The sequence below is a fragment of the Dipodomys spectabilis genome, unplaced genomic scaffold (assembly GCF_019054845.1).
Source record: "Dipodomys spectabilis isolate Male_0828 unplaced genomic scaffold, ASM1905484v1 ptg000095l, whole genome shotgun sequence".
Classification (NCBI taxonomy): domain Eukaryota; kingdom Metazoa; phylum Chordata; class Mammalia; order Rodentia; family Heteromyidae; genus Dipodomys; species Dipodomys spectabilis.
In genome coordinates this window covers 46960168-47104346 of record NW_024870772.1, presented here as the reverse complement: position 1 = coordinate 47104346, position 144179 = coordinate 46960168, and the positions used below count along the sequence as shown (strand labels likewise).

The following is a 144179-nucleotide window of genomic DNA, read 5'->3' as shown; positions in this document are numbered from 1 at the left end:
TTTCCCTGACTCTGGCCCAGAAAGCTAGCTTGGGCTTTGCTTTTCCTGTAAGGGAATAGAATGAGTAAGTAACAGGGTAGCTGCATAAGTCTTAAGAGATCTTAAGAGCAGGGCTGATGTTCGGCACAACTGCGAAGTAATTTTGCAGGGAGAGGGGGTGGGAAGAGTGGGAGATGATCTCCCCAGTTCTTCCCTTGACCTTCTGCTACTTTCCCAACTCTCATGACATAGACACGCATGTTACTGTGTCTACATACATGCTTCATTCTGTTTTTTTTTTTTTTCTCTCTCTTTCCCTCCCTTTCTCTGGATGTTCACAACATCTCCTGAATTTCCCACTTTATTCCCTGATGTCTATTAGTTCATCCTAAGATTTTAGTTTTCCACTGGGACATATACTGCTGCTCATACAGGGCAAAATTTCGCAGCATTTTTTGTACTTTATCTAGGACTCCAGACCAAAGGAATCCAAAGAATGAGAGAAAAAAGTTCATACTAGAAGAATTATTAATGCCACAGTCATCACCTTATGATGATAGGCATAGATTTAAAAAGACCAAGAAACCATTCAAAATACATCACTGAATATCAACATGACAATCTGACAGATCTATGGCAACAAGTTTTATCTAGAAGTTTCTACCAATACTATGTTTTGTATCTGTAAATAACAACTGGATCATTTGATTAGATAGCCACCTCAATTAAATGAGATAATATCTGGCTTGCCTTCTGTATTACGCACATGCTAATGTTTTTTTGGCCCTTGTTGCCATCCGGTTGCTTTTGGAATGGGCATGCTATTTTGAGGGCACTGAGATGAGGACTCTTTGATGTGTTTCTGGTTAGTGACACTGGTAGAACTGTTCTGACTCTGCTAACCCTTAACTGTCTTCTGGAACTTGTTCATGGCTAAGTCTGATGGTAAGCGTTGACCTCATGTGTGCGGGAGGACGGAGCTGGGGTCCGTATGCACGGATGAGCACGGTTCCCACAGCCGGGGGGGGCGGGGGTGGAGTGGGAGCAGGCCCCGAGCCCTTCCTCCCGGCTGCGTGCTGTGTGCTGTGTTCAGGGACCAGTCAGTGCCCGTGCCTCCCACCTGTGCAGCCCTTCCTGGGTGGGGTGCCAAGCATGCTGGGTCTCTCTCTCCAGAGAGGGTCAGAAGGGAGTCCATGGAGCCACAGGACCAGAGGCGGGGAGACTCCAGAACATGGGGTTCATAGTGAGATCTAGAGAGACCAGGGCTACAGGTGATGGAAGCAGTCTGGAAGTGTGTGCATGAACAGAAACAGAGCTAGAAGTCCGCTTGAGCCGAGTTCTGGAGACAAACGACCTCTCTTCCCACTCCTGTTTAGACCAGTCTCTCCCCAGGTGGAAGTGTGTGGAAGCAGATTGTGGCAATGCCCTTAGCAATCTTAGTGTGCCTTAACTTGGAAGTAGAGGCTCCTGGACAATGAACACCGTGTGGCTGCAAGTGGCGCTGTGGCTGTACCGGGTAGAGCGCTAGCCTGTGTGAAACATCAAAGACAGCACCTGGGTACTGCATGCACTCAAACCCCATGACCAACAAATAAGGAAAAAAAATACTTTAAGGAGGGCTGGGAAGGTGGCTCAGTGGTACAGTGCTTGCCTGGCATGCATGAAGCCCTGGGTTCGATTCCTCAGTACCACATACACACTGGCACTGTGGCTCAAGTGGTAGATTGGTCAGCCTTGAGCACAGAGAGGCTCAGGGACAGTGCCCAGGCCCTGAGTTCAAGCCCCAGAACTGGCAAAAACAAACAAACAAACACAAAACATAAAAAACATCCGGGCGCCCGTGGCTCACGCTTGTAATCCTAGCTACTCAGGAGGCTAAGATCTGAGGATCACGGTTCAAAGCCAGCCTGGGCAGGAAGGTCCATGAGACTCTTTTTTTCTTTTCTTTTTTTTTTGGTCCTGGGGCTTGAACTCTGGGCCTGGGCACTGTCCCTCAGCTCTTCAGCTCAAGGCTGGTGCTCTACCACTTGAGCTACAGCGCCACTTCCTGTTTTCTGGTGGTTTATTGGAGATAAGAGCTTCATGGACTTTCCTGCCCGGGCTGGCTTTGAACCTCTATCCTCAGATCTCAGCCTCCTGAGTAGCTAGGATTACAGGCATGAGCCACCAGTGCTCGTCTCCAGGAGACTCTTATCTCCAATAAACCACTAGAAAACTGAACGTGGCACTGTGGCTCAAGTGGCATAGCACTTGCCTTGAGCTGAAGAGCGCAGGGACAGCGCCCAAGCCCAGAGTTCAAGCCCTATGATGGGCCAAAAAAAAAAAAAAAGAAACAAATCAAAACCTAACAACACAAAACTACAACAGAAAAGTTTAGGGTGCACAGAAATGGTAGGACAAAGGGAGAACAAATGCAGCAGTGATACCCATTAGACACCATGCTGAAAATGAACTGTACAACTTTGGGTGGGGTGGGAGAGAAAAACTGGGAGAGAGCCAGGGAAGGGGTGACATTGTCCAAAGAGAAATGTACTCATTACCTGATTTATGTAACTCTGATCCCTCTGTACACTGCCTTTATAACAATAAAAAAAAGTAAAAAAAAAAAAGACAATGTGGCCTAAGATAAGAATGTGGACCCTGGCATTTAATGTGCTCAGGACCCACATTAGTTCCGCATTGGAATGTTATTTTTCTAGCTGAGAACCAGCCTTTTGGCAGGCGAAGCCTGTGCTCACACGCTGATAAAAATCACCCGTGCCAGCCCAGAGGCCTTCCCAGGTGACTGAGCAGCTGTAAAACCCCAGCCTCAATTTACACCAGACCGCAGGAGACTGAGCCCAGAAACAGAACCGTGACTCATTGTGAGTAATCCCTGTCCCCAGTGGACACAATGACACATGCACACACACACAGGCACATGCACGCACACAGGCACACATGCACGCACACTGTACACACAGGCACATGCATACACGCACATACACACAGGCACATGCATACACGCACATACACACAGGCACATGCATCCATACACTAATACTCACAGGCACACACACTTAAGCTCGTTGGATGGGATTTCAGGCTCCATTACCCAGATGTCCCTGAGATGTCGGGGTCCCTCACGTGAGGGAGGGATGCTCCTGCGTGTGGGACCAGCTGCTTTTACTTTGCCTGCTGTAGCTTCTTCAGCAGGTTTCCACAGGACTCAATACTTGGGATGATGTGTGTTCGATTCCCGTGTGGGCTCAGGCAGGCAGACGTGGGGCTCACTCTAACTCCTCTGGTTGGATGGCTTCCTCCGGAGTCCATTGAGCTGGTCAGGAAAGGGCTTGTCCCACTCTGGAGTTCCCGGCTGCGGGATTAGGAAGGCCAGGTTGAGTTTCTGTATCTGAACGTTGAGAGAAACATCTTGACCAATGTTAGGGAAACTGAGGTTGGGAAAGGAAGTCTTCAATACTAGAAGGTAACCCAAATAGCCCAGTGTCACTCTGGAAGAGGGGTGTGGATGCCCCGGCTTCTTGGGAGACCCTGAGTAGGGAGAGGTGAGGACAGGAGGGGAGGACGGGAGAGGAAGGAGGGGAAGACAGAAGGGGAGGTAAAGAGAGGAGGGTGGGAAAAGAGGATGGGAGAGGAGGAGAGAAGGTGAAGACAGGAGGAGAGGAGGTGAGGGCAGGAGGGAATAATGGGAGAGGAGGACAGTAGGGGCAGGGCAGGAAGGGAGGACGGGAGGGGAACACAGTGGGGCTTCAGTCGCCACGTGTGCCAGTCCATAGGGGAGGTGGCAGTGGCCTCAGCCAGCCTCTCCCATAGGAGGAAATGCTGCCCAGCTGAAGTGAGAACTCTCACTCAGTAGATGAAACCTCAAAGTTTTAACTACTGGCCAGCAACTCACATTGTGAATGCATGGGGCCAGGAAGAGGCAAGGAGAGCAGAATGGCGGGAGAAAGTGATGGAAATACGTCATCTATGGATGGAAATGGCATAATGAAACCTACTAACATTGGTTGCAGAGGAGACGGAGACGAGCACAGGAGTCGTGAAGAGGATGTGAAGTTGGTCGAACCACATATATGTACGTATGCAGACCACAGCGGAGCCCTCTGTTCAGTTATTTTATGCGAGTATATATATTTAAAGCTAAATCATGTGGTTCAGGCGTAGATTGCGTAGATTGGGCCACGATGGCCTGCTTTAGCTCTAAGATGTGAGGCCTAACATACTTAGGGCACACTGTCATAGCAGCATGTCTGTTCATACTTTGTGTGGCCGTTGCTTATACCCTGCACAACTAACAAGTGAGAAGACTGGGATCTTTCCGTGAGGCTCTGGGGACAGTGCTATGCCACTCCCAGGGTGACTACTTTTTGTGGACTCTCTCTTTATCCCATAACAGTTCACACTAACTTTTGAAGACAGCTGTGCGTAAGATGTATTTTGCTTTGTTCTGTGCCTTGCCAAGAGCAGAGCTTTGATAGATACCTGTACACAGATCAGCAGGGGCTTCGTTAGATCAGCCTAGCTGGGTATGTTGCTCCTTGTTTTGTTCCTAATATTTTACTAAAATTATTCACTCAAATATAAAAGTTTGGATATTTCCACCAGTTTGTTTTAGCTTTGTATTTGCCAAGTTCGGAGATCTAACATGTTTCTCAGGTGTTCTACTGCTTGAACCATACTCCCAGCTACTTTTTGTACTGGTTATTTTCTAGGCAGGGTCTCATTTTAGGTCTGGGCCAGCCTGAGCTTCAGCCTTCCTCCTCGGGCTTTCCTGCATTGCTGGGGATAAAAGCAGACATCGCTGAGCCCAGACTTTGGTTGAGATGGATTCTCACAATGTTGCACACTCTAGCTGGGCTTGAACCATGATCCCCTGCCTTCTGCCTCCCCCAAGAATCGAGGATTACAAGAATCAAGGATTCACCAAACCTGACCAACCCGTTTCTTAAGATATAAACAATTGTTCCTTCAGTGAGTTGAGATGTTACCATGTTTCTGTCTTGTTGCTTTTCTTAATAAACAATGATGAACTAATATCCGCACAGCATGCGCCAAACACATCATTTGTACTGGTTTTCCCAAAAGACTTCTGAAGGAGATGAATTGCTTTGCCTACCTCACAGATACAGACTTAAGAAGGGAGTCTATAATTCTTATGCCCCCTACCCCAGTTCCTGTGTGACAGTGTCTGGAGAGCATCTCCGCCTTGGGCCATCCACAGCTCCACTGGTCCATTAACCGCCATGTCCAGTTTGAGAGAACAAGGAGGCCCAGTTCTTAAAATTCACCTGGTGCCTCCAGGGTTCTCTAGCCTCGTAAAGTCCCGTGAATCCAAACACACGCTGTTTACTGTGCGAATGAATGAGTCCATATTTGGTAACTCCCAGGGCTGCCTAAGTAATTAAAAACCCACATGGTTCCAAGCTTTCTTGGGAGGGAAAGATGAATAGGAACAAAGAGTTAGCTAGTCTTGTTTAACTAGTCCAGTGTGGGAGGCAGGATAAGGAGGGATGTGACCCGTGCTCCTGGGGTCCAGGGTCAGAACCTCAGCGTCTCAGGACCTGGCAGGATGCTGTGTGGTGCACGCAGAGGGCCGCAGAGTCCCCGGGCACCGGAAGCGGCTCAGAGTTTCCATCATAAACAATGATTTACCGTCCACAGATGCCTTGCTGGCTATGCTAAGAACCATGCTACATATGGTTTGAGTCCCAAAAGAGTACCTGATGCTTTCACTTGGACAGGTCATGAGTTCTGTCTCCCTTTCATTTTCATTCTGGCTCGGGAAATAGTCCACCATGTGAAACAGATTACGCTCTGTGTCCTCATCCGAAAGTCTGTCTGAAAACCACACCACGTCTTGGCCGGGCTTGCAGCTTGTTCTGTGGAGGAAGGGTCAGAGTTCACAATCTTAACCAAAAATTCAATAGTGGAGCTTGGGAAAAAGATCAAATCATGCTCCCTGCTCCTCCTTCCCTTCCTGCAGCCCAGGCTCAGGGAGCCTGGGAGTTTCAAGGAATCTTCTCCCCAGGCTTTGGGAAAAGCCTGCCATAGACATCCTGTCCCCAGGCCACTCAGCCTCTCGGAGAAAGCCACGTAGCCATCCACATCTTCCATGACAAGGAAGGGTGGAGATGTGAAACTCCAGACCCACACGAAGCAGAGCAGGCTGCAGGTGAGAACGTGTAGAAAGCGGTATCCCAGCTCCTACCAGGATACAAAAGATTTGGGCTGTTAGGAAAAATAAAAGTCATGTAGGCATTCCAGACTTAAAAGTAGCTTAAATAAAAAAGCAGTGGTGGTTTGTGGGTCCTGAGATGGTACAGCCCCAGCGAAAGGCAAGGCAAAGCTAATTGGAAACAAAACAAATGCCAGACATTTGTTTCAGACTCAGCCTGTGGGTTGGCAGCTCTCACCCCCTGGGTTAAAGATCAAAGGACCTGGGCTCAGTCAACACACCCTGCCCCAGCCCCACTGAGAACTGGAATCTGCCTTTTCATTTGTCTTACTCTTAAATATGAGCAGAGAGTCAGATACTGGAGGAAAACCTCCAATGTGAAAGATAATTAACACACACACACACACACAATCACTAACTTGGAGGAACCGAAAACTGAAACATGGAAAGGAACACCAGCATTAATATCCTCAAGAAAAGAAGAAAAGCTCTGCTGTCCCACAGGCCTGAGAGAGGTGCTATTATTACCAAGGGACATTCAGAGAACAGAGTCTTCAAAAAAAAAAAGTGTGCTATCAAACATGAGGAATTTTTGAGACAATTGTTGGAAAGTGATGTGCAGAAAAGCTTCAGTAAAGAAAACCGTGAGCTTGCGAAGGCTGCTAGAGCAAGGCAGTGCGGTCTGGGGCCTGAGCTACAGAGGTTTATTCCCTTACAGGCTGCCAGGCATCAGTAATGCTGGTGTCATCTGAAGCTGGTGGGGCCCAACTTCTTGGTCACGTGATGTTTGCTCTGTGGGTGTCATGTACAGATGTGCTATTTTTACACCAAACCCTAGACTTGTGGGGCTGGTCGCCAACGCTTCCAGTTCATTACTATACTCAGTCTCCAAACAGTCACAGCTTGAGGAATTTGGGCTTAGGACCCCAGCACAGGAGCTAGGTGGTGGCAGAAGCACAATTCTGCACATCTGAGGCCCAAGAAGACTTAGACGTGGGACATAGAAAAGAAGGAATGGTGTAGGATGGTCACAGATAACCCATACACAAAATACATTGGCTTCCAAGAGAATAAAAGAGAAGTCAATGGTGAAGAGACATAAGAAAATGTGTTGACAGGATTGGAAAAGGCTGCAGGCATGTAAGAAAATGGGTGAAAAGAGGCCCACATCAGGCAATCCCTGAAAATTGTTTTTCCAGTACTGGGGCAAAGGAGAAAGAAATCATGATTATGTACAAAAGTCAGGAATGCCTCTAGATTTCTCAAAGACAGCATTAAAAGCTAGAAGAGAACAGAGCAACATCCTCAGTCATTTGGAGAAAAAAAGTTTCCAAGCATGATTTCTATATTAGGCATACTCTAAGGCATAATAGAAAGCACAACAAAAATATGCTCAGAAAGGTTTAGGCTCTGAGCCAGGTGTCAGGGCCTCATACCTATAATCCTAGCTACTCAGGAGGCTGAGATCTGAGAATTACACTTGAAGCCAGCATAGGCATGAAAGTCCGTGGGACTCTTATCTCCAACTAACCAGCAAAAAGCCGGAAGTGGAGCTGTGGCTCAAAGTGGTAGAGAGTTAGCCTTGAGCAGAAAGCTCAGGAACAGAGTCTAGCCCCTGAGTTCCTCAGTACCAACATAAGAAAACAAAGAAAAATTCGTGTTTGGTGATTAGAGAGAGTCTACCTGCACCCCCTTCCCCCCAAAAAAAAGAAAACAGGAAGCAAATGAAGGACACTGATGGCACCTCCCATTTCTTCCTCAGTAGCTTCTTTCTCCTGTTGGTTCAGTCAGAAGTTGAACACAGGTCTTGGTGTCTCACCTTGGAAAGTTCTATGTTAATGGTCTAGGATGGGCAGCAGGATGGTTTAAGCTCTCGGGCGAGATTCAGATGTAGTCAAGGTGGACACGAAGAAGAGAGTCAGGAAAGAGCTCCCCATGGTGGTAGAAGGCACAACTCTGGGACACAAGGTCTTCACCAAGAGTAGGGAGAGATGTCACTGGGGGAGATGGCTTGGTCCCTCCCGTTCTCTTCAGACAGAAGAGGAGAAGGTGCACTATGGTCAAGTACATAGGAGAGCAATCAAGTGTTCAAACAAGGATGTTATTAACTCCAGTGGCAAGTTGGAGCCTCTCTGTGGGTCTTGACTGTGAAACACCTTCCCCTGGGGCCAGGTGCTTTCCCAGACTCAGTGGCCCCCACCTCACGATGGGGGGGGGTGCTCCTGTAGACCAGCCTCGTGTCCTCTCCCCCATCCTCACCACCCACAGGAGCTCCATCATCACCTCCATCGATTCTGCCTCCTGGATCGTTGTCAAGTTCATGTGCATTTTTCCACCGCCACAGCGGTGCCCATCCAGGTCACCTGGACTGGCACGGCACAGTTGTGTCATCGTCATTCTCCCTGGGGGGGAGGGGGCTTTCCAACCAGCCCACATCTGATCATCATGGTGCCCACATCTCCAATTACAGCTCAACAGACAACCTGGGGCCAAGAGGCCGCCTGCTGCTTCCACAGCTGTCAATGCATGGACGCTGTGTCCCCTGGCATCTAGCCGCACCCCCCAGCAGCCAGCTGTGCCCCCCAGCACCCAGCCGCGTCTCCTGGCACCTCTGTCTCTCTGTCCACATAGCGATCTTATATCACTGACTCCTGCAGTGTGCTGATCACATTCACAGAGCCTAACCAAATGCACTCTTGAGTGGGCATACATTGCTAGAATTGTTATCTTAACACAGATACATACATCATAAGCAGAAGGACTTTGGGATCTAAAATAAAGCCGTACATTCACTCATCTTATTTCAAGGTCTTCTTCTCCCCTGCTTTTGTCAGAAAGTTCCTTTTGTTGTTGTTGGTCATGGGGCTTGAACTCTGGGCCTGGACACTGTCCCTCAGCTCTTCAGCTCAAGGCAAGCACTCTACCTCTTGAGCCACAGCATCACTTCCCGTTTTCTAGTGCTTTATTGGACATAAGAGTCTCACAGATTTTCCTGCCTGGGCCGGCTTTGAACTGTGATCCTCAGATCTCAGCCTCCTGAGTAGTTAGGATGACAGGTATGAGCCACCAGTGTCCGGCTGAAGCTCCTTCTTGATGGCACCGGGAAGCCGGTCAGAACATGGCTTAGGCTGGCTCCTGACCTTGTGTCTGCCGTGTCCCTTCCTGTGAGGCATCCGTTCGGAGGCCCTTTGTGTCACCCTGGGGGGTTCCGAGGACACTTGATAATCATCTCAATCCAACCGAATGCAGCTTACTCAAGTCTTCCTAACACGGAGACATCTTTTTGTATTTTCTGGAGTAGTTGACTACTAGTCTTCTCTGTGTAGGAAAAGAAACCATTTATCACCTGCTAGCAGACATCTTCTTCAGGAAGAAATTTGCCTTTGTGTAGGGAAAGGGCTTGATGATCCCGCAGAGAGGAAAAGGGCTGGTGGAAGTTCACGTGCTGCGCACAAGAAGGGGGTAGAACTGGCGAGGGCCACAGTGGGTGGAGGTGTGGGGAGACAGCAGTGCTTGTGGCCATGGCTTTGGGGGTGGGGGGGGGGTGGATAGCAATCTCAGTGCCTGTGTACTGGGCCTGCATCCTGTAAAGCTGAATGTGACTTGAGACCCCTGCGCAGGCTGGGCCATTCCTGTCCACCACCACTGTGATGTTACCGTCAGCGTTTCCGAGAAGCCCCTGGCACCAGACATGTGTTCCAGGTCACCTGAGGGGCCCGGGGTAGCTTTATGAGGACTGAAATTACGTGTTCTGTTTACCTCTGGATTCTAGGAGAGTGTGTGGCTCACACTAGAGGGAAGCTAAATATTTGCCGAACAAATGAAAAATTAATAGTAGCTTTGTAAATTTTTAAATAGTTTCTTTAATAATGCATTCCAATGAGCCGGAGCTCGACGCCATGGGGTGGTTGGTGATTAATGAGATACAGACGCAGACAAATACAGAACGATCTAGCTCACTTATTTATGGTTGGGGCGCTTCTCTTTCGGCCAGCGAACCTCTTGATAGACACACTGATTACCTTAACTCTGGCCATTTTCTAATTAATTCACCAATCAATTTCAATCTTTGCCAACAAATGTACCAGGCTCATTGAAATGCAATCTTTTTAAAAAAAATGTTATTTGAAATTCTGTTTCTTTTGTGTTTTTAAACAAACTGGTTTGTTTGCTTCTCTGGGCCATCAGCATCACAAAATGCCTGCACTGAAGTGGAATGTGAGCCTGGACCTCATGTCAGAAATCTTTCAGGGTCTGGGTAATATCCATTTCCCCTGTGAACTGGAAATATGCTTGCCAACAGCATATTCATAACCCTTAAAGAATACGGGTCTAGGGGCTGGGAAGGTGGCTCAGTGGTAGAGTGCTTGCCTTGCATGCCTGAGGCCCTGGGTTCGATTTCTCAGCACCACATAAGAAAAAAGCCAGAAGTGGCGCTGTGGCTCAAGTGGTAGAGTGCTAGCCTTGAACTGAAGAGCTGAGGGACAGCGCCCAGGCCCAGAGTTCAGGCCCCACGACTGGACTGCCCCCCTTAAAAAAAAGAATACGGGTCTAGGAAACATTAATATTACTAAATGCTTTTTATGCTGTGAGCAATTAATGTAATTAAAATACTGGGTTATATCTGATGGCCTCCTAGAATAGTGCCCCGTTTAGCAAATACTGAGTTAGGTTTTTTTTTGTGTGTGTTTTTTTTTAAATTGGTGCCAGTATTGGGCTTTGAACTCAAGGCCTATGCCCTTGTTCAGCTTCTTCCCTGCTGCCACTCTACCACTTGAGCCACAGGCTCTTTGCGGGTTAACTGATGATGAGTGCCTGGATTGGTGAGCTTTGAGCTGTGATTCCCAGCCCTCTCCCTCCTGAATAGCTAGGATTGCAGGCGGGCCTTTGGGGTCCAGCCCCGCTCACTTTTGTCTTTCTACTCTGTGTTTGGTGTCTTGGGGGCACTTTTGCGTTATGTAACTTGCAGCTGTTCTTTTGTTGCCTAGTGTCCCAGGACGACTCTATTTCACTGTTGTTTAATTCATTTTCCTCTGGGGCTCCTCCAATGATGCTCCACATGTGGAGTGACTGGAGTCAAGACGCTTACTGTCTCCACGGGGTTCCCCAGGCCGTGCCAGGAGCAGGCAGGCGTGGCCCGTTCCATGCGTACACCAGGCTGGTCCCATCCGTACTCTGGGCTGCCAGCCTTCTGCCGATTCACAGTGACCGGCTGTTACAGGGAATGTGGGAGAGGAAGCGAGTGAACCTTGGGGTGCTGACTAGACCCCGAAGGGTGAGGACCAAGTTTGGGGGACAGAGTCTGACCACGAGTCAGGCCCCTCCCTCGGTGTAACCCCTTCAACTGACTGTGTGTAGTATCTGACCCAAACACTGATAGAAAGACTTTGGTGTTTGGAAAGAGATGGGTTTTGGTTCTACCTTGCTACTTTCCCAGCTAAGTCGTTGTGCATAAGCACGTCAGTGCTTCCAGTGTTTTCTGTACATAGAAAAAAAAATCTATCAGCTTTGACTTCAGTGAGATTATGTATAGTGCCTACTTCCTCTCTGTAATTTAGCAGAGCTCAGAGTTGGACTTCCCTTTCCGTCTGTTTCCTTCCCATTTCCTCCCCTCTATCTTGAAGCTTTAAAGTTGTCTTAGCGGTGACCTTAAACGAGTGAGAATCTCGTAGCCTCTCCCGCAGCTCGTGGTAGTTCCTCCGCACACCTTCCTCCCAGGCTCCATGGCCTGGCCAATGGTCTTCAGTGAGCGGCAGAGCTCCACCCTGGAGGAGCCCACAGGGTCTCTTGCGCATGTGTGCCCTCTGTTTGTTAGGTCTAAGATGCTTTGAGTCATTCACTTGCTATTTGTTAAGCTCCTGCTTTGTTCTGGGCTTTGTGATAGGTGCAGGTGACTGGTCTGACAAGACACCTTCTCTCAGGACCTCCTGGTTGCTGCCTCTATGGGTGGCACATTTTGGCTACCAGGGCTCAGGGGAGCCTGTGTGTGTGTGTGCGCGTGCGCGCGTGCGTGTGTGCGTGAGTGCGCTGAGGAAAGGATGTTGCTCAAGCCACAGGCGCAGAGGAGAGGGCTTCAAGACTAGTGTCAGTTATATTTTAAAGGCACTGGTCCAGATGTAGAGAAAAAAAGGAATAAACCTTGGTTCTTAAACAATGATAGCAGTAATTCAATGTGGGTAGTATTTTTGTGATGGTTATACTATTAAGATACCTCAGGGGCTGGGAAGATGGCTCAGTGGTAGAGTGCTTGCCTTGCATGCATGAGGCCCTGGGTTCGATTCCTCAGCACCACATAAGCAAAAAGAAAAAAGCCGGAATTGGCGCTGTGGCTCAAGTGGTAGAGCACTAGCCTTGAGCTGAAGAGCTGAGGGACAGCGCCCAGGCCCAGAGTTCAGGCCCCATGACTGACTAAATAAATAAATAAATAAATAGAATCTACCTCAAAGCAGAACACATTGAAAAGTGACCGGGGATGTGGGCGATGTCATGAAGGTGGTTGTATTGTTCACAAGGCATAGGAAACAATATCCTCAAGAGGACATAAGAGGGAAGTTTAATTTTGGCACCATAGACCTCATCTGGCAATAAGAAACTGGGCTTCCCCAGGCTCCATTCCTATTGTTCATCAAGCATTCAGTGCCATTGGTTTAGTCATACTAGTTCAGACATGTTGCAGGGCCATTCAGTGTTACAGCAGGAACACCAGCTACTCCAAACCCTCAATGCAGAGGTGATACTGCAGCACAGAGCTCCAGTAGATGGCTCAAGGTAGAGGTGACATTGCTGCACAGAGCTCTGGCAGCTGGCCCAATGTCATTTCTTCTTTTGGGACAAATCTGCTTCTGCTAATCCTGTTCCCTTCCTTGGGGACTGGGCACAAGGAACAGCAATCAGATCATGGAGAGCATTTACTTGCCACTTTTCTCCCCACCCTCATGAGAGGGACTTGGACATTCTTTCTGCTCCTTTTTCTTCCTGGCTATCAAATTCAAGCTAAACTCTGGTGCTGAGATTCTTGGTGATCTACACTTGAGTCATTTGAATCCCTTCCTTCCCACAGGGTCCTCCTGCATCCGGACATGGCTCATCACTCATTGTTCCCGCTATCCTTCTTGCTAGTTTTACATTGCAGTTTGGTTTTCATTAACTGCCAGATGTTAGGCAGCTAGAATCCTTGTTTTGGGCTCATCCTAACTTTTGGGTTCCTCTTATTATAGCTGATTGTTTTGTACAGGCCTTCTTAATGGCTTGGCTTAATCCCCAATTACAAAATAGATTTGTAGCAAGTTACATGTTGGCTAAACCTGGTTGATATCAGAATGACCCATGGTTTTTGTTTTTAGATACTTTGCACTAATTTTTAATATTGGCCTTACATGACAACTTTATTTATTATCTTGGCCTAGAAAGAGAGTGTTAAAGGCAAGAGAGTATCAAATAGTTTTGTTGGTTCTTCATGGCTCATAGGCAACGAACATTCCAACCAAGGGATTATTATGTTGGTTGTCTCTTGCAGGCATTTATGGCATAAGTACCCCCATTTTATTAGTGGCAAGAGAGAAGCAGTCTCTATTGTCCCTTTGGAGACCTGACTAATTAGCTATACACTCAGTCAGCAGAGTGAGACATTTTGGAAGTCTGCATCGTTTGGGTGGTAGGCCTCTAACTGAAATTCTTCCAGTGGTTCTGGTCTTCACCTGCTCAGATCATCTACACCACCTCAAGATGACTGAACCCCAGGAGGACCAGCTGACATGCGTGGCTATGGCGTGCGAGGCTGGGCAGAGTGCCGGGCTGCTGGCTGAGACTTTAGTTCCCTATGCTCAGTGTCAGCTATCTTTAGGGAGACAGTTCTGTAGACGCAGTGGTTTCCTCTCACCGATCAGCAGTGTCACCAGCAGGTGGCTCCTGGGCAGTATGGCAGCCCCAGCCCTCTGGCAAGTTCCGCGGGCCAGAGATAGGGCCGGCGGGCTGATCTTCTGCAGGAAGGGTCAGTCTGCTGAGATTCTCCACAGCAGAGGCCATTCTGTCTAATAACAGCCCGATTTGAAAGTGCCCTGCGTGTCATTTTCTCTCAGCTCATTGGCTGCAAATAATGTTTTCACATAAAGGCGAATTCCCTTTCAGGTCTTTATGCCATTATAACATTCTTCACTAGCTCCCACTGTCAGCCCTCGGAGCTCTGTGGACCGGTGCTGTGTGCCTGGCGAAGCTGTCTGTCTCATGCCAATCGAGGTTGCGGCTCCTCCAGTTTCTCTAGTGAGCGTGGTAGTGGCGAATTGTCATTTACGCTCCACCCTGTGGGACGCTGCTCCGTGGACCCCTCAAGACATACCGAAACCTATTTTCTTTTCCAAGGATAAACGTATAATGGATTGTGTAGGCATAATGGTAAGATCAATAAAATGTCTTAGATTTGAGAGTTATTGCTCTGAGCATGAAGCCGCCTGTGCGGCGACGCGTGCATTGCAGTTCCTTTTGATTATTTCCCACCACGATTTTTGTCAATGGAGGCATTACTCAAGTTCAGAACCTCAGCTCCGGTCATCACCAATTCCAGCGCAAACTATCTTCCACACAGAATCTGAGTGTATGCCAATATGCTTAATTGAAAACAGGGCATTGTTTTTAAAATGAACAATGCTCAGAAGGTCTGGGAAGCTCATAAAATTCCCTGGTTTTGGAAATGGATGGGACCTAGAACAAGTCATGTGAAGGGAAGGGTAAGCCAGCTTAGAGAGAGAGAATGTGTGTCTTCGCTCACATGTGGAAGCTAAATATAACATACATGGGGATGTGATCAACTATACAGGACTGCAGGCATCACACAAAAGTGCAGTGCCTATGTGCATCTGATGGTATGAAATAATATTTACATGAATGTCAGCAAATGGAAATGTGTTTTTTTCTATTTTTGCTATCTGTCTTTCCTTTTTGTTCTGTTTGTTTATCTGTCTTTGGGAGGGTAAGGAGGGGCACAGAAGTTGAGGGACAAAGGGTGAACTAGTGCAGCAGTAGTGCTCACTGGACACTATGTGGAACGTGAACTACACAACTTGTGTGTGGGGATGGGAGGAAAAACTGGGAGGGAGCAAGGGAAGGGGTGATAGTGTTTAAAAAGAAATGTCTTCTTTACATGACTTACGTAACTGTAACCCCTCTGTACATCACCTTTATACTAACAATAAAAAAATCCCCTGGCTTCCAGGCTTGTCAACATCATTTGAAATACAATTTAAAATTAGAGCTCTTCCAGACAGTAGGCATGGGAGGTGCTGCTTCTCACAGGCAGCTCCCTTGCAGGACCAGGCAGCTCCCATTGAGGTACCGGGCACCGGGCAGCTCCCGCTCCAGTACTTGGCATCTGGCTGGCTTGCTTGTTCCCTTCCAGAAGAGGAGATGGGGCCCTGGGAGGTGGGTCTCCCAAAGCCATTGCCGGTGACAGGCACTGTCGGATGGACATCTCAGGACTTGTATCTCTCGGCCCAGCTTTTCTTGAAAGTGATTCATTTTTGTATACAAGTTTCAAGTATATCTTGAAAAGGACAACCAAATGCTAGACTGGAGCTGTATTACTGTGAGTTTGCAGCATTTCATAAAGGATTTATTATTTTTATTATTACTATTGGTACTATTATTATTATTATTATACTGGTATCAAGGGTTGGACTCAGGGCCTTATGCTTGCTTGGCTCTTGCTTGCTTGGCTGGTTCTTTACCTCTGGAGCCATACATCCAGTCTGGCATTTTGCTGGTTATTTCTGAGATAGAGCCTTGTGATCATTTCTGCCCATACTGAATTCAAGCTGTGATCTCCATATCTGAGACTTCTGGGTAGCTAGGATGATAGTCAGGGGACTTTGGTGCCCAGTTTCATAAAGAATTTGAACGCAATAGGAAAGCATCTTAATCTCTTAGTTCTGATAAAATCAGGGTCATTGTTGGTTCTAACTCTGGTGTATGTTACTGACAGCAGCCTTCTTTTCCTTCTCCACCACGTGAAGAGCTCGGGGCCACAATACCACATCAGCAAAGATCACCCTGTCTATTCTGCACGCATAGTGGAATGTTTACTGCAAATGAGGAGAACTGACAGTGCCTCAAATAACTCTAAACACCTTCGTTATGAGGTAGCATTCTCCTCATATGGCTACCATTATCACAGAACCGGGATGTGTACAATACCCTTTCCTGTAAAATCACTTAAAAATATTATTACCTTAAAGTCGTTGTACAAAGGAGTTTACGAGTACAGTGCATTTTGATCCATGTTCTCACATCTTCCTCCCCTGCCACCTCTTCCATTACTTAATTTTTAGGCTATGTATTGTTTTTTTGTTTACAATTTAACAAAACAGTTCATGCATGCAATGATTCTTGACTTGGGTTATCACTTTAAATTTTCCCCAGCTTCCCCTCACCCCTCTACTTGTCTTTCTTAGTTCTGTGGTTCATATACTGAATTCTTGCTTGTATTCTCCCCCTTCCCCACTCCACCCTGCTGCCCCCTTCCTCCCTTGGCCCCGCCCCTTCCTCTTGCAAGTGACCACCCCTTACTCATTTCCTTGGGCTGTTTACAGCCTTGGCCTCTCTGGACCCCACTGTGGGTCTGACCAAAGCCTCCAGGGCAGAATGTGGACTGGCCAGGCAGCAGCTCTGCCTGCTCCAGCCTTCTGGGAACTGAAACGAAACGCGTTTCCCGTTCTGCCTATGCTCCGCTAGTTGCCCATCTTGTCCCTGTTAGCCTGGCAAGGTACCAGGATGGCCTGAGGAAAAGGTGGAGAGTGTGGACAGTAGGTGAGGTAGGCCTGGCGTGCGGACCTGAGGGTGTGTGTGCCTGCAGGCATTCGTGGTGGAAAGGAGGATGGCAGCCTTGCATTTAGCACCTGGTTCTCAAACAGAAACATTTGTCCCCAGCCCTGGCCCGCAGCCCTGTGAGCGCCATCTGAGATCCCAGTCAGAGTTGTGCACATCTCTAGTGTCATGTTAACGCAGCTCTGCTGTGGCCGCTTCAGAGGCTCTTCCAGAGTGCTGGGGGAGCTGCCCAAGGGGTGGCCAGAGCCGGTCCAGGCCAGCCATGGGCGGGGAGCTGCCAACATGGACACTCACGGTGTGAGGCACACACAACCCTGGCTGCAGTGTGTGTGTGAGCTGACGTTGGTCACACCAGTGCTGTGCTCGTCAGTCCTCAGAAAAGTAACCCAGTGTGGGGTGATTGCACGCCAGTGATACCAAGTAGCTCACAAAACTCCTGAAAGCCCATCCGCTTTGAGGAGCCGTGGAGGGCTGGCTTTGGGGTGCCAGGGCCCGGGGTTTACATATCCATTTGGCTGTCCACAAAGCTCAGTCCGTGCTGAAGAACCTCTGAGCAACACAAACGCACAGGTTACACATGTGGTATATTAAAAACAAACAAACAAACAAAAACGCCTTCCAGGGCTGTCTGTGTGGATCCTGCTTGCCAGGATGACTATCCTTGCTTTATTTTTAGTATTTAGGCATTTGGCTAATATATCTTTTTAATGACACACTCCTTAACGCAGAAGTACAGGAGTTCCCGAAAACAGAGCAATTGGTTATTAGCTAGCCTTAGGTGAAAATCACAGACATAAATAACTTCTCAGGAAAACACAGTGTTCCTAGGGCCAGACGATCCCAAGGCTGCTTTTAGGATTAGCATTTCCACAGTCCCACATTTCTATTTTCTTAACGCTTTGCCTAAACAATTTATATTTTAGCTGCTTTCGTGGAGGACAGCATGAATATTTTCCCGGCATATTAGGGCTTCCACAAGGAAGGCACTCTTGGTGGTTAATTGGTTTGCCTGCTGAGATGAAGGGTGGGAGACGGGCAAGGCTGGCTAATTGCCACACTTCCAACCTCTGCGTGATGAGTCGGGTTTGTTTCATGACAGCCAGTGTCCTGGCCTCTGCCTCAGGGACTCACTAGGACAACTCGTCTCAGTTTAGAGTAATACCCACGCATCTCTAGTTTTCTCCAATCGATGCGAGGGCAGATCGCTGGGGAATGTGCGTACATTGACTGAACTTGACCGGGGCCTACATCGCACCATTAGAAGATAACATCTGAGCTTCATATCCTTTTCAAAAAGTTGCAGTAATTCTGAGGCATTAGCTACTGAACAGCTACCTATAGTGTGTCTCTTCTTTACCTTCTGTTACTAATTGGCATAAACTTAGAGGCTTCAACCATCCCAAACTGATTACTTTGCAGTAGTGTAGGTCAGAAATCCTGTAATATGCATCAGACTGGGACAAAATCAAGGTGCAGGCAGGGCTGTTTTCTGTTGGAGGGCTCTCGGATAGAATCCATTTCTTGCCTTTGCCATCCAGTTTTCAGAAGCCTTTTCCTCTCAGGATCCACCCTCTCCCTCCATCTTGAAACCACGATCCACCCTCTCCCTCCATCTTCAAACCACCATCCAGCCTCTTCTTCCATCTTCAAATCACCATCCACCCTCTTCCTCTGTCTTCAAATCATGATCCAGCCTCTTCCTCTGTCTTCAAAGTGTGGGAGACGCATTCACACCTTGAACTACTTGAGCCATACCTACAGCCCTTTTTGCAGATAGGATATTGCATCTTTGCCTCAGACTGGCCTCAGGCTGTGATCCTCTTGTGTCTGCCTTCTGCGTAGCTGGGAATACAGGTGTGCATGACCACGCTTTAGAGAAAAAGTTTCAGTAACTTTTCCCTGAACTAGCTTTCACTTCAATGCTGCTGTCTCCACTGTTGGAACTAGCGTAAGCGAGGCACCCGGGACTCTCTGGTACTTCTAAAGGATCCTTGTCAGGATGCCTGGTCCCATGCAGAACACAGGATAATCTCACCTTCTCAAGTCAGCTGATGAGAGTATTTCTTTCCCTCAGTACCCTTCAGCTCCTCTTGGCCATATGTCCTGACATGACCCGCTTGTGGAGTTGTGGACCTGCCCAGGGGGCTGTTATTCACATAAAATTGATAAAAATGTGCTCTACACTTTACTTCTGAGGAGGTCAAGTTCCTTTAAATAGTTTCTCCAAGGTCTCTGGTGTAAAAACAAAGTGAAGATCCCTGTCTAATAAATTGAATTATCTTCTCCCAGATTACCATCTTGTTCAAAACTATTTTGTTTGGAGTGTGTTCTTGCCTTGACTGTTTTACCTGTGAGGAAATTAATACTTAAAAGATTGTACTTTTTATCTTTTGCATTTTAAGAAGATCTGGAGGGAAAAAAGAATCCTTCGGAGGAGATCCAGAGCAGCAGTGAAGATGACACAATGAAAAGAAAAACAGAGCGTCACTCTTGTCAGCCAAAGCCCTCGTGTGTATTGAGGTCCACAGAACGGACCTAGAGCTGGGGAAATGACAGGCAGAATATTAAGAGAGGCCGTTGGTTGGCACTGGCTCAGGGTCTTTCCTGAGAGGTGAAGATGATTAGGGCCATTTGGGGAGGATGTTGGAGCTCAGGAGCAGACGCTTGGCCGGACTTCACCCTGACTCTGGAGGCTCCTGGGTCCATTCCAGTATCCATGTTGAGATTTTTCCACAACATTGTGCCCTAGTGCCTCTGGTTCTGGTATTTTTCACCATTATCAGATGGTTTTGTTTGCGACATACACCATCTGCCCGACCCTGGCTTTGAGAAAGCCTTGATCCTAACTCAGATTTTATTTTGGAGTTACTGGAAACAGAAATTGGTTATTGGCTCAATGTAGCCAGAGTCCAGCAGGCTCTAAAGTAGAGCAGAGGTGCACACTCCCAAGGGCAGGGCTGACTCTGGGGCCGTGGCCTAGCTTCTCCACGGTGCATTGTTCAGTACATGATCAAGAAATAAGTGAACATGCAGATGAATGTAATGCCAGCCAAAGAATATTGGTTTATTTTATTTTTCTTTGCCTATTACTTTCATTTGTGCTTCTAATACAGTATTTTGAACAAAGCAGTGCTTCCTGATATAACTCATTAAAAGATTCCAATGTCCTTTTGGAAATAAATTTCTTTTATTACATAAAGTAATAAAGAAATTGGAACACATATTGCCTTTCAATAATTTTTCTTAAAAGACACATGTATTTTGAGACTCGTTAGCTGTGACCACTCACCAGCTTCTGACAGGCAGAATGAACCTGGGTGATGCACAGGCCTGCTTAGTCAATTTACATACATTTTGGACTCCCATGTAATTCTGTCTTGTCATTTATTATCTGTGTGCATTTTGGCAAATCTGTTAACCTTTCTGACTTTAAGCAAACTACCTGTAAGATATGGCACCCTATTAAGGTTACATTTACATTTGAGGGAAACATTTTATGATCTAAGTTGTGTGCCTGGCTCAAATCCACACTATGGACTTTCCTGTTTATAACCTGTGCTGGTGATAACACAACTTTCTGGTTAAAAGGAACGGTGTCTTCATTAGGATAATATTCATGGAAAGGTTACATGTGCACTGTGTACCATCTCAGCTGTCCTGGGAAATCACTGTGACTTGGACCTTTCCCCTTGCCTCTAGAAATGGTGGTTTTCTTCTTTTGGAAAAATGGTATTCTTCTTCAGGAGATCCAAGATCCTAATGCGTAAGCATGAGGATGAAAGGTTATGATTTCCACAGCCTCTTGGTCCCCCCCCCACGCCTTCTTCTTGGGGTGTGTGTGTGGATTCGTCAAATGCACACTACCGTGGGAGAGTCTGTCCTGTGGTAACGGAGAGGACAGCCATGCGGAGGCCACCGGCTCACCCTGCTCCACCTCCAGCCACCCCTCCAGCTGTGACTGGGCCAGCTCCTGCCTGATGAACACATCTGCAGTGAGGTCTTGATGCAGAAAATGCCAAAGAGACGAGTCCCCTGCGAGGACTGGCATTCTGCTGTTTCCTCTGGACCCACCCCTAGGTGCCAGCTCTGCTTAGAAGGGACACCATGGGGCTGTGGTTCACCAGGGATAGTCTTCCAGCTGCTCCAACATGGTGTGGGCCCAGTCCTCAGCCCTGTCAGTTCTGGTGAGCGTTGTGCTTTGTCGGGGGATACTGGATCCTAGTGCATGGCTGCATCAGCGCACTGTTGGCCCTTCCAGGAAAAGCAACCCCCTTCCTCCTTCCTCCTCCCCATTCCGCCATGGAGCTCACATTTTTCCCTCAGGACAACTACCAACCATCAGAGGAAAGGCCGCCAGCGCCCCTCATCCCCCTTTGGCTGGTAAGCTGTGTGTCAAAGCCACAAAATACCCTGAGATCCAGGCTGCCCGGCCAAAGTCATGGCACCAGGTGCCCAGCTGCCCAAGATGTGAAGGTGGACTGAACTGAGAGCTTTCTTTTTCGGTCCATTCACCCCTCACCACCTCCCCTTCCACCTCCCCTTGCTTTTTTTCTTCATGATAGCACTTTGGAAAATGACTTTTAAGCACTAACGTTTTCTCATCATGGAAAATGTTTAAATTCAGAAAACCAAAAAATATAAAAAGGATGAAAGCAAACCAGAAAAGAAGACCCTCGCCCTTCCAGTTCTAGAGATGTTTCCGATTAATGTTTGGCGCATAGGCTTACCAGTCTTTTTCTGTGAAATGGTATTTTGACAAAATTGAATTGATGATGCATTATTCGGCACCATGCTCCTTTGCATGTCTACTCAGCCAGTCTAAGTATTTCCAAGTGTTTAGAAGTTTTAAATCCCTGTCTCTCTGGGGGCTGTAGAGCTGCTGTGAACATAGGGCACTGGGCTCTATGTGTGTCCTCCTGGCTCCCGAATGGAGGGCCCTGCAAGGTGTGTCAGTTTCTGAGTGGAAAGGAGACTTCAGGGCCTAAAATTCCACCACAAATACCAGGACTTCCAGTCTCTCTCCCCTTCCCAAGTGAAAGGACCACTATGCTTGTTTTTCTGTTAGGATTCCCATGAACTATTTTTTTAGACAAGATAGAAACAAGGTGGAAAACGATAAGAGTGTTTCTCTTCGTTCTGGAGGAAATGCAAACACAAGGGAGTTAAAACTAAGAAAATATTATTAGAGAGAGGTTGAATATACAATCCTTTAGGATATGAGTCACGCGTGACTCTTCTCAGAGTCCAGTGGCTCAGAGGAGAGCAGGGGACTTCTTGGCTACTAAGTCATATGATTGCCTTTATGACTCGCTATGACATTTGGTAACCATTACATTTATACCTGAAAACAAATCCCATCAAGAACTGCAGTTCTCTTTGGAAGGAGGGCTAGCAAAAAGAAGAAAATGTTGGTGAAATCATTTGTATCATTCATTTTTAAAATTCAGTGTAAAGTTATCAGAAAGTGTAAGACTATAAAGCAATAGCAACTCCGTTTGTTCTTAATATTTCTCAGGACATTAATGGGAAGGAAGCTTGAGGTTGAATCGTTGGGACAGAGCAGAGTAGGCATAAAAGCAACAGGATGAAAAATTCTTTTGCTGTTACTTTGCATTTTTGAGATTGGCACCTGAGACAGAGTCGAGCAATTTTCTTTCCAAAGGAACAGCTGTCTTCCACCCAGGACGTATTCTGTGGCAACATGAATTATAAATGCCTTTGAGAAAATTAGCAAGCTTGTTTTTCTCCTATTAAATGCCAAATATGAATAACAGACACAAGGTCAAGAAGACTTTGGTCTCCGTACTCGGGCTAAAATGTAGTCTCAAGGGACTCCCTCACTGAAGTGTGGGTGACACATGTGTGGGGGGGCGAGGGGAGGACTGAGATGGTTGTTGACTGAGGACAGACCCTAGTGAAAACCACTGGAATCAAATTCTACTTTACATGGATGTGAGAAACAGGCCCAGGCCCATGGTGGCTTCTTCGGTAGTGGCAGAAAGGGACAAGAGCAAGGACTCAACTTCCAGGACAACTGGCCATTCTGCCTTCAGTGGAACCCACATGGGCCTTCAGTATGGAGACAAATGCCTGGTCCACGTGCTGACCCTACCTTTTCCTGTCTTCCTCTGAGTTACCTCACCCTTCGCGCTTGGTGAATCACCTTTCCATGTCTCTCGTTAACTGGACTCAGCCGTGCTGGGCTGGGATGTGTGTGAGCTGTCAGGCAGGTGTGTAAGGTGGGACACCAGGCGGCTGGCAGAGATCCCACTCTGCCCTTCCTCCCGTGCGGTGCTGCTGCTGGGAGATGCTGGGTGTGGGCAGTGGTGTCCGTGTGTGAGGGGCTGAGAAGGAATCTGTTCTTATTCTTTGCTGTACTGTGCCCAGAAAGTCTCATTCTTATTCTGTGGATAGATGGTGGGATGTGGCGCTGGAGCTGAGATCCCTGTGGAGTGGGGTCTGTCTCACACAGGAGCAGTGGAGACGCTGGAGATGAGGTCCCCATGGAGTGGGGTCTGTCTCAGGAGCGGTGGGGATGTTCCTGACTTTTTATAACTGTACTCATTCCTCAGTCCTGTCTTCAGTTGCTCTAACAGGACAGGAATGATGCAACCTAGAAAAGCGGTGTAATTCAGAGTTAACTAATAACGGCAAATGCCACATTTCCTGTTTATTTGAAAATAATACATGGATCTGTTCCATAGGACCCAGGGTAGTGAGGGCTGTGAGCACAGGAAAAAGGATGAGAGATTCGCGGTTGGGCTGACACTGAATTTTCAGCTTTTCTTTCTAACCATTTTGGATGAACTTGGGGGAATTTGGTTCAAGTAAAGGTGATAACGATTGGGAAGTGTAGACCTTTACTCCTACGTGTGCTATCTCTAAGGGCTTCGAAAAGGAAGTGCCCCCAGGGTCTGAGGCACAGCCTGGAGGAGGGAGCCATCCAGCAATGGGGGTGAGATGGTCTGGGATGTCTCAGATGAGTAAGTGGAGATGGGAGACAGCAAACGCTGGCTGACTACCCCAAAGCAGAACTGGGCCAGCTGGGCAATGGCATGGGAAGCCTGGGGCACGGCTGGGGGTAGGGGTGGGGATCACGGTGGTGCAGTGGGGGGAAGGACGTGGGGCTGCGGGAGGGCACACCGCTCCTGCAGGCGGTGGCTGCAGGCTGTGCACGGTGGGAGCAAGCTCCCGGAACCCCATGCGTCCACTTCTGTCTACACAATCTTATGTAGAGATGATATTTTAATAGCATTTTTTTTCAAGACCGGTGAGCATTTTTCAAAAGGCAAGAAAAGTAACATCTATATGTTGGGTAAAACCCTCTAATTTTCCCCTTTAATTAGGAAAAAATAAGGACTCAGCAGTGAAGCTCTTTTATAAAATCTTTACCAGCTAAACTAGCCAGATATGTGTGGCTCACGCCTGTCATCCCAGCTACTTAGGAGGCTGAGATCTGAGGATTGTGGTTTGAAGCCAGCCCAGGCAGGAAAGTCTGTGAAATTCTTGCCTTCAATTAACCACCATAAAGCTGGAAGAAGAGCTGTGGCTCAGGTGGTACAGCGCTAGCCTTGAGTGAAAAAGCTAATGGACAGCATCCAGGCCCTGAGTTCTAGTCCCAATACTGGCAAAAAATACAAAAGGTAACTAATAAGACAGGAAGAGAAAGTTGTATGGGAGGGGTCTAGAAGTCCCCTCCCATCCCCCAGTCCACAATGCGACGTGACTTGGAATTCCAGAGCAAGTCCATGCGAACCCTCCCTTCCTGTTTAGAAACATGCACTAAAGCCACGTGGCTTGTGAGTGAAGGCTCACGACTTGAATTTATTTATTATCAAAATAGTTTTGTCAGGTAGTAGCCCGAGAGGGTGTGGAAACACAGAGCGACGCAGCCGCTGTAGGACAGACTTCAGCTTGAAAATCTTCCTTGTCACCCCAAATATTGTACATCTCTAGAAAACTTTTCTAAGTTTGTGCTTAAAGCTTTTCATCAATATGATTTATAAGTTTAAATAGTCTCAAATTTTCATCTGTATGCCATTTTACAGATCTTGGTTCACAATTGTTTGGTCTGAAACTTCAATCATCATTGATTATAGTAACAGTTCCTTAGTCATAATGTAGTTGATAATTAAATATAAAAATTATTATTTTATACATTACTACAAATCCCTTTAAAAAGACCAAGTTCTGAAAGACAGAGAGAGAGAGAGAGAGAGAGAGAGAGAGAGAACAAGAAGTTGTTTAGAAAATTGCAGGAGCTTCAAGAGTCTCAATCAGTAAAGCAGATACAAGAAAAAAGAACAGTCTTAGATACTCATTTTTGCCCCCAAGATTGCTGAAAATAAAAGATGGCAGACTGAGTGGTAGGAGTGTGGTAAGACATATGTGAGCTCAGAGCTGGGCAGGGCCGGGGGACGGACTGGATGGTATCAGAGTCCCCTCCTTCCGTACTTGTGCCAGAATAACCAAATTCCATTTGTGTCATCGTGTCTCCTTCCACGACGCACTCTCCCCCCCCTCGAGTCCCTCCAGTGACCGCCAGGTCTGTGTTGGGGCTTGGAGAGTTGCAGGCCTGCGGGATTGGCCAGTCTGTGCCAGGGGCTTCAGGCACGCTCACCACACACGGCACTTCCTCTCTGGGTTCATGTAGGAATTCTTGCGGCAGTGGAAGGCTTCGGCAAACTCAGCGGAGTTCTGTAGAGTCCCAATGATCCTAGAGACAGACCAAATATATAACTAAATAAAAAGTTCCTGTCGGTGTGTGACATGCAGGTCTGCAGTCCCGGGGACGCTGGGGAGTTTCTGGGAAGGCCACGTGAACGGGCCACGCCTCCAGCCCTTTTGTGCTGTAGTTATTTTCCAGCCATTTTGAGAAGTTTGTAGGCAGGTGCTAAAGATAAATAGAATCTGCAGAATGCATACAAATCCACCTCTATATAAAATAAAATATCAGGAACCAAGGCTCCTGTTTAAAGGAAATGAAGAAACACGGACACATTGGAGATAGGCTAGCCCCAAGCATGCTAATCATACAAAGAAACCCAACAGCCAGATTAGTTGAAAATATCTGCACAAAACACTAGAAAGAGTTTTGGAAATTAAGCAGGACACTGGTGACTTGTGCCTATAATACTACCCATGCAGGAAAATAAAATCTGGAGTATCATGACTTGAGGCCATCCCCAAATAAGCAGCAAAAAGCAAGACAGGAGGCATGGCTCAAGAGGTAGAATACCAGTCAAGTGAGCAAGCTGAGCAAGCGCAAGGCTCTGAGTTCAAACTCCAGTACTTCCAAAACAAATGAACAAAAAATATTGGAAATGAGGCCATGAAAAAATTCCATGGCTTGTCAGTGATGTGAGTTTTATAAAGTAGGAGTTGATACACATGTTTGAAAACAGAAGAGTGTAACATATTGAAATTTGTTTTAAAGGTGGAGGAGCTGAGGGAGATTTGATTTGGGTACACTGTATGTGTGTATAGAAATATCAAAATGATACCTTCTCCATACAACCGATATACATTAATAAAAATGTAAAAAGCAAAGAGAAGAACGCAGGTCAGTCCTCACTATGACCCTGATAGCTAACCAAGGGTTGGGTTTCCAAAAAGAAATCATATTTAAATTGTGGACTTAACGTCTACCATATTTAAAGGAATTACTTTTTAAGTCTTAAGGTTTATTTAGAAGCACATCGGGGTTTAGGAAGGCAGCATATGCCAAACACAGCTTCTGGTTTTACATCAAGAATGTGTCTTTTGTCTGTGATGCTGTGTGTGCTGCTTGGGCACAGGTTTACAAATTTCCCTCTGAAAATATTTTCATGTACAACATCAAGCCTGGTTTGTGAGTAGCAGCTCAGTGGCTGTTACTTTTAAAGTTCCTGAACAAATATGTTTTGCTTTGTACAGCCAGGAAGCAGCATGCTTGCAAAATAAATGTAAACTCAACCTTTTGCCAAGGAAATCCCTTCACCTCCAGAGAAAATAATAATTTCCTCGACAAAAAGTTGGCGTTCCATTTACTCTTGAAATCACACACACATACTTCTCTCATTATGAATGAAAAAATAGTTGGAGATATCTTTTAAGCCAGAACCCCCAAAGTTACTAAGTGATACAAATACTTTCCCACATGGTATGAATCAAAAAATGTTAGCGATTCTAATTGTATAAAATTATGTAAAACTTTTATGGTTTTAAAAATTGGGGGCAGAATCCTGTTATGTGCTTACCTATTAACTCCTAAGGGCAAGTTAGTTATTGAGATTTTCAACATAAGAATGAGCAACACAGCTGGCTGCCCATGGTACAGGCCTGTAACCCTAGCTGCTCAGGAGGCTGAGATCTGAGGGTCACACTTCGAAGCCTGCCTGAGCAAGACACATGGGACACACATCTCCAATGAGCCAGCCAGCACAGAGCTGGAAATGAAGGTGAGGGGCTCAAGTGGCAGAGCGCCGGCCTTGAGGGAGAAAGTTAAACAAGAGTGTGAGGCCTTGAGTTCACACCCCAGAGCTGGTTCAAAAGAGAGAGAGACATACACACAGACAGAGACAGAGACAGAGAAACAAGAGAAAGACAGAGTGACAGAGAGAGACATAGAGAGAGACACAGTCAGACAGACAGAGAGAGGAGCAACAAAAAGCCCTGGAGTTTCAGTTAGTAGAATAATGCTATGCAGCTGATGAATTTATGGGGCAAAAGGGTATAGTTGAAGATTCTGTGCTCATCAAGGAAGGTAGCAAATGCATTTTAAGGAAATACTGCTGTAGTGGTTGAGACTGATTTTTCCTGCTGTGAAGTTAATTTCTAACTCTTCTTCCTTGGGGGAGGGCAGGCAGGCAAGGCATTCTATTAACATTATAGGAACCCAGGTGTTCATGGGTACTTGGTTTAGTTCACGGGGCACATGGGGACACATTTAATAAAATTGATTATATGATGGAGTGTGTGAATTATAAATGTTCCCTGCCAGTCTCAGAATGCAATGATAATACTTTCAACTTACCAAGATTCCAGTGATGGGAAACCCCCACCACACTCTTTTTTTTTGTTGTTGGTTGTGGGGTCTGAACTCTGGGCCTGGGCGTTGTCCCTCAGCTCTTCAGCTCAAGGCTAGTGCTCTACCACTTGAGTCACAGCATCATTTCCAGCTTTTTCTGCTTATGTGGTGCTGAGGAATCGAACCCAGCGCCACCTTCCTAGCCCTCATACCTCCTTTTTTGACAAAAGGAAAAGACAACTTTTTTTTTTTTTTTTTGGGTCCGGTTGTGGGACCTGAACTCTGGGCCTGGGCGCTGTCCCTCAGCTCTTCAGCTCAAGGCTAGCGCTCTACCACTTGAGTCAGAGCACCACTTCCAGCTTTTTTCTTTTTGCTTATGTGGTGCTGAGGAATTGAACCCAGGGCCTCATGCATGCAAGGGTTCTACCACTGAGCCACCTTCCCAGCCCCGAAAAGACAACTTTTAAAAGTGAAAACTAAACATTTCTTGAATGAGCTATACTGGGAAATGATTGGAACTGGCCTGGTGCTATCTTTTGTTCATTACCTCCATGGCAGCTAATTTGGGTTTGCACAGAAAATGGCTGCTGAGTGAATGGAGTTTGAGGGAAATGCAGGGGAGGCTGCTCAGCGTAAGCACGGAGCACACATGGCGTGAGCAAACTCAGGATCACGGACAGCACGCTAGGCGTGAACACGAGGCATGCCTGGTGTATAAGCACACTCAGCAGGAGCATGGGGCACGCTGGACATGGTCGACAGCCCTGACAGAGTACACTGGGACAGCTGGATTCTCCATTCACACGCCGGCCGGCTACAGTGGTGTTTCATGGCCCGAAGTGTCCCCTCCAGGACTGTTATGTTCATGTTCCTTCCAGGTAGGGCTTTTGTTCCCTTTTGTTCTCAACCTCTGTTTCCCAAACACCCCGCGAGGACTTTCGTCACTATTCTGTTTTCCAGACATTCTTGCGTGGGGGCGGGTGCTGTTGATGGGGGTGGATGTTGAAATGTGATTATTTGTGGAGGGAGGGGCAGTCTTCAGAATTCAGCCTCCAAAATGGCTGCTTAAGGTCCACAGTCCAAAATTAGAAAGTTGGCGGGTAGTTCTCTTTCAACCTATGGTGTTCTAATTTGGGAAGGATGTTAAGTATCTTCCAACTCAATTCTAGATCCTAGAACTCACAACATTAGAGCTATTGAACTCCAGGGCTCTTAGAAATTCCTTGCTGCCTTTAAAGGAGCATCTTTCTTCCTGCAATCCATCAAGACCCAGGGTTAGGACACAGATGTGCTGGAGTAAAACACCTGGGACTGTGAGTGGGGCCCTCTCTCTTCACGTGCTATTGTATGCACTGGTCCTCTCTGTGTGTCTCTGTATCTCACACGCACAACACTACGTTATAAACTCAGAGCCAAATGTGGTAGCAGTGCAGACAATGTGGCCGTGCCTGGCTGCCCCTCAGGCCACCTACCTGAAGTTGCCTGGACTGTGCACGTCTGTCTTAATGGAGTTGAGTGCATACTCCGGCCGGTAGGTGCCACACCACACCTAGAGATCGGAGTAGACAAAGCAAAGCAATGTGCTCAGGGCAGGTTGGAGGAAAAGCACAATTAAAGTGGAATTCTGCATTCTTCAGTAACATTTGATAAATGGCAGCCAGGACATGATCACGATCATAGATGAGGTCTGACCAGTCAACCCCAAGGTCAACCCCAAGGTCCTGTCACCACTGGGGGAAACAAGGCAACATGCACGCAGCACAGAAAGTTCTGTGAAATTACACATGCTTTGCATCATACTCAATCAAGAAAGATGCAGTACCTGGGCGAAGTTCAGGAAGAACAGTTGTTTGTGATTAAGGTCAAGCCCAGGAAGGAGTTTCTCTTCGCCGTTCTTTTTAACGTAATTCTGATAGGCCTGGAAGCAGAAGGGTGGTTATATTGCCTGGATGGTCACAATAAACCTACTCAGAATGGCGTGGACTCAAGTAATTAGTCTTCCACATCAAAATACTGTTCACTTATACCATTTTGTGGGTTTATTTACCAATACGCCGCAAAGAACATGACACTGGTTTACAAGTACGAGAGCCTGGCACGTGCCAGGTGACAACAGTGGTGTTTACATGAATGGGTGACTTAGACCTGCTGCCAGTGGCTTACATAAATGTCGGCTCCAGCTAGATGGGGACATGCGGCCGGCTGCTGAGGTGGCCATTTGTCACGGCTATATTTAGCGTAGTTACTACTCTGCACAAAATAAACTCTCCCAGATTTAGCCTAAGTGACTCTTGCCAAAAGTCAAGAGATCCTTAGTGTCCCAGGTGTCCAAGGGGAAGGGCCAGTGCCCCCGAAGTTGGGGCAAAGAAACCAGATCGCAGTGACATTAGGAGGAAGGAATTAGGCCACTTGAATGACAGAGAGGGTTCTCAGTTCTTAAGGGTTTACACACCACTACTAAAAATTGCAACTGTCCTTCATTCCTGTACCAAACACATACACTCTCACAATTTCTCTTTCACATACATTTGTATGTTGATCACCTTAGTGTACAAAAATATTTTTTTTTTTTTGGGTCCGGTCATGGGGCCTGAACTCTGGGCCTGGGCGCTGTCCCTCAGCTCTTCAGCTCAAGGCTAACGCTCTACCACTTGAACCACAGCACCACTTCCAGCTTTTTTCTTTTTGCTTATGTGGTGCTGAGGAATCGAACCCAGGGCCTCGAGCATGCAAGGCAAGCGCTCTACCACTGAGCCACCTCCCCAGCCCCAGTGTACGAAAATATTTAAAGAGATTGACCCCAGATGCTCTGTCCAGTTCTTATAAAGGAAGGGATCCCACTGGGGAGAGAGAGGGGTGTCTCCTTTCTTTGCCTCCTCTGCATGGATCTGCAGAGCATCTGCAGGGTGAACACACAGAATCCTACCTCGGGATCCTACCAGCTCACTGCTGTGAACTTTTTCAGGCCCCAGTGAAAGGATGGGAAACTCGGTGAGAGCCAGGAGGAGTGAGTCTGCTTCAGGAGAAGCAGACGGCCAGGGCAACAGAGAGGGAACCAGAGAGGAGACATCTCAAAGAAGGAGGGCCTCACAGAGCGGAGACGGCTCTCATGATGCTCAGCTTCCCAGCCACGAGGGGATGGGAGGCAGACACTGCTGGTGAGGACTCCACCCAGGGGTCGGGAGATCCCAGTGCCTGCCCCTCACTGGGACACTGAGGTGTAGTCAAAGCAACACGGCCATCATTACTGTCAGAATAAAACGGCACCACTCACCCTGTACGCCTGGCCCAGGCCTCCGTTATCTGCGATGTTTTCCCCCAGTGTGTTAAGTCCATTGAGCTGTTTAGAAAAGATCCTTTGTTAGGACTGCTGAGAAAAGCCAAGACTTCTCCTAGGACTGACCATATCTGAGAGCTTTCTGGACAGTTCTGAGGACGTACGTGCTGCCCGCCCGCCAGGTCCCAGGTGAAGTTCCCGTACTGGTACACCATGCACTGCGACTGTGCCTTGAAGTTGTCGGCTGACTGCTGTGTCCACCAATCCACGAGGTCTCCATCCTTGTTAAAGTTTCGGCCTGTGAGGTGTTTATTTAATGAGGGAGATGCGTTATAGCAAGAATGACAGTATCTCCTGTCCTAGTTTGGTTTTGTTCTTTAATGCCCGTAAATGTAAAATCACAGACAAAAGTTAACCTGCACGGCTGCATTCAAAATTCTAATGTCATAACAAGGACACAGATGCACAGATGACCTGCGTGTCCCCAGGAATCTTTAGTTTCAAATGACAGGGGTGGAAGACTACTATGTGGAGAAGAGCAAACGGGGCAGAGGATGGGAGAAACTGCTGGCTTCCTCATCTGGGGAAGGCCCACCTGGTAAACAGTCCTCATCTGTTTAATTTGGCATTCTGGAACGTTCAGAAGGTCAGCATTGTTACTCTGGGCTTCCTATTCCTCCAGCCCCTGGGAGCAACTGCTCAGGGCTGTATCTTTCTACTTGAAATACTCCCCCACCCCCTTCCTGGAACTTTTTTGCCAAATGATGCTGTTTTTCCTCTTTTTGACTTCCGGTATCTGAGCATTTACTTGTACTGTTTAATGTGAACCATGAAGTAAGGGAGCTGCCAGCCACACACACACACTGGTCCCCTGCTCCCTACGTATGAAGCGATGGAGTTTTGTATAGACAATTGTAACTCTGGATTTTAATTTCTTCATCGGTAGTGCTGAGGTTTGACCTCAGGGTCCTTCTGCTTTGCATGGGAGCTGGTGCTCTGCCACTTGGGCCATGCCTCCAGCCTGTATTTTGCTATTTATTTTAAATACAGAGTCTCTTAGGCTTTGGCTGGCTTTGAGCCATGTTTTTCTGGACCTCAGACTTCTGAGTTGCTACAATTTCAGGTGTGAAGCTACCAGCTCCAGGTGATACACTGCTCATTCCTAGAGGTCAAATCCCAAAGGAAATATCCCTGGCACTTACCATTGTCATCAAAGCCATGGGTGATTTCGTGTCCGATGACCATACCGATGCCCCCGTAGTTGAGGGAGTTGGACTGCTGGGCGCTGAAGAAGGGTGGCTGCAGGATGCCAGCTGGGAAGACTGCGGGAAAGACGGGGCGGGAGATGAGCCCTGTGTACTCTACCGCTGGCAGCAGGCCTACAGTGGGCTTCTTGCTTGCCCACCTGTTTTCCTCCGTGCCAGTGGCACTGGGGCACATACAGGACGGTGTGGTGGGAACTGGAATCATATGGCAAGAACCAGGATGGTGTGGCGTGAACCGGGACAAGCCCTTCCACATCAAGGCAGCCAATCTACCGCCCAGGACTGATGTGATCATCTGATTTACTCACCTGATCCACTACCTGAGCTCTTTTAAGATTGATTTTTGTAGGGAAGAGTTTGGAGCAAGGATGATTTATTCCTGACCTTCACAAAGCCCTTTCCCCGTGGTATATATGTGGGAGACATGGTTATTCAATAGTTCAAATATTCATTTTAATTGTCTAAGACTTTAACCTTTTCTAATATGATCTCAACTAATGCTGCCCCGCATTCCATGCTTCCCGCCCACAGGTTATTCTGAGCTCACTGTCTTCAAGGCACCTGGGACTACCTCACACTCTGTGCCTTTTGTTGGTTATGGTTGGATTTCTTCCTTGTCCAATCTTCTCCTGCCCACCTCAGCACCTCAAATACATATCCCATTGGGAGCCGAGGCTTGAGTGTCTTTGTTGGCTGGGACACTGGAGCTCCTCCTTGTCTCCGGAGCCTGAAGCCACAGCAGTGGCTGACCTGAATTGTGAGCGGTGATGGGATGGTTCATCGGGAGAAGCGAATGGGTGGAAAATCCTAACAAGTGCAGCCCAGCAGCTGGCAGATCTTGGCTTGGGGAGGTCCATCCCTGGCCCGCGCCGACCACTGGCGCTCTGCGTGCAGGTGTGGGAGCACGGCGCTTCTTCCCCTCCGGCCTCCCAAGGCAGCTGGCAGGACTTAGGCGTGGACAGTATGCCTCTTTGCTGTGTCTGGGGGCCTAGTGTCTTTTGCTGAGTGTGGGACATGAGGCCCTTCCTGCTTCCTTTTGCCTGCATCTTCATGACACTCTGACCTCTGCCATCTTGGCTCCACCTCCTTTTGGTCTGGAGAATGACCTAGTCCTCTACCTTCCCTCCTCACTTCCTGGCTCACCCATCATGCATCATGCATCTACCCTTCGTGTAAGCCACAGTCACATGACAGTGTCTCTCTGGTTGGGACCCCTCCTCATCCATGGGGACGCTGGCTACCTCTGCTCTCCAGCTCACTCAGCCCTTTACCCCAGCCTTGCAATCTTGCCCTCCTCTCTGCCTCCCGATGCTTCCTAGCAACATGGATGTGCCTTTCTTCTCTTCCTTTGGGGTGTATTTAATTAAAACAACAACAGTAATAATACTCACTGTTGGTCTGGGACAACAATGTATAGCATGATTAATCTCTAACCTTACAAATGAATGCTTACAGCTCTGTAATTCTGTATTCGTGCTTGCAAATTCTAGGCTCCACGAAGGCTCTGACTCATTGTGTTTTGTCATTAGGAAAAGAGCCTTCAGTGGGAACACATTTTTCCATGCAAACCCCAGGGCTGGTGTTGTGCAAGATAGCAGGAATTCACATGAAAGGCCCTGACCTTCAGAAATTTAAGATATTGAAAAAAAAAATAAAACACCCGTAAGATCTAAGTAGCACAGAGTACTAAATGTTTTTTGTGTGGACTAAATATGACCTAACCTCCTGCTCTTATTTTTCAGGGATAAATATTATTTTTACAGAAGGACTTTTAAAAAACAGGAAAGTTGCCTTCATGTTCAAATGACAAAATAATAATAAAAAGCCCTTTGTCCCTGGGGGGTTCTGATGAAAGTTGGATCTTGCATGTTTCTGCCAGAGCTAAAGATGCCAAGAAGTTATTTTTAGCCGGAGGTATGAGAGTGGTGTGCAGTACTTTATTAACTTAAAGTGAGCGCTATCTCCCACACTCTGCACTCTGATTAAAATCCACCCATTATATAAAATGCTCTTATGAAATGTGCTATCAAGACTAAACATTAACTATAAAGAGCCTGCTGATTTAATTACAGCCTGGCATGCCACTCTGCGAACAAGTGATAAGATTTTTATGGCTTGTATTAAATACTAGTCTTTAAGTTCAACTTTGCAGATTATGATTTTACCTTTGACTCTGTCGGCTAAGCTTGGGTCATGATAATCTCCCTATTCGCCTTATTGCTGCTGTTATCAGCTTTGCAACTGCTGTTTGTAGCCAACTGCCTTAGCTGTGCTTTCTTTCAGTACTGGGATTTGAACTCAGGTTTTCTCTCTTGCTGGGCAGAACAATGAATCAAATGAGGCCAGGCGCCAGTGGCCTACGCTTGCAATCCTATTGAGGAGGCTGAGATCTGGGGATCACCCAAGCAGAAAAGTCCCTGAGAGACTCTGATCTACAATTAACCACTCAAAAACCAGAAGACGCACCATGGCTGAAAGTGGTAGAGTGCTAGCCTTGAGCAAAAGAGCTCAGAGACAGTACCCAGGCCCTGAGTTCAAGCCCCACGGCTTGAACAACAAAAGTCAAATGAGTAAGTGCTTCGACTTGAGGCATTTTGTGTCCCTGTGTGTAAGTGGGGTTGTGTGTATGCCGCACGCTTTTCTATATTCTTTCGCACTTTGTAATGGATCTCCCGCCAAACCCACCAAGGCTGTGATTAGGGAGGTGCACATGCTTGCATAAGCTCTGGTGCTTGTTCTGCAGGCATGGAGGGGTGGGTGGTCTCATGGGTTTTGGTCCACACCACCCCCCTTTGAAGACTTAAATGAGCTTTAAGAGAGGCCACCCTCATGCAGAGATCCTGGTGAACTGCGTACCTTGGTGTGACTGCGGCAGGAGCTGGGTGTGGCCTGACACACTGTGAAGATCAGAAGGGTCTTCTGGGTTGAGGATGTGACTCAGTGACAGAGTGCATGCTTAATGCATGTGAGCCCCGGGCTCAGGACTCATAGAAGCACATTAAGGAGGAGCAGCGGGGGAGACAAAGAGAAAGGGGGGGAGCAGAGGAGAGGAGACAGAGATCTCTCTAGAGTGATGAAGCCCCAGAGAGAAAGACATTATGGGACAGGCTACTCTGGTCCTTGAGGGACACCACCTGGGCCTGGTGACACAGGTTGCATTGTTACCACTAACATGGCGAGGCCCGAGTTCAAAGAATCCAGAAAGCAGGGCAGCCTAGACTCTGAACTTGTTTTAACATAGGTGTGCATGCCTTGTTCCTCATCTCTGTGCTATGTGACCATAACCTCCTCTGGCTATGTAGTTTCTTATTTTCCTATCATGTACTGGAGTAAATTCCAGATGGATTCAAGATTTACTCTAAAAACAGAAACCATAAAAATAGCAGAAGTCTTTCCATTTCCTAACAAATGGGGCAATGTCATTCTTTCTGATGGAGGCATAGAATTCCATTATATATATATCTCACATTTTCTTGATCCATCCATCTACTGAGGGACATCTGGGTTGGTTCCATATCTTAGCTATGGTAAACAATGTTGCAATAAACATAGTGGTGCTGGTAGCTTTAGTATGGCCTTGTTTGTGATCATTTGGGTAAATGCCCAAAAGTGGGATTGCTGGGTCACAGGGGAGCTCTATGTGGAGTCTTTTGAGGAACCTCCATACTACTTTCCAAAGTGGTTGAACAAGTTTACACTCCCACCAACAATGCAGTAGGGTTCCCTTCTGTCCACATCCCCTCCAGCATCTGTTGTTATTAGAGTTCTTGATTATAGCCATTCTAACTGGGGTGAGGTGGAATCTCAATGTTGTTTTGATTTGCATTTCTTTTACGGCTAGAGCATTTCTTCATGTGTCTATTGGCCATTCTTATTTCCTCTTCAGAGAAGTTTCTCTTTAAGTCTTTAGTCCACTTATTAATTGGGTGGTTGATTTTGAAGATTTGTTGTTGGAAGATTTAATTTTTTGAGTTCTAAGTATATTTTATTTATTTATTTATTTAGGTTGTGGGGCTTGAACTCTGGAACTGGGCGCTGTTCCTCGTTCTTCAGCTCAATGCTAGTGTTCTACCACTTGAGCCACAGCGCCACTTCCTCTAAGTATATTTTAGATATGAGGCCCTTGTCTGTTGTATAACTAGTGAAGATCTTCTTCTAGTCCTTGGGCTTTCTATTGATCTTGCTAGCTATGTCCTTTGCCATGCAGAAGCTCTGCAGTTTCGTGTAATCCCATTTGTCCAACCTTTCTTTGATTTGTTGTGTTTCTGAGTCTTTATCAAGAAAATTTTGGCCTGTGCCAAGGAGCGTTAGAGTTTCTCCTATTCCTTCCTGTAATGTTTTCAGGGTGTCCACTTGACTTCGATATCTTTGATCTATTTGGAGTTGATTCTGGTACAGGATGATATATAAGTATCCAGCTTTAGTTTTCTACAGGTGTTTAACCAATTTTGCCAGCACCATTTACTGAAGAGGCTGTCTTTCTTCCATTCTGTTTTTAACTCCCTTAGCAAAGATTAGGTGGCTATAGGTCTATAAGTTCATTTCTGGGACTTCAGTTCTATTCCATTGGTCCTTAGGTCTGTTCATATGACAGTACCAAGCTTTTATGATTGCTATGGCTTTGTAGTAGAGTCTGAAATTTGGTATTGATATTCCTCCAGCACTGTTCTTTCTGCTAAGGATTGTTTTTGCTATTTGGGGTGTTTTATTGTTCCATATGAATTTTTAGATTGCTTCTTCGATTCCATTAAAGAATGAAACTGGGATATTGATAGGTAATGCACTGAATTTGTAGATAGCTTTTGGCAGTATTGCCATTTTTATGATGTTAATCCTCCCAATCAAGGAGCCTGAGAGGTTTTTCCACTTTCTTAGTTCTGCTTTAATTTCCTTTTTCAGGTTTTTAAAGTTTATATCATAGAGGTCTTTCACTTCTTTAGTTAACTCATAGTTTTTTTTAAAAAAATTTTTGTGGGGTTATTACAAAAGGAGTTGCTTTCCTGATTTCAGCCATGCTCTTCTCATTATTGGCATACAGAAAAGCCTTTGATTTTTGAGGGTTAATTTTATACCCTGCTACTTTGCCAAAGTTTTGGATCAGCTCCAGTAACTTGGGATTGTATTTATAATGTACTATGTGATTTTTTTTTTGTTTCTTTTGTATGTTCTTCCCCCATGGTATAACCCCTGTTTTCACTAAATTTGATTCCAGTGTCCTGCATCTTGTATATACATTTTTCTAATTTGGGGAGGGGAAAGGAAGTAACAAAATGCTGAAATAAGGATACAGGCTGATCCATTGTAACAATAAGATGTACAAGACACTATGTTGAAAAGGAACTTTACAACTTGGGGGGGAAGGATTTGGGGAGGTGGAGAGGAAAGGGATGGTAGAGGAAAAACAAAGTAATGGTAACAATGCTCCATAGGAAATGTACTCATTACCTTACTCATGTAACTGTAACCTCTCTCTACAGTATCTTTACAATAAAAATATATATTAAAAATAGCAGAAGAAAACAGATAACTTCTTAACCTCCTTCCTTAAACTGAGAAACAAAAGGAGTTCATCATTTTAAAATAAAAGATAAACTTCTTTCAACTTTTTAAAAATCCATGGTAAATATCTCGAAGGATATTTTGTAATTTCTAATCAAATTCATAGCATATTAAAAATTGAGTCTGAGGATGTTGTTCAGAATGCTGGGATTCCGTTCCTGTTGTAGGCTAGTCTTAACTTGGATATGTAGGGTGGTCTGCTTCCTCACAGAAGCCCACAGCTGCTTGCTGAGGAGAGCTCTGTGGAGATGGGGCCACGTGGGAACTTTCCTCACACACATATGTGTGTGTGTGTGTGTGTGAATGTATATATGTGTGTGTGTGTGTGTATATATATATATAGATATATATATAAAGTCAAAAGTGCTTTTCACACAATTTCACATACAAACATATACATATATATGTATATATACATATTTTCTTTTTTAATCAAGTGATTTTCACACAGCTTCACACACATATAAATAGTGTATATGTGTGTGTGTGTGTGTGAGTGTGTGTATGTTTTCTCTTTTAATCAAAAGTGATTTTCACACAGTTTCACAGAGCTCAACATGATACACTGACATAATTTCTCCAGAGCCATCACACAGAATTCCTAAAGAACAGAATCTGCACAAAGTTGACTCTCGGTACTGATACAGAGTGCTGATACTGACTCTGAATCTCAGCATGACTTTATAGAGATTTACTGAGCAACAACTTTGAGATAGTACTTACAAACCAGAAGGCCATTTTAGCTAAATATTGGAATATTGTCAATGAAACAAAACCACTTAATCCAATGTATACTGATTTATGTTTTCCTGTCTAGAAGAAAGAAGTTCATGGATATATTCTACTTTTAAGAAGTGTATCCAACCAATGAGCAACTTGGCCTTGGCTCTAGTCCTGGATGTGTATTATAAATGAGTGGTGGAAAGCATTATGGGTTGGGAGTGACAGAAATAATGAAAGGATTACTTAGGAGGACACCTTACCTATCTGATTTCTGCCTGAAGAATAAAAGGCGTTGACCACGGCGGCTCCGCTGATCCACCTGAGGAGAGAAAAAGAACATAGAAAAGTCATCACAGCGCCTGATCCAATCTGCTCACCAGAACCGTCACCTTCTTCCTAGACACATGTTAGCTCTGTTCAAAGTAGGATCAACAAGTTAAAATTAGCTTGCTAGGTGGAAGCTCATGTGAAAATGTTTCTATTGCTGCAAAAAAAAAAATCAGTGCATATCTAGGTCTGCCATCTGCTACCTCATTTGCATGAATTTTCAGGGAGGCATATGACAGTGTGGAAGATATTACAGTGTACCTTTTCAGGAACTGCAGTGGGTTAAGATCATAATGAAATGTGGTTTAGCCCTAACATGAAATAACTAGGCCAACGATCCTGGAGAAGTTGAAAAAATGTTAAAGAATAGGTCATTAAAATATCTGGCTCAAATACCTCTATTTTTTTTTTTTTGTTAAATTCTACACTTTGAAAGAAACACTTGGGAAATAAAGAGGGATCTCAGGTAGGAACAATTATTGATACTGGTCTTTAAAACTATTTTTCCAAAATGCAGCATTCTAGCACTTGAGCAAAGGGGCATCTTTGTATGATTCACAAGTGAATTTCAGGTGGTTCTTAATTTATCTGTCAGTTTGTGCCATTTAGGCTCTGTAGAGATCTAATAGAAAACAGATCCTGACTACAGGAGGGTCTAGTTTAGTTGAGGAAAGGAGAAAGACACGTAAATAACTAGAATGCAACACTGAATGAAAAAAAACAAACAGAAGCAGAAACAAAGCAAGTCGCAGGTGGTCACGTAAGAGGCACAGGGCTGGACCCACAGTTCTCAGGTCTTTCTGTGCGGGTGTTAGGAAAGATGGAGATAAACAGTCAGGTGCTGCACACTGGTGAAGCAAAAGGAATTTCTTCATCTTAACAGACTTCCACATGTGTACTGCTGGAAGAAAATGGACATGGCTTTGTGTCAGAGGCTGTCTTCAGTGTCAGTGCACCGCATGCACATAGAGAACCATCTGCTGCTACCCAGTGGGGTCATGCCTGTCACTTAGGTTTACAGCCAGAGCGTGGAGTGTTATTTCCCTTGCAGAGCACAGGAGCACACCCCACGGAGTGCAGCCAGAGCTGTTCCTAGACCTGCAATGCGCGTGAGCGGGACAGAGTTAGCCGCCAACTCAGCCTGACGGACACACACACACACACACACACACACACACACACACACACACACACACACACACACACACACACACACACACACACACACACACACACACGGCCAGTGACTGCTTGGGAAATCAGACGGAAGTACGATTCTTATCTCTTAATGAATGGCAAAAGCCACGAGCTCAAGAACCTTCTGGTACCTTACAAGTGCATGCCTTGTCTCCAGGACAGGAGGCAGACTTCTCAGAAGGCACGGGACAGGGTTGGTTGGTTAGTTCTTTTCAACAGTCAACGTCTCTGTGAACTTTGGTTAGTCGGTAAGTGTGGCTGGAGCTGAGGTGGTTCCCCGGCCTGTGCCTCTCCGCAAGCAAGTGCTTTCATTCAGTCACAGTAAAACATTCACATCCCCGGGTGATGGGCATACCAACCTCCCTAACCAGCGCAGCAGAGTCATTAATATTGTGGCATTTCTTGCAAGTTGATGACTACAAGAATAAAATGTGTTTATTTTAATTAAACCCCATACTGCCCACTCAGCTAGTAGTGACTCACAGGATAAACAAGGACTCTACGACTTGGAAACCCAACTGATGTGGGATCAGAAACCATGTGGAATGAGCGGATTCCGCTCTCTTGATAAACAAATACTGCAGGAAGGAAATGAAGGTGGGAGACAGGGTTGGGGAGAGTAACAGGCAAGGGATCTGTCTGCGTATTTTCACAGAAGTGCTCTGACCCAGGTTCAAGCACACATCAGGCTGCTGCAAAGAGGGCCGGACTGCCACCACGCTCTTCCACTCCCAAGGAAACACTCACTGTTCCTTGCGTGGTTTGAGAACAGTATTTTTGGTGTGTCCCTAACACCTTCAGAGCAGTTGTGGCAGTAAAACTCATTTCTGAGCCACTTGTAATTGTTAAAATTGGAGTCATGATCAAAGTTAAGGCCTTTCCAAGTCTCCATGGTTCAATTTCTCAGTGACAGAATTCTAATTTAGGTGGTGACCTCTGCGTGGACATTTATGTATAACTACAAATGACAGCTGAAAATTGTCTGGCTTTGAACTTGTCAAAATCTTAATAATGAACTAGAAAAAGTGTCCATTCAAATTGTTTTCAAATTAACTCTGATTACAGGAAAGTCATCCATCCACCATAGGTGGATGAAGCTCACATTTTACCATCTCATGTTGACTGTCTTGGTAAAAATAAGTGTCACACTTTTTGTTGTACTGCTTTTGCGTCCTCTTGTTGTGTTTACTTTGAGGCGTTTAAGACTGCATGTGATTAATGGTAGAGACTTCCCAGCTGGGAGAACTTTACATATTAAAATGTCCACTGTGAATTATGCCTTCAAGAAAATAGGTGGCTATTTATAACCAGAGAACACCCAAATAAAATTAGAATTATGGTGGCTTGTGCAGCGCCTGCCTTTTTTCCATCCCAGCCTCACATCCCCCAGCAGTTTGTCCTGACAATGAGCAGAACTTAACATACTGTGATCAGATGATTAGATTGCTGCAGCCTAGATCAGGCTGTGATAAGATCAGCTCCAGCCCCTAGTCGAATGCCAGTGGTCAGTCGTGAAACGCCTCACTCTGGTCATATAAAAGCGAAATCTACAGGGCAAAGCCAAGTCTTTCTTCTCCAGTTAAAACAGTTACGTGATTAGAGCTGCCAGTTCTGTTGATGGACACGGGTCTCCACGCTCGCAGACAGTTCATATAAGTGAAGCCCAAATGTGAGCCTGGGGTGCTCAGGGAGGAGAGAACCCACCCAAGGGGGAGGAACGGCAAGCTGGAGTGACCCTGCCCCGGATGAGGACACTGCTTCCTGAACAGGCTCTGATGCAGCAGGCCAGAGCCCGGGAGACTCTCCCAAGCAGCTGTGTGTGCATGCGGGTCCGTGCAAGTATGCATGTTCATGTGTACGTGCACATGTGCTGTCTGTGTAAATGCATGTGCACACGTGTGCATATGTGACGTAGAGGATGGATGGGGATGCAGGGAGGAAGAACCTTAGTGCTTACTTCTGACATGTAATGTTGCCAGCTAAGCTTATGCTCGTTGTGGCACTGAGGGACCCGGCGCTCCCTTCCATCTCAGACATTTCGTTGACAGCAGCAAGGAGGAGCAGGCACTAGCATCCAGAGAGCTGCAGGCCTCTCCCCCCACCTGCCATCCCAGCACCTGGTCATTCCGACACCATGGAGACCAGAACACAGCCCGCCTGGCAGACACACATGGAACATGACACACACAGTGCAGCCGGCTAAGCCAAAAGCAGACGCCACGCTCTGCCCTCTTATGTGTTACTCAGGCCGGGCTCAGCAGAGCTGAAGGATGTCATTAAGCTGCGTTGAGAGTGTCGCCGGCGTGGGCCTGCTCCCCACAGCTCAGTGAGGCCAGGACGGGGCAACCCACACTCCTTTCCACCAACACCAACAGAAAGCTGCTGTTCGGGTGCATGGGTGGTGATGCGGTTCTGGTCTTGGGGGGCACACTCTTGTGAGTCTGAGGACGTGTGTGCACACATGAGCGGCAGGTCAAATGCAGAGAAGTTTCCAGTTTTAGGAACTTGGAGGTGGGTGGGCCACTTGGATCAGAATTTTCTCTTGGTGATTTTTCTTGTGTCTAAAGTAACCCTGGGCCTTCCTTCTAGGACAGAATGAAAACCCTTGATGCTGCCAGATGCCTCAGTGCCCGCCTGAGCTGATGGCCTGCCTTGGGCACTGGACCCAACCACACAGCCAGGGCCTAATTATATCCCTAGGGTTTAGAACAGAGTTGGGACAGAACAGACATTTGGGCCTTGGCATACCCAGGGTCCTCCATGCCCGGTGAGCTGACCTAACTCACCCTGCTGCTGCGTGTGGTGTGTGTGTGTGTGTGTGTGTGTGTGTGTGTGTGTGTGCTTCCCTTCAGAACAGAGGGCAGGAGTCAGCACAGCCAGACAGGATCGGAGTAATCCTGAAAAGTCCTCCCAACCTTAATGGAATTCCAAGAGCTTTGGATTACACTGGTGGAGGATGGAATAGGTTATAAAAAAAAATAAAAGTATAAGGAAGAGTGATGAGCCGGCTGAGAGTGGCTCATGCCTGTAATCCTAGCTACTCAGGAGGCTGAGATAGGAGGATTTGGTTTGAAGCCAGCCAGGGCAAGAACATCTCTTATCTCTAATTAACTGGCAAAAAGCTGAAAATGATGATGTGATTCAAGTGGTAGAGTAATAGTCTTGAGAACAGAAAAAGCTAGGGGGCAGTGCCCAGGTCCTGAGTTCAAGCCCCAGGACTGGCACCAAAAAAAAAAAAACCAAACAAGCAAAACCAAAGCCTGAAAGAAACAAAGAGATGAATTTGATCAGCTATGTGCATATATGGCAGTATCACAATGAAATTCCTCTGCACAATAATTGTGTGCTCATAAAGACAGACAGACAGACAGACAACCTGCTTAAAACTCGAGCCCCGGTTATCCAGCTCCCTCCCACCCCGCCACAGGCAAAACAGAGCAAAGGCCTTCTCGGGCGCTCACCAAAAAGTAGAAATTTTTTTGTAGACAAAATGCATTTTGCGTACAGTCCAAAGACACGTTGGAAAGAGTTGTTGGCTGAATGGGAGGATGAGAGACGGGGCGACGTGTGGGCACGTGTCACCCTTGCCTTGTCCTGCGTGCTCTGCTCTTGGGCCGTCTCTGGCCTTGAGCCACCCCCCACCGGCTCGGTCCCTTTTCCCAGTGAATTTCATTGGAGCGACGTTTATGGGGATTGCTTTTTCTGGGGTCTCAAAGTTCTCACACCCTGACCCCCTTCCTCCTAGATTCTAGCCTGGCTCCTCCTTGCTCACCAGGGCTCTTCTTGGTTGATGTGGTGTGGGGGGAGGGAACTGGCTCTCATCACAGCCTGTGATGGGAGGAATGTGGGTGCTGCGCTCCCAGGATGGCTGCGCACTCCTTAATCAGGAGGCCACGTGCTCGGCAGAGGCCACCACGACATGCAGTCACAGAGAATCGGGGCATCAGAGGCAGCTGGCAGGATGAACTGATAAACCAAAACCTGCCTGGCTGTGAAAGGACTGGACAGTCACACACTCACAGAGAGGAGGTCCACCGATCCGAAAGCCCTCTAGGCCCCCATGTAACCCCAAGCCAGGCTCTGAATCAGACGTCAAGATGGTGGATACGCGCTCAGCTACTGTCTTCCTCTGCTCGCCTTCTGCCATGTTTCTCTTCTAATGAACTTTCCTGTTGCCAGTACTGTGTTCACGTCTCTCCTGAGTTCCTCTCTCACCAGTTACGAAGACCAAGGTTGTTGGGCTGCCTTGAACTTCTAGTGAGGATGGGGTGGTGGGCGGAACAGGGCCCTTGCGGGTCCTGGACGTGTAGGGAACCCGTTTCCCCACAGGGCGCCAGCGCTGTGCCTGCCTGCCATTCAGGAAGAGGCACAGAGTCCCCGTCTCGGGACATCGCCTTTCCTGAGCTCCACTGACTGTGGTTGCTATGTCCAGCCCGTCCAGTATAGAAGAACAGCCAGAACCCTACAGCCTCCATGCCTATGTCGTGTGGAGCAAATCCTCGGCTCACCTCATTACTGCAGCCTAAATGCTGACCTGGTTCCAGAGATGGAATGTTGTACGAGTAAGTGGTTCTTTTTTTTTTTTTGGTGGTAGTAGGGGTGTTCCAGTCGTGAGGTCTGAACTCTGGGCCTGGGCGCTGTCCCTCAGCTCTTCAGCTCAAGGCTAGCGCTCTACCACTTGAGCCATAGCGCCACTTCTGGCTTTTTTCTTTTTTGCTTATGTGGTGCTGAGGAATCGAACCCAGGGCCTCAGGCATGCAAGGCAAGCGCTCTACCACTGAGCCACCTTCCCAGGCCCTAGAAGTTCAGTTTTTAAGTGCTATGTTAGCACTGTGAGGCTCTATCGCCTCAATCCACCAACTCCACTCACGGGGGCCACAGTTTGCTTCCGGAAAGTTTTGCCCCGAAAAGCCAATAGGGTAAGGTGAAATCTAGAAACAATAAAAAGGATTCCTCTTGCTTTATTCCGGAGCTTCGAGGTTTATTTTTCTGTTTTGAGCTCTGAATAATCATCTTGCTAGAAGTTAATAATGTTAGATATATTACTAATGATTATTTTTAGCTATATCACTAAGTAATTTTGCCAGTGGGCATTGTATTGTCAGTTCAGCACCATTTCTATTTGACAACACGCATGCTGGAAATTCCTTACGAATCAGCACTGAAGATGTTTCCTTTGAGATAACTTACAAACACCCACTGGAAGCCACATGAGCAGCCTTGGGCTGCTGGCTCATCAGGTCAAAGGTTATACAAATGATTAATTGGGACAGTCACATGCAGCCAGCCTGAGTTCCTTAGTTTTGTTCTTTTAAACTTGTTAAACTTGTTAAGCAAAGATAGGGCTGGGGTAAGGGGTTAGCTCCAGCCATGATGGTTCCATGCCACCAGCAACCATGTGTCCATTAGTGCAGGGGAAGCTGGGTCCGCATCTTTACCAACTGGCCGCTCTCCTGTCAAGTCCTCCCACGAGCAGAAAGCTCACCCATGTTCACGGGGATGGGCCTCCCCTTCCCCGATTCCCGGAGGGTGGGTCCCAGCCAGCCACTGTGCTGACCGGAGCCATGGGGCAGACACAGGGGAGAGGCTGTGAGCCACGGGGCAGAAGAGTGAACATGCATCTCCAGTCAAAGCCCTCTGGGGTTTCTGTCAGGTCCACAAGGAAGACGAGACAGAGGCCAAAAAACAACAGAGGAAGGCTTTCCCTGTCTGTCTGGAGCTCTGGGCTGTGGTGGGCTTCTGACAAATTCTGGATGGAGGGTCTTGGATCTATTTGTGAAACGTTCATACTTGACAAAACTAGAAGACAGATCCATGGACAGGCTTCCGATCAGCAAATGACATGACTCCATCTACATTTGTAAAACCTCTCCAGTCATGGAAGGATCAGCTCAAGATGTGAGCGGGCTGGGATAAGAGTCAGGCAAAAACTGGAATAACTCTGAGTGATGGAAGCAACGTGCTCATCAAGGAAGTTACAATGGGGCTGGTGACATGGAGATGTTTCCCATGCCAGTGTGGTATTTGATTAGCAGCGGGTAGATACAGCCCTGTCTTTGGACTGAGATTTGGAGTCAGGAGTGTAGACAGATGGGGCAGCATGGGGTGGAGGATGAACGCCTCGTTTCTTTTGCTTAGCAGCAGTAAAAGGGAGGTTTTTAGAAAACAGATATAAGGATAAGGGACTATTAATTTTTGCATACATGGAGAATTCTGTGTCTGTGGGTCAGTGCTGGACACTTTGGTCTGGAGCACAGAGAGTGGATCAGGGCCCCAAACACAACATTTTGCTGCAATATGGGAGGATTTCCCGGGAGCCACGACTTGAGTGGGAAAAGCAAAGGCCTAAAACCTGATTGTTTTGGCTGACTGGAGTTATGTAAGTTAGTAGGTACTTTGGACATGCAATGCCCTCTCATTTCTGCAGCCTTAGGCTGGCGTCTATCCACCCGCTCTGGGGCACGGATGTGGAATTCTCCAGCAAGACTTTAGGAGTGAGGATGTTTAGCACGTGAAACGTTATTCTACAGGATAGGCGAACAAGGCAGAAGGAAGAAATAGTGCCAAACTGCCTCTACTTATTCTGGAAGTCAAGAATAAGTGTCAAATCTAAACTGGCACATTCAATGCATCGTCTTGTGAGAAATCCCGTAATATTACATACGCAAGACGGGTCCACAGAGAGATTAGCACAAATTCAGAGGCTCAACGAGAGGCTTCTCAAAGAAGAATGCCACAACCTGAATCCCAGGCACAGAGCAAATGCAAGACAACCTGCGTCACGGAACATTCCGCAGTTGTGATGCCAGCGTACACTCAGATGTTCAAATCTCTGTACTCCGAAAGAGGCAGAGAATGGAGGAAAGGAGCAAAGCTAGCAAAGCTAGTGTTAAAGAAGCCCCTGGGAACTAGGACACATTGTGACTGTCAGAAACTTATGGAGAGGGCTCAAAGTACAGCTGAAGTATGTGTGCTATTGATCAGACATTCAGTAAATTTCGCATCGAGTTTTGGCTTGGTGTTAAAGTGAGACAGAGTTGGACACAAATTACTCTGATGAAAGTGAATACAGTACACTATATTACAAAATGATGGCAGCCAGGTGTGGCACGCATGCTTGTAGGTTCAGGCACACGGGAGGCCCAGGAGGGGGACTTGGAATTCAGGGCTGACCTTGGCGGAACCATCAAGACCCTCCCTCCAAATTCCAAACTCCACACAAACACAAGCTGGGAGGACTTTGAGGGCTCTAGTGGTGGAACTGAGCCACTTTCAGCCTTTCTGCTGGTGCTCTTCCGCTCCAGCCATAACTCCACTTCCAGCTTTCTTTTGGAGATAAAAACCTCATGGACTTTCCTGACCAGACTAGCTTTGAACTGTGATCCTCTGATCTCAGCCTCCTGAGTAGCTGGGATTAAAGGCGTGACCACCAACTCCCCGCTGGCAGCTTCCTTTTTAGCACCTGATGAAACTGTGCTTGCTCATAATGATAAGCTTGGTGGTCAGTAGGACTTAACTATCGTTCAGGCTCCTCAGTGCAGCAAGAGTTCAGAAGCTATGTGAGGAAGGAAGCGTCCCACCCATGCCCAGCGTCCGCTCTGTGGGACACCTGGCTCCTCCCTGGCACGTTCCCCTCCTTGTGGTAGAGTTTATGGCATCACGTCTAGTCTTGTTCACCTTTCTATTTTCCTAGGGCCCACTGGTGCCTGCACTTAGTCTGCATTCTCAAATAAATCAACCAAGTAAATGGATGTGAACAATAAAGGAGCGCATGGATGAACCCCGCATCGCTTTGGCATATGATTGTTTAGCTAACATCCAGTTCACGCGTGTAGTTTTCACTTGCTCACTCATAAATGGAGAGTGTTTTGTGTGCTGCACTTTATGGTGAAAGTAATGGCCTTGTTCCCTGGGAGCTCAGAGGCTCTAGTAACAATACTCATGCTAACAGACGGGGGAGATGCGTCCATGTGACCCAACGAGAAACCAAGAGTGAATCCCAAGCATCTGTGTCACCAGAAGGCCTTGAGAGCCAGCCCTGCTTTCCTGCCAGGCGCCCTCAGCGAGGAGAGGAGCCTGAGACACAGCGAGGGAGGAGACGGGACTGGGGCCACTCCTCTGCTGGAGCAAGGGGGGCGCTGCCAGCAGAGGAACATTCTAGATAGCTGGAGGCCTACCAGCAGGCTGGGATGCTAAGGTATCCACAAGAACTTAGTCCAATCTAGGACATGGATAAAGAAATGCGGGAAGTTTGAGAAAGCCTTAAATTGGCCAAATTCTTGACCCTATTTTCAGTATGATATAATTATTGTTCCTAGAAGTTCTAAATGGAAAGAGGATATTGTGCTTTTTAACTTTCCTAAGAGCCCGACACAGAGTCGGGCAGGCAAGGCCCCTTGTAAGCGGGCTCAGCACCCCGCCCAGCCGTCAGCCTGGCTACTCAGCCTCGGCTCGGATCAGGGTAGAAGACTATGGAGTGTACTCACTCGTCCTTGTCCACTTTCTCTCGGAGCTTCTTCAGTTGTTTACTTTGGCTGAATCTCAAATTCTGAATTATGTTCTCAAAGTATTCATCTTCTTGATAGTTCAGCTATAGAAGAGAAAAGATTTGGGGAGAAATAGTAAAGCTAAGGCTCACAAACTTTCTACTAGAAAACACATCTTCTTAAATTCCATCAGTTAACCAGAAATTCATCCATCCACACGTGTAGGCATGGCATCTGTATCTGTCTACGTGTTTTTCAAATACTGAGGGTTGAAATCAGGACTTACACTCTGCCACTTAAACCAGGCCCCCTCTCCAGCCTTGTTCTGCATTCCAGGATTCTATACAACATCTAACTGCCCGACGGTCTCCATCTGTACTCTAGTTAATAGTCACTGATGAAGAAGTGACCGAGCCAGCAGTGCTGGGTGTGCAGTGATCACCTCCACAGACAAGGAAACGGGGCACTGGCTGCCATTGTGGAACTCCAAGGACACATTACACTGTCTTCATCCTCATGATGAAACTATAAACCGGGATCTGTGGTCAGCACTTTAAAGCTGAAGAAGTGGAGGCACAGACGACATAGTCACTTGTCCCTGCCTGAGGAGTGGAGCTGGGATTTGAACCAGCGTCTCTCCATGCCCCTGAGACTCGCAAACTACGCAGCTGACACAGGTGAGCACGCCAGTGGGACTGCCTGCATATGGACGGGAGGCGGGCGCGTGTGGCCCTGCAGACCTCCTCACAGCTAGCCTCTCGGCACGGTTACCCCAGGCCCCGGGGAGGGCCATGGGGGCAAAACTAGGGTGTTGGTTGTGGTGGCCACAGCTAAGTCACGTTGCTCTCAGCTGACTGAAATCAGTACTGTGGTGGCTTTCTGAAAACTGTAGTCTTTAAGTAGTTGTACAAAGGGGTTGTCACTTAACAAGGCTGCTTATGGAAATGCATCTTGATCCACGCCACCCACCCGTTTCAACATTTTCACTGGAACCTCCCAATCTACTCCTTCCCTAACTCCTCTTAGTTTTGCAGGATATTCATGGAATTCTCCTCTGCGTCTGCTCTCCATTCATTCTCCCCTCCCTTCTTAGCCTACCTCTCCCCTTCCAAACTCCCTTCTTGGTGTTTTATGTTGTTGAACTTCACGTCTGCCTTTCTGAAGAAAGACAGGATTCGAGTTCTGCCTTCAATCTACCATATCTCAATTAATCCACTTGTATGCACTTGGATGCCACCCAACACCTTTGCTTGTAAGTTTATGGGCTCATACTAGCTTCCACACTCCAGGAACACGTGCCACCTTTGTCTTTCTAGGTCTGACTTACTTCCCCTGACAGAAATTCTTCTAGGTCTTTCCATTTCCTGGCAAATGGTACACTATCATTCTCTCTAATGGCTGAGTTTTCTCTTGTCATTGTTACTGACCCATGGCAGAATAATCTAGCTCCCAGTTCTCACATGTACAGACTACCTGTTGCTTCATAGAGCAAGAAGGACTTGGGGGTCCCCTCCCCCCACCAGGGTTGGGGTGGGGGTCATGAGAAAGGGGAAGAAACCTGAGCTGGGGCCTGCCTGCCGGCCCACCATTCACTCCTCCACCCCAGCCCCCTAGGCTCCTTAAAAGACGCCAGGTCACCCTTCTTAAAAAGAAAACATATAGAAAACCGTAGCAAAACCCCAGTACAAGACAGGCCAATGAGACAGAAGGCTAGACTGGCCACACCACAACACTGGCCTTCCAGGGCTTTTGCAAGAAGCGCTGTGGAGCTGGGCCTAGGCTCATCAGCTCCAGGGACTCCCAGCCAGACCTGGCACCGCCCCCAGCCTCAGCCATAGTCTAGCACTCACCTCTAAGTACTCATTGTTCAGCTTGTTGTCATTTGAAATAATGTCATCGGGATAGCCGATCCTTTCCTTAATTGCTAGAGCCTAGGAAAATTAAAATATTCAAAGTGAGGATGATTGTATAACTTCCAAATACAAACAGAATTTGCCCCTAGCAGCCAAGGAACTGCGGATCCACGCTGCGAACTGAGAATGCTGGACGCCGCTCTGCCAGAGTCCTTTGGGATTGTTTTGTCTTGGTTAAAAAAATAAGTCAACAAAAGCCAGGTCTGGAATGTGGTTTCCAATACCAGTTCTCACAGGCTGTGGTTTTACCGAGAAAGCCAAAATAAAAACGGACGCGGGTCATTGCTTCAAATGCATTGTGTTGTTACGAACTTTCTCGTGTTATTTTATAGAAGGGGTAATATTTAGAGTTTCCATTCTCACAAGCTATAATTATCTTTCCACTTCATTGATTTGGTTGTGGAAACAGACAGGGGCTCTCCTGCTAATGCTCTTCCTGAATACTGATTCCTTGAGTTCTTCTATCTTCCTTTGTTCCCAGAACTCAGTGGAGCCATCTTCTCAAGTTAAACAAGTAACATTAATTAAACAAGCAGAAAACTGCATTTTCCTTGTTATCCCAGTTTGTATTTATCTTTTACTCAAACTTCTATTTTTTATTTTAATTATTTTAAAATTACTTATTTGACTTATTTTATTATCATTGCTTGTCTATTGCTTTTTTAATTTCTCTCTTGCTTTTGTCACCAGCGACTTTTGATTCTATCATATCCTATTATTCTTAATTAATCTAATTAGCTTAAGCTTTTCATGGAGAAGGAAGCCTGAATCTCTGAGTTACTTGGTTTGTCAACAAGTGATGTGATTTGGTTACAGAACTGTCCTGTGAGCTTGGGCTTACGCATCCCCCTGGGGTCCAGAAAGTCAATGTCATTGGATTCACTTAGGTCAAGTCTATTTTCCTCTCAGTTCCCATGCATTACAAATCAGGTCCCTCTCCACGGTACTTTATTCCTAAACAGAAAAAAAAAATTCCTTGGTGTGCTCTCAGAGATATAAATTCTACAGAAAAGGTACTTTGTGCAATATTTACAGCCAAATACTTTGGGCAAATGCTATGGAAAAATAGTACGTAGGTTGTGTCAGCATTTCTTAGAATTGAAATCAAGTAGATTTTAAGGTGAGTCTTAGATTATTGTAAGTGTTGAAGAGAACTGCTTTGCTGTTGTGTTCACCCTGTGTTCAACATGTACTAAACATGTCTCACACAGCCACTGAGGAGCCTGCCTACCTGTGAGGCTAGGAGCAACTTTTGACCTGGTAGAGATTCCTCTAAAGAGAGATGGTTGGCATGAAATAAATTCACGCACGAATGGGTGTATTCTGGGATTGGGTGGGGCTGGGACGCTTTCCTAAACTCTTGACCCCAATGTGGAGTGGCCCGCAGGGCTGGTGTTTGGTGATGGCACTTTGGGAATGCTGATCAGAACAAGCCAGCTGGCCACGTCAAACAGGACCACGCCATGGCCAGGTGAGACATGGACAGACCAATCCCGTCTGAGCAGCGAAGGAACCGCACAGATAAAGATGACTCTGGAGGCCCTGCTTCTAGGCCCAACTCAACCTATTTTCTAGGTCAAGAGCCACAAACGCGAGTAGTTCTGTGTGATTTAATTCTAAAAGAGAACTGGAGCAGACTCAGTACAGTGGTTTACTCTAGGCTCCTATGCCAGTTCAGAGGGGTCTGTTCTTCCTGCCACCCTAACAGAGGTGGGTCAGGGAGGGGAATGCTCCCTTCCAGCCTCACGGACTCCTTCCTCCTGGTGCTCATGTTGTCATAAAAACCAACGAACACAGTAAATTTAAGATTTCCTGGGGAATCTTTGCACTCATTTCTGTGTAGGATACCGATACTGAAAGTCTCATTTAAAATTGCTCCTAGAGGGTAGTTAGGAGTAATGATAAAAATATTTCTTCAACATCCCTTACTCCAGTTTTCTAACACAAAAAATAATATACTATGTTATACTTAAATAGCAATGTAATATTTTTTTTCTCTCTAAGCTGTACCAAAAAGCTAAATAGGGGCTATTTTAAGTGTTTAGATGGAATTTTACATTACAAATGAAAGGCAAATTTAGAGTGATAGATTGAGATCTTTTATTTTATAGAAGGAAAAACATATGAACCAATAATATATTATCTGTAAATTCACATATCCCTATTTGTTCATACAGGATTTCCTCTTATTTTCCAAATCTCATTTATCTTCAGATAAATGAGATTGCATTAAACTGCAGAGCTTCTGCATGGCAAAGGACATAGTTAGCAGGATAAATAAAAACCCTACAGATTGGGAGAAGATCTTCGCTAGCTTTACAACAGACAAGAGCTTCATATCTAAAATATACTTAGAACTCAAAAAATTAAACCTTTCAAAGCAAATCCTCAAAGAAATAATCATCCCATTAATAAGTGGGCTAAAGATTTAAAGAGAGACTTCTCTGAAGAGGAACTAAGAATGGCTGATAGACACATGAAGAAATGCTCAACATATCTGGCCATAAAAGAAATGCAAATCAAAACAATACTGGGATTTTTCCTCACCCCAGCTAGAATGGCCATTATAAAGAAAACATTTAATAATAACAATGGGGATGTGGGCAAAAGGGAATGCTATTACATTGTTGGTGGGAATGTAAACTTGTTCAACACTCTGGAAAGCAGTATGGAGGTTCCTCAAAGACTAAACAGAGAGCTTCTCTATGACCAACAATCCCAGGCCTGGGCATTTAGCCAGATGACCATAAACCAGGCCACACTGAAGTCACCAGAACAACCATGTTCATTGTAGCATTGTTTACCATACCCAAGACATGGAATCAACTCAGATTCCCCTTAGTGGATGAATAAGAAAATGTAGTATATATACACAATGGAATTCTATGCTTCCATCAGAAATAATGACATCACCCTATTTGTAAGGAAATGGAAAGACTTGAAAAAAATCATATTAAGTGAAGTAGCCAAACCCAAAGAAATATAGGTCCCATGGTTTCCCTCACTTGTAATAATTAGTATATGTCTAGGATAGCCCTAGCTGAGGATCACAATAGCTAGCAAGCTAGGTGTATATGACCACATAAAATGATGCTAATCAAAATGAACAACAAAATATGGAAACAAAAGGTTTCTTTGTTGTTGTTGCACACTGTATGTAGTTATTTCTTTTTCTTTCCTTTCCTCCCCTTTGATTTAAACCCTCCTGTCACTGTTTTTGATTCCTGTACTCTTTTATTTTGCATATAAGTTTATCTGATTTGGGGATGAGAAGAGGAATCACAGAAATGGAGGGACAAAGGACAAAGGGGAAACCAAGGCCAACAGTGATACTAGTTGGAAATGAACCATACAATTTTGGGAGGCGAGGAGTTGGGAGGGGGAAGGAAAGCGGGGGGCGCGGGGGAGGGGAACAAGAGAGGGGGATAACACTGTTAGACAAGAAATGTACTCATTACCTTACGTATATAACTGTAACTCCTCTGTACATCACTTTTATAATAATTTTTTAAATGGTTGCATTTTTAAAGTTTTAACTAAATATGGATTGTGTTGTTGGTTGCTGACATTAAAAAAATCTTATAAAAAATCTTCATCCATGAAACTGGAGCTTGGAACTTTTCATGCCATATTTGGTTATAATTTTTCTTAACTATCTTATAGTTAAGTTCTTCCTATAAAGAAAATTTTATGTGTAGCCCCTCCTGGTTTTTACCTTCTCTTCAGCTTTCTTCTTGGTTTCTGCATCCATCCATGTGAGGTCATCCAATGTCTGAATAAAAACTTCTCGGATCTGAGCAATCAGATCTTCAACCTCAAACGAAGAGAACAGAAGCCAAAGATAATCCCTAACACAATTCTTTATGCCTCAAAGTTGTAAAAATAGAGCAGCATGCTGTCTTTGTAGGAACAGTAACATGTTAACAAGTGTAAATCTAGAGAAAAATTACGACCAAACAAATGAACATATGGGCTCATTATATTGTAAAGTGTTATTACTATATATACCTATATTCCTGTCTGTTCCTAGTCCAATTCCAGATTCCTGATTAAATTGTTCATAATACACACATTAATTTGGAAGAATCACCACTGGTTCAGAATCGCCATTAGTTGGTACAGAATGTAATGGCTCCCACTCTCCTTGCAAAGAACTATCAAAATGCTAGCTGATTAATACTTAAACCATTAGAGGTTTAATTAAGCATGAAGCAGAATCTCAATACATCCTTTCACTATACTGTTAAATTCATTGTCTTCTTTTCAGGAACAGTAAAAAATGGAGCATTTCTCATCCTTCCAGTAACCCCCCCAGGGAGTTAGCAAGTAATGGAACAGTCATTTGTGTCAGTTTGGCAGTGTGGGTTTATCCGTGCTGGGGCCGGGGGAGCACCGTGTTTGCAGGTCCTAGTGCGCTGTGTCTGGAGAGTGGGCAGGGGCTTTGAATTCAACACTATCAGAAGCAACCCGGTCCTTGGGGAGGGAGACTTGCTTAGAGGAGGCTGGGCTCTCTGCCAGCTAATGAGGTTTGAGCTGAGCTATGGACAATTGTGATCAGCAACACAGCCTGCACACAGGGCAGTGCAGGGCACTGTGAGGTCACTGGGAGAGGGGCCAGGCCACCTCCACGTGTGCTTGCTGTCCCCCTCCAGGCCTAGGCCACCACTGTGGTTGCTGTCCTCCTCCCAGGCCTAGGCCACCTCCCCGTGCTAGCTGTCCCCACCACACGCCTCCCAGGGCCCGGGACAGTACCACGTGCTTGCTGTCCCCTGCAAATGCGGCTTCCACGTATAGCCTCCCCACAGCGGTCTCCATGTTTCCATTGACGTAGTTTGCACAACGCCGCCAGGTCGCCGTTTCCGAGGTGGTGCCGTACAGAGCCTGTGAAGGAGAAGAGCGAGGCATGCTGGGACGGGGAGCGTGGCCCGCGCCTTCCCCACCGTCCAGCTCTGGCTTTCTCGTGTCCACTCTGGGGTATAGGCCGCATCGCTCCTCTTCACACATCACGTGTCCCTGACCTATGATACAACATAACCCTCCAGAGCGTCCACTTAAAAATGGTCTGCAAATGATGTGGCAGGCCCCAGGAAAACTTTTGGCCATGTTAAGTTCATATCCTTCCAGAAAGCTTTGTGAAAGTAAATAAAAACATTGCCACTGGTCACATGAACATGTTCAGAGGGGAAAATAGTCTACAGAAGAAAACATTTTCCTGCTTTTTTTTTTTTTAATGTTTTTAGCTGAACTCGAGGTACTTTAGAAAAACTTTCTGTGGATAAATTTATGTATCAGGAGATTAACCTTGGTAAAGCAAGTTTAGCACAATGCCCTTTTTGTATTCTTTAATTAAAAACATGTGGCTCCGTTTTCTTTTTAAGAGGGGGAAATTTCAGCTTTTTTTTTCTTTCCAGCACACCAAGACATCAATGTAGGCTAGCGTTTCCCCTCCTGGCCCCCTTCAACAGGACCCAGGCAATTCTTTACACAGGGTAGGCACAGCCCACAGCGAGACTTTCAGGCTGTTTCTTCTGGTAATCGTGTTGTCAGTGGATTTCCAAGTCAGTGTAGGCTATCTGTGTCTTTGTGCAGTGTGCTGAGGGCACTTGAAAGTCAAGTTCATTGAGACAGATACCCTGCAATGCTTTTTGCACAACAACAGCAACAACCAATCGATCCAGTGTTCACCTCCAGCTTCTCACACAGCCCAGTCTCTCTGTAGAGGACTAGGAGATTGGGCAGCCATGGAAAATCACTCCAGGATGGCACAGCCCACGAGCCCTACCCCTCCCCACCTGGGCAGCACACTCTAGACACGTGCAAAGCAAGCGGCACTTGGCATTTTTTGGGTGTGTGGGCAAAGCTCGCCCTGATCTAGCAGTGAACATGGCAAACTTCCCTGACCGTGGGTCGACCCTATGCTTTAAATCTTAAGAAAAGAGAGATTGTTTCTTCACCTTGCGGAAAGCATTTCTGGACTCCTTGTAGGTTCTGCTGAGGCTGCTTACAAGATCCATTATGAACCTCCAGGCCATTAAATTTTGAAGATCTCTGTATAAAAAAACCCACCACCCAGCAACAGAAAGCATGAGGCTGCAGGGCTTCTAAAGAGGGATGGGAAAGGCAGAGTTGGGGCTTGGGGCACTCCCACACACCTACCTGGTGGAATATTTGGTAAGAATGGGCTTAAGTTTGGTTAAATATTCTGGAGCATAAACAACCACTTCTTCCTCACTGGGGATGGTGACATTCACAGTCGACATGATATCATTTGTGAAATTTGACCAGCTGAATGACTGGAAAGAAACAGAACAAGAGAAGGCACAAAACACTCAGTAATTACAGACTTCTCTTCTTGGTTCCAACATTCAATTACGTTTACGAAGGGCAGACATGGAAGGGTGTTGGTTGCACAGCTAAGTGATTATCGTAATAGTCAGTTTATGTGTTTGGGAGGTCTCCTCAATTGTTTCAATCAGCTGTTGAATAAAAATTAGCTGTGCAATATGATTATTCAGATAGCATAATTAAACCAACCACTTAAGAGAAACAACAGAACTGTAAGCCTCGAGGACAGAACATACATATAACTAGAAATTAGGTTCATTGTCATCTTCTTCTTTACTCAATATAAAAAAAAGAAAAAGGAAACTTAGCTTTCAGAATATAGCTTTTGGGGCTTATGCAAAAATAAAAATGAGCTCAAATGTCTTTTAAGAGTGTACTTCTGTGATTGTGGAATGGCTGTTTGCTTTGGCACATTTTCCACTGAGCTGCCAGTGAAAAGAATACCTGAGAACATTTTAAATGTTGAATAAAAATCAGAAATGTGTAAAAAATTAAATAAAAATGGATATTAATGAGCAATGGATTCATACACGGTACTATAGCTGGGGTGAAGCCAGATCAAAAAATACATTTCGAACTGCTAATGTTAGACGTTACCCAAGTTTTATATTTCAGAAGCTAAGTTCAGAGTTTCTAGAAGGTAGACTCTTGTCTCTTACTCCACAAATGGAGTGCATATTATAGACTCTTAGGTGCTAAATATTTGTTTTCCTTTGGCGGTTTGGACACATTTATTATACATATAATCCTTGTTAACAAGAATTAGGGCTAAAGATGGATAGTTTTTTTATGTATATCTTCCATCACTGTGCCTCAGCAAGAACCGGAGTGTAGACATACAACCCCAAAATGAGATTGTTCGAAACTAGCTAAGTGAAAAGAAATCAAGTCCTACTTATAAATAGAATCTACGAGACAGACTGTCTTCTTCCTTCTGTATTCTACTTCTCTATTCTTGTTCAGAACTCCTCTAGAGATGGCCTTGAAACCATTGACAGTTCTGTGAATAAATTATCCTGCTTTAGGACTAAAGAAGAAATTCAGTGTTTTATTGTTTGACAGCCCAGAGACTATATAATAGTCTCAAAGACTTCCCCCTCTTCCAGTCTCTGCTCTGCTATAGTTTCTAAGATTATGGCATGCCCTCCTTGATTTTTAAATTTTAAATTTATTCTAACGGTACATAAAATGATTTCAAATGGTCCTTTTTGTAAAAGATCTTATCAAAGGCTAGTGTCATCTGAAGCAATTTTGAATTTTAATTCATTTCAACAAATAAATCAATGAATTAAAAAAAAACAATATTTTAATTTTAGGGCACAGCACAGTAAGAGGGCCAATGGAAACTCTGTCTCACCTTGCCGTTGATTTCTAGTGAAAAGTTCCTGTGGAGCTGGGCCACTGTCATTTTGTTGTAAAGGAGCATTGGGTCATTTCGATCTTCAGGTTTAGTTGTAGCCTATAGATAATAATTTTTCATGATTAGAATGAAAGGAACTCCTTAGAAAAATATAACTATACACAAGGAAAGAAAAGGCGTAAGGTAAGTTCACTGTGGTCTATATTACACTTGATTTGTGATTTATTTGGTCATATTGGAAAGAAAAGTGAAATTCAAGATTTTATAAATTCGGTAACAATGATCAACATGCGGCTATGGTGTTGACTGCAAAATTCTTCAAAAACTTTTTGTATATTTTGATAAATTAATACGCCATATAAGCTGTGTTCGTGGACCAGAGCTGAGGGCAACTCTAGCCTGTCCTGTGTCACAGAATAACTTTCCTGGATATCATCCTCTCCAACTCACCTATCAAAGACTCCAATCTCAAGCCCTCTGCCCCTTTCAATGTCTCAAAGTCCAGCCAAGAAAAAAGAGTTTATCTCACAATTTATGGCAAACAACAGAAAAGTCAGGATGTGAGGTTTCTGAGCAGATCCCTAATTTCCTGCCCTCGCCCTTCTGTTCAACCACAGCGCTGCTCTACACTCAATAGCAGCCAATCTGATTTTATTCATTAAACCTGAAAAATAAGACATTATATTAGCAGGCCTCCAGTTAGTGGCCTAAATGAGTAAAAATGAATTTAAGTGAGGAGAGACAAGGCAAGGGTAATTATTACTTGGTGATAATGGCTGAAATGTTCTCAAAAGGCAACTAATGTTTGTGAAAATAATCACTACTGCTGCGGGCTGCTGCATACTGTCAGAGAAACACAGGTAGTGTACCCAAGTGGCTGAGACCCCTTGCCCTACTCAGAGGCAAGAAAGGTGACAGTGAAACACAGATAACTCTGAGTGATACAGCTGTCTCTACAGGACCAAGGCTGGTTCAAGGGAGAACTCAGACAGCAGGAGTGGCATGATCCTGGGGCGGGATTATCCACTAGCAGAACTGGCCCCACAGAGGCACATGGAACCTATCAGGCTGCATCTGCCAACCCATCGGACTACCATCCACCAACCCATCAGACTACCATCCACCAACCCATCAGACCACCATCCACTAACTCATCAGATCACTATTAACCAACATATCAGACTACCATCCACCAATCCATCAGACTACCATCCACCAACCCATCAGTCTATCATCCACCAACTCATCAGACTACCATCTACCAATGCATCAGACTACCATTTACCAACCCATCAGACTACTACCCACCAACCTATCAGTCTAGCTGTAGCTCTAAGCAGCCCAGATAGGCCTGAATGCTTAGTTCCATGCAGCCCAGGAAAGTTACAATGTCCTCTAAGACCTTCTTTCTTTAAGATTCTTATGAGACTGCCTGACAGAGGTGAGGGGTTCTGAGGGCTGAGGGGCTGGGCTGACTCTGAGTCTGGGTTCAGTGAACCCAGACACCAGAGTCAAAGTTGACTGGGTTTTGACCACAGAGCAATACCCAAGGACTGTCAGAGCACAAAGTGCCAGCTCAGACTCCCAGGTTCACTGGAACGCAGAGACTTGCATGCACCTTACCCCCTGGGACTTGAGGCTGGCGCCCCTGCCCTTCTCTTAGGTCAGCAGTCTGGAAGTCTGCTCTGGCCTCTGGCCATGTTTGGGGCTAGCACTTCATCAGGGGTGACAGACACTGATCCCTGTGATCATTTTTAATTCTAGAACTACAAAATAAAGTCAAACTCTTTCCTACAGCAGAAGCTGTTTGTGTGCAAAACCTGTACACCTTGGTTTGTTTCACTCCAGGTAATGCCCCCAAACACTGAAATTTCACTACAAATACCATCGACCTAGATACCAGCTATTTACCAGCTTTCCTGTCAAAGGCACCCAACACTTAAACTGCAATGGTAGTGTTGTTGGTGTGATCCACTTATTACTGGCATTTGAGTATATCTAGTTTAATATTTGTCAGAGTTAGTGGGTCACCCAGTTTGTTATAAAACTCTGCAGTTTCAAAGACTCTTTTGGAGTCAGTGATCCATTCCTGAAGAATGAATTTTTATCACGTGGTTGGAGTTACACTTGTGTCCTTAGAGCAGGAGAGGGGGGAAGGGTACAGAGATTGACATTAGTTAGCATATCAGAAAAGAAAATGTGCTTTACGTTGGCAATTTCTTTTTCCAGTTCCATAACTTTATTCATCTCCAGAGCAAGCTGGTTCTCATCAACAGGCAATCCTTGCTCCTGACGAATCAGTTTGGCCACAGAAATCATGAAATCCACATAGGCTGTACAAGCCTGCAAGAAATAAATGATAAAATGTTGGAGAACTTTCTAAATACCCAGCATGGTACTCTAAGTTGCCATGATTCTTTCCGTCACTGAAAATAAATCACAAGTGAATCTGACGCAACACAGCTCAGTCACTACAGAGCCAAAGTGCTGTAAAGGATTCATTTTTCATAGTAGGTGAAGCACAGTGAAACAGAAACCTTCCCGATGTACTGAAAGAAATGACCTGCACAGTGTCTTAGAAGATAAAGCTGTCCTTTAATTAAGAGTTTACAGCTGTGGCTCAGTGGTCTCGTACCCGCCTATCAAGTACAAAGCCCTGAGTTCTAATATCAGGACAGCCAAATAAACAAAAGTTCAATAAATACTTTATAACGACTGAATGTGGAACTCATGCAATTTTCAATCTAGTCATTTTGCCTTGATAAGAATGAAATTGCAAGCTGGGTGTGCTGGTAGCTCACGCCTGTAATCCTAGCTACTCAGGAGGCTGAGATCTGAGGATCATGGTTCAAAGCCAGACTGAGGAGGAAAGTCTATGAAACTCTTATCTCCAATAAACCACCAGAAAACTGGAAGTGGCACTGTGGCTCAAGTGGTAGAACGCTCGCCTTGAGCTGAAGAGCTGAGGGACAGCGCCCAGGCCCAGAGCTCAGGCCCCACGACTGACACAAAAAAAAAAAAAAAGAATGACACTGCAATACCTGTGCACTGATGACTCACGCCTGTAATTCTAGCTACTCATAAGGCTGAGATCTGGGGAGCACACTTCAACGCTACCCGGGGCAGAAAAGTCCAGGTGAGACTCTTTCTCTCCAATTAACCACTCAACAACTGCAAGTGGCTCTGTGGCTCAAAGTGGTAGAGTGCTAGCCTTGAGCACAAAGAGGTGCAGGGACAGCGCCCAGGCCCTGAGTTCAAGCCCCAGGACCAGCAAAAACAACAATGACAACCACAAAACAAAGAAACTGAAAATCCTTCATGAGAAATATTATATCTTACTGTTTTTTTCTTACATGACAGTAAATTCCTTAACCAAACCTGTTCTCAGATTTTCTTTGTTCATATCTACCATGAATGTTTTCATGTTTGAGGAGAACATAGCTGCATACTGAAATAATATGATCAGGAAATCTCTCTGTCCTTGTTGTCAGATCAAACAGTAATTTTTTATGACTGCTCTCAGGAGTTCTTGAGTGTGTTTAGCTTATTCCACAAGACTCTCAGTGCTGAGGGGTTTCACTGTAAGATGCCATTAGATGCCAGCTCTCAATTCCTTGATATTTTATCTTCAAGTACATTTTGATTTGTAGAAGTAAGCTATAAGTGAGTTGTATTGTCATCGACCTCTTATAGACAATGTGAATACCTCACTCACATTCAGTTCAACCCCAGGAAATCAAATCTCCCTTTGTTCAATCTCAACCCACTGCTGCTTCTTAGCCATGATTTCCCATCAGCACTTAAAGTACAATCTCATCTCACTTAAAATGTACCCCAAATTTAGGTTCTTAGCACCAGCTGGCCAAGTAGGCAACAGTTATCAGGAAAACAAAACGGTCCCACAGTGGGAGGGGAGGCGGGCCGTCTGTGCTTCCAAGACTAGATTCCAGGGCAGAGAAGAGCGCGAAGGGCCCAGTGTGTGCTAGAAAATACCCAACTGCTCAAGAATGTTTTCTAACCCTACTAATGGTTTACAAGCAAGGGACACTTGTGTCTTCACTGTGAGTGCAAAGAGACGCATTATTTACAGTGGTCCAAGCCTAACGGTGAAATGAAAATATGATACCAAGCGAGGACCAAGCAGATTGGACAAGTTTTTTTTTTTCAATTTGCTATTTGTGACCTCTGCATGAGCAGTTTCTGAGGAAGTCTCTCTCCCCTGGAAGCTCTGCCATGCTGTGCTCTCCTGCCCAGCTCCCTAGCGGCTCTCTCCTCCTCTACTTCCTTCTCTCCATCCCTTCCTTTCTTTCTCCTCCACCTTCTTTTCTCTTCTCCCCTCTTCCCCTCCTCTTCCTCTCTTTCCTTCCCCTTCTCCCCTTTCTCTTCCTCTTCCTTTTCTCCTCCTCTCCTCCTCCTTTTCCTCTTCCCTCCCCTCCCCACTGTCTTCTCCCCCCCCCCCTCCCCCCCCCCCCCCCCCCGAAGCAAATGTCTCTCTTCAGGCACCTGCTTCTCTCAGGAGAACAAACAGCTTTCAGCTGTGAATCTGCATAAAAAACGAGTCACTAAGGTAACAGAAATGAATACACACACACACACACTTTCATATTTCTCTACATTCTTGCCAACTCCATTCCTTTCCTATTAAAAGCTAATCAGAATTCTTGTTTCACTTTGAAATAAACAAGCAGGTCTGCATTCAGGCTGCATGGAGCCCCTCTCTGGAAGCCAGTGCCGCATTATCCGCACTCACAGCATATAAACCCACCTCCCTTCTGCAGGGAATTACTACGAGGAAGGCAATGGTCATTTGAAGTTTTCCAGTATCACCCTACTGAGACTTTTCCTTGCTCTGAGAGATGCTTTGTTGTTAATGAGGTGAGAAGACAGATGGGGCTTCTCCATGAGTGCTGGCTCTGTAAACCGGCCCTGCTTCCATCCAGTGTCCTCAGTTTTGGAGGGGCAGCAACAGGGACACTGGGTGGGGTAGATGGGGCTGGGACCCCATCCCCCAGGAGCCCAGTGGGTTAACCCAGCCTGGAAACCTCCTGCCATGGGCTTTTGAAATCTGTGTTAGGAGCTTGATCAACTTTCCTGGCTTCCAAATGATGCAGGCCTTGTGAGAGCCCAAGCTGGCTGCTACAGCTACAGTCCTTTGATAAGATATGACTCTACTGTAAAGTTTCAGGTTGTTTTAGGGATGAGGACTAGAGTTGCCTGTTGTTTTTGACATTTATTGAGTCAACTTTTTCTATTTCTTTTTCTTTGGGAGACAAGTGCTCTGCCACCACTTGAGCCATCCCTCATGCCTTTAAAGAGATTAGCATTGGTATTAGTATTATTAGCAGTGTGAAGTACTGACCCCAGGACCTTGCGCATGCTGGGCAAGTGCTAGTTGCTGAGCCACACTCCAGCACTTTAAGCCAGCCTCTTTGAAGAGTCCGTCAGCGATCCTCCAAGTGGAGAAGGGTCCAAGAAAATCCCTCCACAGCCTTCCATGCCAGGAGCAACCATTAAACCCTGGCACTGACAAGAGCCATTTCCAGGGGACGACTGGTTTTAAACAGTAGGATGAAGTCCATAAACCAGCCATGGGGTGGAGATTTAGGCCACACACGTTCCAGAGACCAGCACGTGGCAAGTTACCCTGGCCAGCACTGCCTTCTCAGTAGCAGCACTAGACAATGACATTTGCATGCTAGTTCTTTAACAGTGGGGCCCCCTTGCCTGGGAAAAGCTGGGGTTCAGTGAGGTGGGAGAAGCCATTTTAATCCTGCCCTCCTCCAGGCTGCAGTGGCGGCAGAGCCAGGGAAGAAGTGCCGCTATCCACACTGCCCGATGCTGGTCCTCTGGGGGGGGGGGGGGCGGCCCACAGGCAGGGGCTCCGCTCCAGAGGGTTTGTTTAGGCAGTGAGCAAGACCCCTGGGCAGTGCGGGCAGGGAGGCACTGGGAAGTGTACAGTGCCTGACCCTCGGCTATGGAGGTGGGGGAGATTAAGTGTTGCATACGTGGTAGGCTGGGGGACGCACAGGACCCCTGCCAGAAAAGATGGGGTTCCTCTCACAAAGGCTTGGGTGTGCCCCAGCTGGCACATGCTGCCGGCAGAGTGAGCCAGCCACCGAGGGTCTGCAGAGACCCAGAGCAGACCACCCTCCCGGGACGCAGGGGAGGGACAGCACAAGCCCGAGCAGGGCGCCGGGCCGGAGCTGTGTCCAGAGGGGCCTCCCATCCAGTGCAGAGGAGCAGGCACACATGGGTCATCGCCCGGGCTCGGGAAGCAGACAGAGGACTCCTGACAGCCCGGCCACCTCCAGAATATGCCCCTTGTCCTATTCCCAGGTTCCCAGGTCAAACTGCCCTTTATACTGTATTAAATGCAGAGATCTGGGAGGAGTGAAACTCCAGCATGTATTAGGTGGTGCCCAGAGAGGAGGGATGAAGTGAGCACTGTCCTCTACAGGAGACACCAAACCAGTCAGCCCTGAGAGAGGAAACCAGTGCTGACCACCACCAAGCTGCACAGACACACACACACATGCCCACTACCATGCACAGCCCACCACCCTGCACACACACATGCAAGCGTGCATATACATACTCCCACCATCCTGTACTCGCCCACCACCCTGCACATACCCACCACCACCACCCTACACACACATATGCCCACCACCCTGCACACACATGCACATACACACACACACACATGCATGCGCACATGCACACCACCCCACACAGCCCACCACCACCCTGCACAGCCCACCACTCTGCACACACACATACACCACACCGCCCTGCACAGCCCACCACCCTGCACACACACATTTGTGCATGCGTGCGTGCACACATACACACACCACACCACCCTGCACAGCCTACCACCACCACCTCGCACACAACTGACCTCATGTTCACACATGCAAAGGTCTCTATGAGCCTCATGTACACATGTGAAGGGATCCACAGGCCTCATGTACGCATGTGCAAAGGGATGGACAAGGCCTGCTAGGATGTTTGGAGCGGTGAAGGAGTGTGGTATGCACGCATGGATGTGGCAGGACAAATCCCTTGTACAACTGTGGATGCTAAAAAAATTTTAAGATGGCCAAGAAAGCCATTTCAATCATTCTCAAACGATCCACCCTGCCTGCCACTCTTCTCCTACATCGGCATTTGTAGCACTATCTTGATTTATCGTTTGTTTATCCTTGGTGTCTTTACGGGTTCCTTTGTTGTCTGCCTTCTCCTTTAGCATGTGGGTTCCACGAGAGCGGGGGGTGGGGGGGGGCTTGTTTCCTCGGGGTTCGTTTCTCTCCTACCACCTCAGAGAGCCTGGTCCTCGGCTGCACTCGCACCTCGGAGGGTCAGTGGGCATACCAGGTCGAGTCTTGGCTCCCGGCACCCTTGAGCTCTTCTCCCGTCAGACAGGGCTTGGGGGTCCTGTGTGCTTTTCCTCTGATTCAGACACACAGACTTGAGTAATCTCTTTTTGGCTTTTGTTCATGTGGCCACATTCTAAATTCTTTCGTCTTCCCTAAGAAACCCCTCCCCTCCCCCCTCTGAACTCAAAGAGTTTGGAAAAGCCCTGGACGAATCATCCCTTTCTCTTCCTTCTCGCCAGGCTGGATGCAAGCATGGGTTCCTGTCCGGAACAGCTTCTCTAGCCCAGTGGTTTACTCACGAGTATTCTAATCCTGACATGCACTGTGGGCGCCGGGCAGCACTGTGCCCTCATACAACGTCTTTCTTTGGTTAGGAACCAGGCCCTGGTCCACACAGCCCCGGTCACCAGGATGGGGGTCTGCACATCTACACCCTACTGCCCTCGGACACTTGGGGCCCCTGGTCCACAGACACCCCCCAGGGGGGCTGTATAATCAAGTGACATCCTCCTAATCTAAGATACCAACAACTCAGAACTTCATACAAACCCCCTAAGTCAAGAAAAACACCCTTATGCCAGATTCAAGACCCAGAGTGCCACATACCCAAGTATGAATGCACCAACACACTATTACCTCCTATCTGCTGGACAAATGAAGAATGAAAAAGAAGCATCCCCATAGTGAGTGACTTCAGAAAGACCTTGGAAAGTGTGGAATATCTATGTACGTTAGAACTGGGAACAAACTGGTGTATGTATGAGGGTACAATCCTAAACATGAAACACGCCCTGCTCACAGGACGATAGCATGATGTAATGAGCTGACCTCCTGGGTATCTTTTACCTCTGAAACAGGAAGCAGCTGGCTGCGTGCCAAGGCCGGAGCCAGTGCACACACAGCTCCCGAGAGAGAGCGTGCACTGCTGTGATGATCTGGGCTCGGCCTTTGATACAACACCTCAAGGTTTCCCTTCCTTTCAGCGTTGGGTATCAACTCCAAAATACAGCTTATTCCATGTGATTTGACCTTAGTAATTAGGCAAAGTAAGTGTGAGGCAAAAGCATCCTTTGCTAAAGACTGCAACCAGGAAGTGACTTCAATCAGGGCATACTCCGTGAGGCCTAGGGTCATCGAAGGTCAACTACCAAATAATGGTGAGGAAAACATCTGTAGGCTCCCGCCGCCCCTCCCATCTAACCACGCACAGCTGTCCTGGTTCATCTGAGCTGTCCCTTCTATCAGCCCATGGTGGGTGGGCCACTATGAGAACCAGAGGAGGGATGCCCTGCTTGCACAGGCCTCAGAAGGTTCTAGAAGAATGCCTTTCATGGGACCAGTCAACTGACCGCTGTCCTCAGTGACACCACACCGTGCTCCAAACAACCTGATCATTTTCCAAATGCTGCAAGTTACCAGTGAATTAGAACTTGTAAAAGTGACTTTGCAAAAAGTCAGACTCGCGTGATTTTCAGTACTAAAATCAGGATGCCGGTAAGGAATGTTAAGCTTTTTGTTTTTTAACCTTCATTTGGTCTTTTTGAAAGATGGCTCATTATTCTGTGTGATTTCAGGTGTCTGTCACGCATTGAGAATGTGGGAAGGATGTTCAAACTTGGCTCTAGTCACCTTCATTAATTACAGGTTTTTGCAACAGATGGTTCTGTAGTTGTGACTGAGAGTGATTTATTTCCCCCCTTTCAGAACTTACCTCCTTATAAATTCCAGTGCATTCATAGTAGTCTCGGGAAGGAAGGCCGAGTCGAGGCTGGTCAAACTAGAAAAAAAATAATAACAAACCATTCTGTAGGTATAGATTAGCTGGACCAAAGCAGACGTCTGTCTGCGCCTGTGCTAGCGATAGGCCAGTGGCTGCCGCTTTAACACCAGGCCTGAGTGGAACCTGACCTGGAGGTGGCTCTGCCACCCACAGGCTCCAGGGAAGCCGAAGGAAACAACAAACAGATGGTGAGGCTCTGCAGAGCAGTGGCCCAGGACCTGGCGTCACCTGGCTGCCTTCTCCTCTGTGCCACTCTTACCTGGGGCCCTACCTCATCCCTGGGGAGCCTGTCATATCCTTTCCCTGGTGCGGGCGCGTGAGCAAGGCCTGGTGCAAAGCCCTGTGGTAGCTCTAGAACTCACTAGTGAGGGAGAACCTTCTAGGAATATAATAGCAATCCTCCAGCACAGAATTTATTGGTTGTTCGTGTGACTGACATGAAAATAGGCCTTGCTTCTAAGTGAGGATTGCCACAGGGTTCCTGGAAGTCAGGTCGCGCTGTGAAGTCCCCCGAGCTGTGCGGCATAGACTTACATGAATGATGTGCTGGTTAGAGTTCTTGTCATCCGTGCCAACAAAGAAATTGATAAGGACCTTCTTTCCATATTTGGAATTCAGTTGTGCAATAGCTTTCTCAGCTGTCCAAGAACTCCCTAAAGCAATGAAAGTGGACACAGGTCTTTAGAAGTCGGGGTTCATGACTGATGGCGATCACGGACGCCACCCGGATATCCATGTGCTTTAAAAATAGACAGCAGGGCGCTGCCTTACCATAGGTCTGGTCCCAGTTTTCAGTGGCCGCGGGCCACCCGTGTATCTCCGGCAGCAGTCTGAGCAGAGGCTGTCCACCTCGGCTGTCGATGGCAGCTTCAGGAAACAATCAAAAGAAATGCAAGGTGATGCTCATGTGTATTTTGGCCCCTTCCTATCGAAATGAACATAAGGAGCACTTACACTCATTGATGCAAGACCTGTACAAGGTTTTTGCTTTCTGCACAGCCACTATGTCTTCTGGCTTGGAGTCCTGGAGGACGTCTGAAGGAGGAAAATGCATCAGAACATCTGCTCATTCGCAGCCGCCATGGCTTCCGGCCTAAGCTCGGTAAAACCAGAACCAAGGCCTTGCATTTCTTCTTCTGAGTTCCCAACCCCAAAGGGAAAAGCCAAACTCATTTTCTGATCCACATTCCCAGCCCGCAACTAGAAGACAGTTTTCACAAGGTATTCAGATGGGAGTCCTTTCAAAGGGGTTTATCTCGAGGACTGCTGACTTTCCACGAGATTATCTGGAGGCCTGCAGGCTGCCACGCAGTGCTTCGTCCTAGGCGAGAGTTACTTTGCTTGAAGCTGAGATTGGAAAAGTAAGTGACACAGAGGAAGTTGGAATTGAATAGAGATATCCCTCTGAAGGGCGGGAATAGAATTGTCTTTGTGTAGCTGCAGCCTTCATGGTCAGAATGATTAAATGGATGGTTCTACATGGTTAGATGTTAAAGGAGCTAAAGATTTTTCTCCCTTTGAAGCAACTTCTAGAGAAGGATGGAACAGAGGATGGAGATTGGAGTTCAGACCTCCCCTAAGCTTCTGAGAGAAGATCAACCTTAATCATGTCTCATAGGGACGGAAGGGGCACGGACGGTTATTCATTGTTCCCTCTAAAATGGCATACGTGTATCATCTCTGGAGCTGGAAGGCCTTTGTCTGTGTATACCCACAAGCACAGGCAGGACATGTTTATCAGTTGTATACCCACAAACACAGGCAGGAATGACAGGAGAGGCCAAGTCTACCGACACCAGCCGTTCCAGCACCGTGAATCTCTTGCCTGGCCCTCTGTACCACCAGCAGCCACTGCTTTGTGCGAGCAGGAGGCGGGTGAGGCGGGAGGTCGGCTGCACTCACCCTTGAGCACGACCTCGAGCTCGTCTCTGAGGATGTCGAAGTTGCTGTACCGGGAGCTGGTCTCCGGGATGACGTTGCGCTTCAGCCAGCCGCCACAGGCGTATTTGAAAAAGTCCGTGCAGGGTTCAGCACTGGAGTCCATGTTCTGGATCAGCCGGGCAGCTGTGAGACCAGAGAAAGAATGGGGTGAGATGCAGGCAGGCCTCTGAAGACAAAGCAAGATCTGCTGATGGTCACACCAAGGGGACCGGTGGGCCTTCGCCTTGCCTACGTAACTGTCAATTCTGCGGCCGCGATGAATCACATCTGTGTGCAGTCCCTGTTCTGCTTTTACTCTAGTTGGGTCATTTTATTCTTGCATGGTCTCTTGAGTCCTCCCATCCTCTCCCCAGTCTCTCCTCACCCCAAGAAGTCTCCTACCCATTCCTCCTGAATAAGTGGGTTTCTGGTTAGTCACTATCTCCAAAGCAAAAAGAGTGCAGACTCTTTGCCTTGCTCTGGTTCTCTCGTATTCTTCCCTCTGGTAACTTAGTTGCCATTTCTGTGACTCTGGGAGTCTCTGGGAGTCCTGTTAGAGGATGTTATCAGTTTGATAGAACTGAAGCCATTTATCCCTCCTTGGTTCTTGGGTACGACATGTTTGCAATTCAAATTGGCACCCAATTTGCATTTCTCTATGCAGAGTATCTATGTCATTATTAGACTGGCTGTAAGTGTATTCATTTTTCTTATGTCCCCTCTTTTATCTTGGAGACTGTGATGGAAATTCAAATCAACCAACACTGAGAATTTACTGACTCTTCTAGGTGCTGCAGTTGATAAAAGGTGTGTAAGACATAATCTGCTTGTACCCAGAGGACACGGCAGGAGGGAGGGAAGGGTCTGCGTTCCATTCTCCTTGCTACTCTGAGACAAGCCGCACAGTTTTACAGTGAAAACATGAGAGCAATTCGGCCAGCCTCCAGGAGGAAAGAGCAGCAGTTCTCAGGTGAGCTTCTGGAAGAACTTCACTTTCTGAGTCAATCAATTCAGTAAAAATGCCACCAAGGCGCCGGGCTGCGTGGGTTTCTTGAGTTGGCAGCAGAGGCCCAGTTCCCATGTCCGTCCACCTCCGCCCACCTCTGGACGTCTGTGTGTCCATCACGGAGGCTCTGGTCCCTTGGTGCCGACTCCAGGCCATGCCTCTCTCAACTTTTATTGTGCTTTGCTGTGAGGGCCATGGCCGACAGCCTCCTAGCCTGGAAGTCCTCCTTCCTCTCTCCTCGGCGTGTTGATAATTACTTATACTCTTTTCTGTGATGCCTTCCACAATCAGTGTGAACCCATATGGTCATTCCTGCTGATTAAAAGTCATGCAACCAGTACTGCCTGCTCCTTTCGTGTGCTCTGCTCGGTTTTCACAGACGAAAGCTCCGAAGACTTCTCTGCGCTGCTCAAAAGCTTGCGCAGAAACGTCTGTCTTGTCTTTTTCCGGGTGGAATCACAAACTCTTTAACCTGACTTCAATACTGGCCTTCCCTTCCTCCCTGCACCCTCTCTGTCATAGCTGCTCCTAGCAGGGGGAGTGATTACTGTATCACAGCACTTCTGTCCTTAGTCCTGGCATTCTCATCTTCAATTAACCAGCCAAAAGCTGGAAGTAGAGGTGTGGCTCAAATGGTAGAGCGCCTTGCCTAGAGTGACAAAAAGCTAAGGGAGAGCATCAGACCCTAGTATCGGCACAAAAAGGAAATCCAGGCGTAATGCTGAAAGGCCACGGTGGTCTGGGCAGGACACGCTCCCCGTTTTGGGGAAGCATGGCCTACTTATCAAGTCACTCCACAGAGCAGTGCGGGGAAGGAGGAGGAAGCACACAGAGCAGTGATGGGTGGGGGCCGAGGACAGGCTTCTCAGAACCAATTGGGCTGGGACAGTGGCCCGCTTCCTCCACCCCTTCCCCCGCCTGCAGCTCAGCGCAGCTCCCAGCATCGGCACCTGTGCCACACCAGAGGCACTGTGTTCTGGCACTTCCTGAAAGATGGGCAGAGCATAGGCTGGACGGGTGGCCTGAGAGAGATGGACAGAAGGACCGCCGCTGGCCCCTGTGCCACCCTGCAGAGTTCTTGGACCAGAGCTCCTCGGAGCCAGGGTGCTTCCAGTACTTCAAAGACAGCTCTATTCTGAGGATGGTTCTGGGGCCCTCGGCCAAGTCAAGTCACAGGCTAACGCTTTTATGCTCGGGCTTTGATCACCCTCCTTTAATCTCCTCTGGTGGGGTGGGGTTCTCCGTTTGTACCTCACTCTCGGACCTCCTCGGTGCTGGCTCTCCTTTAAAGTGAGCAGGAGAGGCATGGGGCTTGAGCCGTAGGAAACAGACCCACAACTGTCAAACTGGCTGTTTTTGTGTTTTGTGCTTTGTCTTGAATCACCCAACCCCTCCGCCCAGCCACACTTGGGATCCCCAGATGTTTCCTTATCTATGGGTTTCTCACTTTGGAGCAAACGAGTAGAGTTTAAAAACCAAATAAAGTGATCCACCTTACCAGATCAACATACACAGTAACCCAGGAAAGGCAAACATATTGGGTAAAATGAAAGGTCTGGGATAGTTTAAAATGTATCATCAGCTCTGAGGGTCCGCGGGACACACACACCAAGGCTTGCACCCAGAGAGAGGGGTGCTGGGTGCATTTAATTTTGTATTACTTGCCCCTCTCTATTTTCCAATTTACATTAGATGAACACTCATTTGTTTTGCAATAAAGAAAAAAATTAATTTAAGAAAATAGTCACATAAAGACCAGAAAAGCAATCTCTTATTAATAATGAGCTTATTTCTTACAAATGACAATTCCGAATGTTCTGGGCTGATAATAAATGACACAGTGTTTTTTCCCCCTAAACTAATCTCCTTGTAATATTCCCCCGGCTTATTTGACTATAACAACTTAAAAACCAGCTCAGCCAGCCTCCGGGAAGTCATTAATTACTGTATTTGTTACTGTGTGGATATGAACAGGAGATGCTTGCTAGCTCGGCAGGAATGTTTAGGTTCTTAAATGAGATTGACCTGCCTGGAATCCCATGGCTCTGGAACTCTCTAGTTGTTGACACTAAGTCACTTTCGCAAGACCAAGTCATTTGGACTTACGCTTTAGTCTGAGCTAAGGCATTCCCCTACGGGTGGAGTACTGAGGATGGGAAGGGGACTGACATGGGCACAGGAGGGGGGCACGTGACGGGTGGGCACAGGAGGGAGGCACGTGATGGGTGGGCACAGGAGGGGGGCACGTGATGGGTGGGTGCAGGAGGGGGGCACCTGATGGGTGGGCACAGGAAGACACATGACGGGTGGGCGCAGGAGGACACGTGACGGGTGGGCGCAGGAGGACACGTGACGGGTGGGCACAGGAAGAAACGTGACGGGTGGGCACAGGAAGACACATGACGGGTGGGCACAGGAAGACACATGACGGGTGGGCGCAGGAGGACACGTGACGGGTGGGCGCAGGAGGACACGTGACGGGTGGGCGCAGGAGGACACGTGACGGGTGGGCACAGGAGGGGGGCACGTGACGGGTGGGCGCAGGAGGGCACGTGACGGGTGGGCACAGGAGGGGGGCACGTGACGGGTGGGCGCAGGAGGACACGTGACGGGTGGGCGCAGGAGGAGGACACGTGATGGGTGGGCACAGGAGGGGGGCACGTGACGGGTGGGCACAGGAGGGGGGCACGTGACGGGTGGGCGCAGGAGGACACGTGACGGGTGGGCGCAGGAGGACACGTGACGGGTGGGCGCAGGAGGACACGTGACGGGTGGGCACAGGAGGACACGTGATGGGTGGGCACAGGAGGGGGACACGTGACGCGTGGGCGCAGGAGGACACGTGACGGGTGGGCACAGGACACGTGACGGGTGGGCGCAGGAGGACACGTGACGGGTGGGCACAGGAGGGCACGTGACGGGTGGGCGCAGGAGGGGGACACGTGATGGGTGGGTGCAGGACACGTGACGGGTGGGCGCAGGAGGACACGTGACGGGTGGGCACAGGAGGGCACGTGACGGGTGGGCGCAGGAGGGGGGCACGTGATGGGTGGGCGCAGGACACGTGACGGGTGGGCGCAGGACACGTGACGGGTGGGCGCAGGAGGACACGTGACGGGTGGGTGCAGGAGGACACGTGACGGGTGGGCGCAGGAGGACACGTGACGGGTGGGCGCAGGAGGGGGACACGTGACGGGTGGGCGCAGGAGGACACGTGATGGGTGGGCACAGGAGGGGGACACGTGACGGGTGGGCGCACGAGGGGGACACGTGACGGGTGGGTGCAGGAGGACACGTGACGGGTGGGCGCAGGAGGGGGACACGTGACGGGTGGGCGCAGGAGGGGGGCACGTGACGGGTGGGCGCAGGAGGACACGTGACGGGTGGGCGCAGGAGGACACGTGACGGGTGGGCGCAGGAGGACACGTGACGGGTGGGCGCAGGAGGACACGTGACGGGTGGGCGCAGGAGGAGGACACGTGATGGGTGGGCACAGGAGGGGGGCACGTGACGGGTAGGCACAGGAGGACACGTGACGGGTGGGCGCAGGAGGACACGTGACGGGTGGGCGCAGGAGGACACGTGACGGGTGGGCGCAGGAGGGGGGCACGTGACGGGTGGGCGCAGGAGGGGGGCACGTGACGGGTGGGCGCAGGAGGGGGGCACGTGACGGGTGGGCGCAGGAAGGGGGCACGTGACGGGTGGGCGCAGGAGGGGGGCACGTGACGGGTGGGCGCAGGAGGACACGTGACGGGTGGGCGCAGGAGGACACGTGACGGGTGGGCGCAGGAGGACACGTGACGGGTGGGCGCAGGAGGACACGTGACGGGTGGGCGCAGGACACGTGACGGGTGGGCGCAGGAGGACACGTGACGGGTGGGCACAGGAGGGGGACATGTGACGGGTTGGCGCAGGAGGACACGTGACGCATGGGCACAGGAGGACACGTGACGGGTGGGCACAGGAGGGGGCCCCGTGATGGGTGGCCCCTCCCCACCAGGCCAGGGGGCCTCTCTTCTTCTATTAAATCACTCTTTGGGCTGGTTCTGAGATACCGCCAGGGGACCCAGGACAGAAGCACATACACATAGGACCCAGTGTGTGGGAGATGCAGGCTGGTGTCACCCCGGTGCCCTCTCTGCTGTGTGTGCTGTCCGGTCCCTGTCTCAGCCCGGTGTGGCTCCAGGGCTCGCCGTGACAGTGCCCTTTGCGAGGGGCCCGCCTTGTGTCCTGTAACACCTCCCTCCACCCATCGTGGAAGGCTCTGCTCACGTCAGTCTCCACGCCCTTGTGCCCAGAACCCGCCCATGACCCCAGGACCTGCAGGGACTGTGCCCCAACACTCCTTCCTCACTATGGTGGGTCAGGTTAGGATCATGGACCTGCACACTCCCCCATGTACCATTAGCCACAAGCACTCCCAGACCTAGTGTGGGGAAGACGATGCCAGCAGGACCACCAAGACTGCTGTCCTCTGTGGCCCGCAGGCTGCGCTGCTGACAGCCCTGAAGGCTCCCACATCCCTCAGAAGAGATGCAAGGTGCCACCCTACCGTTTCCCACATGCCATTACACATGGGGTCTCATGACTCAGGGCCCTGCTGTGTGCCCACATTGGGAAGGAGGCTGGGGATGGAACTCAGGGAAGCCCCTTCCCAGCATGGGCAAGGCCCAGATACCTTCCCTGGCACTATAACACACACACACACACACACACACACACACACACACACACACACACACACACACACACCACAAAGTCCCAACCTCCCTGTCTCGTTTTCTCTTTCCAACAATGCCAAGGGCTGCTGACTGGAATGGGATTGGAGCCATTTGAGTGTCTGCACACACACACTTTTAGAGACCAGCTTTCTGGTTAGGCGTGTGCCTGTGCGTGCACTCAGGCATGTGTTTTAAAAGAAATTTCTGCCTGTATCAAGCACTCCTGGGGAAACTGTCAGCCAAGTGAGGCCAGCCTGAAATCAGTGAGTGCACTGACTGCGTAGCTGTGTTGCTAGCGCTCTTCCACTCCGAGGCATAGCTCTAATTCCAGTTTTTTGGTGGTTATTTGGAGATGAAAATCTCACAGACTTTCTTGCCTGGGCTGGGTTTGAACTGCAATCCTCAGATCTCAGCCTCCTGAGTAGCTAGCATAAGCCACTAGCACCCAGCATGGATTTCATTTTTTAAAACTTGATCCCTACATAGGCCATTAACCTTTTCCGTATCAGCAATTTTATGGAAGTAAAAAGCCAGTGTCTGGTTGGTTTCTATTATTCTTAGGACTTTTGCTCCATAAATTGACATCATTGCTGAATGGGTGCACTAACACTAGAGGAAATACAAGGTTTCGTTCTGGTCAGTCTCTGGTCCCAACAGAGAGATACCTGAGCTTGCTGTGTGCTTCTGCTTCCAGAGACAGCGTCAGTCTGTGAACACGCCTCACGCCAGCTACTCCACAGCTGCTGTCTAGGTAGCATTATGGAACACGTGGCCCCTCTCCGTGTGGCGCAGCTCAGCCTTCTGAAGCCCCACCCCTCAGTGTGCCTGTGGTTCACTGAGGTCAGGGATGTCACCGACAAGCATGTGAGGATGGGGGGAGCAGGGCTCCACAGACTGCTAGGTCTCCTTGTGCGAACTTGGCACAGCCCTGGCGTGTGGGGCAACAGGCACATTTCGTTGGTCTGTGAGTGTCTGAGAACCATTGAGTGTGTCTCCTTAATTGGTTCTGGGGCTACAAGTCTACTTCCGAGAGTCGGTAAATCTGCAAGCCGGGATCCACCCCAAGTGAGGGTGTGGCCCTGCTCTTCTTGTAGTCTTCTGGAATGTTCCAGAGATCGTAGGAAGCAGTAGCACAGATCAGCAGCAGGACAGCATGCACACAGTCTCTTTCTTGATTGCCTGTTTTTAGGGCGCTTTTTGTCATTCTATATTTGGGAGTTTGTTTATACCGCACGCACATGAGAGACCTCTTTCTCCATGGCAAAACATCTTCAGCTAGAAAGGTTTGGGGATGTGTACATGAGCAGAACTAGTTCCAGATTATTTTCTCCAAATTGGTTTTAGACCTCAACTACACAGCATTTCCATGTCAGTGTTTTCAGTAACTGCGATTGGCTGTCTGTTGGCTGCTCTGGGGACACGTCGGGTGCCCACGGCAGCTGCCATCTTGGGCAGATGGAAGGACAGGCAGACCTCCTGTCTGAAAAGCAAGCTTTATTAGCAGACATTAAGCTTGATTACTTACAAGGTGACGTCTGACAGCTTCAAATCAGCTGTTGACATCATGGCCAACCACATTTCCTGCTACCTCTCTCTCCCTCTCTTCCGCCACATCCCCCAACCAAAACTAAGGCCAAGTCAGGACGTCTGAGAGTTCACAGAGAAACACAGCGTGATCACATCGGGTCACTGAGGACTCCGCTCTGACATGGCTGTGGGGAAAGTGGAATCTGGGAGACCATTCTCGGAGAGAAAACGACTGGAACTCAGCAAGCATGCTGACTCCAGAGCTAATAAATGCAAACGGCTTTCAGGACAAGCATTCTGGATTCTTCCACAACCTACTCTTCATTTTAAAATGAAAATCCCTGCCCCCAAATTGCTTGTGTGATGCCTGGGTTGACGAGAGATGGGGAAGTGAGGGAAGATTCCAGATGTTGGGTGCATCTGCACTGCTGCCCTGCAGGCCCTGGTGAGACTCCAGGGTTATCATCCCCGGCTGAGGCTTCAACTCCCATGTCATTCGCACCCTGTGCTGCCAGGCCTAACCACCTGCTCTGAGACTCTCTGAGGAATTACAACAGAAACTCTGTGGATTTACACCAGAAGATCTGGTTGGTGCAGCCAGCCAAGCAAGGCCACCCTGCACATGTGCGTTCATATGAAGAGATCTACACTTGGTTGGAAGAGTAATTGCTAAGTATACTTCATGTGCTCTACACAACTGGACTACATCCTGATGAACTCACTGTAAACTGGAAATATAGTTAAGATGAATCCAGACCTAACCAATTGAGCACCAAAGCTCAGTCTCAGAGCTCGCTGTGTGTTCACAACCATCGGCTACTTGACTGGGAACTGTGGCTCACCATTCTACCCAGCACCTCCGGACAATATAGTTCAACCTGTCGCTAGCTGGGGGAAAGGTCCAAAGTCAGAATTCAAAGTATGATGTCTAACAAATGCATTTGTAATATGTATTTATTTATATGTAAAGTTGCAAAACATCATAAGTCAAATGGTGTCAAAGATTGTAAGTCAAGTTGTGTGAAGACTGGGGGGTTGGCGGGCATTGGTGACTGGTCAGGGGCCGAGACCTGCTCTAGGTGCGCAGCCAGCCACACAGACAAACCTGAGATGCTTATCTCTAAGTAACCGGCAAAAATCAGACGTAGAGGCATGGTTCTCAAGGGGTAGAGTCCCAGCCATGAGTGAAAAAGCTGAGCAAGAATGCCCAGAGTTCAATCTTTAGTACCAACACACACACACACACACACACACACACACACACACACACACACACACACACACACACACACACCCTAGTAAACCGAGTCCATTTTCTATCGGATTTACAAATAGAGTAGAAATGACAGGGTTTACATTTGTGTTTCAGCAGATGCCCCCAAGTGATGACAGGGGTAGCAGAGGTGAGTGCTGAACACGCATGAAGCACTCAGCTTTATGCCGAGCACTTCTGCAGCTACTTTGGTATTTTTTCATTTAATCCCACGTGGTCAATGCATTTCTGTTACTTTATATTTACTTGCTTATCTACTTTGAGACAGAGTCTGGCAAAACAACCCGGGCTGGCCTCACACTTGCCATCCTCCAGATGTGGCTTCCCGGGTATATGTGTTGGAGGTGGGCATCAACACACATGACATGGTACCATCTTGGAGATTTAATGTAGGAGGATTTGTGGTTTGTGGTCAAGGCCAGATGCTTAGTTAGGGGCAATGCTGGGATTTGAACACAAATAGCTTAGCGTCAGAGTCTAGATATAATGACTGCTCTCCATTTGCCTGTTTGCTTTTAATTACTTCCCTGAAAATTGTTTTATAGACAGACATTGGAGGCTCACACCTGTAATCCTAGGTACTCAGGAAGCTGAGACCTGAGGACTGTAGTTAGAAGCCAGACTGGAAAGGAAAGTCCCTGAGACTCTCATCTTCAATTAATCATCATGAAAGCCAGAAGTAGAGTTGTGGCTCAAATGGTAGAGCAGAGCTAGCCTTGAGATTAAAGCTGAAGGACAGAGCCGAGGCCCCAGTTCAAGCCCCAGGACCAGCACACATAAAAATAGTTCTGTAAAAGGAAACATCACACTCATTTCAAGGAAATGTAGGCACAGAATAATCACATACCACGGTCACAATGAGAATTTAGACTGAATTAAGGTCTAATTTTAAGCTGATGTTTTCCCTACATTATTGTTTTGTCCTAACTCCAAGTAATATGAAAGAAATTGCAGAAGCTGTCTAAAAACAATGAGAAAATCTAAATTCCATAGCAACCACTGTTTTTCTTTACACCCAATTAAGATTTTATTTTCTCCATAACATATATGCAACTATACGAAGTTGTAGGGTTTTTTTTTTTTTTAGCTTCATTTGGCCCTGTATTTTAGGATTCTAAAATCAAATGGACTGGCAGTCTTTAGTTGGCTGTTCTCAAGCCAGTGAAAGTTTGTTTTTTTGGGGGGCGGGGGGAGTCCGGTCGTGGGGCCTGAACTCTGGGCCTGGGCGCTGTCCCTCAGCTCTTCAGCTAAAGGCTATTGCGCTACCACTTGAGCCACAACGCCACTTCCAGCTTTTTTCTTTTTGCTTATGTGGTGCTGAGGAATTGAACCCAGGGCCTCATGCATGCAAGGTAAGCACTCTACCGAGCCACCTTCCCAGCCCCAGTGAAAGTTTTTAACTTTGTCTCAGAACCTATTTGAAGGAATGGCTCACCATCTAGACAGGACCAGGTAGAATTTCCAGAAGGGATTTCCCCCAAAATTCACAACCAAAACATATTCTGTTAAGACATGAAAGCTGCACCAGTGTTACTGTTAAGTTCAAGTTCCGTAAGTCTAGAAATGTGTGTTCCTTTTCAGGTCCACTTTGCATTCTGAATCCTAAAAGCCTGAACTGGCAAAAGCTATTAGGCATTATGATATAACCCAAACACAACACGATGCTTCAATGAAGTGAGCAGGTTTTCTGTTGCTTCTAATGTGAAGAATAATACTGTTCCTTTTAAAAACTGCAGCTGTTGGAGGTAGGGCAGAGAGGAGGGTAACCATGTAACCGCCCTCCTCACCCCCAGGAGAACTCTGGGTAGATCCCAAGTTCCCTGGATGCTGGCAGATATCTCTGAAGATGATTTCGAAGCCTGCCCATGTTCCTCTTCTTTAGACACATTATTTGGATTATGATTGAGAATGACAAGCAGACCTCAAATAACATGTAGTTACCAAGAGCAACTCAAAGCCCCTGCCTTCGCTTAACTTTGGTTAAGGTACACAAAGAGAAGTTGAGCCAGTTCACCGGCGCTTCCAAAAAGAGGCCTAAGATGAAATGAAGTTATACAAAGTCTCTTTTCTAGACAGCACCAATTACATTTAGCTCCGATAATGAGCTCAGCCTTGCGCGGCATGATTCCATGAAGCTGGCTTGATTCCACGTGTTTATATTGTCACAGAGCCTTTCCAGCCCAGGAGATTCGTGGATCCCCCCCCTCAACAGTTCTCATTCTCCATTAGACTGAACAGGCTCTGAAACCTCATTTCATGTCCACAGTAATTCTGAGGGCCTCTAGTTATGCTTGTGGCACTCCATGCTGACCAGAGTATGTCGAATGGCTGGACACCACCTTTCTGCTCAGAGCTTGCAGATTTTCATCTGGAACACAACCCTTTCCTTTGTAATGCAGGTTAACTCCTGCAATGTCACCCTACCAAGCCATGACACCTTCTACCCAGCTCTGATATCACTGCATCCAGACATGACGCATCTATCCAGCTCTGACATCATCCATCCAGACATGACACCCTCTCTCCAGCCATGATGTCACCCCATCCAGCAAGAACACCCCTCTATCCAGCTATGGTGTCACTCTATCCAGCTATGACATCACTCTATCCAGCCATGACATCTGTCTGTCTGGCGATGACAGGTTTTTTTTCACCTGGCTCAGGTTTTATTTTTCTTTGTCACGCTTAGCCAGTGTCCAGCAGATAAGGAAAAACACACACCTGACACGTAGTCTAAAGGTCGGCCAGCAGCTGCCCGCAGTGCATTTCCAGCGGTCGAGGAGCTGGAGTCGGCCTTTTACAAACAAAGCAGAGGAGCCCCTGGCAGCCTCCAGTGATGGCTGTGGGTGACGGCTGTGACTCCAGTTGTGCCGTGTCCTTGCTACTCAGGAGGCAGAGATCCAGAGGATCATAGTTTGAGACTAGCTTAGGTGGAAAAGTATACTAGACTCCATTCCGAATAACCATAAAAAAAAAAGCTGGGCTGGAGGTGTTAAGTAGTACAGTGCCACGCCAGCAGGCAAGCTGAACAAGTTCAAAGCCCTGAGTTCAAAACTTGGTACCAGCAAAAAATAAAAAGAACAAGATGGTTGTTGACAGCAGCGAGACTCAGCTAAATAATGATGTCCAGGGAGCAAAAGGCAGCATTCATGACACAGAATGCAGGACTCTAGTGAGAACTGGGGTGCAGAAAGGGACAGCAGATCGGGTGGCCCCAATCCCGGAGAGCTGCAAACTCTTAATCAAATGAGGAAATAGCGGGAATCTCTCTGAAACAGAAACGAGGGAAAAGGAGAAATGTGTGTGAAAATTTCCTTGCTGACCTAGTTCTAGCTTAGGAGGGAAGAATTAGCAAAGCAATTTAGACCACAGAGAAAGTTACATAATTGACTTTATTGCTAACCAAGGATATAGGCCTGCAGAGAGGGGAGAGAACTAGAGAATGGACAGGTCTATGTGGGACGCTAAAATGTGCCCTTGCTCTCAACACAGGGGCTGGGCGAGAGGCGAGGGAGAGAGAGGAGAGGTGAGTCTGACTGGGGTATGTTTCATTGTACATGTGGAACGACGTGTGCTTTACATGGTACGTATGTATGGAAATGTCACAACAACCCCCACCCCCGGCTTCATAGAACCACTAGGTGCTAATTAAAGCAAGTTTGTATAAAAAAATGAGGCCATTACAAAATAAAAACAAAGCATATCTGTAAATTATCTCCATCTGCTGTTTATAACATCCAAAGACACAGTTATTTGAAACTTAAAAATATGTTGGTAGTAGATCCTTTTGCCTATTACAATCCTTGAATTAAAAAGTGACTCATGGAAAGTCAGATAAGCAGTATTGGGGAAAACACTGGACCATTCACATATATAATCCCGTTATAGATTTTCTTTGATTAGATAATAAGCCTACCAATGAAAAGGCCCGCAGGCAGGCCCCTTAGGACCCTCGGTAGCTTCCTCTGTGCAGTGCCTGCAGAAGCTGCTTCACCTTACGTCTGGATGTGTGCACCACTGGGCTCAGTCCTGGCGCTGGCCATCCAGTGGCCTGTCCAGTGAGGCCGAGTCCTCTTCCAGACAGATCAGAAACAGAAGAAATTCTCAACTAACAAGCACTGGAGCTGGGCACTGGTGGCTCAGGCCTAGAACCCTCGCTACCTCGGAGACTGAGATCTGAGGATCGCGGTTCAAGCCAGAGCTTTGAGTGAAAAAGCCAAGCAATACATACACACATACATGCGTGCATACATACACATACATACATACATTAAAAAGAACTGGAAAGACGCTAGGCCAGTGGGCAGGGCTAATGGACAGGTCCAGCACTGAGGAAGGACAGTGCTGGAGACAGCTTCCAGTTCCTCAGCTCCAGCCAAAGGTTAAGAGTCAAGCTGTGAGTGAGTGAGACCAGTTCCAGAAGGCCGTGGGAGAGGGAGTGGAAGCAAGAGTTGTTTCCAGAACTAGGGAAAGAGTCAGAAGTAAAATGCACCAACCCAACAACCAGAGTGAAGGTCAGGGTGGATCAGCAGGCCGAGGGCTTCCAGGCGTGGAGCCTTGAGCCATCCACCTTGGCCCCAGGGGGTGCCAGATTAGGTCTGGGTCTCCACTGGATCTCAGCCCCCGCCGGGGCCTCAAGTGCCATTTGTGAACTCTGAAACTCTCCCGCTTCTTTTGTTGGTTTTGTAGCATGCCATGGTTGCTGGGGGTACGTGAGGGTTGAAGGCGGTGTTCTGGGTTCTCACTGTACTGTCCTATGCTTGCTACAGGACATGAGGCAGTGTCTTGAAAATCCAAGTTGAGTCAGCGGCCATGTGCCTGGAGCACTGTTCATCTGAATCGCTCAAATATGACCGAACAATTTCTCTGTCATAAGTATTACAACTTTGCTTCTTGGCTTTTAAGTTGTGAAATCACTCACTGCGCTAGCCATATGTTTGGGGGGGATAATGACTTTACTTTTATCTTCAGACCAGCAGAGATATAAAAAATAGTTTAATTAAATTATATCAGAAAATTAAGCTAAAGAACTTCATGAAGGGATTTTTTTTGGGGGGGGACGGGAAGCATTAGTAAGTTAAACTTGGTTGTTATGAACATCTCATTATAAGTTTTTAGTGATTTGAGAGAGTTTTTCAAGAATATCTTTGAAGATCAGGAAAGCTTTGATTAATCCAAAGGGAAAAAGATCTACTTAAAAGATAAGGTGTTATTCGCATTTTTCTATTTTACTTGCTTGCTTTTGTTTAGCCGTCCACCTCAGAGGACAAGCCGCACTGCTGACTAGCGGGTTCCAGCTAGATGCCTTCATTTATCTTCCAAGCATCTGGTCTCCACAGCGACCTTAATTCCCATTCATTACCACTGTGTTCACAGCAAAGGCGCTGCACTGTCATCAGACTCCGCTGGACCAAAGGCACCAGAATAGAATCAAAACAAAAACAAAACAAACAGAAAAGACGATCTGACTTATGAAGTGTGAAAGTTCTGTTTACTTTGGGTGTTGTTTTGAGATGCTGGCTTTGAGAAAGAGTTAAATGAAACCACTGAGGGTTTTCAGCTGGGCCGGGGATCGAGTTGAAAGTGACATTGATTCCGGTTGGCCGCAGAAGTCCTGGGACAGTGCAGCAGACACATAGAGAGCTGAAGCAACGGACGTGGCCCGCATAGCCCCCACACCTTCTGGCACCTAGCAGGCGGACCGCCCACCAGACACTGTCTCCAGTCACAGAGCGGGGCCAGGGCCTGCTACCCCTGGTCAACGGCTCCTCCTGTCTGGTTCCATCCTCTCCTATGTGCCAATGGGTGGGAACCTGTCTCCTTCCCCATCTTCTTCCCCACCCCCTCTCCATCCCCATCCCCAACTGCTGCCAGAATCCCAGCCCCATTTAGCTCCCCTGACCACTGGGCTTGATAATCACTCCGCCCGTCCACATGTGTCACCATTGTTGAGTCCTCTTTCCACCTTTCCGGTGACGCCTTCCCAGTCTCCCTCTCTAACTGTAAGCTGTTGCTTCCTCCTATGCCGTCTGGGCTTCTCATTCCCATTTTGTTCCTTCTGGAAACATCAGTGACACCATCCGCCGGCTTCTTACCCTCACTCCTGTGGAACTAAGCAGCACCTCCAAGGTGAATGCTGTGGGCGCTAACGCCTCCCAGCGTGTAAGCACTGTGCCTCGTGAGCACTGCCTCCCACAAGGCTTTACCCACATCTATCCATTTGGCCCACAGCAAATCACAACCCCAACTGGGCAAGCGCGGGAGGCTCACCACCTGACCACAGCACTCTTTCTCCCTGCCAGTACCCTTTGGCAACTCCAACACTGCACCATGCTTCATCTGAAGCCTTTCCCTTCCCCTTAGTTCTAAATAATGCTGCCAGCGGTCATTTCCAGACAAGGCATTTGACCTCTAGAGGAAAATGACAACCGTGTTTGCATCGTGACTTGTGGGTATGAGAAAGCTCATATGTTGGAAAGTCTGGAGACTGACAGGACCAATTAGCAAGGGAGCAGTGGAAAATGGGAGGAGAAAATGGGCTGAAACTGTGTACGCGCCAGAAAACACATCTCCCGGGACACCTTCCTGCCACCGAAGAACAAAGAGGGAGCTGGAGCTTCCTCTAATCCTAGCTACTCAGGAGGCTGAGATCTGAAGATCACGGCTCAAAGCCAACCTAGGCAGGAAACCAGTAAGACTTTTATTTCCAACAAACTACCAAAAAGCTAGAAGTGGAACTATGGCTCAAGTGGTAGAGCACTAGCCTTGAGCAAAAATAAAAGCTCAGAGACAGCGCCTAGACCCTGAGCTCAAGTCCCAAGACTGGCACAAAAAATAAAATAAAAAGAAGAGTGGAGATCACAGGTCCATTTCCAGAATTCAAGCAACCAGCCTCAAGAGGTGCATGCATCTGAATTACCAATAGAAAGTCATGTCACTTAGGGACATCCAGGAGAGACTGTCAACCCACAGCACTCTCCAGGAGGAACCAGGAGAGGAAGGCACATGCAGTAGATACAAGATTGCTGTGTAATCTCAGAGGGGCTTGGCCATCAGACAGACATCAGACAGACATTGACCTTGCAGGACTGCTATGCAGTCCATCTTCTGAGCTGGGACCATGGAGGCCTCCAGTCCATCCTCTGAGCTGGGATCATGGACCAGGTTTCTCCCACCACTGTGACTGACAGGAGTTAAGATGCTCAAACACGGAGTCTACACTAAAACTCCTGGCCCACACAGGACACTGCCCATCCTGTCCATCCTCACGCTGCCCTGTACATCCTCCCTGGTGGAGCCCCACAGACACACTTCAGAGCCTCCCCCTTACAAGCTCTCCACCCTGGGGTTGCTGAGCTACCCTTCCTGTCTGGGTAAGTCTTTGCACCAGGCAAGCTTCGAAATTCCAGAGCCTTCAGAAAAACCATGGACTGGCTTTCAGCAGAATTTAGTAGGAATTACAATTTGCCCCTGGCACGGCCCGCAAGGTCGTCTGCAACCTGGCCTGCATTCTCTCCACCAGTATCATATCTTGCTTGCCCAGTGCAACCACCAAGAACCTCTGGCAGTAAGGCCTGTGAGGCCAGCAAGAAATACAAGGGCTGGCTGGGCTAGAAGGGGAAATCAGGAAGCAACGGGAAAGGCAGCCAAGCCCCCTCCTTGGGGACCACAGGGGGCTCTTTAAGTCTGCCTGCTCCTTTGCAGTGTAAACACCTGAAAACGGTGGAGACAGCAAGGCAAGAAGTTTATGCTCTCTCTCTGTGATTTCTCAGTAAAAAGCACTAGATAGTGCACTTGTGATTTCATGAAATCAGATGTTAAGTGGAATACATCTGTGTCCTAGACCCATGTGTATTTCCACATTTCCTCGAAGGGCAGGTGCCTCACAGCGGGCTGCCACTATCCCTGCAGCTTCTCTGTGAAATGAGACACATTTAAGTCCAATGTCTATACATAGGGAACGCATGCACACAACTAAAAATGACTTAAGATCACAGACCAGTGTCTCTGGTGCCAAGCGTTGCTAAATGGAAAAAGATGCAGTAAGCTTTCCAGAGTCCTGCTTTCAGTATTTGTAACGTTAGTGTCTCCTTAAAACAAAGTTTACCACTTTGTTCTCTCCAGGCTCCTGGACCATTCATTCGCAGCCAATCCCTGCTCCACCCCAACCCAGCAGCCATGTTTGATGCTACCCTTGTATTTCTGCCTCCACTGACTGCACACTGAAGATGAGTACTAATATAACACAGGAGGTTTTGTGTCTGGCTTACTTTGTGTTGAGCAGTGATTCTGCAGGTCTTACGTACTGTGGCTTGTATAAGTAGCTTGTTTCTTTTCACCACAGCATAGTACTCCACTGTGTTTTATCACTTGATTACTGGCATTGGGGTTGTCTCCAAGCATTGGCTAGAGTGAAAAATGTTGTTGCGAGCAATCACAGCAAAATCCTTACCAGGCTGTGTGCCCGTGTCTCCCGGGACTATGCCAAATTGCTTCCCCAAATGATTCTCACATTTTGAAGTGGGAGTGTGTAAACACACACTCCCCAGGGATGTGTGATGGAGCAGTTTGCTCACATCTTCACATTCAGTGTGGTGTAGCTTTTTTATGATTGTCTATTGTGGTTAATTTTTAGATACCAATTTGACTGGGTTAAGGGATCCCCTGATTTCTGACTGGCCAGGATTCCCAGGGTGTCCATGGGCATTTCTGGAAGAGACTGGCATTTCAACCCGTGAATTCAGTCAAGACCTGCCTCGGTGAGAGCAGGGAGGGCAGAGAGCAGAAAATCCGCTCTCCTCTGGAGCCTCCAGCCTCTGCGCTCAGAACTCAGGTGCACTTCCTATCAGTTCCGGTGGCTCCAGCACCTCCAACACAGTCAGGGCACCAGCAGCAGCTTTCCTGGCTCCCAGATGTCAGGAAAGTGTGTGCTGAGACATGAGGTAACGTGACATGAGGTGATGTGAGCAGATTCCCCTAAGAACTCCCCCTCAGCTGAGACCCAGAGGATCTCGGTTTGAAGCCAGCCTAGGCAGGAAAGTCCCTGGGACTCCATCTCCAACTAATTAGCAAAAAGCTAGAATGGAGGCATGGTTCCAGTGGTAGAGTAACAACTGTAAGCAAGAAAGCTGAGCAACCATTCAAGGCCTTGAGTTCAATCCACTGTACCAGCAAATGCCCCCCCTCAAGAGAGAGAACCCTCTCTCACATATCTGTACCTGAACAGAGACATCTGTTATATAGCACTCTATATATAGCACTCTATATAGCATTCTCTGTATTGTTTCTGTTTCTGTGCATCTCCCTGAATAGAGAATTTTTCTGGCCAGTGTAGAAATAGGACTAAAGAAGAAATCTCCACCAACCTCTTAAAGAATGGAAATTTCAGGATTTAGGGGCTTGGGTGACGTTTCTGTTTTGGTTTTATGAATGTTCTGTATTTCAATTTCCTTTAAGTGATCATTAATTTGATCTCGATGGGCTGTACACCAAGGGCTTGGTAGCTGTGCCCTGCAGGGCCCAGTCTAGTCCTCCCCATGCATGGGGAGTCTGTGTCTCTCCACTGAGACCCAGTGCTGGTGGACCAGCCCCGGCGGGTGCACACCCACCCTTCACCCAACATATCATTCCTTTTCCCATTTCCAGAATTTTATAAATGACTTCTCACACTGTCAAAAGAGTCTGGGTAGTGTACTTCACACATGGAAACTGCAAACACGTAATTTTTGTAGCTGTAAAGCAAACCTTTGAACTCCATGGGAGCTCACTGAACATGGCTATCTCTCCCCTCTAAGATCTTAATTCCACCTATCTAGGGTGCCCGTTCCTTGCCCATGCAATAAAAATGCTGGTGCAATACTGTCTACAGTGTCCCTAGAAGGTAAGAAAACTTGCTCTCCAGGTGCGTATTTATCTCATAAGTGACCACCAACATTTTTCCGCCAGATTTGACCAGCAGACACTGATTGACTGGAGAAATTCCAAGGCAGGTATGACCACAGATTGTCTCGAGAACCGAGTCGGGAAAGCCACCCGCAGCAAAGTTCCACCTGCCGGGTTTAAGTGAGCAAAAGTGTGTTTCCGGGCTCTGTCTGCTGAGACACCTGCTCTGTTCTCATTCCCTGCACGATTTTGTCACGGGTGAATCCATAATGCAGTAGTCTCATCTCCTGCTCTGAAGGGTTCCGAGGGGTCACCTAGAGTTGGCCCTTGTCCTTTATTGCGGATCTGAGAGACTTGACCATATACAAATGCCTGAGTAGACTGTGACACACTGCTTCACCGTGCAGGGACAAAGTATCTCCTTTCTGTGTCCTGTCCCACCAGATGTCCGCCTGGGAACTAAAATTTGCACCGAACTGAAGCAGGCATAGTTCTCAGGAGCCTCCTCTGGCTCCTACTGCTCTCCAAGTCACCAGAAAAAAAACAGTCGTGTCTGACACTCTGCACAAGAGCACTGCTCTCTCTCGGGGTTAAGTCGCTCACATCTGAACTGTGAGATAAATGAACTTATTTCTTTTTCATTTCAAGTACTGGGCAACTGGATCCAGGGCCTGGTGCTCACATGGCAAGAGCTCAACCACATGAGCCCTGTTCTGACTCTTTCAGCCTTGGACTGTGTGGTAGACAGAGTAGAGTAGCCAGCCTCTGACCATGAGCTACATAGTTTGGATTACAGGCATGTACCACTCCACCGAAACTTCCATTCTTTACAAGGCTAGTTGGCCTCAACTATTACATTAAAGTAACATGACGCACAGAGACCCTGGATGTGTCCCGGTGTGCGAGGATGCACAAGGGTGAAGATGCACACAGACACTCACGAAGCAGCTTCTGGGGGTCTAAGAGATCGCCCAACATTTCTCCCTTTGGATTTCACTTCTCAGAGTCCTCTTGCGTCTTTGAACTCTGAGTTCTACCATAAGCAATGTCCTCCTCCACAAACCACAATCGTGTCCAAAGCCTGGAAGGCCCAAGGCTCCTTTGAGGGGACCTGAGGAAGAGCTGAAGGTACACTGCCACATCCCAGGCTATTGGCTTGCTGGTGACAGAAGCCACCTCTAGCTGACCACCTGCGGCACTGGGAGCCCCCCCACCCCGGGGTTGCACGTACCCAGAGGCACCAGGTAGGAACCCCCAAACCTCCACAGCAACATCACCCAAGGTGCTTATAAGAGTATGCCCCGCAATCAAACAATCCAGTTTCTTCAAAAATAAAATGCAAAAAATAAATAAATAAAAAGAGGAAGAAAATAAGAAGAGAAGAGAATATGATTAAACTGGGCGATGCAAGACACAAGCGAAAGACATGAAAGACAGAAGTGAGCATCACAGTGGAACTTTCTCAGGGAGACACGGACGTGGGCTGGGGCAGCTGGCAGAGGAGGTGTGGGAGGGTCTGGGAGGGACTGACTGACAACTGAGGCACACGCTCACTTGCCCCCGCACGGGGACCCTGGCATCTCTCAGCCAAGGAATCTGTGCAGAGCCTGCAGAAAAAAGAAATGTCTTTGTTTCTGAGCAAGCCCTTGGCTGAGAAAGTCCATGCTGTTATACTCAGCAGACAGCGGCTCGGATCCAATCGTATATTCCTTACCCTCGGTTCAAGGTGTCTGCCCTCCCGACACAGACCTGGGGCAAAACACCGCCAGCAAACAACCAGTCAAGGCCACGCACTCCACATGCTGGACCCTGACAGAGAACACCCCGGCGTCTCCTTATCATCATCCTGCAATGTGTATTGAATAAGAGAAACCCAAGGGGGAGCTCCAGCCACAGGGGACAAAGGACAGACGCCCTCTTTCTTTGAGAACAGGGAAGGGTTGACACTCCTGTCACTTCCTCTCCACACTCTGTGTGAACCATTCCTCGGTCCTCCTCCGGTCTGCTTTTATTATGGATAGTCCGAAGTTCTTCCCCTGTTCCTCTCTTCTGCCATGGGAGCTCAGTGCTACCTACAAGGCTCCCCATGCCCCCACAAGCCAAGACCCCCAAATCCACCTATGGCCACTTGTGCCCCATGTCGGCCTCCCTGCTGCCTGCCTGCCCTGCTCTCTGTCCTTCAGCTTGGATGAAGCATGCCGGATTTGTCTCCACCTCTGTTTCTGCATGGCCAGTGCCACCTTCTTCGGTTTCAGAGTTTGGAAGGCGACATCATTTTCAACTTAATGTGATCCTGGTTTCACCATCCTGCTAAGTCACCCATGTCTTCCTTTCTGTGACCTCAACCACGTGCACCCAGACACATGCAGAGCCCTCAGACAAGCCTCCACCACAGGAGGGCCTCCACCACAGGAAGTCTCCACCACAGGACAGCCTCTACCACAGGACAGCCTCTGTTACAGGACAGCCTCCACCACAGGAGCCTCTGTTATAGACAAGCCTCTGTCACATGCAAGCCTGCCTCTGTCCCAGGAAACCTCTATCACCACCGCACAGAAATCTCATGTACCATGTCCAGTCCAGCCTTTCCCAAACCACCCCTCAGCTTTTACTGTCCTAGAAAATATTCACTCTTCCTCTGTTTTCACAGCCACCATGGGTTTCAAGTCTCTATAATATACCTTATCTGCCCAGCTTGTATTTTGACTGCTTTCCAACAACATGATGCATTCTTTCCTGCTGGGTGTCAAACCCAGGGCCTTGCTCTTGTTGGACAAGCACTGAGCTCACCCACAGAACCATTGGGTTCATTCTTGCTCCTCTTTGATGTTAAGACTTTTCCCTCTTCCATGACTCTACTTCCAAATCCTGCCTCCCCACAGTCCCCCCACACTTCGCCTACACGTGACTCCCTTCCAAATCCACACCTACCACACACCAGCTAACAGTGATCTGCTCCATTCAGCTATCAGCTTCCTTCTCCAACTCCATTCTCAGCTCCACACATACATATATGAGACACAGTTTCTACTGCCTTCTCATACACCCCAAGATTAAAATATGAAATCATTTTCTAGAATATTCAAATGAATCCATCTACCACTTAAATACATTTTTTATTTTCTTTAACTAAAAGCCAAACCACAAACAGGTGACCTATAATGAATACAAATATAAACAAAGCACAATTGCACACATCTCCATCATCATCTGATTATTAAGTGCCCTCCACTGTAAAACTATTAAACGTAAATGTGATCTCTTACCTGATTTTATGCAGTCTGATGACTTGCAAACACCATCTAGGAAAAGGAGAGTGGATACAGAAATATTTACAATACACATTTTCTAATCCCTCTTTACCTTCTGTTCTTTTTTTAAAAACTTGCCAATTAAATAAGCAATTCCTTAAAGCAAGAGCCTAAGCCTTAGATATCACTGCTGATGGTTAAAAAGCAACACAGGGAGATGACATAGGCAAATCCTAAATTGGAAGTTTGATTATACAGAAAAATAAATCATTCTGTCTTCTCTGCCAGCCAAGCCCTGGACTATTCTGCTGAAATCACTGCTCTTTTCATTCATCATTGTTACCATTTTTTTTCCCATTAGAGAACCAATCTTTACTAATCCCCGTTGCAAATCTTCCCAGACCCAAATCAGGTTTCCCAGATTCCTGGGACGTCCTTTAGGATGTCAGTGACACAACGAACATGAATTGATAGAGTGGTGGACACTTTGATTCATCAAAGCCACCCAGTAGAGTCCTCATGAATTGAATCTGTGTACTTAGCGGTTACTAGGCTTTTAAGTGGAAGGCCGCCATTTTTACAGGCTGGGGTCCTTTTTCTCCAGGGGTGTCTGCCCTGGGCACATGAGCGGAGATGGGAGGGCGCATGTGCGATGGTGGGAAGGCGCACATGCAGCGATGGAAAGGCTCACGGCACATGCGTGGCAGCAGGCCAGCCACTCACTCACCGTCGTAGGTTGCATAGAGGGCGATCATGGTCACGGCGATGACTGTGAGCAGTAGGACAAGGACTGAGAGGCTGATCTCCAGCGGAGTCCATCGCTGTTGCTTCTTCGGCTTTGGGGGGCTGAGGTCAGTTATATCCATCTGACTTTCTGACCTGCCCATCACCTACAGGCTGCAGAAACAGAGCTAGGTCAGAACGCTGCAAATAACATGTAAGTAGATGCAAAGAAGAAAATATCTGTGGCTTTCTAAATGCTTAGGAGTGGGGCTGCGGCCAGGTGTCCAGGCGCTGGCCTGGAATCCGAACTACATGGGGGGCTGAGATCTGAGGATCAAGATTTGAAGCCAGCCCAAGCAGATAAGTCCATAACACCATGACACCCTTACCTCTAATTAACCATCAAAATTAACCAGGAAAGAGCTTGAGGTAGAAGTGTGGCTCAAATGATACAGCACCAGCCTTGAGTAAAGACAAGCAAGAGTACAAGACCCTGAGTTCAAGTCCCACTATCAACACACACACAGACACACACAGACAGGCTGAATAAAAGCAAAAGGTTAAGGTCTTAATTCTCACCTTTTGGTAAGCACTGAAGAGCTCAACAAACACAAGCAGAAACTTGGCTGGTTTGCCCACACAGTGTTACTTCAGAAGTTTATAAGCAAATACTTTCTCCACTGTTATTTACAGCGTTTTAAACTCACCCTTGTGAACTCTGGACTAATGTGAAAGGTTAACTTTATATCTTGCTCCGGGGTTTCTTTTATAAGCTCCAAAAATCAATGACTAGTGCCTGGAGGTTTTGACTAAGCAATAGTTTCAAGTATGACCACAGATAAAGCCCCAGGCAGCAGGAAGTCATCTGAATTATGACTACAGAAAAAAATCCAAGAGGAACAAACACTCCAGGTATTTTACATATGACAACGTGTATTTTTTATTGCTCAAAATTACTACTTCTGATACGTGTGTCTAATAAACTGGTTAGACAACATTCTGAAAGTGGTCACTCACTGGATCAGAAGGTGGTGGTGAAATATAACCACATGGTCATTTCTTTGGGTAGCTCTAGAGGAAAATACATTTGCTGGTGGCTCACACCTGAGCCTGCCTACTGAGCAGTACTTAGGGAGCCTAGCTGCCTGGAGGATCAGTCTGGACAGAAAAGTCCAGGAGACTTCCTTTCCTAAACAATGCAGCAAAAAGCAAGGATGGGGGCATTTCTCAAGAGGTAGGGCACCCACCAACCAAGCAGGGGGCTGATTCTTTCATGTGCTGGTCACTCTGTGTCTCCCATCTACCATCCCCCCAGCCTTCCTAGGATAGATGGTGCATTCTAATCCTACACTGCAGAGAACCGGCTCACAGCAACTTCAGGCTAGACTCTGTGTCTGCCAAGCCCACACAAATTGTCAACATTCTTTGTAGGAAACACGTGGTTGGGACACTATTTGAAATGCAATTGTTTCCTGCCACTCCACCAATTCGGGATCTTATTGCAGAAATTGAGGGTGGAAAGTTAAAGGGACATATGCCTAAATATTAAAGGGCATTGTTTACATCAGAGTCCTAGTAATTCTTTACAATTATCTCGCCAGGTAGCTTAGAACAACTTCACTTTTCCGGCTCGTCTGTAGACATGTATGTCAGAAGCTAACGGGTCAGCCATTTATGGCTCAATACAAATTCAGTTCCTGGGCAAGGGTCTGCTGTGTAATCAAGGTGAAGTGCTCTGAAGCTGAGGGTGTCTTTGTGGAAACTGAGGCACCACGAGAAGTAGAAAATGACTCTACATTTGAAGTCCATCAGGGACGCCCAGCAGATAACGCTGAGTGATTAATAAATGAACCACACTGGAGTTTAAAGTGCTGGATCCAAAGTCTCAAACATGGCCCTCTTGATTACACGAGGGTATCATGGGGACAGAACTAAATAGCACTATTTTTACTGGCCAGGGAAGGCAGCTGGCTCACTGAAGACCAAATACTGCAGCTGCACACTGCTGTGTCTCGTGAGTGCTCCTGGAATCCCTGCACGCTGTGTGTCTCCTGAGTGCTCCTGGAATCCCTGCACGCTGTGCTCAGGGGACTTGAGGAGTCCACTGACTGTGGTCTAGCTGAGTTCAGTGTGTGGCTTCCTTTGGGAAGTCACCTCCGGTGGCCTGGACTGCGGTGGCCTTGCGGTCAGGTGGACATTCATGCCCATGGCTGGGAGCACCCTCGGAGATCCCCCCAATTACAGCTCAGAAGACAATCGAGAAATGTTTGAACGACAGAACAACCCATTCCTTTTCCTCCTCATGCGTTCTTTTTTTAGACATGTCACAGGGTGCCACTCTGAGGGGAAGCTCAGGGCGGAACGGAGCAGCCCTGTGCGTGGGCAGGCGGGTGGTCCTCCCCGGGTGGTCCTCCTCTGGCGTCCTCCCCTGCCGGTCCTCCCCGGGCCCCCATGCGCTCGGGCCGCCAGCGGGGTTCTTGGAGGCTCAGGCGGTGCCGGCGGTGGAGAGGGAGGGCCAGTCGGGCCTCAGAGCTGCACCCCGCCCAGAGAGGTGGTGCCTGAGCGCCCGCCGGGCAGCCGGTACCTGCTCCAGCCAGGCTGCTGCCCCGCAGCCCGTGCCCTGCCCGGACCGCCGCCGTGCGCCCGGGTCAGGTCATTCAACCGTGCAGACGTGCGGGGATTTCCCGTCAGGCAATTGGGGGCAGAATGCTGAGCCCCAGGATAGCTCCGGATCATCCAGGTTCCCCGCACCCAGCCGGGGAGAGACAGACAGATGGACAGACAGACAGACGGACGGACAGAGACAGAGAGACAGACAGAGACAGGGAGGTAAAGAGAGAGGGAGGGAGAGAGACAGATAGGGACAGAGAGACAGAGACAGACAGGCAGACAGAGAAAGGGAGAGAGAGAAGGAGACAGAGAGGAGAGAGAGAGAGGCACACAGGCGGATAGATAGGCAGGCAGGCAGGCAGGCCGGCAGGCAGGCAGGCAGACAGACAGACAGACAGACAGGCAGGCAGGCAGGCAGGCAAGCGGGCGGGCGGGCGGGCGGGCAGTTAGGCAGGCAGGCAGCACACGCTGGAGCCACACCTCTAGCCCTACCAAGCTGGGCTGCTGCTCAGACCCGCACCGAGAAAGCATCTCCGCCCCTAAAAGTTCTGGTGCCCTCCGGACAGGGCCAGGCCGACCCTGCTGCCCGGAGCCCCGCAATCCGCCCGCCCGGAGACCTCGGCTCGGACCCGGGCTGGGCTCTGGGGCCAGGCCGCCCCCACCCGAAGCCCCTCAAAAGCGATCCTCCTCCTCCTCCCTCCATTTCCCAGCCCTGACCCCCGAGTGGAAGAGTCCAGAAGCCTCCTCACCATGCGGCATTAACTAATCCCCACACGCGCTGCGTCAGCCAGCCAGTGAGGGGAAACTGAGGCTGGGGAGCAGCTTCCGGATTTGCTCTGGGACGGGTCCCGGCTGCGCGGGCTGACTCGCGGTAGGAGGCGAGGTCGGGCGCGGGACGGGGGCGCGGGCTGGGTCCCGGACCCCGCACTCCTCCGCCTCAGTGCCCGCCTGGGGCCACCGCGCCGCCCAGGGCCCGGCTGCGGGGTCCGGGGGTCGCGGCGCTCCGCCGACGCCCACGGGCCGCCCTGCCCGGGGAGGAGACAGCTTCGCCCCGTGCGCCCCGCGCCCCCCGCGCCCCGCTCGTGGAAGAGACAGCTTCGCCCCGCGCGCCCCCCGCGCTCCGCCCAGGGAGGAGACAGCTTCGCCCCCCGCGCCCCACGTCCCGCGCCCCCCACGCTGCCCCCCCCGCGCGGCTCCGGTTCCCCGCGTCCCGCGACCCCCGCGAGGCTCCCGCACCAATTACATAAGCGGAGCGGAGCCGGGAGCTGGGCGCACCGGGGCTCCGGCCGGGAAAGTGTGAAGGGAAAACCCAGAAAGTGGGGGCGCGGGTCCCGCCGAGGCCGCCGCCCAACAGACCTGGTGGCGAGGAGCTCGCGGCGCGGAGGCGGCCCGCGGCCCGAGCGCGGCGGAGAGGCGAGCGCGCCGGCCTGCGGGTGGCGGGGCCGGGCCGGGCGCAGGGCGCGCGGGACGCGGCCCGGACCCGACACCACGCCCCGCGCCCTCCTCCGGGGCGCCCGGGCCGGGCCCGCCCCCCGCGCAGGTCCCCGCGGCTGCCACGCCTCCCCCCAGCCTGGGCCCCGCCCCGTGCCCCGCCCGCCCGCGGCGCCCCCGCCCGCCCCGGCCTCGACACCGGTCCCAACCCCGACACCGGTCCCAACCCCGGCCCCGGCACCGGCACGCGCCCGTCGTGCGGGAGAAGTTGGCGGTGGCCGCGCCCCGCCGCACACCCCGCCCGGGTCGCACCCCAGGGGTCCACCTCGTCCCCCCCCCAGCCCCAGGCGGGAAGGCGATGGGCGCCCCGGCCTCCCGGGGACCCGCGGGGGACTCACCGCGGCCTCCGGCGCACCTCGGGCGGGCGAGGGCGGCCCCGGCGCCCGCGCTGGCTCCGCCTGCCGCCGGCTCAGCCCCGCGCCCCGCGCCTGCGAACGGCCCTGCGCCCACCTCCCCCGGGGCCCGGGGCGCCTTCGGGGCGACAGCACGGGGCGCTTCCCGCGCAGCTCGGCGTGGGAAAGTCCCCGCCTGCCGCAGCTCTGCCCGAAGGACCCAGGAGCATTCTTGGAATTGATCAGCTGGCTGCGGGAGGGGCTCCCCAAAAAACGAGTCGTCCAGCTGCAGCGGGGGGCGGGGGGGGGGCTCCCCAGAACGAGGCGCCGGGTTGCGGTGCAGCCTGGAATCTCCTCTGCCCAGGCCCACCCGGCTGCTGCCACCTGCCCTCTCTTTCTCCTCTCCTTCCCTCCCTCCCTCCTTCCTTCCTTCCTTCCTTCCTTTTTTCTTTCCTCCCTTTCCTCCCTCCTTCCCTTTCTTCCCTCCCTCCCTCCTTCTTTCCCTCCTTCCTTCCTTCCGCTCTCCCTTCCTTCCTTCCTTCATTCCTTCCTTCCTCCCTCCCTCTCTCCCTTCCCTCTTTCCTTCCTTTCTCCCTCCCTCTCCCCTTCCCTCTTTCCTTCCTTCCTCCCTTCCTCTCTTCTTTTCTTCCCCCTTTCCTCCCTCCCTTCCTTCCCTCTTTTCTCCCTTCCTTTCCTTCTTTTCTCCCTCCCTCCCTTCACTGTTTCCTTCCTCCTTTCCTCTCTTCCTTCCTTCCCCCTTTCCTTCCTTCCTCCCCTTCCCTCTTTTCCTTTCCTTCTCCCTCCCCTCCTCCTCCCCCCTCTCCCTTCTCATCTATCTCACCTCACCTTCTTCTGTTTTCTTGGTAAGAGTGAGGCCTTGAGGATAAGAATGATGTCTGGTCTGCTCTCCACCCTCACCTCCACACACCCCGCAGGCCCTGGGGCCTGGCACCCACGAGCCCAGGGTAGGGGAACCAGCGTGTGCCTACAATATGCCTACAACATTAATTTCACAGAACCATTTTCTCTTAGGACCCCCAGATTCCATCTGGCTTGGGAGTCAAACCAAACCAAATCAGGCAGGTCTTTAAAAGCTGCCTTTCCCAGCTACGGTGAGAATTCTTATTCCAGAATTCGAAGTCAGTTATGGAACGTGAAGTATACCAGTACCCATAACACTGATTCCCCTCTCTCTTTCCAACCGCAGATTATATATGCACATGTGTGCACATGCGTATACACACACACACACACAGAGTGCGTACTGAAACACACCCAGAGTCTCCTGAACTTGGTGGTCCTCTCCCCTCTCCCACTTTTCACGTCTCTATTTTAGAGAGTGTGTGGAGTGCTTCGAATCCTGCTGCTTTGTCAGATGTGTTTATCAAATCGAAGAGATTTTCCGTGGAGGCATGAAATGCTTCTCACAAGTGGACCTTGGGCGCTGTGATTTCTTCATGGAAGGTGCGAAGCTTGGCGAGTCGCTCAGCTGTTCTCTGGTGGCTTTAGCACTGCTTGGGTCACCTTGAGAATGACTGACGGAAAACCCAACACTCCCAGGAAGGACATGCAAGACAAGGGCGAAGCGTGACTCAGCAAGCTAAGCCAGCACTGGCCAATGCTGGAGGATCATTTTTAAGTTTGACTAAGCTGGGGGCTAGTGGCTCACACTTGTAATCCTAGCTACTCAGGAGGCTGAGATCAGTAGGATCCTGGTTCAAAGCTAGCTCTTAGAAGAAAAGTCCTCAAGATTCCATCTAATTAACAGCAAAATTACACACTGGAGGTATGGCTCAAGTAGTACAGTGCCAGTTGATCATTCAAGATGAGCAAGTGAAAGACCTTAAGATAACACCCCACTACCACACATACACACACACACAGTTATAACACTACCACACACATGCACAGTACACACTACCATACACACGAACACACAAACATACACACACTGCCATACACACACTACCACACACACAACCACATGTACACACTACCACACATACTAATACACACACTATACACGTACACTAACACACACACACATATCAGTCAAGGACACAGTGAAGAAACTGAAAGAAACTCGATCCGAGTCCGGCACTCTACACGGCAGAAGTCCTTGCTGATGCCTTTAACATGAAAACAATGATATTAATTAATTCTAGACTTTAGATTTCATTAAGTTAATTCTACATGCAAAGATTACTAGTGGAAATACTAAAAGATAAGAAGAGAATGCACAAGGTTAAATCACAGAGAGAAAAAAATTACTGGAATTAAATTTCAAAAATCAATCCAAAAGGAAATAAAAAGATTGAGGTACTAGAAAAGTATGAATGAGTAAAAAGAAGGTAGGCATACATCGAATTATATTAATGACAGCAAATATACCAAATCTCCCAGTCAGAAGCCAAAGATTAGACAAAAATGACATCCAGTTATCTCTGGATTCATTAAATATATCCATTCATTAAAAATATCCAATAGAATTTTGTTTAGGAATGGAAGGAAGTCATAGCAAGGAAATAAATGGGAAAGTGGAAGGGTTTAATTTACTGAGTAGAATCACCATGAGTGATAGCAGTGGTATCTGGATTTTCTAATCAGTGATCTGTAATTGTTTTGGTATAGTAGGTGGAGAAGCTGCAAAATGTAGGTGAATACCTGTGAGAAAACTTGTGTAGAGCAGAGGAAGGGTGACCTTTTCTCTGTGATGCTTCTGAACCGCAAGCCGGGCTAAAAAAAGACAAGCTACTCAGAGCTCCTCCATCGGAGATGTTCCTGGCACGGGATTGTGCAGACAGTTCACCCAGAGACCCAGAGAGCCCCTGCTGAGTGTGCTGCATTTCCCCCGAGATCTGGACAGCTGGCAGGAAGGGTCTGACCCCTGTGGACAGTCTGAGGAGGAGCAGCCAGCTGGGGCTGTCAGGGCTTGGGCTCTCCCCGCCTCTCTGGGCAGCCTTCCTCCCCCACACCTCCTGGGATGAGGCTCTCAGTGTGCACAAGGCTGCTTGTCTAGAGCCAGGGGTGAGAGGTGGGGCATGAGAGCAGAACGAGTGTTTGCTTCCAGCGTAGACTGCATGCAGAGTGGGCATTGGAGCTCAAGTTTTTGTTCTTGTTGAAAAAGATTTGTTGCTCTGACAATCTGGCAAAATACCCTGTCTGTTAGAATAAAGATTTAAAATGGTTGAAATAGAGCTTAGATCTGCATCCCTCCTATATACAAAAAAGCCCACCAAACCTTTAGTTCTCTGTGAATTAGGTATTGAAATGCAACAAGCACTGTGGTTCACGCCTATAATCCTAGCTACTGAGGAAGCTGAGATCTGAGGGTCTAGGTTCAAAGCCAGACCAGGCAGGAAAGTCCGTGAACCTTTCATTTCCAGTAAACTACCCAAAAGACATAAATGGGTCTATGGTTCAAATGATAGAGCACCAGATTTAAGGAAAGCCAAGCCCAAAGAGACATAGGTCCCATGGTTTCCCTTATTTGCAATATCTAGTATATGTCTGAGTCAAGCAGAAAAGGTCAGATAAGGTGATGTTAGGGAAATGAACCCTAAGATATGTATTCAAATGTTTTTTTCTTTCATGAGATTTTTTTCTAACTCATTTATAAGATTATTTCTTTGTTGCTTTGTATGTCCTTCCCCCACAGTATAACCCCTGCTTTCACTGTATGTCGGTATAATTTGTGGAGGGGAAGGGGAAAAACAAGTCGTTTAAATAAGGATACAGGTGGACCCATTGCAACAATGAGAAGTACAAGTCGTTATGTGGAAAAGCGAACTTTACAACTTGGGGGGGGGTGAGGAGGATAGGGTGGGGGAGTGTGGGTAGGATGGGAAGGGATGGGAAGGGGAAACAAAGGAGGAGGCTACAATGCTTGATAAGAAATGTACTCATGGGGCTGGGAAGCTGGCTCAGTGGTAGAGAGCTTGCCTTGAATGCCTGAGGCCCTGGGTTCGATTCCTCAGCACTACATAAGCAAAAAAAAAGAAAAACCTGGAAGTGGTGCTGTGACTCAAGTGGTAGAGTGCTAGCCTTGAGCTGAAGAGCTGAGGGACAGCACCCAGGCCCAGAGTTCAGGCCCCACGACCGGACCCAAAAAAAATAAGTAAAAGTACTCATTATCTTGCCCATGTAATTGTAACCCCTCTGTACAGTATTTTCACAATAAAAAAAAATAAAAATTAAAAAAAGAAAGCTCAGAGACAGCTCCCAGGCCCTGAGTTCAAGCCTCATGGCTGGTACCTGGGGGCTATATGTGTTTGAAGTCTATGTTATCGGAGCCTCTGTCAGAATAGCTCAGTTGAAGCACTCCTGATTACCACACAAAAGGCTCTGAGTTCAATCCCTCAACCCCCAGAGCCAAAGCAACATGAACATGCACACACAGCAAACAAGTTTATAACCACAGTTCCACCTTCAGGCACACACTCTAGGAAAGGAAAGTGCACAGGTGCACCTGCTGAAATGCCCAGGACATCATACATCCTTGTTCTATAATAATATTTTTTAGCAACTGGAATGCAAAAATTCATTGATGCGAGAAAGGATAAAATATTGTAATATATTCACAAAACAGAGTACTATACAGAATGCAAAATAGCCATCTGCAGCTAAACAAATCAATATGGTGACTTCAAAAAATACGGTAGAGAGTAAAAAGTAGTCCTGTGCATGGTATTACAGAAGCAAAGCAAAGAAAGTCTGTAATGGTTATGTAATCAAGGAATAATTACAATAGACTGTGGTGATTTTCAATTTGGATTTACATGCAAAGTTCACCAGAAATATATCCTTAGGACTTCTTTTTTTTTGGGGGGGGGGTCTGGTCGTGGGGCCTGAACTGTGGGCCTGGGCGCTGTCCCTCAGCTCTTCAGCTCAAGGCTAGCACTCTACCACTTGAGTCACAGCGCCACTTCCAGGTTTTTTCTTTTTTGCTTATGTGGTGCTGAGGAATCGAACCCAGGGCCTCATGCATGCAAGGCAAGCGCTCTACCACTGAGCCATCTTCCCAGCCCCTTAGGACTTCTTAATATAGTACCATGCAGTACATATTGATTTGGTTTGAGGACCAGGCAGGATTTGCCAGATAAAGGAAGGAACAGGGGATCTCAGGACAGAAAGGTGGTGCCAACTGCTGTGCGTTGGTGTTCTGTGAGCTGCACTGGATGTGGGTGGATGCACACGTGACACTGGATGCATGTGGATGCACACGTGATACTGCATGTATGTGGATGCACATGTGATATTGGATGTGTGTGGAGGCATGTGTGACACTGGGGGTGTGTGAATTCATGTGTGACACTGGATGCATGTGGATGCATGTGTGACACTGGATGAGTGTGGATTCACTCGTGACACTGGATGAGTATAGATTCATGCATGACACTGGGTGGGTGCGAATGCACACACTATACTGGATGAGTGTGGATGAATGTGTGGTACTGAATGAATGTGGATGCACTTGTGACACTAGATGAGTGTAGATTCACGCGTGACATTGGATGCATCTCACATCCAACAAAACATTTGTTGAATGCCAAATTTGCAGTAATTGACGGAAACCACAGAACTAAACAGACTCTAGCATGCGATGGCATTGCGCTCGAGAGAAAATACCTAAGAATCATCAAGTCATCACCGTGAAATGGCCACTCGCTGAGCAGGCTCTTCACTGATGATAACTCAGTAGCTGGGACTCAAGTTTCTCACCGTGGAACGGAGACTGTTTGCTGGCTGAGCTTTTCCACGCATGCTGACCTCACCAGCCAGGAAAGGTTTGGCCGGTCTGGGCTTCCCTGGAGCCTCCTGAGCCCACACTGGGCTCCACAGGAGAACCTTCACCTTTCCCGTCCCCAGGGAGTCAGGTGTCATCCCAGCATCGCGCTCGGATTCCACTGGGATGGTGTGGAGAAGGCAGTTCATACCCACTCATGTGGGCACACGGCATTTACACAGCTGGGCCCAACTGTTGCCTTGGGGAAGGGCGACATCGGGCCCTGGCTCCGCCTGGATCTGGGCACACTCAGCTCTGTGTTACCATTAGACCTGTCCGCTGCCCCCAGAGTGCCTGTGGCTGTTGGAAGGCTGCATTGAACTTAGACACGATGGGCTCTCTCTGTGATCGCTCTCTCAGGGCTCATGGATCTCCACATTCCTAGAAAAGGCGCCCAGTAAACTAGAAGCCCTTCACCAGCTTGTGGACAGCTGAGCCCTCTTTCGTCATGCTTTATTTCTTAGCGACCCTTGGCGAGGGTGTCCTTTACCTCAAAGGCCACCTTGTTTAATCTTGGCTTGAGAGGATTGTTCTTTCAGTGAGCGCTCTTACTGCCTGGGATCCTTGTGTTTACCTGTGTTCAATGCCCAGCCTCATCCTCACACAGGCCCTCAGTGTATTCTGTCAGCCTTGGCCACTATGGGAAATGGGTGCCAGTCCCTCCCAGATCTGACTTTCTGCCTGTCATTACTAGTGTGCCTGTATACCTCCGGTCATCTCTAGATTGCTGTACTCTGAATACCTACTACCATGTAAAATGCAGGTAAGTAGTTTTGTGCATTGTGCTTTTTATTCACATTTTTACATTTTTGTGATAGTTTGTGGATTTTTTTCTCTCCTACAGCTTTTGTGATGTGGGTTTCTCCCCTCCCTCAGTTTGTTGAACCCATGGGAATGGAAATTAGTTAGGTGTTGATGATGGCAGTCAAAGTATTTGAATGCCAATTTGTCAAGAATTAAAATGCTGGGGCTGGGAAGGTGGCTCAATGGTAGAGCCCTTGCCTTGAGCTGAAGAGCTCAGGGACAGCGCCCAGGCCCAGAGTTCAAGTCCCAAGACCGGACCGTTTCCCCCCCCCCCCCAAAAAAAAAGAATTAAAATGCTAGGAGGTGCCTTTTACTGTATAAAGTTTTTACAGTGAAACTCCTACCATCTTAACTTTCTAGAGTAAATTATAGCTATGTAACTTTTTACTGTAAAAGCCATCTTTTCTATCAAAGTGGGCTGCTTCAAAGTTCCTGCTTGGCCTGGTCTCTTTTTTCATTTTATTTATTTTTGTCTGTGGTGGGGCTTGAACTCTGAGCCTGGGTGCGGCTAATGTTCTACCACTTGAGCCACAGCACCACTTCTGGTTTTCTGGTATTTCATTAGAGATAAGTCTCTCACAGACTTACCTGCCCGGGCTGGCTTTGAACTGTGATCTTCAGATTTCAGCCTCCTGGGTAGCTAGGATTACAGGTATGAGCCACCGATGCCCCAGCTTGCTTGTCTCTTGTTGATTATTCTGCTCAGCAAATACAGCAAATACAGAAAGGAAAAGCTACTTTGAGATAAAGGAGTTTTGAAATGTGAGTTTTTGTGTGAACCAGTAGTTCCAAGATGGAATTAAGATGTACCTCAGAGGAAACCTTACTCAAGAAAAGAATTAAATAGGACACACCTGAGCAGCACATCCACACATGTAACTGGCTAGAGGATGGCTTCCAGAGTGTACTCAGTGGCTGGCTTGCCTCCGCTCTCGTCAGAAGCCTGTCTGTTCCCCTTGCTTGCCTGTGATGTCGAATTGTGGGTCAAGGTGGCAGCTCCCTTCCAGAGGGAATCCAGTCTCTTCCTCCATTCTCTGGCTCTGCCCATTTCCAGCAGTTTCTAGGCTGGGTCCTGTTCACAGGAAAGGGCTTTCTGCTGGGGTGCGTGATACCCCAAAGATAAGGGGTGCATTCCACCACATGCTGGTGGGTTCAGCGTTCTGTCAGCTTCTCAGTGGGCCAAGTGAGTTCTGAGATACAATAGCCAAAGGCAACAGGGTCTGTTTTCTTGACCTCATGGAATTAATGTTGACTCTCCTAAGATTGTGGGCTTTTCATTCTGCTGAGGAATTCAGCACAATTTCTCCAGGAACTCTTTAAAATAGATCAAAAAGCTTTTTTCCCTAAAGTACAATTTCTCTCCTCTGGTAATGACACTAGCACATTCTAGCAGAAATTGATCAATACTATGTGAGTACAAGTGTGTGTGTGTGTGTGTGTGTGTGTGTGTGTGTGTGTGTGCACGCACGCATGCATGCATGCACCAGTACTGGGGCTTAAACTCAGGTGTTGTTTCTTAGCTTTTTCCCTTCAGGCTGCTGTGCTACCTCTTGAGCCAGACTTCTATTCCAGCCTTTTACTGGTTAGTTGGAGAAAAGAGTCTTTCGTATTTGTTTTCCTGGGCTGGCTTAGAACCTTGATCTTCAGATCTCAATCTCAGTAGTGAGGCTAATGGGTGTGAGTCACTGGGGCCAAACCTTTCATCTTTAACCCATGCATTTCTTAAGCCCTTCCCTTCGCTCAGCTTCTACCAGGCGGTGCTCACCCTTGGCAAGCCTTTCCTTCCTGTCCCCCCTTCTTCCTTTGCCTTTCCACCCACTCTTCTCTCAGCTTCTGACACAAGCAGATCATTCCGAATCGGCACAGATAGCTCAATATCGTTCCCCTTTTTATTCACTTGTGGGATGTTCCCACGACGCTAACACTGTACCAAGCTTATCTGTGCTTAAAACACCCAAGTGATCTTTTTGTGACATTTTTATTGACTACAGTGAGTTTCCAAGTGTTACAGTTTTTATCTCAGAGAACCTTTTAAATCCTCCCATTGCATTCCACCCCCAAAGCCAGTGTGAACTCCAAGGACCTCCATTCTCTCATTTCCCCTGGGTGACTATGTTTTAACCATTATCCTTACAAAGACATCCAATGAACATGTTCCAGCAAAAAGCTGTCTGGAGGCTGGCTCAAGTGGTAGAGCACCGGCCACGAGTGAGCACATGATGAAGGCCTGAGTTCAAGCCCCAGTGCCAGCACAAATAGAAAAAACATCTCAGAAGAGAGAAAACAACCTACCTTCTTAAAAAGTCTCCAGTGTGGTGAGGGAGAGGAGACTGTGAAACAGGAACAGAGCCTGAGATAGTCACCGGGCAACGATGTCCAAGGTGGTGGCGGAGAAGAGCAGCACACCCCACACCAATGAGAACTTTCTGTGAAGACACTGCCAAAGCATCCACTTCAGGGCTGGATGTGTCCTTCCCCAGCCATGTCTTTCCCCAAGCTGTGTCCTTCCCCAGCACGGGTCCTTCTGGAACCCCAGGTGGGTTGTGGGGGAAGCAGGTAGTCATGGATGTAATTAACCAGGACAAGGCTGCATTGGAGTGGCTGGCCAAGGTCCACTGCGGCAAGAGGAGAGACGGAGGAGCGGATGGATGGAGGGCAGGGAGGCAGATGGCTAGGGACAGTGGAGACATAGGCTGGAGGACCCGTCTGTCTCCAAGCCGTAGACTAGAAGGGCAGCAAGGTTCTCCTGGCCTGATCTGAGGGAAGCCGTGTCCCGCCAGCCCTGAGCCTCAGTGGTGAGACAGTAAATCGGGACTTTGAGGCTGTTCCGATGCTAGAGTAGGCCTGGGACTGGGACTAGACCGGGAAGTGTGGAGTGGACAGAGGCAGAGGCCCTGAGGGAGATGTGACTGGGACCTGTGATGGGGGGAGGTGTGAGGGGGAGGTGGGATGGGGAGGTGTGAGGAGAGTGGTGTGAAGGGAGAGGTATGTTGGGGGTGGTATGATGGGGGAGGTGTGACAGGGCAGGGGATCTCTCTGTGGTTTGTACCCCTCCCTGTGCGTACTGGGTGAATGAACCATGATGGCAGGCTGGAGACATTCACTGCTCTTACAAATGATATGGCTGACGCTAAACACAGGCGTTCTGTCGCTAAAGGCTTCGTTTTCAACTGTCCTGTCCAACCATCTTCTTGACACGAGGTCATCACGTGATAAAACGGCAGTCCCACTCGGTCACCACGTGATAAAATGGTAATCCCAGGAGGTCGTCACGTGATAAATCGGTAATCTCACGAGGTCCTCACGTGACAAATAGGTAATCCCATGAGGTCACCACATGATAAATCAGTAATCCCACGAGGTCCTCACATGATAAAACTGCAGTCTCATGAGGTCACCACATGATAAAATGACAGTCCCATGAGGTCATTGCATGATAAAACGGTAGTCCCTGCTAACAGTCTCCTGCTCTTCAGCCACCCCAGCTGACGTCTGCAACGGTGTCCATTTGGAGACAATGGCGCGATGCGGAACTCGCAAGGTCAGTTTTTATAACACGCTCAGTCCTGGAGTGAACGAAGGATCACTGCCCTTCCCCTAGAAAAGGATCACTTCTCCCTGATTTATGACTTGGAGAAAATTCTTTGACTTCTTCCAAGCTAAAATGTGCAAAATACTTCTGCAATCATTTTCTCAATAACACTTGAGTGGTATTCACTAACTTAATTGCCTGTGTATCTCTATAAATTGTAACTATTTTTCTTGGAGCAAAAAAGCATATAAATATAGATATTGCTTCTTTGGTCAAAGACTTCGTCAAGCAAGCCAGATCACACAGTTCCTTCTGTTTGAAATCATACTGTGGTTACAGTGGATATTAATATTTTTATCCATGCCTCAATCATCTGTCAATAATTAGACTTTCAAATGATCATGTTGGTCTAAGAATTCAGAAGGACTCATTTCTACGGATATAAATTATGTAATCATTTATGTAATTAAAGCCATTTTATACCATTAAAAATTTAATGACAAAATGATCACAGGAATACGAAAAGATCAAAGCCAAGGTGAAGGGCAGAACGTAGTAAAACCGCACAGGAATCGTGGGTGGAGGGAGGGGTGTGTGTGCATGGAGTGACTCCTCCTTGTGTCCCCTGCATTGTCTATGGTATGCCTCTTCTGTTCCTGGTTGCTTGTGGTTAAGGGCTAGGAAGTGTGTAATTTGCCACCAAGTGTGAGACACTCTGCTTCTCCTTCTTGCTGGCTGTGAAGCGATTTCCATACCGACTAAGAGCCCATGATGAGGGTGCGATCACCTGGGCTGGCCTGGACCTTCCTAACCTTAGCTTCCTGTGTGGCCAGGATGGCAGGCGTCTGCCATAGCAGCTGGCCCACAGAAGGGTCTGTAAGATTTCAGACAACCCAGAGGAAAGGTACTCATAGATCAGGCAGCTGTCTGACAGCTGTGAAACCATATAATTTCGCTGCCAACTCTCAAAGCTGTCATTTTGGTCCCCAGTCTCCCAGAGGGCAGATGTGAAGAGCTATTCCTGGTACCAGGGCCTGCTCATCTAGTGGGTCAAAGCAATGGTACACTTATAAGCTCAGCACTTGTTGCCTTTTACACTAACAGCTCAGAAAATAAAAACCAACTAATACAAGAACCCTGTTCTGAAACTCTAGGTCTAATTCCCTGACTACCCAACTCACAACACCCTTGTATTAAAGTCTTATATTCTTGCTTCCTAAAATTTTATTTACATGTATTTATTATGCTAGTGAATAATGATCATTTTTTCCTCATATATGTTTCTTATATAGAACATCTCTCTCTCTCTTTCTCTCTCTCTCTCTTTCTCTCTCTATTTGTTGGTTGTGGGGTTTGAACTCGGGCCTGGGTGCTGTCCCTCAGTTCTTCAGCTAAAGGCGAGTGCTCTATCACTTGAACCACAGCTCCACTACCATTTTTCTGGTGATTTATTGGAGATATGAGTCTCATGGGCTTTCCTTGCCCTGGCTGGCTTTGATCCACAATCCTCAGATCTCAGCATCCTGAGTAGCTAGGATTACAGGCGTGAGCCACCAGCGCCCGGCATGTATTTCTCTTTTCTAATTGAACAAACTACATGAAAATTTTAATTCATCTGTAGTTGAAGAATTATATACATAGTTTTATACTATTAATCTACTTAGATTATCTTAAATATACCCTAGTTTGGTCTTTAAAAATGTAATTCGCTGTTTATTTTTGTGGCATTTCCAGACTCAGGTCAAGGTTCAGTCATCCACTTTGTTTTTCTTTCAGTTCTGATGTCATCTTTTAAATTATGCCTCTCCTCATGTTTTTATTTTCTTGACTCATTATGCCGATACCTGTTTGTTGCTTTTAGTTCCAAGCTGGCAAAGGGGCGGGCCTGGTGAAGGAATGTTGGAGATGTTTGTCCTGTCTGCCGTGTTCTCTGACATCATTGTGTTTATGTCCTGTTATGATTACCTTCCTTTGTTTATCCATACATAAGTACTTATTAGTTCTTATCCATACACAGGTACTTCTTTGGTGCTAGAAGCAGGGTAGACAGCGAGCAGTAAGTGCAATCCTGGATCTGGCATCAAAGAACAGATACTCAGGTGGGCATCATGTCCTCGGGATGGCCAGGCGCCTTTCTCCTGCCTGGGTCTGCCCATCGATCCCTCCTCCCACAGAGCTCCTACAATCACCGCTAAGGAGTCTCCATGGTGCACATATATCATCATAATTATTAAGCTAGGGAGGTTTACGAGATTTTAACCAACTGCCAAATACGTCTCAGAGCATATGATAACCATTATAGAAACATTTTGCCTGGGTTTTCTGGGGTAAGGTGGTGAAAAAAGTTATATCTTATGTCCCTCTTTTTCCCAAATTACATTTTAAAATAGTAAATTTTAGAACTGCAGCAATTACAGACATGCATGGAAGAATAATGTATGGCCACAGGAATCAAACAAATATGTACCTGCGTCACCAAGCCAGCAAAGATGCGAATCGTGACAGTCCACCCAAAAACAACTCGGGGAAAGAAGATTAATTAAGTGTTGAATGACAAAACTGAACTCCACACCCCTTCCATTCCCTCCCACACATGGTCACCATGGTTTGAAGAGACAAGGAAAGCAGGGGTGAGTGCACAGCTTAGGAAAATGTACCGGACTAAGAGAGGGAAAATAGAAAGCGCTTCCTAATGACGCACCAGTAGTGTCTGAGAACACATCCACCCGGACTGAGCACGTAGGAAGGAAGCTGTATGAAGACGGAGGAATCATACAGCAAGCGTGCACCTGAGCCAACCTTCAGCACGGCTCACAGGAATGAGCAAAGGATGCCAGAAGAGAAGATGTCATGTGGGTGAAGAAGTTCGGGCAGAACCGCAGGCAAAACCCAATGCCCGCATTTTCAATCCACAGATGGTGGGCAAAAGCAGAAGGGAAGGCGCTGGCGGGAGGAGACAGTACAGGCAGCTGAGGGGAAAGAAGAAGGGAACAAAGCAGGGAATTGATGAGGAAGGGAGCTGAGCCCTGCCAGCGGCTCAGGTGAAAAACCAACTTAGAAAGGAAAGCCAGACAAACTAGGGCCTGATTCAGAGTGGGAACTGAGGCACTGAACTCGAGCCAAACACCAGGAAACAAAGTCAGAGACCCGCCTGTCTCGGGTGGTAATGCAGTATGTATTTAGAAAAATGAGATCTTCTAGCAAGTGAAGACCCTCACGTAGCTAGCAGTAACATCAGGACACAGCACCACCAGTGCCCCATTCACCTCCGGGACCTCCCTGGAGGCCAGCCAGCTACACTGAGCCTCTGGGGACAACGCCAAGGCCCGAGGACGATGGCCCCCAGCCACCCAGAGGCCAGCCCGCTCGGCCTGCCCTTCCATGCTAGTCTTCTTGCCATTTCCTATTTTCCTGTTTTATTTTTATTCTCAGTCCTCCTCAAAACTGAGGCAGCTCTTTCATTTTTAAACAGCTTTTAAGACTGGTTTCTTCACGTGGAATACTAGTGCGCAAAATGGGTTTTGTTTGCTGTTCATCTCTTTGAGGTCTCTGAGTAACTAACACATTCAAAAAATTCTTATCATTTCACTATTTTAACATGCCTTTTTTTTTTATTCTTTTTTCGGGTCCGGTCGTGGGACCTGAACTCTGGGCCTGGGCCCTGTCCCTCAGCTCTTCAGCTCAAGGCTAGCACTCTACCACTTGAGCCACAGCGCCACTTCCGGCTTTTTTCTTTTTGCTTATGTGGTGCTGAGGAATCGAACCCAGGGCCTCAGGCGTGCAAGGCAAGCGCTCTACCACTGAGCCACCTTCCCAGCCCTTTAACATGCCTTTATTTGTAATATTTTATGTTTACACGTGCATGTATATTTGTATGCCATATGTCATGGGTGAATGTATAAAGAACACGTGGTACCTATATTCAGTGAAGTAGCATTCAGCCTTTCAGAAGCAAGAAATCTTGTCCTTTACAAAACAGAAGACATTGTGCTGAGTGAAATTAGCCAGGCAGAGGAAAATCCATATGGCATGGGATGTAGGATCGTCTAAAGGAGGTGAGCTTGAGGCAATAGTAAATGGAGGTTGCTGGAGGCCCTGTGCTGTGAGAAAGCTGGCCAAGTCACAAAATGGCAGGCGTGGCCGAGTGGCTCCTTGGTGCATCAGGTGCACACAGAGAGAATGGCGCCGAGTGGGAGGAATCAAGTGTGACACACACGCTGCCTTGTTTGGTCTGGATGTTGTCCCCTCCTCCACGGGTCCCCCCTAACCTCCATCCTGTCTCAGCCCAGCCCTGGGCTTCTCCATTTCGCCAGAGTCAGCAGTTCTGAGTGTGAAGCCCGGGCTTCATCGCAGGTCTTCCGTCCACACAGCCCAGGCTCAGTGGCCTCTTGCCCTATAGCCAGCGAGCGGCACTCCCCCCGGTGAGCGCGGAGCTCTGGGTGGCCGCTGCTGATCCACAGGATTCCGCAGGAAACACAAGACCTGTTTGTTTTGCTGGATATAAATTTAAACTTTCTTTGGTTGTTTTTTTTGTTGTTGTTGTTGTTTGTTTTGCTTTTTGTTTGGCTTCGTTTCTAAATTGACCAGCAGACTAGGGCCCACAGGGTAAAATGGAAATTCCATGCTCTTTGAAGTTCTTCCAACTTTTGTAGAAAGGGACAGGAGAGGCAGATGCCATGTCCAGTAAGGCCTGCTGCATGTTTTGTGGAAACCCTAGGGAGCTGGCTTAACAAATGAAACCCCTGCTTCTCCTTCCTCTGAGCTGCGTAAAACCTCAGCTTCATTGAGTCACCGTCCTCTCTTGCTGCCTGAAGTCTAATCCGTCATAAACCTTGGAGGCAAGCACAGAAACCGCTCGCTGCAAACTGCTCGCTTCCTTGTATTAATGACTTGTCCTGACTGAGACCTGCAGTCCCTGCCCCTAATGAGGTGCTTGGTGATCCAGTGACATATTGATTGCTGCCAGGGGATCCTTGGCTTGGGTTGGGCGGGGAACATCTACCTGCAGGGCAAGTAAATCTTAGGGCCGCAGGGATTTACCGTCAGTAAGTTTCTTTGGTGAGCAGGGACCAGGCAGGCCCAAACTCTCTTCCTGACTTCCGGATGCAATGCCAGGCAGGACAAAGGTCTCTGTCTGGTGAACAGAACTTGAATCTTGCCATTGAGGAGAGTTGGGCTGCCTGGTGAAGGAGCCTGGCTCTTTGGGGGCACTCGGCATAGTTGGTTCATTAATTGAAATAATGGTCTAATGTTGAGCCTGTTGATATCCTAGTTTGAAAGAACATCTCCCAGGGTAGCTGTGGTTAAATTCTCTGTGTCACCTCAAGTTTATTCTGGAAGAAAGCACAGGAGATTTTGATAAACATTTTCGCTGGTCTTTTAGCTGGATCAGCCTCTTAATCAGAACAAAGGCACTGCATTTGCTATTATCTGAAGGCTCCTTTGGAAGTGTCCTCAAGAGATCAGTGGCTGTGTTTTCTTATTTATTTGGTCTGTGATTTCAGCCTTGAAAAATTGATAGACTATTTTAGCAGCAAATAGGAGAAACTGCTTAGCATACAAATGTTGCTTCCTATCATGGAAATGTCTCTTATTTTATTCTTTACTTGAAAATGTTGAAAGGGAGGTGGGTTCTGGTGGCTCACACCTCTAATCCTAACTACTTACATCTGGAAGATTGTGGTCTGAAGACAAGCCTGTGAGATTCCATCATCAAAATAACCAGCAAAAAGCTGAGCTGGTGTCAAAGTGGGCAAGAGGTCCTGAGTTAAAGGGTTTAAATAGTTAAAGGGTTTGACTTCCATGAGTTTTAAATTTGCTGGTGTTGATATAAACAGGCATTTTTATCTGATCAGTAAACGTTACCTGGTTAGCCAAGAATGGTAGTGCAGCCTTGGAATCTAGTCCTCAGGAGGTTGAGGATTTCAAGTTCAAAGCCAGCCTGGGTTACATAGTGAGACCTTGTTTTAGTAGCTCCTCATTTCTCTCTAAACTAAAACAAAGAAGCAATAGAAAACTAAACAAAAAAAATTATAGTATAATGAATATAAGGGATCTAGCTTTAGAGATGGTTGTACTGCCTCTTCTGTACTAACTAAGGAATCTGGCTTCACTTCCTTCTTGTATTAATAGATAACTACTATTTACCTATTTAATAGATAATAACAAGGCAACATGGTGTGAAATCATTTCAGTGTACCCTGGCATGTGATCCTGAACTCTCCGGACAGTCTGTGATCATTTAGAATGTTTTCTCCCTCTGCTTCCAACACATGAGCCTTTGAGAAGTTATTCCACTGCCCCAGTGATGTTTTCCTTGTCTTCAAAGCATGGACCACCTCATCAGAGTTTTGTAGTTAGGGAGAGAGGGATCTGAGTCACCACAGTGACTCTGGAAATGGCTCAGACACTGATAAACCCTGGAAATGCAAAGAGAAGATGGAGACCTTACTTTGGAGAATGCTGACATTGAGCCCACAATTGCTATTCATTAACAACGCAGCTGCTATCTCAGTTGTCTGAATAATGTTTGTTTTGTTGAGATAAACAACCAACAGTGACATTGCTCATATCAAAATTTGCATTTCTGCAACTGTACTTGCTAAGAACCACACCTGGATACCAAAATAACTGGAGTAGAATGTTACTTAAGAGGTTCATTTGATCAGAAGCAGGGGGTCTGGGCTCAGCGACCAACTGGGGGGACCAGAGCTGCCAGGCATTTGATGCCCACATAAGAACTATTTATTATTATTTATTTTACTATTTATTTATCTATTAGCTTCTCAGCAAAGTCAGGCACTCGATAAGCTGTCTCATTTAAGCCCCACTTTATGAGATGGAACTATTATTATTATTATTATTATATCTATGTTACAGAAGAAGAAACTAAGGCAGGACATTGCCCAGGTTGTGCAATCCCTGTGGGAACCGCTTCAGGTTTTAAAGGCTCACACCTCTGGGAAGGCCAGGGAGTGTGCACACAGCCTAATTCTAACTGCAGGGGTTTAGAGAAGGCCAAACTCCTCCAGCCTTCTATTGAGTCATCATTTTCCTTAAAGGCCCCTTGCGGAGGGTGTCCATCTCGATTCTGACACCTGGAAGCGGACAGTGGCAGGTCCCTGCTCCTCCATGGGCTGTAATGGGTCCCTGGGGAGGTGGCATCGGCTGCTCTGGCCCAGCCCCAGGGCAGAGGCCCCAGGAGGCTGAACACAGGCTGCCCCATGAAGGGCCATGGAGGGCAGTAATGGGTGAGTGACAATCAAGCCCCAAGAAGGAGCTGGATGTGAAGACACACACAGGCCACACCTGAAGGAACTTGGGAACTGCCAAGGACTCAGACTTTGCCTGGCTGAGACGGGGAGTCACTCAGAGCTCTGATGATTGCAGGCCCTGCTCTATGCAGCTCTAGAATTCCTTGGGTGCTGGTTGTAAAGAGACTGGAGCAAAGGATGGAAGCGGAAAACCAGACTGTGAAACTTATCCTACGTGGTGCCTGGTGGGCCTGCGGGCACGGTGGCCTGTGCCTGGGTACCAGGCAAGATGATGGTCCCAGGACTTAGTCCCTCTCCAGCTGTTTTCTGCCTCCATCCCAGACATTCTGAACTTTACCAGGCCATGGGAGCATGCATGTGTGGACCTAGCACACATGCAGCAATGTTGTGTGAAACTCTGATCCTCCCGCTTCTACTTCTAAGGAACATTGGACATTTGAATTTTCCTGTCCTTTTTTTTTTTTAATCTGCATTCTTATAGGCAATCCAACTTCCTGCCATCTGACGTCTGTGACTTAGGGAGAATGCACAAGTTTATCTGCTCTGACCATTTAGATGCCCTCATCCAGGGAAAAGAAAGCTGCTTAACTCATGGTCTCCTGGGTATGGTTCTTTGGGAAGCAAGGTTTAGTGAGTTTCTGCTTTGGCACAGCAGTGTCTAAGGATGGGTTTGGCACCCACCGCTGGCTGTGGAGATGCGTGGTAGTCTTATTGATGGACTGTGGAGTTTGTGGACTCTGGACTTTGACTCTGCCTCATCTCAGCCTTAGCTTTGGTGAGCCTGATGGTCATTCTCTGACTGAGCCTGACCGGGGCCTCGGTGGGACCTCCCCTCCTCGAGAGGAGCACCGAACAGAGAGCCCTGAGCCCTGCTGGGCAGGCACCAAACACAAGGTCACTGTCAGTCGCAGCCAAACCCAGCCCGACTCTGACGGCGGTGGCTTTTAGAATTGCCAGACGTCACCACGGTTCCATGCAGGACCCAAGCATCTCCCTGATTTGACTCTGGCCTTGTGAGTGGACAGACCTGGGGGTCTGCTCCTTACTGGAGATGAAGTTGAACGGGCCCCCCATGAGGAGCCTGGGCTGCAGGGGTACAGAGAACCCTCAAAGAGACACAGCCTGCTGCCTGAGCCCACGGCGGTCAGTTCTGCCTCTCAGTCCTCGCTCTTTCCGCATGGTGGACTGAGCAGGAAAAGGGGTGGAGGTCATTAGGGTAAAATGGGCATGGGCAGGTGGAATCAACAGGCTGGGGGCCCTTAGAGGAGGAAGAGCAGGACACCATGGGGCATGCAGGCAGCGGGAGGGGTGGCTGCCAGGGCGGGGAGGGAGGTGATGGTAGGGGGATGTGGAGGTGGCATGTGGGCGGGCAGGCCAGGGCAGAGGTCTCTGCAGAAATCAAACCTGAGACAATTTATCTGGAACTTGCGGGCCGGAAGAAAAGAGGTTTCTGTTGCTGCCCCTCCCTGCCTGCCCGGTCAGTACACATGCTAGAGTCAAGACCACGGATCTACTGCCCCAGCACCCACACGGCTCCGGATTGCATTTGAAGGGTATCAAATAACAGATAATAAGGTTAAAGAAAAGAATAGCCCCGGGAGGATGCTGCTGAGCAAACGGAACACACATTTTGAACCCTAGTCTCCAAGAGCATCTGGCTGTGGAGAGCAGCGTGATTGGAGCAGAGGGTTATGACTGAGCGTGAGCATAGCCACAGGTACAGTGACAATCAGGAAATGCAATCCTCCAGTCTTACGAAGGAGGCTCAGAGACGTCAGCGACTTGCCTGGTGTCACCCAGCTGCAAAGGGTAGCCACAGGGCCAGGCTGCCACCCCCGACCTGGGTTCATGCTACGCGTCTCTGCTTGTCGGCACCGAGCTACAGCCTTGTTCCCGCAAGTGCCACGGCTCATCTCTGCACTGAGAGCTGGACTTGCTCTTCCCATCATCTGGAAAACTGTCCTGGTGTGACAGTGGCCGTGCGTCCATCAATGAGCTGCGGCATGGGCCTGCCACCTCCTCTGGGCCTTGGCTCACAGAGGCCCGGACTCATCTGTGCCTCCAGGATTTCATTTCACTGTTCTCCCTGGACCTATTAATGACTTGCTGCAGAGTCAGACCCTGCAAGGTGGCCCTGAGTGGCACTTGCTGTGGAGAGGCCAGAGAGCCCAGACCGGCCACACCTGACTCCCAAGGGACACCACCGCTGGGCGAACACCAGCCAGCCCGGTTCTGTGTTGTCATGCGGGGTTCAGCGAGGTGGTGTGGACTCATCAGGCTCCTGGAACCTTGGATAGCACCTTGGAAACGGGAGGGAGCAGGGTTTGGTGAGAGAGGAGACTGAAAGCTGCAGGCCCAGACAGGGCCTGGATTGCTGCCTGGGTCCCGCTCATGCTTCTGCCCTTCCTTCTGCTTTTAAATAAACCTACTCTGCTCACTTAGACACTTCCTGCCTTTGTGCTCTTTGATCGGCAGAGAAGCAAACCCATGCCCAGAGGGCATCAATACCACGGTTACACACATAATCACAGACCTGTAAGATGCAGACACACACGCGTGACATGTAATGGCAGATATGTGAGTCCGTGTGTGAGAGACAGGGGCACACGCATGTGTATAGCAGCCCTGCTCGCAATAGCCAAGCTGAGGGACATGCCCAACACCCAATGATAAGAGAAAGGAAATGTGATGTGTGTGCGCCATGGAGTACTATGCAACCATGAAGCACAAAGAATTATGTCATCCACAGGCAGCTGGAGAACTAGAGGTCAGATTTAGTGATACAGTCAAGCTCAGAAAGACAGTCATCACATGCGCTTTGCTCATTTGTCGAATTCTAACCTAAAAATGCAGGCAGACTGTTGGGGAGGGCCTAGTGGGGGAGAAGGAGAAGTGGATCTGATGGAGGGTGAATAATAGAGTGGTTTATTATATATAATAGCACAGTGAAATTCATCACAAACTGCTAAACGGGAGAGAGCAGGTGTTGGTTAAGAAATAATAGAGCCAGATTCCAGTGGCTCACACCTGTCCTCCTAGCTACTCAAGAGGCTGAGATCTGAGCATCACGGTTCAGGAAAGTCTGTGAGACTCTTATCTTCAATGAATCACTCAGGAACTGGAAGTGGTGTTGTGACTCAAGTGGTAGAGTGCTACCCTTGGACAGCTCAAGGACAACACTCAGGCCCCGAGTTCAAGCCCCAGAATCAATTTTTAAAAAAGAAAAGAAGTAATGGTAGAGATGGGTTGAACCTGAACTTGATCCAAGCATCATCTCCTACGCATGTTATAAATATCACAATGCAATTATCTTATGTCAATAAAGAAGCAGATCAGAAGCCGTGTCTGGCAGAGGCTGAGCAGGCTGTGGCCTGGTGGTCCCATGAGGACTCCTGGGCAGCTCTGTGGTCTCCACCCTGGACTGTTGGCCCTTCCAAGGACTGTGGGGTGCACAGCAGGGACCCAGGAAGTTTCTAGGGTATTCTACTTCCCTCACACCAATGATCAAGGTACACCCGTGCTAGGATTTACCTCTGTATCTATTGCTGGAGTTTACATTTGTAAACTTGCTTAAGGATGTGTTGTGGTCCAAAAGCTGCCATGGTACTCATGGCTTCTCAAACCCCAGGACTATTACTTCTGTTCTAGAAGGAGCGTGTTTTCAGGATTAGGTGGCTTGTCCGAGGCCGCCCATGCACCCTGGAGCTGTGATGGACTCTTCTCATTTTCTATCCGTGGACCTTTCCACAGCCTCTTATTTTATCTTGTCTGTAGGGTGTCTTTTAGTCCAGCTCATTGAGTTTGTAAGGCTTACTTTTCTCTCTCTGTAATACCAGAGTTTGAATGTGGGCCTTGTTCTTGACAGGCAGGTGCTCTACCACTTGAGACAAGCCCCCAGACCTTTCTTATACGAATTATTCTTGAGATAGACTGTCACTTCCTGTCTAGCCATAGGCTGGACCTTGATCCTCCTGTTTTTTTCTTTTCTATTACCTGGGATAACAGGCATAAGCTACCACTTCCAGCTGACCAATGATTCACAGCCATCTGCAGTTCAACAACCCACCATGGAACACTTTCTCCTGCCCTGCTAGAGAGGTATGTTCAGCAGATCTAATTCTGGAGGTTGCCGTCTCTGATGAGTGAGTGCATAAGACTGCAGTCAATGATGGGCTCTAAGTAAGTGCTCAGGACTAAAGCCCCTGGCAGGAGCTCCCAGTATCCCCGCTTGTTTTTCGGTCTGCAGAGCTCTAAGGAGGGAGGCCTGTCAAAACGAAGTGTGAGAGTGTTTGCAGCCCACGCTGACTGCCCCTGTGCCAACGTCACCCAGTGTGGCCTGGAACACGCGGGCCCCAGAGCCACACAGTGGAATATTCCTCCAGCCGCGCGCAAGGCACAGCATGTTCTAGTAGCTACATTAAGAAGAGGCTTCGTGCTAGGCGATTTGAAGCTAATTCTTCCCTTGTGATGGAACACAGTGCTGAGGATTTTTATGTGCAAAAAGCTCTGTGTGCTTGGAACCCAATGGGAACTCTTTCTGAGCTGTGTGCTTGCCAAAGTGGATGGCATGGAGGGATTGTAGTGTACTTCGTAAATACCTAAAAGGTAGGATCGGACTCCCTCTGTACCCAGGTTCCAGACGCTTTCGTGGTATCCTATTTCCTAAGTTCATCCATGCATTTGTTAGGGAGCTCTGAAGAAGTGGCTTAGCATATGGAAGGCATTGAACCAGAGCAGATGGAGCCAATGGCACCTTGATTTCTAGACACCATGCCAGTTAATTACTACGAGGAATGAAATTCCTGGACACAAATCTCTGTCTCAATACACTTGGGTATGTAGAAAGAATGAAGCTTGTAAACTACCACATATTGCAGAGCAAGAGCTACAGTCGGGGGGAAGGGACGAAGGGCCCCCAGCTCTGAGTTTGCAGGTCCTGAAATCCGTATGTGCAGCCCATGCCATTGTGAGCTGCAGCTGCTCCTTGGTATCTTTGGGGGACCCTCTGCCCCGGCAGATACCAAAACCTGTCAGATCTGCACAGGCCCCATGCCCCCTACTTGCCTCCCACCACCTCTCAGCCTGGGAACCGTCAAGACTGCTTGTCCTTCGTCCTTAGATGTGTTTGCACGCTCAGGTAGGATGGGGTGGGGGGACTTGTGGATAATATTCGTGCTGACAGCAGCAGGGCTGGTGTGAACATGAACTGCAACCCAGACCCATAAACCCAAAGCTTCCTGTCTGTGGGACTGAATTTAAGGTGGGGGCATTTAGGGAGGGGGGTTGGGCAAATGAAGTCCAGGGTGGAACTGGAGTGTTGTCATAGGAAGTGGAAGGGATGTGGATCTCTCTCTCTCTCTCTCTCTTTTTCTCGGGGGCAGAGGAGAGGAGAGAGGAGAGGGGAAAAGAAAGGAGAGGAGGGAAGGGGAGGGGAGGGGGTATTGAGTTTTCACAATTGCTATCCCAGGAAGGAGAAGAGAGAAAAGCACACTCTAGGGAAGCAGGGGTTGATGCTAGTAGCTGCTTGGTTCTGGGCATCTGTAAGAGAAAAGGTGCGGTGTAGACCGACACCTGCTGCCAGGAGCAGACACGGAAGTGCATGTGCAATGATGATGAGGTCCGAGCCGTGTTCCTAGCAACCCAAACTACCCTAGTGAAGCGCACTTTCACATGTTAAGTCTTAGCTTACTATCGATTGTTTTCCAATTGCAGTCACTTGGGCTATGGACTCCATGTATTTACTTCACGCATCTTCACATGAGGTTCACAGTACATAGTGGTTAGCGATGAAGTTCATCGATGAAGCTTAGAGACGCGTGGCCATGCATTGAAGGCTCGAGTCTTCAAGCCCAGAGAAAGGGTGTGAATCCAGGCCTGTCCGATTTGAAGTCTGAGTTCAATCTGAACCTCTACAATGCAGCTTCTGCCAGAAACAGAAACACAGATGAAGGACCAGCAAGTCACCTGGGACGTCTCCATACAAGGTGGTGACACCCCCGAGCCAGGACCAAACACGAGGGGTCTCATGCTGCTGGATGACTGTGCTATTCGATGGCCAACATTCCTTTCTATCTTTCTCCCTTCCTCCTTCCCTCCCTTCCCTCCTTTCCTTCCTGTCTCCTTCCCTCCCTCCACCCCTTCCTCCCTCTTCTCCCCTTTTTATGTACATTCTGAAATGATTAAAATTGAAAATTAATCATAGTAAAAATGCTTGATACCTTTTGAGCTTACAGAGCCAAGGACCCAGCAGGAAGACACTGTCCTGAGTCCTGCTAGGGTGAGATGTTTTCTCAAATACCACATGGTACCCTATTTTAACTCTACAGGGCTGACAGAAAAAACTTCCCCATTTATCAAAAGAGACTGTGTTTAAATTACTCCCTTTGCAGGAAATTGTCATCTGGAAGAAAATGTGTCTAAATGTCCACTTTTAAAAATTGTCTGTAGTGATTGGTTCCCAAATTTCACTGTATTCTTATATACTTCTTTCTTTCTTTTTAAAAAGTCATCTCAAAAGGACACGGCGACTGCTTGTCCCTGAACCTCACCCACAAAGTTTCATCTGAGGATTCATCTCAGTAACTACCAAGCTTTTACAGTGCAGATCGTGAGCATCTTATCAAACTAAGAGAAAGCCCAGAGGCTTTAGTTCTCATTGCAGCGTTGTTTGCCATAGCTAAGAGATGGAATCAGCCCAAATGCCCCTCAGTGGACGAATGGATCAAGAAAATGCGGCACATATACACCATAGAATTCTACGCTTCCATCAGGATGACATCGCCCCATTCGTAAGGAAATGGAAAGACAAGGACAAACATTATATTAGGTGAAGTAAGCCAGGCCTGAAGAAACACAGGCTGCATGTTTTCCCTCACTTGTAATGATTAGAATGTGCTTATGAATCTACAAGTAAACCCAATGGATAGTAAAAGACAAAAAAAATTATACTTGGACATGATAAAGTAAACAGCACTCTAAGCATTGCATAGTGAGAACACAGGCGGATATTCTTAGGAGAGGATGACAAGGGCTCCATAGCTATGTACATATGATCATATGCAATGATGCATATTAAAATGAACTCCAAGAAATGGGAACTCCAAGTTTTTATTGTACTGTTCGCAGTTATTTCTTCTTTTCTTTCTTTTTTCCCACCTTAGTTTATCCTGTTGTTGCTGTTTTTATTTCTGTACCTTTTGTCGTGTAAGTTTATCTGACTTGGGGAAGGGAAGGGGAATAAAAAAAAAAAGTGGGACAAAGGGTGAACCAAATCAATAGTGATACGCATATACACTATGTTAGAAATGAACTTTACAACTTGGGGGAGGGGATGTGGGGGGAATGTGGGAGAAAATGAGGGGTGTGACACTTCAAAAAGAAATGTACTCATCACCTTACTTATGGAACAGTACAACACCTTTACAATTAAAATTATAAAACAAACAAACATACGAAAAAGAGAAAGCCTAGACCAATGCTGGTTACTGGGGAGGAAATTTCCAGGCTTGCTCAGCTCCTGTACAGAATGTTGGGGGGCAGGAGGGGGGCGGGGGGGGAGAAGAAAGCAGGTTAGGAAAGCCAGTGGGTTCGGGGTTCTTCAGACCTTAGCAGCTACCTGTGGAACTGGCCACAAACGGACTATCGGTCTCTACCTAGCTCTCACTGGCGATGGAATCTAGTGCTTAGCCTAATTGTGAAACTATTCTGGGAGGAGTCGTAAATACTCTCACCAGGCTTGCCAGTAACTACCGCAACCCCAAGCAGCCAACACACCAACGCACCAAGATGCCTGCAGCCCACAGGAGAAAGAAAGGATTTTTCTTCTGATCAGGATTTCTCTAAAAATATTCCTGGAACAGAACTCAGCTCCCATGGGTGAGGAATAGGGACCTCACACCATTTATCACGGGATGTTCTCATCTCACCTCTCGAGTAGCTAGGATTACAGGTGTGAGCCACTGGCACCGGGACTATTTTGTTATTTGGAAGTGAGGGTCTAACTTCCTGACTGGGAAACCTTGACTTTGATCCACCTATTTTGGTTTCCCACTCCTATCTGGGAAGCGCCACCATTTCCAGCTTCTCTCATTGGGATGGGGTGGGGTCTCTTCTGCCTGGGTTGCTGTGATCTTCCTGCTGCTCTCTTATAGCTGAGATGACAGGTATATGCCATCATGCCTAGCTATGGGTTGATAAAGGGTCTCAGAAGTTTTTCTGCCAAGGCTGGCTTGAACCCTGATCCCCCTATTCTAGCCTAGCTCCACGGGTAGCTAGAATTGGATTTGTGAGTCACCCATCACTGTTTTTGAATCTTCTTGGAGACAGGTCTGTTTGGGAACCCTGGTCTCTGGGGTTTGCCCTGGGAAACTGCTTGACCCTTATCTCTCACCCTATCTTTTAGCAACCTTGAGTGAAACCCACATCTTTACTTACCCAAACATCTTCCTTTTTAAATCTAGTGGCTTTCAGCCAAAAAGCACCTGGTTGGGAATTAGTGGTCAGAAACTGACTTTCTGAAGACCTTTGTTTAATTCTCAAATGATGAGATGGTGGAAGGAAGATTTCTAGACCAACAGCACTGGAAATACACAGCCAGGAAGATGAGGCTGAGCTGGCTGGTGGGGTCCACATCACCACATTCTTCCAAGACAGGACAATTCTTGAAATATCTCACACACCAGTTCCTGAGATAGCCCTCAGCCATCATGCCTGTGGGCTATTAGTAATGCTCTCTGGTGCTCTGGGAAGTACGTGATGTTGACAGCAAATCCTCCACTTATCTGTTCATCTCACTCGCATCTTCTTTACATGGAATTCTGCAAACCTCTATGAGGCATTCTATGCATTGGGTTCTGACCCTCTCTGGGCTTGAGTGCAATGAGACCAGGTAAAAGCCACAGTGCTGATGATTCAGAAAAACTGGAGAAAAATTCAGAGAATATTGTGATGTTGTGTCTACTGTAGAAACATGTAATTAAGAGAGATAGGACGGTTTTTTAAAAAATTAAGTAAGTATTGTGAAGTTTACCTGTAACCCCAGCATTTGGGAGACAGAGACAGAAGGATCACAGGTTCTACACTAGGCTGGACTACATAGTGAGTTCTAAGCCAGCCTGGAAGGGGAAGGAGAAGCTTGTCTCAGCAGAGGAAAGGAGAGGAAAGGAGAGGGAAGGGAAGGGAAGGGAAGGGGAAGGGGAAGGGGAAGGGGAAGGGGAAGGGGAAGGGGAAGGGGAAGGGGAAGGGGAAGGGAAGGGAAGGGAAGGGAAGGGAAGGGAAGGGAAGGGGAAGGGAAGGGGAAGGGAAGGGGAAGGGAAGGGAAGGGAAGGGGAAGGGAAGGGAAGGGAAGGGGAAGGGAAGGGGAAGGGAAGGGGAAGGGAAGGGGAAGGAGAAGGGGAAGGGAAGGGGAAGAAGAAGGGGAAGGGAAGGGGAATGGAAGGGGAAGGGGAAGGGGAAGGGAAGGGGAAGGAGAAGGGGAAGGGAAGGGGAAGAAGAAGGGGAAGGGAAGGGGAATGGAAGGGGAAGGGGAAGGGGAAGGGAAGGGGAAGGGGAAGGGAAGGGGAGGGAAGGGGAAGGGGAAGGGGAAGGGAAGGGAAGGGAAGGGAAGGGGAAGGGGAAGGGAAGGGAAGGGAAGGGAAGGGAAGGGAAGGGAAGGGAAGGGAAGGGAAGGGAAGGGAAGGGAAGGGAAGGGAAGGGAAGGGAAGGGAAGGGAAGGGAAGGGAAGGGACGTTTTTTAGTAAACTTTGAAACTCACCTGTCCAGCCTCAACACATCTGTCCGTTTGTGTTTATGTATATGTACAAAAAGTGAGTGACTTACTCGCTTGTGTGTAACTCCCAAGAGTCAGCACATACCCAGCTGGGATGAGGAGCACCCTGACCCATGATTCACACGGTTTTGCTCTTCAGCATTCTAGTGTCCTGTGTCTCGGTTACCAGAGGAGCTGCTGCAGCTCCGTCACGGCCGAAGGTGCTGCTCACCCCACACCGCTTGGGGTTCGTCCCCAGTTAACCTCCTCACTCTTCGGAAAACTCAAATTCATCTCTAGGACACTGCCACCTTTCCTTTGGTTTTATCAGCACCACAGCAAGGGAAAGCCGAGTATCGGAGGAACTCCCTCTCCTTGGTTGCTATCCTTTCCTGCCCGTGGTTAGAATGTCTAGTGCTGTGGCTGGCCTCCTAAATTAAACTTTGGAAGTACTTCTCTTGCACAGGTGGCAGGCACCGCCTCTTCACACATGCTGGGACCAGTCAGGAGGCGATTCACTGTTCTTCCAACATACACCAAGTGCCCCGGAGAACACGCACAGCCCACAGGGTCACTGCTGAGCCAATGTCTCTACTGGCTGTCTAAGTATGCTCATGTGTCAGGTTTTCAGATGCCAAACGTCACCCTCACTGTCTGTAAGATTATGTGGATGGACCAAAATGACTTTTCCTCTTACACAGAAGTTTAAAAGGCCTACTCACCAAGCCAGAAAGAAAGGGAGATTTCATTTCCTTTCCAGTTACTTATAAGGTGGTATTATCTATAAGGCAATGATGACACACAAAGTAACCCGCAGACACCAACAACACAATCTTAAAGCAGTCAGTTTGAGGTCCTTCCCTGGGGGCTGGAGATTTAGCCTGGTAGTAGAGTACTTACAGCTCAGAGTTCCCAGCACTGTTAGAATAAACACAAAACGGAAAAACAAAAACAAAACAAAAATCACCACCACAAGAATCCTTCTCTTCAGCCCACAGATACACCCTGTTCTTAAGGATCCGGCCGGATCCTTGGCTCTTTGTGCCAAGTAGCTCTTTGTCTTAGATGGTGGGGGTGGAGGCACATTCCTGCTCCATCTCTTTTTTCCTGAATGATTCTATGAGCTCCAGCTTGGTCCTTGGGCTCCACGTCTCTTCCCTCACCGATCCAGTAGCAGTCGCATTCCTGGAACTGCTTGGATAACGCCAGGTTTTTACCCGTTCACCGCACAACCAGCGCATCCAGTCACAGCCTGTGCACCCCAAACCAAAGCATGATTCCCACCAAACCACAGACTAATAGCACGTTCACCACTCCGTCTTTTCCTTTTTGTACCTGTCATCATCTTTAGGTTTATTTTGTCTGATTTTATCATGTTCCTCTCGTGTGCGGGCACAGAGAGGAAAATTGGGGCAGCGGCTGCCAGCAAGGATGAGGCCATACAACACGATGCTGTAAGGGCACAGGGAGGTAGACTCAACAACAAGCCAGACAGTGCACACCCCAGAATGGATAACATGATGGACGCTTCTGTCCAGCCTTTGACGGGAGGGTGGACAAGCCCGAATTCCCAGGGTGGCAGCAGGGATTTTCTTAATTCGCCCACAACTGTGTTTTTAAGGACATGCCCTTTTCATCTACCAGGGTGTCAGCACCCCTGACTTCGGGTGAGGTGTGTGTGAGACAGTGAACCACACGCCCTTCTGACTGACCGGGAATTCTGTGGAATTCTTCCTAGCCATCTGCACTCATTTATTCATTAATTATGACACCAATGATTGTCTTCCCAGCTGTGATTTCGTTCCCAGCCACACTGGAAACTTGCTCTGATCAGCCTGGGCAGGAAGAGGCTTAGGAATCCAACTCTGTTCCGTCACCACGTCTCTCTGTGCCTCCTCTGGAAACCACTACTTAGGAGTTCGTGTTCACACTCGGGTTTGTACAAGAGATTATTAACACAGCCACGATCTTACGTCCCCAGGCTCGGCGAGCACAGTTCGGGGGATGGTCTAGCAGATACAGGAACAACTTACAAAGTCGAGTGAGTTCTATGGTAGATTCACAAGCCTCTTATCTTCTCTTCCTTCTCTCTCTTCCTTTGTATTTTCAAGGCAAGGGACTTACTGTGTATGGCAGATCAGCCTCAGATTTTCCTCCCTGAGTCTGGGATTACAAGTGAGCCCCACCCGTCCCCAGGGGCAGTAATCCCAGGGTCTCTGTGGAGGAATCTTTCGGGAACTGCCCTGGTAAGGCTCAGGTCCTTTTGTAAATGGCTTAGTGTTTGTATGGAATGTGTACACACACACACACACACACACACACACACACACACACACACACTTCTAAATGCTTCAAGCCTTTTCTAGATGCTTTATTACGCTGAATGCAATCTAAATGCCAAGTCAGCAGCCAGGGCTCTGAGCTGCATAAGGAATTGTGATTTGGGAAAGGTTTGAATGGCTTACCGGAGATGCAATTTCTTCCTTTTTTTTTTAAATTGTGAGAGTACCGTACAGAGGTGTTACAATTACATGGGCAAAATAATGAGTACATTTCTTATCAAGCATTGTTGCCTCCTCCTTTGTTTCCCTTTCCCATCCCCCCTCCCCCGCACGCCTCCCCCCCCCACTTTTCAGTATCTCCAGGCTGATTGCTTGTGTCTGTGCAGAAGGTCACCCACCGTGGCGTTGCTTTCGCCTCACCCCACCACAAAGACCTTCCACCCAAATCCATTCTCATCCATGCATCTAAAGTCGAGACAGCTAAGAACGGAATGCTTGCATTATTTTCAAGTATGATTATCAGGAAATACGTAAGTCAGAATCTTGTTGGGTTTTCTTACCCCCCACCCCCGTCCCCTTGAGGGTGCTCCAGGACCCCACTGGGTTTAGAACTCGCGATGGACAGTCCGTACTGCTCACAGGTGCCTACGTCGTGATGAAGTCAGAACGTGGCAAGCGTGAGGAACGGGCGAGCAAGGGGGGGGCTGGTGGAGGGTGGCCTCCTCCTCAGGGGTCCTGTCCAGCTCTGCGAGTGCCCGTGGTCATCTTTGTGAAGTGGCCCCAAGGACCGCAGAGGTCTCCGCTTCCGGCTCACCGTGGGATTTAGTGTCAGCCTCACTGCCTTGTGTATGTGGTGCTGGTCCTCTGATAGGGAGGCAGGAGCCTCCAGAAGCGGGCCTCCCCCAGCGTGCCTCTGCAGGCAGGTAGACCCAAGCGCCCCCGAGGGCAGAGGTCACCTGGGCTCTTCCAAGACTTGAAGTGCTCCTCAGCCTAACAACCACGTAAGTACGCAGGCTCGCTGGGCATGCCCTTTGGACCGATTTCTCATCTAGGCAGTCCCCAGTCTGTCTTCCGTCGGGATGCGCGTTAAGCCAGGTGCTCTGAGCTTGATAAACCTTGTCCACGGCCCCATCTCACCGGCTCTATGGCCTCCGCGTCATCCCCTGAGTCTGGGGCAGGCCCTGGATGCTGACCCTGTGGAGTCAGCGCCCCCTCCATTGCCTGTTTCCCTGCCCCGTTATCCACACCTCATTCTTTATCTCCTTACTCCTGCCTTGTGTTTATCAATAACACCTGATTTTTCCAAAGCGGTACTACCAATTGCCCTAAATCCAACTCCTTGTCTGTTTCCTGAGGGCTGTACAAGTTGTGTTAAGCAATTTTTAGGGGACATCAGTCCTTCAGTCTTGATCCGTCACGTTCAGGTGGATTTCCAGCTTGCCTGGCTGTGCCCCACCATCAGCCAGGCATACCCTGTCCCACTGTCAGCTGGGCCCAGCTCTGCTGACAGTGCTCTCCCTCTGCACACCCAGAGGATGACTTCCTCCAAACGGCACCGGGAACGGAGCGCGGCAGCTTTGCCCTGGCAGTGTCTGCTCCCACCAGGGTCTGGAAATGAAACACGTATGGAAATCTGACGTCTGACTGTTGTGTGTGTGCGTGTGTGTATGTGTACATGTGTGTGTGTACATGTATGGTCACAACACTGATGCTGTCAGTGAGCGTCTGTAGACTGAGTCACTTGGACCCAGGTGTAATCAGGAGGGCTCAGTAGATAGGTGTCCAAGTTGCTCCCTTGATAGGTATGTTCTTAATGGCTGTAGAGAACAGTGTCCCTATGTCCACAGTGCTTGATAATTGGGAATCCTGGACTCTCCCTTCCCCTCCCTCCCTCCCTCCCTCCCCCCCTCCCTCCTTCCCTCTCTCCCTCCCTCCCTCCTTTCTTTCTTCCTTCCTTCCTCCCTTCCTTTCTTTCTTTCTTTCTTTCTTTCTTTCTTTCTTTCTTTCTTTCTTTCTTCTTCCTCCCTCCCTCCCTCCCTCTCTCTCTTTCTTTCTTTCTTTCTTCTTCCTCCCTCCCTCCCTCCCTCCCTCCCTCTCTCTCTCTCTCTCTCTTTCTTTCTTTCTGTTGGTCGTAGGGCTTGAACTCTGGGCCTGGGCTCTGTCCCTAAGCTCTTCAGCTCAAGGTGAGCTTGAGTCACAGTGCCACTTCAGCTCAAGGTGAGCTTGAGTCACAGTGCTACTTCCAGTTTTCTGAGAGGTTTATTGGAGATAAGAGTCTCATGGACTTTCCTGCTTGGCCTGGTTTTGAACCACAATCCTCAGATCTCAGCATCCTGAGTAGCTAGAATTAAAGGCAGGAGCCACCGATACCTGACCCTTCCCTTCTTCCTTCCTTCCTTCCTTCCTTCCTTCCTTCCTTCCTTCCTTCCTTCCTTCCTTCCTTCCTTCCTTTTTTCTTTTTCCCTCTCTTTTGAAGGACTTCCCTTTTGTAATCCATCCTGCCATCAAATCTGTGCTGTCCAGCCTCAGCTCCTACGTGGGATTACAGATGTCTGCCACTGTGATAAATCTACACTTATTTTCCTCTTTAATCTTCACCCAAATGCAATGTGTAGAGTTGTTATTTTGCATAAAAACAGGCAGATGTGAGGTTTGAGTTTTGCTAAGATTTCTCTAGAGATTTTGTCTATTTGGTAAAATAAGACCTTAAGAATATTGAGTTCATTGTGATATATATTGTAAATGTACCTGAGTTTATATATGTATATAGACTTTGATTTATTGTTTGTATTTATATGTAAGGAATGTTTTGTCTAGCATCAAAAAGGCCTGTTTAAGATTTGTTCTCTCCAATAAGACAGAGCAAGAGCTGCAGTGTGAAGTTTGAACAATGTGGACAAGTCATGGAATGCCTTTTTGATGCTAGAACAAAGCTGTAATAAACTTGTCGATTAATTTAGAGTCCTGGGGAGATAGGCCTGAAACCCTAGGGTTGAGCCATTTGCAGTTTACTAGAGGAGGGGGCCATACTGATTTCTACAGTGACTGGACTGTGGACGCTCCCACTGGCAGTGCGTGGGGTTTCCTCCTCCTTCTCCCGCACCCTGGCAGCATTTGTGCTGTGCTTCCTCGAGGGCTGCCATTCTGAATGGGACGGGATGGGTCTGAGTGTGGTTTTGATGTGAGGTTCTCTGAGGGGAGGACATTGAGTCCCCATTCCTTTGCAGGCTGTAAGGGTGACGAGGTAAGAGAGAGCAAGCGATGAGCTCACTCTGACTAAATGATGACATAGGCCCCTGTGAGCTGCTGTCACGAAAATGAATAAATGCTGAAAAACAAATCACAGGGAAACAAAACAAGCCCGGTGGTGAGGGTAGCAGACACCAACGGGAGAACAGAGCCATGGAAAGAGAACCAAGGGGCTGCTGGAATTGCTTTGGGGAGGGGTGGGGGATGAGGGAGAGGGAAGGAGGGGTGAGTCATCATGATATGTACATTGTCTCCAGGCACAGAAATGTCACCATGAGACTCCCTTTTGGACACTGACACATGCTAACACAACCTTCCTTAAAACGGGAAAATGTCCCTATCATTTATTCATGTCCTCGGGAATCACAGACACGGTTTTAAGTATCAGTGGGCAAGTAATGGATGTGTTACTGAGAGACTGGTCTGTGATTTTTTTTTTTGTCGTTTGCTCCTGTGTTGGTGTGTGAGGTCAGCCAGTCAGTCAGTAGCTGTCCACCTACCTTCTTTTTTTTTTTTTTTTTTGGGGTCCGGTAGTGGGGCCTGAACTCTGGGCCTGGGTGCTGTCCCTCAGCTCTTCAGCTCAAGGCTAGTGCTCTACCACTTGAGCCACAGCACCACTTCCGGCTTTTTTCTTTTTGCTTATGTGGTGCTGAGGAATCGAACCCAGGGCCTCGAGCATGCAAGGCAAGTGCTCTACCACTGAGCCACCTTCCCAGCCCTGTCCACCTACCTTCTATGGCCAGAAAAGCCTCTTTCCGGGTGGAACGAAGATGTCCTCCTTGCTATCCCTCGAATCATTTTAGGAGGAGGGAAAGGGCCTTTCTTCCCCTCTGCTTGGAGCCTCTGCTGCTCGCAGGCTGGGTTTCCTTTTTCGGACGTGGCTCTCTGCACACCGGGGCCTCATCAGCACATTCTGCAGGGTTTGTATGCAGCTGCCTTTCCCTGTTTGTACTTCGTAATGGTTGGCCGATGTCTCCTCAGTTCTTTGTTGCTTGTTTTCTGATTGACCCCAAATGAGTGCAGATGTGGTGAGCATGCGGGGAAAGCTGTTGCTGGATGTTATTTTCGCCTGGCAGAAAGGCTTGACACAGCAGTTTCCGAGCGTGTGAATTCCTGGGCCCCCCCAGCTCTCCTCCTGCCAGGGCTCAGGGAGGCCCGGGAAGCCGCCCCTGCAAACCACAGATCCGACCAGCCGAGTTCCCAGCCACCCACAGCCTCACGTCTGCCTGGCTTGGGAAATGCAGTCGTAGTAAGGAAAATCTTGGTTTTTCAAGACTGGTAGTCAGGGCTGAATCCTTTCATTTTCTCTGGCAGTCCTGGGGTTTGAACCTGAGGCCCAGTCTTAGGCAATGGGCTGAGCTCCACCGCTCAGTCAACATGGCGTTTTCTCCCATGTTTCAGTGTACACCTAGAGAAGCTAATTTGTATCATTTTGGTTTCTTAATACAAAGATAGTCTTTTGGTTCTAATTCTGAGTTTTGAGCTTTCCTTTTTCATTTTGTTTATAGAATCATTTTGCTGGCTATATACTACATAAGAGCCCTCAAACTAGCCATCAAATATCTCCACTTGTTTTTTTTTCCCCCTTTGGCTCTGTGAATTGAGTATTGTATTACAAATCTATAGTTTCCACAAATAAAGACAATGCAATCTTTACTGAACTCCTGCAGACAGTAGCTAATTGCATTGCTCATGAACTGTGTTAGTACTTAATTGGAAAACAGGTGATCTAGTGCATTTAGCTTGACTCTACATATCGTTTTGGTCTGGGACCTAGAGCTCCTGATTACAAAGGTTCTTGAAAAACGCTTTCCGTTGTGACAAAGACATTCCTTTTGAAACCCAAGGAATTAGTGGCTTCTTTCTTGTGGAAGGTGGTCACTGGATTAGCTGAACTAGTGCATTTCATTTTTGTCCTAAGCCTGTGAATGTTGGCCTAATGTGCGGTTCATATGCTCACTTAGAAAATATACCAGTCTGTCAAGGGCCTGCCTCACGTCCAGTGCTTCCTGGGACCAGGAAATACCGAGGCCAGTTAGAGCAACAAACCCTGCTGCCAAGTTCCATAGACTATAGACAGAAGGTTGGAAATTACAGTAGACCGCAATGCAGGGGGAGCCTGAACCCATCTGAGGGGTTAGGAAAGAGATACAGGGAGTCGGGTGGGCTGGAAAGATGAATAGAAATAGCCTATGCTTCCGTGTGCAGAGAAAGACAAAAGTGTGCGAATGAACTCACCTCTGAAGGAATAGAGAAGGAAAGAGGGCAGAGACAGAAGAGAGGAATGGAGGAAGAAAGAGAAAGGAAAAGAGAAAGATACAGGAATGGGAGAGAGAGAGAAAGAGAGGAAGGGCTGATGGCTTGACTTAAAATGATACTAAACCCTTGTGAAAACTCACTCCATGGCCATCATTATAAGCTTGTAGGCCAGTTTCCTAAGTTTGTCTTCCTAGAACACATGAAAAGGCTCAACAATTTTCCCCTTGGGGTGGGAGAAAGTTAATAGCCCACTGAAAGGGTCTAATTTACCTCCCAGGATTAGATTACTCAGAATTAAAATTGAGCAATTAGGAGTTAGATGCCCTGTTTCAAAGCTAGGAAGCAATTCTACATGGCCAAAGTTTTCCATAGTACCAGAGTTTGTTGAATGTATTAAAACTTTCATTTCTCCATCCCCTCCTACCTTGGAGTCAGGTAAAAGGAGAAGGCGAAAAGTCCCACCAGCTCCTTTGCATTTTCAAACATAGAAGCAGGAGGAAACCAGTGCACACACAGGAAAACCAAGTGATTTTCTTCTCTTTTCTTTCCCAAAAATAGGTCTAAAATTTCTTTTGCCATCTCACAAGGCATGAGCCCCTGACTTCAGCCCAGGGAGCCGCATCCTAAACTGGGCTCCTGATCTTCAGGCCATCTTCTTCTGCCTCTGGTTTATTTGCCTCTCTTTCCAGTTTGGCTGAGGTGTCCTGTCTTTCCCGCATCCCAGAGCTTATGTGGGCCTCTCGCTGGGGCTGATGCCTCCTGCCACCCCTTGGCTATGTGAATTGGCTATGTGAATCTATACTTTCCAAAAATAAAGACAATGTCATCTAAGTCCCTTCAAGACTCACGTGTGAGCCCTTCCTCTCACATCCAGCCTGGCTTTGAACGAGGCCCTTCCCGGAAGTCTAGCCAGACACATCCATGGTTAGAGGCCCCAATGCCTTTGCACAGCGCCCTGCACCAGCTCTGCTAGAAGTCTCAGCTTGAGCCATCATGCTGCATGTGAAATCTCGAATTCCCTGCAGAATATGGGCTGCGGAAGGGCAGGGGTGTGTCTGCTCACACTTCAGCTCCAGCCCCAAGGTCCAGAAAAGTCCATTTGTTGCTGCAGCGTGGACAGTGTGAGGTCCTGCAAGGACTGCCGAGAAGATGAGAGCCTTGGGAAGGGGCCGAGGTACTGGTGGCTGTGTGCATGCACCCAGCCTCCAGACAGTGTAAACCAGGCACTTCCACTCTGAGTGCCATGAAACAGGGTGCAGAAGGCCAAGTCACTTGTCTGTGGTTGTGCAACAGAAACCAAAATGACCAGAGCTTGAACCTAGACTGGTGCCAAATGCTCTGTTCTGTGGAACTCTTAGCAGTGTGTGTGCATAGGTGTGTATGCATGCGTGTGTGCATGCATGAGAGCATATGTGTATTATACTGGGGCTCGAATGAACAACTGTTTCACTCAAGGCTAGTGTACTACCACTTGCGCCACAGCTCCACTTCCAGCTTTTTGCTAGTTAATGAGAGAGGTGAGTCTCACCGACTTTGCTGCCCAGGCTGGCTTTGATCAGCAAGAACCTCACATCTCAGCCTCCTGAGAAGCTGGGGTTACAGGTGTGAGCCACTAGCCTCTGTTTACATTGCTTACTACTTTAGAAACTTCTGGAACTTGCAGCAAAGGCAGCTAGGCTAGGAATTACAAGAATGTCATCTTTATACCTGCTTTTTCATTTGGTTTATTTTTCATTTCTGACTTTGCTCATATCAAATAAATAGCAGCTGGTCCTGGAGCTGGTGATTGGATTGCTCTTTGCGAATGAAGCCCAAGGTGCCTGTTCTCCCATTATGTGTTACTGTGAAGAAAAGGAAATCTATTTCTTTCAAAAGGTAATGTATGTGCATGGCAAAAATATAAATGGTACAGAGAGACAGTTCTTTCTTGAACATACGGCAGCATATGGTGAGAGTTGATGTACCTTTTGCTTTTCTCTATGAATAATACATCCTCAGGATTGTTCCAATTTGTATGGAGAACATGGATTTTGATATTTTAATGATTACATATCACCAATGATATGATTTGTAGGACATCACTGGCAGGCTCAATCACATGATAACTGTAGAATAAGTAATGTAACAGAAACTTGCCTCATGGAGCACAAGACTGTTTCTCAAACATATGCGGGGTAAATTAGGCATTGTGACTGATTAAAACAGAGAGCACTCACAAACGGTGGGAAAGTGTGATCTGTTTTAACATTGAAAGTAACGTAGCTCAAAAGCTATGTACATAGGACCATCTAAGACGATGCTAAGCGAAATGAACTCCAAGACGTGGACACAAGAGGTTTTTCTTTTTCGTGGTTGTTTTTAATGTACTATGTGATTTCTTGTTTCTCTTGTAGGTTCTTCCCCCTATGGTGTATCCCCTGTTGTCACTGTATTTGATTTTAGTACCCTGGTATTGTATATACATTTATCTGAATCAGGGAAGGGAAGGGGAACAACAGAATAGTGAGACAAAGGACAGAGGGAACCAATGCAGCAGCGATATGCACAAGACAATAGGTTGGAAATGATCTGTACAACTTGGGATGGGGAGGCTTTGGGCAAGAGAAAGGAGAAAATTGAGGGAAGGGGTAACAAGGTTGACAAGAAATGCACTTATTACCTTATGTATGTAATGAAACTCTGTACATCACCTTGATTATAAGAAGAAGAGCATAACTAATGCACTTACACAATTCCAGGGCTCACTTGTGACCCAGTAGGTTTTGTGGGATCACAGAGCTTTAGAGCTAGGGGTGAGTAGGAATCACTCAACAGAGTGGATTTGAGGTTCTGGCTTTGGTGTTCTGGCTGAGGCCTCGTGGGGGGCTGGGGGCGGGGTTGGCAAAGAATGGCAGGGCTGACACTGGTCCTCACCAGCACCTCTGCCAGTGTCTAGGGAACCCCTGCGCAGTGCCAGCCTCCACCGCATTCCTTCAGGGAAGATTGCCGGGCGCCTGTGGATGACTCTGCCTGCCAGGGACTCAATGCCATCAGTCACAGCTTAGCTGCAGTGTGGACAGACACGGTGTGAACTAGCATGGCACTCAACACCACGTGAGCCAGCAGGTACTCAACACCACGTGAACTAGCACTGGACACCGCATGAACTAGCACACACTCAACACTGTGTGAACTAGCACGCCACTTAGACACTACATGAACTAGCACTGGACACCGTGTGAACTAGCACTCGACACTAGCACGTACTCAACACGGCATGAACTAGCACGGCACTCAACACCACATGGACTAGCACTAGACACCGTGTGAACTAGCACACACTTGACACCATGTGAAGTAGCACTTGACACCACATGAACCAGCATGCACTTGACACAGTGAACTAGCATGCAGCACTCAATACCTCATGAACTAGCAGTTTACACCACGTGAACTGGCATGCGACACCATGTGAACTGGCACTCGACGTGACACCCTGTGAACTAGTGTGGCACTTAACACCACGTGAACTAGCACTCGACACCACGTGAACTAGCACTCGACACCACGTGAACTGGTACTCGACACCACGTGAACTGGCATGCGACACCATGTGAACTGGCACTTGACACCACGTGAACTGGCACTCGACACCATGTGAACTGGCACCGCACTCAACACTGTGTGAACCAGCATGTGGCACTCAACGGATCCATTCATCTGTTCCAACTAGGGCTTACAGACAATCATAAGGAGATTCTATGGCCCCACGACTGACAAAAAAAAAAAAAGGAGATTCTGTGGGAAGGCACTGGGTACTGAAGGAGTTTTAGAAATGGATACAGACCTATGGTTGCCTTAGTCACTTAACATTTGTGAATGACAATAGCTTTTCTCAAAAGCTGATGCTTCTGGAATAAAATTTGAAAAGGGCCAGAGGCAAGGATTCTCCTACTTGGAAGACAGAACCATCGTTGGATCCTTGTGAGAACGTGTCCTACCTGGCTGTTGGGCCCACTCATTACTGTGAGCACTGTAAGTAAGAAGACTGTTTCATGGCAGAAGCAGGCGGGGAGCGGGATTGGAGAAAGTAAACAGGCAGGACACAATAAACACATGAGATTGCATCCGTAATAAAAGTGGTTAAAATGGGAGACTGGCCCAGCGTGGCCTCTTCCCGAGTGACAGCTGGAGATGTGGGGACAATATGTGAGGGATGAGCCACCATGGGCAGAGACCATGGGGGGCAGACGGATCTGGTGGGAGAAGGTGGTAGGTCAGGACCGAGCTCGGTGCTCCAGGCAGGGAGGTGACCAGGGGGTGGAGGTGAACTGGGAAGACTCAGCCACCAGAGAAGGACTGAACACTGCTGGGGATGAGCCAGGCGACTTCCCCAGGGGAGGGGAGGAGGGCAGGAGGGCACAGCAGCAGCGGGGACGTTTGCAGAGCCTTTTTTTTGCCAGGAAGCCTAGACGATTTGAGTGTGACTCAGGTAGAATGGTGGCACCAGGGGTTCCTTGTAGTTTGTGCACTCCCACAGGAAAAAATGTCCAAAAGAATCAGCATACAGAGAGACAGCACTTCCTTATTATTTTATACAATCAGGTACACTGGACAATCTTTCTCTGAGTGATCACAAGTTCCAACTTGAGAAGGTCTGAATTCATAACATTTTCATATAGTCATGTCATATGCGTGTGCACGTGCACACGTGCGTACATCAGTTACAAGGCTTGAACTTAGGGCCTCAGACTCCTGCTCACCTTTCTTGCTCATGGCTGGTGTTCTGCTACTTGAGGCATACCTCCTGTCTGGAACTTTTTGCTGGAGATGGAGCCTCATGACTTTTCTGCCCAAGCTGGCTTCTATCCACTAGCTGATCTCAGGTTAGAAGATCTCCAGGGCTCAGCCTCCTGAGTTGCTAGAATTACAGGTCTGGGTGACTGGTTTGGGGCCAAGGAAATAGAGATTTATGCCAAAAAAAAAAAGCTTTTTATTTTTCATGTTTATCTTTTATTCTACCTATCTTACAAAAAAAGATAAACGCACAATGGACAGGTATTTAGTGGCTTTTTCAGCCTAAGGCAAAAATCGTGATCTTTACTAGTCCTTTCTGACGAGGGTGGGGTTTCTCTATAATGTTACTGAGTGGCTAGAAATAAATAATATTAACACTTAACAATAAAAATGGCTAATACATAATGGACTAAAAACCCAGAAAAGTGTGTGTGTATGCACGAGAGAGAGAGAGAGACAGACAGACAGACAGACAGACAGATAGACAACAGACCAACAGACAGAAGACAGACAGACAGAGATAGAGACAGAGAGATACAGAGATGGACAACAGACCAACAGACAGGTGACAGACAGACAAAGAGATGGTTTTGCAGCTTCTTGATTTAGATCTTCAGCGGTCTGGGGGTTTATGGAACTCAGAATGACTAAACCACCGAAAAAGCTTATGTTTCTCTTTCATATTCTGAGAAAAATATGATTCAGATTTTAAAAGCCTGCTTGAGTTGGTCTTCATGTTTTCTAAGTGGAGCGGGAAAGGAAGCGGGGTTGTTTGCTCTGCGGTTATGCAATGGGTTTGTGTAATGATTTGAAATGCTTTTACTGTGCCTCTTTGCATACCCAGGCGCCCCCCACCCCCCACCTCCTCAAGTTTTTTACAAGGAAGATTTCAAAGCTTGGTTATCTTCGAAACCTGTTGTAGTGTTTATGCTCTTAAAAAACAAATTGCATTCCTCTGCATTAGCAAAGGTTAGCGAAGCATGTAATATTTTCACTCAGGTTTTATCTTTTAATAGAAAGATTAGAAGAATAGCACCTCAAATTGAACTCAGATAACATTTTTGCTACTATTTTAGCAAACATGCTTCTTCTATAGTTTCTGGATGTGTTTGAATTGTTCTTAAAATACCCAGCCCCAGAGTGTCTCCTCTGCTGGCCCTGCTTCCAGACTGTGATGGTTCAAAGTAATTTGCCCAAGGTCGCACCTGAATGAATGTGTCCAGTACTTTGTTTATTATAACATTGTCACCTTTTAAAATTCAATGCATACTGCAAACTTGCCAGTTATTCAGGCCCGGCAGTAGAGCAAAGTGGAGTGAATTCTGAGACCCAGGATTGGGTCCTCCCCTTCTCTTCCTCCCCCATGGCCTAACTCTGTGGGAAGGGCTTTGAGCTGGAAGCAAGAAAGTCAAATGCCCACAGCTGTGCAGGCGGCGCAGAACAAAGTGAAGGTTCACTGGTGATTCTCCAGGGGAGAGGCTCAGGCTCCTGGGCTGAGAGGACTTGGCTGCAGGGCGTAGCAGGCCAGAGCGTCTGGCATTCCTGGGGGAGGGAGAGCTCTGGATTGCTTTGCCCAGTGGAGAAGGCCTGGGAACTTTAAATGGAGTCAGGGGTTATTAAAGGGAAGAACTAGCTCATACATGCCGCCTAAGACTTGACTTTTACATCGTTTGCTAGCATAGGCATTCATAGACTTCTTTCCGTATTTTCCGATGCACTGTAGCATCAGCTTCTCTCCGCACACCAGATGTCAGCATGTTCCCCCTGAGTGGGGATCCCAAATCTCCAGGCACAGCCCAGCATCACCCTCCCCACTGCCAGCTGACTACCAACCCGTCTGCTCGTTGCTTCAATGGTGGCTCCAACCTGCTAAGCTCCGGGGAGGTTTGCTTTCTAGAAATCGCTAATGAATGCCCTTCTCTTCTTCCTAGTCCACTGCTGTGACTTTGGATCAAGTTGGGATAAGTTTGTTTGGACTAACTGCCTGCCAGTTGCCTAAGTAGGCTTCCGACTTTCCGTGGTTTTGCTCCCTGAAGCCACCCCCCACATTTCCATCCGTGGCTAAAAGAATAAACACCAAAACATGGATCGGACCATACCCTCTGTGTGTAAGAATACCAGGGTGGCGTTTCACTGCCTACTTGGCAACACCCCCACCCCACCCCTCCACCCCCGCTGCTGGCAACGAGACCTTCCATTATCTAATGTCCACTGCCTGCCCACGGAGGGACGGCCGGGGCGCCTCCGAAAAGCATCTTGTGAAATTCCAGAATCTTAGGATTGGATCCTACTGCGTGAGATATACTCTCTGATCTCAGATCCAGAATGCTGTTTTGCCTGGACTTGGTTAAGGCAACTCACGTTCTCTTCATTTAGCTCTTTCTGGAAACTGTGAGCTCTTCTCTCGGGTGTGGGTGATGTATAGGTCCACCAGGAAAGGTATTTGACCTGCCCTGGCCAAGAGGGGCAAACAGACAGGTGATTCAGCTTTGGCCTCAGGAAGCTGACAAACTCCTGGGAATTCTGGGAGTTCCCTCAGTGTTGGGTGACTAGTGACTCAGACCTCTGGGAATTCTGGGAGCTCCCTCAGTGTTGGGTGACCCGGCAGCCCCTCCTCCTCCTGCTATACTTCCTGACACTCTCTCTCTGTTATTTTTCATGCCTGGGACCTTGTCAATCTAGTCCTTCTCTGCTGACATTATTTGCACTTTTTGTTTCATGCAAGCAATCCTCATATTAGTCTTGGTTTACCTAACTTCACGTCCTCACAATGGAAAAAAATTAAAACATGAGTTACGCAAGAACGTGTGAAACACAGCCTTAGATGTTGGGCAAAGTATCCGTCATTTCTCAAACTGAGATGAGCTTTCCTCCCTTTCTGAAGTGTGTTTGTGATGTGCATTTGTCAGGAGAAGTTTAAGTCATTGGATCTAAACTGTGTGCAAAAGTACTTCATTACTAAACTGTATTTTCTGTTGTTGTTGTTGTTCCAGTCCTGGGGTTTGGAATCCAGGACTGGATACTGCTCCTGAGCATTCTTCCTCAAGGCCAGTACTCTGTCACTTGAGCCACACCTCCACTTCTGGGATTTTGCTGGTTAATTGGAAATTAGAGTCTCACAGACTTTTCTTCCCAGGTTGGCTTCAAACCCTGACCCTCAGAGCTCAGCCTCCTGAATAGCTAGGGTTATAGGCGTGAGCCACCCATGCCCACTTGGAGGCATGAATTGGACCTTTAGATACCGTCATGTGTAAATGGCATTGCTGATCCTAATTTACAATAGCAGCTTATTCCTAAGCATGCCCTTGGTGTAGATACCTCCACAAACAGACCAACCTTACATTGCTGCTTAGATGTCTAAAAATACAATCCTATGTCAAAACTGCTGCTCTAAAGAAAAGTTTGGTGGCCACAAACCCAGAAATTCAGAAGTGATCGGTGACTATCTGGTCCTGACCTTGATGGGCAGGTCCCGCTGTGCACCTCACGTCTTAGTTCTTAACAGGAGCTAAATCGGATAATTTGATTATTTACCTGTGATGTTTCCTTAGGATATTTTGGAAGAAGGACAACCTCACTCTGTTTAGAACTTGTCCAGACAGTACTCCTGATGAGACATAGTATTCCCTGACAAGACACAGTACTTCCTGAGCAGACACAGTACTCCCTGATGAGACATAGTACTTCCTGATCTACTACTTGCCAAACATTCTCCCAAACTGGAATCCTCCTCCTCCTACCTCCTCCTTCTCCCCTTCCCCTCCTCCTCTCCTCCCTCCTCATTCCCCTCTTTGCTCCCTTTACCCTCTTCTTCCTCCTTTTCTCTCCCTTGACCATATCTGGCCAGTTCTATGACATTTTCCTCATTCTTTTATTTACTCAACTTGTGAAACTAATATATACTAATATAATACTAAATATAGTATTTTCTCCTTTAATTTTATATTTACCAAACTCTTACAAATGGTAACACCTTACATTTGTAGATAATGCAAGTAACTAAACACCACAGTTGGGTAATTTTTAGCTTGTGAATTCATTTCATTAATGGTGTTCAGTATGTCTACCCTAGTTTTCCAATGCATGTATTGGTAAACCAGCCTCTTAGCAAGTGATTTGCTGTGGGCCTCTGTTCCTGGGTAAACTGCTCCCATGAGTAGTGCATAATAATGTCCAACCTGCTCATACCGTGTTCATATGCACACATGTGAACATGCATGCTGGTATAGGAAAGGAATCAGTGGAGACAGGGAGTTGATCTGTACTCAAAGCTGGCCTGACAATTGGCACTGTGTGGCATCTTGTTTCTTTTCTATACCTGGCACTGAGACATTGCAGGATCCTTTTCTTGTGTGTGTGTGTGTTTAAATGTATGTTCTTTTTTTTTTTTCAATTGTGAAAATACCATACAGAGGAGTTACAATTACATGGGCAAGGTAATGAGTACATTTCTTATCAAACATTGTTGCCTCCTCCTTTGTTTCCCCTTCCCATCCCTTCCCATCTCCCCCCCCCCAGGATCCTTCTCTTATCTTGGTCTGTCCTTGGCACTTTTGCCACCAATGCCATGACTTATTAAATGTTGACTTCATTACACCTCTGTGAGCCATGTTCGACTTCATATCTGTACCCTGTTCTCTGATAGATTCTTTTAATGCTATTATATAAAGGGTAAAACATCTGAGACACACATTCAGTGAATAAAGTTTACATTTCCTCCACTGCCTAAAAAGTAGAAAAAGAATCAGTGTCCTGTTTATTCATAGACTAACTCTCGATGATCCTCACCTCATGAAAAGCAGAGACAAGCTAAAATCATTCTCTGCAAATAGCTAAAAGTACTTACTTCTTCACGAGATAATAGATTGCTTTAATCTGAATTCAGTGTTTTCTGCATGCGAGCGTTTGGATTTCTTCTGATGTTGCAATTTCTCACTAAGGAGGAACTCAGACACCAGCAAGGTCTGGAGTGGTTTTGTTGGTCATGGCGTATAATATTACAGTGTGAAATCAAATCCCTCCTCTGTGGTACACAACAGGAAGGAGAAATATATGTCCAGCTTCCCGCATGATCAGGGGAAAGAGGATGCGAAGGAAAAATTAGCTCAGGATAAAATTATGCAATTGGAAATATCTACAAGGATTATTTTTTTGCAATCAAAATCAAGTTTGCATTCCTGATCCAGTGTCTAAATCTAGAAAGTAACTTGACATTTTAATTTAAGTAAGAACTTGCAGAGTTTAGAAAACTTTCCTTAAATAGATTCTGAGATAAAATGAAATTAATGAGGATGTTTTGCAGAAAAGTACTTAGTGATTCAGAATTTGATGGAAGAAGAGTATTCTGTAGAAAAACAAACTCAAGGAAAACAGCTGGAGTTCTTACAGGTTATGAATAAAGTGTCTTGAAGCCGGCCTTAGATGGATTGCTCAGTGCTTCCAAAGATCGTAGGCGAGTCTCCTTTGTGTCTTTGAACTAAAATATACCCAGTTCATGAAGGAAGCTCAGGCTTGATCTCAGCTGGCATGGCATTTCTGGACCATGTGAGCCAACAAATTCAACTTGTCATCGCTTCTTAAACAAAAGGAAGCTGAGGTTCCTCAATGGGAAAAATTTCCCTGTCTCTGTGCCAAAGGCTGTTTTTTAAAAGGCCCAGTGATAACCCCCCTCCCCGCATGCCCCACCCCACTGTAAAACTTCTGATCTGAGAATCACAGGAAGTAGATTTTCCACCTTCCAGTGAAATTCAAAGTTTTTATATGAACACTCAGGCTTTTTATAACGGTGTTGCTTTAATACTTTATCTTGTGTGGGGCTAAATGACTTGTAGAGGGAATGGAAAAGGTGTAGCATGTGTGTAAAGCTATTCTCAGAGAACATATATTAATATTTAGTCTCTCTCCTGCCTTCTCTCCCTTTTTGTGGTACTGGAGTTTGAACTCAAGTCCTTTCATTTTCCAGGCTGGTGCTCTACCACTTGATCCATGTCTCCAGTCCAGCTTTTTACTTGTTGTTATGGAGGTGGAGTCTCTCCAGTACTCTTTCTGCTCACACTAGAATCCAACTAGCATCCTGCTTTCAACCTTCCTACTATCTGGATTACAGGCATGAGCCACAGTGCCCAGCATGGTCTCTGTGAAATGCAGAGATGATGAGTCAATTAGATATGCATTTTCATGGTACTTAATTAAGGGTCATGCTATTTACAAAATTATCCTGAGCAGGAAAATGGTATTATGCCTGAGGACTTCTGCTTAGCTAAAACAGATTGCTATTTCATTATCAGACTGGAAACAACCAAGAAAGTCTCTTCCATAATTTTAAAGTTATATTTATTATGCAGAAGAAAGGTCTTTGTTTTCTATATTTGGGCCTGAACATTTAGTGTTTAAACATAATACTCAAATATGTTGTCAAAATGTCTTTGGGTTTGAATCAGCAGAACAGTTTGATAGAAGATGGGTGATAAGGAGTGGACCCTTTTAACGTGGAGATTTTTAAAAATTACTTTAAGTATTAGTAATTTCAGCCATTCTCTATGGGCAAGAGAGTGGAAATGTGATAGTATTTGTAAAAGGAATGTAGAGCTTTAAGTAAATCTTATAGTAATTACAGAATACAATTAATATCAATTTTCCTTTCTGAAAAATGGATCTAACATCCTGATAAGTAGAATAATTTTAAGCCTACACAAAATATATATAATATATAATAGTCACTTATTTTATGTGCCACATGATAAAATACATTAAAATAACACAAACATATATGAGAATGAAATACTATTATCTCATATAAAGGAATGTATATATAATTACCATAGACAGGAAAATAAAGAAAATTCTAATACAGCCATTGTTTTCTTCTCTCCCCCTACCCCACCATCTACCGAGAGAGTCGCTTTAAGAGAATGGAAGTGGTGGTCCGAGCTCAGGCGGCCTAGAAGGGTCCTGTTGTCATCTAGAGAGGCCAAAGCTCGGCCTGCCAACATGGTGGTGCTTAGCCGAGGGGATCCTGATGGGGAGAGAGACTGAGGGTTCTCAGGAGGACAATGGGGCTGGGGCTGGAGTCCTGAGTGAGCAGGCCAGACCAAGGCCTGTCTACTGCAGCCTGAGTTCATTCCTCTGTCATCAGACTCCCGCAGCCCAGAATGCCTGGGGAAACTCAGGTTACAGCATTAATAGGATGACAATGACCGACTGTTGCCGAGAAAGTCCCACACGACAGAGCCTCTTTGTATGGATCCTGTTACTTGACCCCCGCTTCGTCCCTGGGAGGTAGTTGGGTAAATGTTATTAGTGGCATTTTATGAAGCAAAATAATGAAGTTCAGAAATGTGAAATGTTTGCCTGAGGTCTCTTTCTTTCTCTCTCCTTCCTTCCTCCCTCCCTCCCTTCCTTCCTCCCTCCCTTCCTTCCTCCCTCCCTCCCTTCCTTCCTTCCTCCCTCCCTTCCTTCCTTCCTCCCTTCCTTCCTTCCTTCCTCCCTTCCTTCCTTCCTTCCTTCCTTCCTTCCTTCCTTCCTTCCTTCCTTCCTTCCTTCCCTCCTTCTTTTCTTCCTTGTTTTTCTCCATACCTCTAACTGAGTTGGTAGACAGCATTTATTGAAGCATAGATTTCTTTATTTCTATTGTAAAGGTGATGTACAGAGGGATTACAGTTACATAAGTCAGGTAATAAATATATTTTTTGGACATTGTCACAATGATACTCACTGGACACTGTGTTGGAAATGATCCATATAACTTGTGGAGAAGAGGGCTCAAGAGGGAAAAAACTGGAAGAAAATGAGGGGGGTGGTGACACTGGTACCTAGATTTCTGTGCATTTTCTTGGTAATGGGTGTGTTTAGAAATGAGGCAAGTCTGTCACAGTGCTTGATACTTTTCCTCTCCAGAACTAGGGTAATGTTGGGCCATGTGAGTCATGGAGATGCTCACATACCTCTTGCTCCTTCAGAACACAATCACAGACACTGCCTGGGCCCATCCCTTCCCTGGCCATGGCTGTGCCCCACACAGTCTCAGACATCTTCAGATCCAGTGTCCAAGGAGCTGGGGGTGTAGGGGGAGTGGACAGCAAGCTCCTCCTGATGGCAGCTTCATTTTGAGGCCACAGCAAGCATCTAGGCCATGAAACATGATTGTTAA

At 47.7% G+C, this 144179-nt stretch overlaps 1 protein-coding gene across 3 annotated transcripts; it reads right to left on the bottom strand.

Moving 5' to 3' along the window:
• Nucleotides 1-24766: 24766 nt before the first annotated feature.
• Mme (membrane metalloendopeptidase) lies at nt 24767-95901 on the bottom strand. 3 transcript variants are annotated; one of them, XM_042685470.1, is made up of 23 exons: nt 95858-95901; nt 91896-92065; nt 91184-91219; nt 69491-69652; nt 68543-68623; nt 68360-68455; nt 68123-68241; nt 67520-67585; nt 60638-60772; nt 58427-58528; nt 56881-57017; nt 56679-56772; nt 55477-55605; nt 54440-54538; nt 50662-50742; nt 48812-48915; nt 39062-39120; nt 32457-32576; nt 31419-31552; nt 31252-31317; nt 29800-29895; nt 29450-29526; nt 24767-25685 (listed from the first exon to the last, which is right to left on the bottom strand). In XM_042685470.1, the coding sequence occupies exons 2-23, from the start codon at nt 92053-92055 to the stop codon at nt 25586-25588; spliced, it is 2253 nt and encodes a 750-aa protein (XP_042541404.1). In that variant the 5' UTR covers nt 92056-92065; nt 95858-95901; the 3' UTR covers nt 24767-25585. The 3 variants fall into 3 exon arrangements, with proteins under 3 accessions (XP_042541404.1, XP_042541403.1, XP_042541402.1); XM_042685469.1 differs by lacking the exon at nt 95858-95901 and adding an exon at nt 92471-92571 and having other exon boundaries at nt 31419-31549; nt 32454-32576; XM_042685468.1 differs by lacking the exon at nt 95858-95901 and adding an exon at nt 92471-92571.
• Nucleotides 95902-144179: the final 48278 nt, after the last annotated feature.

Bases quoted from the DNA above. Each gene is read 5' to 3' on its own strand.
- Mme (XM_042685470.1), bottom strand. From the start codon at position 92,055: ATGGGCAGGTCAGAAAGTCAGATGGATATAACTGACCTCAGCCCCCCA. The intron at 91,220-91,895 runs GTGAGTGAGTGG...TCCTTTTCCTAG, and splicing joins CCTCTATGCAACCTACGACG to ATGGTGTTTGCAAGTCATCA. The intron at 55,606-56,678 runs GTGAAGAAACAA...TCTCCTTCACAG, and splicing joins CCAGAAATGCTTTCCGCAAG to GCTCTGTACGGCACCACCTC.